The 102,176-nt window shown below is 44.7% G+C and overlaps 5 protein-coding genes across 9 annotated transcripts in view; 4 read left to right on the top strand and 1 right to left on the bottom strand.

The window, feature by feature from the left end:
* Positions 1-16,575, top strand: part of zc3h7bb (zinc finger CCCH-type containing 7Bb) — an 18,871-nt gene extending 2,296 nt beyond the window's left edge. The window contains exons 6-22 of one of the 2 annotated variants that reach the window (XM_021581208.3): positions 151-231; positions 337-396; positions 611-653; positions 796-1,031; positions 3,535-3,835; positions 4,133-4,191; positions 4,435-4,534; positions 4,731-4,892; positions 5,061-5,266; positions 5,355-5,455; positions 5,638-5,819; positions 5,926-6,002; positions 6,093-6,319; positions 6,606-6,711; positions 12,037-12,145; positions 12,259-12,392; positions 12,486-16,575. In XM_021581208.3, the coding sequence (XP_021436883.2) occupies positions 151-231; positions 337-396; positions 611-653; positions 796-1,031; positions 3,535-3,835; positions 4,133-4,191; positions 4,435-4,534; positions 4,731-4,892; positions 5,061-5,266; positions 5,355-5,455; positions 5,638-5,819; positions 5,926-6,002; positions 6,093-6,319; positions 6,606-6,711; positions 12,037-12,145; positions 12,259-12,392; positions 12,486-12,521 (2,220 nt within the window). In that variant the 3' untranslated portion in view covers positions 12,522-16,575. Of the gene's footprint in view, positions 1-150; positions 232-336; positions 397-610; positions 654-768; positions 1,032-3,534; positions 3,836-4,132; positions 4,192-4,434; positions 4,535-4,730; positions 4,893-5,060; positions 5,267-5,354; positions 5,456-5,637; positions 5,820-5,925; positions 6,003-6,092; positions 6,320-6,605; positions 6,712-12,036; positions 12,146-12,258; positions 12,393-12,485 lie in introns of both variants that reach the window. The other variant, XM_021581207.3, reaches the window with a different exon arrangement.
* A 13,421-nt stretch (positions 16,576-29,996) lies between these two features.
* Positions 29,997-42,938, top strand: LOC110502868 (thyrotroph embryonic factor). 3 transcript variants are annotated; one of them, XM_021581210.3, is made up of 5 exons: positions 29,997-30,298; positions 38,769-39,143; positions 39,719-39,939; positions 40,282-40,493; positions 40,732-42,938. In XM_021581210.3, the coding sequence occupies exons 1-5, from the start codon at positions 30,220-30,222 to the stop codon at positions 40,751-40,753; spliced, it is 909 nt and encodes a 302-aa protein (XP_021436885.2). In that variant the 5' UTR covers positions 29,997-30,219; the 3' UTR covers positions 40,754-42,938. The 3 variants fall into 3 exon arrangements, with proteins under 3 accessions (XP_021436885.2, XP_021436884.2, XP_090073558.1); XM_021581209.3 differs by lacking the exon at positions 29,997-30,298 and adding an exon at positions 37,624-38,020; XM_090217432.1 differs by lacking the exons at positions 29,997-30,298; positions 40,732-42,938 and adding an exon at positions 37,624-38,020 and having other exon boundaries at positions 40,282-40,595.
* A 4,483-nt stretch (positions 42,939-47,421) lies between these two features.
* Positions 47,422-59,336, bottom strand: phf5a (PHD finger protein 5A). 2 transcript variants are annotated; one of them, XM_021581211.3, is made up of 4 exons: positions 59,222-59,336; positions 48,266-48,289; positions 47,912-48,078; positions 47,422-47,618 (listed from the first exon to the last, which is right to left on the bottom strand). In XM_021581211.3, the coding sequence occupies exons 1-4, from the start codon at positions 59,271-59,273 to the stop codon at positions 47,529-47,531; spliced, it is 333 nt and encodes a 110-aa protein (XP_021436886.1). In that variant the 5' UTR covers positions 59,274-59,336; the 3' UTR covers positions 47,422-47,528. The 2 variants fall into 2 exon arrangements, with proteins under 2 accessions (XP_021436886.1, XP_021436888.1); XM_021581213.3 differs by lacking the exon at positions 59,222-59,336 and adding an exon at positions 48,567-48,704.
* Positions 59,337-59,666: 330 nt separating this feature from the next.
* Positions 59,667-82,015, top strand: LOC110502871 (aconitate hydratase, mitochondrial). The gene is made up of 17 exons (XM_021581214.3): positions 59,667-59,797; positions 61,081-61,223; positions 61,462-61,720; positions 62,079-62,171; positions 62,411-62,569; positions 62,683-62,833; positions 63,045-63,149; positions 63,387-63,478; positions 63,567-63,672; positions 63,903-64,060; positions 64,562-64,635; positions 64,866-64,977; positions 69,613-69,894; positions 70,032-70,223; positions 72,114-72,246; positions 79,891-80,012; positions 80,200-82,015. The coding sequence occupies exons 1-17, from the start codon at positions 59,762-59,764 to the stop codon at positions 80,329-80,331; spliced, it is 2,349 nt and encodes a 782-aa protein (XP_021436889.1). The 5' UTR covers positions 59,667-59,761; the 3' UTR covers positions 80,332-82,015.
* Positions 82,016-83,628: 1,613 nt separating this feature from the next.
* LOC118943890 (cold shock domain-containing protein C2) lies at positions 83,629-89,978 on the top strand. The gene is made up of 4 exons (XM_036960605.2): positions 83,629-83,943; positions 85,609-86,014; positions 88,505-88,627; positions 88,939-89,978. Exons 2-4 carry the CDS (start codon positions 85,824-85,826, stop codon positions 89,099-89,101), a joined length of 477 nt encoding a protein of 158 aa, XP_036816500.1. The 5' UTR covers positions 83,629-83,943; positions 85,609-85,823; the 3' UTR covers positions 89,102-89,978.
* Positions 89,979-102,176: the final 12,198 nt, after the last annotated feature.

Genomic DNA, 102,176 nt, shown 5'->3' on the forward strand with positions numbered 1-102,176 from the left:
ACTGTAGTTAAAATAAAATGATGAATCCTTGTAGGGTTCATATGGGATCACCAATTTATTTCACTACATCATTTTAGTTACTCACATTTCTTTAATGTGTCATGTCAGTTAGTCTTATTGTTTATGGAATGTACTTTCTGTGTCATACAGGACAGGCAGGTGGGTGAACTGGCCCAGGACCTGGCTAATAAACTGGGCCTGAAGGTTCGTAAGGCCTACATCAGCTCTCAGGTGAGTTCAGACACGTCTGACTCTTATCAATAATAGGAATGCGCCCCTCAAAGATCAAAACGATATCTGCCACGGTCAATATAAATGTTACTGTTGTCTTCACAGGTGGAGTCCTCAACGTCAGGGAGGGAGAGCAATAGAGAGAATTCTTCACCCACAGGAGAGGTGAGTGTCTGGTTGTCTTGGATTTTTTTCTTCTTCTCATTGCCATTTTATTATTAAGGGCTAATGGGATGAATGGTTGTTTTAATTGTCCCAGGGTCATTAGGGTTTGGCCGGGGTAGGCCGTCATTGTAAATAAGAATTTGTTCTTAACTGACTTGCCTAGTTAAATAAAGGTTAAAAACATGTTTACCAAGCCTTGTCTCTTTTTATTTAGACATCCGCCAACGGGCTAGAATCTTTGACTGACATTGCATCAGGTATGGCAGCATAACATGAAAACGTAACATCACGTTTAACTTGAATGATTTATTTGTCATTATTGTTCTTCTCTAAAATTCCCTTCTCTCTATGGTCCTATTTCTTAATTTCTAGTTTTTATTCGTCCCTCCTCCGTTCCAGCTGATCTGTCCAGTGCCCAGTGTATCCCTGCCCCGCTGGCCACGCCCATCCCTGTCAGCGATGAGCCCTCGAGCCCAGTGGCCATGCCCTGTGCTGACCTATCAGAGAGCCCCAGTACGGTCCTACCGCCCATGCCCTATTCCGTTCCCGTGTCGGAGCACATGGAGGAGTGCAGCGTGATCGCTGACGATCTGGACAGCCTGCTGGGGGACTGCATCTCCAAGAAAGTTAGCGAGGTGGGTTGCTACTAGGATCACTCCAAGGCAGGATGCTGGTTGTGCTGTGCCCTCCCTCTGTTGACGGGAGAGGATGTACCGACAACACTGTATGAATATTTAAGAAAGTATCTCTGTGACTTGGCTGACCAAGGGTGCACATTTTAGTGGTTTAAAGGAGAAGTCTGCTTTTTTACAACCTAATCTCTAGTTTTGATGTAAATGGCATGTTATAGAAGGGTCCAGATATTTTTACAAATTTTATTTCACTTTTTTGAGAAACTTACCCCAAACCAGAGATTCACTTCCTCGTTGTGTAGTATGTGGGCTCTGAAAAAACATGAACAAAAGCTCTAAAAACACCCAAATATGTGGTTTGTAAAACAGGAAAGCTCTCCATATAGTGATGCAGGTCTTTAGATGTTGTACACATGAAATTGTTCCATTCTGTACGTTATATTCAATTTTGTGCGACCCAAGCTGTTTCCCCTATGCAGCTGTTCCATTCTCTGTGTAGCCTGCTGCTAGAGTGGCTGGAGAGGAGTTGCTACAAAATGTAATATAATGTTTGGAATGATACAATTTCATGTGTACGACATCTAAAGACCTGCATCACTATACTGAGAGCTTTCCTGTTTCTAAAACAACATATTTGGGTGTTTTTTGAGCTTTTGTTCATGTTTTTTCAGATCCCCCATACTGCACCCCGAGAATGAGGAAGTCAATCGCTGGTTTGGGGTAAGTTTTTAAAAAACAAGTGAAATCGCAAAAAAAGTGTCTGGGACTATTCAATAACATCCCATTTACAACCAAAATAGATTTGGTTGTAAAAAAGCAGTCTTCTTCGCTAACTTCCACCACTGCACACAAGTACATTACACGGAGCACAGAGTTACAGTGGGTCAAAAAAGTATTTAGTCAGCCACCAATTGTGCAAGCCTCTCATCTTTTTAAGTGGGAGAACCTGTAATTTTCATCATAGGTAGACTTCAACTATGATAGACAAAATGAGAGAAAAAAAAAATCCAGAAAATCACATTGTAGGATTTTTAATGAATTTATTTGCAAATTATGGTGGAAAATAAGTATTTGGTCAATAACAAAAGTTTCTCAATACTTTGATATATACCCTTTGTTGGCAATGACAGAGGTCAAATGTTTTCTAAGTCTTCACAACGATTTCACACAGTTGCTGGTATTTTGGCCCATTCCTCCATGCAGATCTCCTCTAGAGCAGTGATGTTTTGGGGCTGTTGCTGGGCAACACGGACATTCAACTCCCTCCAAAGATTTTCTATGGGGTTGAGATCTGGAGACTGGCTAGGCCACTCCAGGACCTTGAAATGCTTCTTACGAAGCCACTCCTTCGTTGCCTGGGCGGTGTGTTTGGGATCATTGTCATGCTGAAAGACCCAGCCACGTTTCATCTTCAATGCCCTTGCTGATGGAAGGAGTTTTTCACTCAATCTCACGATACATGGCCCCATTCATTCTTTCCTTTACACGGATCAGTCGTCTTGGTCCCTTTGCAGAAAAACAGCCCCAAAGCATGATGTTTCCACCCCCATGCTTCACAGTAGGTATGGTGTTCTTTGGATGCAACTCGGCATTCTTTGTCCTCCAAACACGACGAGTTGAGTTTTTATCAAAAAGTTATATTTTGGTTTCATCTGACCATATGACATTCTCCCAATCTTCTTCTGGATCATCCAAATGCTCTCTAGCAAACTTCAGACGGGCCTGGACATGTACTGGCTTAAGCAGGGGGACACGTCTGGCACTGCAGGATTTGAGTCCCTGGCGGCGTAGTGTGTTACTGATGGTAGGCTTTGTTACTTTGGTCCCAGCTCTCTGCAGGTCATTCACTAGGTCTGGGATTTTTGCTCACCGTTCTTGAGATCTTGCGTGGAGCCCCAGATCGAGGGAGATTATCATTGGTCTTGTATGTCTTCCATTTCCTAATAATTGCTCCCACAGTTGATTTCTTCAAACCAAGCTGCTTACCTATTCCAGATTCAGTCTTCCCAGCCTGGTGCAGGTCTACAATGTTGTTTCTGGTGTCCTTTGACAGCTCTTTGGTCTTGGCCATAGTGGAGTTTGGAGTGTGACTGTTTGAGGTTGTGGACAGGTGTCTTTTATACTGATAACAAGTTCAAACAGGTGCCATTAATACAGGTAACGAGTGGAGGACAGAGGAGCCTCTTAAAGAAGAAGTTACAGGTCTGTGAGAGCCAGAAATCTTGCTTGTTTGTAGGTGACCAAATACTTATTTTCCACCATAATTTGTAAATAAATTCATAAAAATTCCTACAATGTGATTTTCTGGATTTTTTTTCTTCTAATTTTGTCTGTCATAGTTGAAGTGTACCTATGATGAAAATTACAGGCCTCATCTTTTTAAGTGGGAGAACTTGCACAATTGGGGGCTGACTAAATACTTTTTTGCCCCACTGTGTGTATTTCTGGTCTAGAAGGAGATTTAGAATAAGATGGATAATGTCATGTCTCTGTCTCTCTCCCTCAGTCACAAAGCCCAGTCCAGGGTGCTATCCCCACCAACCTCCCCAACACAGCTATGGGTCTGCACCCTCCATACTCCTCCAGCCTCCCCGCCCCCTCGCCCCAGCTCCCCCCTGCCTTCTTCAGCTCCTCGGTCAGCCAGATGCCCTCATTGGAGCCTTACCCCTCACTGGGCCAGAGGGACCAGACCTCCACACAGGCGCTGGACGCCCTGGGGGCCTTCTCCCTGGGGACAGGGGACATGGAGGGTAAAGGAGGGGTTGGAATTGGAGGCCTGGACTCACTCTCTGAGTACACTTTGCCTGGTGAGTGGATGAGACATATGAACAAGGTGTATGGGTCAGGGTGTGTGTGTGTTTGGGAATGTCAATTCCATCAAAACAGTAAAGCCATTGTAGCAGGCTTTTTGGCCATTATCCAGTCTTTTACAACCATACAGTTTAAATGTGCGTTGGCTGTTTCTTAAACCTTCACTGGGACTGCCCAGCGACCCTGAACAGTCCTCGGGGCGTTAGTTGTTGTTGAAGCTAGTCCGTGTCAGCAGCACTGCTGTAAGGCCATATGGTGTCTGATATCTGTGTCCTTGTGTTGCTGTTCTCCAGGGGGAAGAATCTCTCACAGCTTCATCCCTGGGATCTGCAACCACAGCTCCACTCACACGGTAAGACAGCAGCACAACGCCTGAACACCACGATGGATACTCAACTTCTTTCTCCTCTTTTATCATGACGTGGATGTCTCTCTCTTCTTACTCTGCTTGTGTTCTGCAGGCCCCAGATTACAATTATTCCGTTGTTATTTCTCGCTGTTGAGATACATGCAAGTTAACGGAACTAGGAGTAAGTTGCGTTTTTTGATAAGACACTTAAATCTGTTGATGGATTGGCTTGTCTTCCCCCCTCAGAATGTCCCAGCAGGTACTAACCTCTCCCTGCTCTCCCGGAACCCACTGGCTGCCACCCACGAGTTCAGACAGGCCTGCCATGCCTGTTACAGCCGCATAGGTACACACTGATACATTCACCTTTCTGTTCCCACTCCAGAATATGTTACGTTAATGATTTCTTTCTTTTATACTGAGCAGTATTAAGTCAATATTGTCTGTTACATCAATGCTTACATAATTGACCCTTGTGGGATAAATCAAGTATATTGAATTGAGTGCTGCAGTTGAATGCCCCCCTAATCTTCTCTCTGCAGGTCCACGGGTGATTGACTACCAGTACCAGCCAGAGGCGGCTCACCGCTGTAAGAGGGACGTCCTGCTGTGTCGCTTTAAAAACACAGACGACCCCACATGGAAGAGAGTCAGGCCTCGTCCCGCTAGAAACAACTTCCTCGGGGCCTTTGTCCTCTGCAAAGGTACGTGTGTGTGTGTACGTAGGTGTGTTCACTCACTCAAATAAGCACTGATGGTTGAACGTCATCTCTCACTGCAGAATTCTGGCAGTAGTGTTTTTTAATGCCTGCTGCCCATCAGTGATATTAAAGATGATCCACTCTCTACCTTCCTCCTCTGTCTCCCTGAAGAGGTCCAGGAGCGCCAGGAGTGCCAGTATGGGGAGAACTGCACGTTTGCATACTGCCAGGAGGAAATAGACGTGTGGACCCAGGAGAGGAAGGGGGCTCTGAGCAGGGAGCTGCTGTTTGACCCGCTGGGAAGCACCGAGAGACGGGCACTCAGCGTCACACGCCTGCTGCAGCTACACATGGGCATGTTCATGTTCCTCTGTGAGGTAGGGTGTAATACACACAGACCTCCACATGGAGAACTTTGAAGAATTCAGTATGTACAGAACATTCACACTCTTTCCTCTTCTGCAGGAATGTTTTGACAGTAAGCCTCGCATTATCAGCAAACGCAGCAAAGAGAACTTGGCTGTCTGCTCAAACCTCACCGCCCGACATCCCTTCGATGATAACAAGTGTGTCTTCTAGAACTTTCTGTCCTTGAGTGTATCAGATCCAGCAGTTTGCCTTAGCATAATCCAATTTCCCTCAGACAATATTACAGTCAGCTACTTCCACCCTGGCCCCTTCTATGTTCTTCTTGCCCTCTCCTTCTCTCTTTTTATCCATCTAATTTCTCTCTTCCACGTCTCCTCAGGTGCCTAGTGCATGTGGTGCGTTCGGCCAACGTGCGCTACAGTAAGGTGCGCCCGCTGCACCCCCTCTGCCAGTTTGACGTGTGTCGCCACGAGGTGCGTTACGGCTGCCAGCGCGAGGACAGCTGCTCCTTCGCCCACTCCGTCATAGAACTCAAGTGCTGGGTACTGCAGCAGGACACAGGTACACGAAGTACACATGTTTATATATAGACACACACACACACACTACAAAGGATTGCTGCAAAATAACCAAAGTTCATTCTATCATCTGTTACTTTGTCTCTCAGGTATCACCCACGAGGAGATGGTACAGGAGTCCAAGAGGCACTGGTACAGGCTAGAGCAAAATGCTCAGAGACAGAAGGTGAGCGTGAGATGGGCACCATGCCCTAATAAATACATAATTTTAGTTATTTTAAGGGCCTGATTTACAAAATGTCCCTCTCTCTTTCAGCCTATGCATGTCCCACACCAGAGCTGTGGTGGGGTGGGGGGAATAGGAGGGGGAGACAATCTCGGGGGTGGAGGGGTTGGCTCCGGAGGTGGAGGAGTTGGAGGAGGAGGGAGAGGCAGAGGGCTGAACCTGAAGATGAAGTTTGTCTGTGGCCAGTGTTGGCGGGACGGACAGGTCAATGAACCAGACAAGGCCCTCAAGTACTGCACTGCTAAAGCAAGGCACAGGTGAGAGACTAGGGCGGCCTGGGGCCATATCAAACTGACATCTGCACTTCTCTTGTCAATATAAGGCTGCAGGGGCTACCATCTGATTTATGACCAGGCCTGAACTGATATTTATTGGATCAAAGGAATGTTAATGAAATAGGCCCATTAAAGGATTAACTCTATAGAAATACAAAATACCTCGCTCTGAATGGTCGATTTCACTAATTTGATGGGGGGAAAAAATAACTCTAATATTCTTTTGCCCATATCTCCTCCCTCTCTTCCTCTTTCCCCCTCTCTCCAGCTGGACTAAGGAGCGTCGGGTATTGCTTGTGAAATCCTTTGAGAAGAAGAAGTGGGTCGTTGTGCGGCCGCTTCCCTTCTCCCGTACATACCCACAGCAGTACGACGTAAGTGTCTCCCCCTCCTTCACTCCCTCTTTTCTTCCCCCTCTCTCATACACAGCCACATAAGTATGACCTGAGTCACCCCTCCTTTTCTCCATCCCTCCCTTCTCTCTGGGTCTGTTTTTAATCTCTCCAGTCAGTCAGATCCAGGAGACCTCTCACATGCTGAGTACAGCTGACTTTCTACAGCCCACCTTATCCAATCTCCCATTTACCTCCTAGTGTTTCAGCAACCCTCTCATCCCCTATAACATTGCCTGCATATAGTGTTTACCTAATAAGCATTTTTACCTTTTTTCCACAATAGGTTAGCTATTTCTTGCTAATACTTGTGAAGGAAAAGGGTTTCGGTTTCAAATAAAAACACAATAAAATCACAGGAAAGCAGGGGTTGGAACCGGTTCAGGGAACAAAACTGAAAACCAGGTTTCTTTTTTTTTTAAGGAACAGAATCAGATCCGGGAATGAAAGTGATCTGTAGTGTTCCAGAACAGAACCGTTATTTTTCTAATCTTGAATACCACTTATGTTATTTTTTGTTTGTTCTAAAAATGGCTAGTATATACAGTGCATTCGGGAAGTATTCAGACCCCTTTTCCTCATTTTATGTTACAGCCGTATTCTAAAATACCCCACAATGACAAAACAAAAACAGTTTTTCCAAAATTTGTTCAAATGTATTAGTTTAAAAAGTCACATTTACTCAGTACTTTGTTGAAGCACCTTTGGCAGCGATTACAGCCTTGAGTCTTCTTGGGTATGACACTACAAGCTTGGCATACCTGTATTTGGGGAGTTTCTCCCATTCTTCTCTGCAGATCTGCTCAAGATCTGTCAGGTTGGATCGGGAGCGTCACTGCACAGCTATTTTCAGGTCTCTCCAGAGATGTTCAATCGGGTTCAAGTCCGTGCTCTGGCTGGGACACTCAAGGACATTGAGAGAGACTTGTCCCGAAGCATCTCTTGTGCTGTTTTGTCTGTGTGCTTAAGGTTGTTCTCCTGTTGGAAGGTGAACGTTCACCTCAGTCTGGGAACCTGCTCCAGAGCGCTCGGGACTTCATCAAGGATCTCTCTGTACTTTGCTCCGTTCATCTTTCCCTCGACCCTGACTAGTCTCCCAGTCCCTGCTGCTGTAAAACATCCCCACAGCATGATGCTGCCACCACCATGCTTCACCGTAGGGATGGTGCCAGGTTTCCTCTAGACATGACGCTTGGCATTCAGGCTAAAGAGTTCAATCTTGGTTTCATCAGACTAGACAATAATGTATCTAATGGTCTTTAGGTGCCTTTTGGCAAATTCCAAGCGGGCTTTCATGTGCCTTTTACTGAGGAGTGGCTTCCATCTGGGCACTCTACCTGACCAAGGCCCTTCTCCCCCGATTGCTCAGTTTGGCCGGGCAGCCAGCTCTAGGAAGAGTCTTGGTGGTTCCAAACCTCTTCCATTTAAGAATGATGGAGGCCACTGTGTTCTTGGGGACCTTCAGTGCTGCAGAAATGTTTTGGTACCCTTCCCCAGATCTGTGACTCGACACAATCCTGTCTCGGAGCTATACGGACAATCTGTTCAACATCATGGCTTGGTTTTTGCTCTGACATGCACTGTCAACTGTGGGACCTTCTATAGACAGGTGTGCGCCTTTCCAAATCATGTCCAATCAATTGAATTTACCACCAGTGGACTCCAATCAAGTTGTAGAAACATCTCCAAGGATGATCAATGGAAGCAGAACTCAATTTCTGAATACTTATGTAAATAAGCTATTTCTGTTTTTCATTTTTAATACATTTGCAGTAGTAGTAAAGCATTGTGTGTAGTTAAAATAAAATGTGGAAAAGTCAAGAGGTCTGAATACTTTCCAAATGCACTGTAATTCTGTAATTTAGTTATGATGCTAGTAATAGCCTAAACACATTCAAATCCACGTCATGATATTCAGTGCCCTCTTGTTCTCTCCCCGCCTGTGAAATTTGTTGCATCTCGCGCCTGCACTTATCTGACCAATCAAACAGCGCAGGTAGAACAGCTTGCTAATTGGTGGAGTAAATTAATGAGCTAAATGTAAAAACTGTTGATTTCACATGTTAAAACATTTTACGAAAAGGAACTATATGAACCGTTATTTAAGGCAGCGGCAGCAGTAGTGCAGTAGTAGTGCGGCGGCAGCAGTAGTGCAGTAGTAGTGCGGCGGCAGTAGTAGTGCAGTAGTAGTGCGGCGGCAGTAGTAGTGCAGTAGTAGTGCAGCGGCAGTAGTAGTGCAGTAGTAGTGCAGCGGCAGTAGTAGTGCAGTAGTAGTGCAGCGGCAGTAGTAGTGCAGTAGTAGTGCAGCGGCAGTAGTAGTGCAGCGGCAGTAGTAGTGCAGTAGTGCAGCGGCAGTAGTAGTGCAGTAGTAGTGCAGCTGCAGTAGTAGTGCAGCGGCAGTAGTAGTGCAGTAGTAGTGCAGTAGTAGTGCAGCGGCAGTAGTAGTGCAGCGGCAGTAGTAGTGCGGTGGTAGTAGTTTTATTTAATTTTTTTATTTCACCTTTATTTAACCAGGTAGGCAAGTTGAGAACAAGTTCTCATTTACAATTGCGACCTGGCCAAGATAAAGCAAAGCAGTTCGACAGATACAACGACACAGAGTTACACATGGAGTAAAACAAGTGTGGCGGCAGTAGTGCGGCGGCAGTAGTGCAGTGGTAGTAGTGCGGCGGCGGCAGTAGTGCAGTAGTAGTGCGGCAGTAGTGCAGTAGTAGTGCGGCGGCGGCAGTAGTGCAGTAGTAGTGCGGCGGCGGCAGTAGTGCAGTGGCAGTGCGGCAGTAGTAGTGCGGCAGTAGTGCAGTAGTAGTGCAGTAGTAGTGCGGCGGCGGCAGTAGTGCAGTAGTAGTGCGGCGGCGGCAGTAGTGCGGCGGCGGCAGTAGTGCAGTAGTAGTGCGGCAGTAGTGCAGTAGTAGTGCGGCGGCGGCAGTAGTGCAGTAGTAGTGCGGCGGCGGCAGTAGTAGTGCGGCGGCGGCAGTAGTGCAGTAGTAGTGCGGCAGTAGTGCAGTAGTAGTGCGGCGGCGGCGGCAGTAGTAGTGCGGCGGCGGCGGCAGTAGTAGTGCGGCGGCGGCAGTAGTAGTGCGGCGGCGGCAGTAGTGCAGTAGTAGTGCGGCGGCGGCAGTAGTGCAGTAGTAGTGCGGCGGCGGCAGTAGTGCAGTAGTAGTGCGGCGGCGGCAGTAGTAGTGCGGCGGCGGCAGTAGTGCAGTAGTAGTGCGGCAGTAGTGCAGTAGTAGTGCGGCGGCGGCGGCAGTAGTAGTGCGGCGGCGGCGGCAGTAGTAGTGCGGCGGCGGCAGTAGTAGTGCGGCGGCGGCAGTAGTGCAGTAGTAGTGCGGCGGCGGCAGTAGTGCAGTAGTAGTGCGGCGGCGGCAGTAGTGCAGTAGTAGTGCGGCGGCGGCAGTAGTAGTGCGGCGGCGGCAGTAGTGCAGTAGTAGTGCGGCAGTAGTGCAGTAGTAGTGCGGCAGTAGTGCAGTAGTAGTGCGGCAGTAGTGCGGCAGTAGTGCGGCAGTAGTGCAGTAGTAGTGCGGCAGTAGTGCAGTAGTAGTGCGGCAGTAGTGCAGTAGTAGTGCGGCGGCGGCAGTAGTGCAGTAGTAGTGCGGCAGTAGTAGTGCAGTAGTAGTGCGGCGGCGGCAGTAGTGCAGTAGTAGTGCGGCGGCGGCAGTAGTAGTGCGGCGGCGGCAGTAGTAGTGCGGCGGCGGCGGCAGTAGTAGTGCGGCGGCAGTAGTAGTGCGGCGGCGGCGGCAGTAGTAGTGCGGCGGCGGCGGCAGTAGTAGTGCGGCGGCGGCGGCAGTAGTAGTGCGGCGGCGGCAGTAGTGCAGTAGTAGTGCAGTAGTAGTGCAGTAGTAGTGCGGCGGCGGCAGTAGTAGTGCGGCAGTAGTGCGGCGGCGGCAGTAGTAGTGCGGCGGCGGCAGTAGTGCAGTAGTAGTGCGGCAGTAGTGCAGTAGTAGTGCGGCGGCGGCAGTAGTGCAGTAGTAGTGCGGCGGCGGCAGTAGTAGTGCGGCGGCGGCAGTAGTGCAGTAGTAGTGCGGCGGCGGCGGCAGTAGTAGTGCGGCGGCGGCAGTAGTGCAGTAGTAGTGCGGCGGCGGCGGCAGTAGTAGTGCGGCGGCGGCGGCAGTGCAGTAGTAGTGCGGCGGCGGCGGCAGTAGTAGTGCGGCGGCGGCGGCAGTAGTAGTGCGGCGGCGGCAGTAGTAGTGCGGCGGCGGCAGTAGTAGTGCGGCGGCGGTAGTAGTGCGGCGGCGGTAATAGTGCGGCGGCGGTAGTAGTGCGGCGGCGGTAGTGGTGCGGCGGCGGCAGCGGTAGTAGTGCGGCGGCGGCGGTAGTAGTGCGGCGGCGGCGGTAGTAGTGCGGCGGCGGCGGTAGTAGTGCGGCGGCGGCGGCGGCGGTAGTAGTGCGGCGGCGGCGGCGGCGGTAGTAGTGCGGCGGCGGCGGCGGCGGTAGTAGTGCGGCGGCGGCGGCGGCGGTAGTAGTGCGGCGGCGGTAGTGCGGCGGCGGCAGTAGTGCAGTAGTAGTGCGTCGGCGGCAGTAGTGCAGTAGTAGTGCGGCGGCGGCAGTAGTGCGGCGGCAGTAGTGCAGTGCGGCGGTAGTGCAGTAGTAGTGCGGCGGCGGCAGTAGTGCAGTAGTAGTGCGGCGGCAGTAGTAGTGCGGCGGCAGTAGTGCAGTGCGGCGGCAGTGCGGCTGTAGTGCGGCTGTAGTGCAGCGGCAGGAGTAGTGCAACGGCAGGAGTAGTGCAACGGCAGGAGTAGTGCAACGGCAGGAGTAGTGCAACGGCAGGAGTAGTGCAACGGCAGGAGTAGTGCGGCGGCAGGAGTAGTGCAACGGCAGGAGTAGTGCGGCGGCAGGAGTAGTGCGGCGGCAGGAGTAGTGCAGTAGTAGTGCGGCGGCAGTAGTGCAGTAGTAGTGCGGCGGCAGTAGTAGTGCGGCGGCAGTAGTGCAGTGCGGCGGCAGTGCGGCTGTAGTGCGGCTGTAGTGCAACGGCAGGAGTAGTGCAGCGGCAGGAGTAGTGCAACGGCAGGAGTAGTGCAACGGCAGGAGTAGTGCAACGGCAGGAGTAGTGCGGCGGCAGGAGTAGTGCAACGGCAGGAGTAGTGCGGCGGCAGGAGTAGTGCGGCGGCAGGAGTAGTGCGGCGGCAGGAGTAGTGCAGTAGTAGTGCGGCAGTGCGGCTGTAGTGCAGCGGCAGTAGTATTGCAGTAGTAGTGCGGCGGCAGGAGTAGTGCAGTAGTAGTGCGGCAGTGCGGCTGTAGTGCAGCGGCAGTAGTAGTGCAGCAGTAGTGCAGCGGCAGTAGTATGGTAGTAATAAAGCAGTGTCTCCCTAGATGTGTGTCCATGTGATGAAGCAGAAGAAGTGCCACTACATCGGAAATTGTTCCTTCGCCCACAGTCTGGAGGAGAGGGACGTCTGGACGTACATGAAGGACAACAGCTGTAAGATTTTCTGTTGCTTTTCCTCTCATTATGTTCCTCTCTTTTTGTGTGCCAAGCAAATAATGTATTTACAGTGTATCTGTTGGAAATGCTAACCCCCGTCCTGTCCACAGTGAGGGACATGCAGCAGATGTATGACATGTGGCTCACGATGACCAATCAGAACAGACGCACTGACAGAAGCCTCATGACCCCTCCTCCGGAGGAGAAACAGGTTTCGATGACAACCGACTACACCGAGTCATTGGTGAGGGGCTTTCAAGTCATGAGTTTCATTAAAGACGAGCGGCTTTTTGTGTTGTTTGAAATGGAAAGACCATTTGATTTGTCTCTGTGTCAGTCAGGGCAGCGGTTGTCAGAAGGAGGAGATATGTGAGTGTTGTCGTGCTGAGGAGGAGCTGGCCCTGGAGACGTGGATAGGAGACCCCGCTCCCACTACACCAGAGACCAGCTACAGTACCTACCGCCTGTGACATCAGTCTGAATGCAAACACACATACACATCTTACAGTACAACAAATTGCTGTTGCAACAGGCACCAACTCGTGTGACGCACACACACAGAAAGTTGTGTATAAGAACATTCACGCCCATAATCTGAAGGGTTTGGCAGTTAACTTCAATCTGAACCTCAGTGTATCTCTAACACGCTGCAGATGTCAATGTACTTTATATGTGTCCATTATATTACCATTGAAGGCAAATATCGAATTGTCAGCAAAAAGAAAAGGCCCCAAAGTCGCCCCTTCTAACGAATACGGAGTGGCTGTGTGGCCGATACTTCTTCCTGGTGACTAAACAACCGAACAAATTAGCCTGCATAATATATATTTAAAAAAACGTATTTTGAAGTTTGTTCAAATCGCCCTAGTTTTTTTACATTTCAGCTGTTCAGAAATATGAGGCAAATGCGCAGAACGTGATTCGGTTGTTTAGCTCTGGGAATGAGGCGGCCAGGGGGGCAGTACATGGGCATAATGGGGTGGTTGGATTCGGTCGTGCAGCATCAACCTTAAAAATAAGCCCCTTATCTATGTAGCTAGGGGCAAATGTCTACAACCAAATCCTACCCTCCTTCCCTTGTGGGAATGTAGAAAGAGGGAGAGAGAAATCGGACAGAAATGGTTTGTACGCCATTTTGTTTGTCCATGGGAGTTGGTGCTTCACTCTATTCGTCTGCCATATTGGTAGAGTATGAATGTAAAGCCAGTCGTTATGAGGAAGTCATAAAAATAATTATGGTTGTGGAATGTATTCGGAATACCCAAGACAAATCTTATATAACATTTAAAATGACCCCCTATTCCCCCTTTTATTAATAGAAATGGCACAGTAGTCTTGGTTATATACTGTAAGCAAGCTAGGCAGCCCTACCTGTGGCCAGCAACGACACGTATACACATTCACATACACACTGAGTTGGGTCAGAATGGAGCAGTTTCATAATATTGCATTGCAGGGCTATAGGGAGTGACTGCAGACTCTTCACTCAGACCCAGTCAAACAACATACTGTACCGTATGCTTAAAACCTGGAGTTTTCACGGACTACATGACTATAACAAGGCTCCAGATGTTATCCGGGTCAGGTGACGTGACTTCATCTGGCATGTCTACCACCAGTTTAACCAGGATCAAGTGAGGTTACCTTTGCCCTGTTAGCCCTCCAATGTAAACCTATGCTGATTTAGCCAGGGAGAAAAGATAAGCTCCAAATCCCAAAGACTGAGTACAGGGACAATACATGGGGTTAAGATGCATATGACAGAACATTAGGGATTCCAATAAGGGATTCCACAAGAAAGGGGAGGGATTGTAGGGTAGTACAGCAGGATGGAGCTTGAATGGATCCTGGAGTATGGTGGCTTGGTCACATGGGTGGTCAGGTTAGGGGATGGGCACTGGACAGGTAGCTGGATCCTGGGGTGGGTGGGCACTGGACAGGTAGCTTGATCCTAGGGTGGGTTGGTGGCTGACAGGCTCGGGTATTGTGAGAGAGGGAGGGCATTATGGAAGCAATGATGAATACATAAAAAGTCAATTAAAAGGAAAATGACTACCCATAATGTAGGCTAAAGAAGACTGACTATCTATAATGTAGGCTGACTACCCATAATGCAGGGACAGGTTTTTCCCATATGGCCAGCATCTCGTTCCCTTATACCCGCACCAGACATTATGTAATGGAGGTATGTCTCTATTCATATACATTATATATACATATTTACAGATATTGGTATACTACTAAAGATAATTGATAACTTAGCAGTTAAGCTTAATTAAATATAACCTAAAACTTGTATTGATTACATAGAACCTCTTGTTATTGAGCTATGCTATATGACATGTATCGCTGAACTAGATGACTAGTGATTTTATTGCTTCTGTGAGGGTCATTCCAGAGATGTCTGTAGGAGCAAGGTTGACTGATTCTCATAACAGGATATGAATTGAATGGTTTTAGCTAAGCCAAAAGAAAGGGGATTGGTTGGGTTAAATGACAACATGAGGGACATGATCATCTCAGAACCCAGACAACGTATGGTGTGTACTTGCCATCTGATGAGAGATTTGATCTATGTGGAAGTAATGGGTCTGGTAGGGAAAGTGTTACCTAATTGGAAACAGTTTTTGATCTAATCAGTTTTTCCCGTTGATCAATAAACAATAGAATGCCAAGGTACTCCCTTCTATAAACATCAGTGATTTAACAGATTCACCTAGATAGTAGAGTAGGTCAATAAACTGTCCAATCAGTTTTAGAGGAGTAACAAGAGGTGGGAGAGGCTTCTTCTGGAATGACCCAGGTATTTGCTTAACTGAGGGAACGTATTACTACTGCTACTACTACTATTATGATGATGATGAATTATGATGACGATAATGATTGCCATTATGACTATTTCTATTCTCCTATATGCTATTGATATACGTATATATGTTAATTGCTATGTATAACTCTCTTTATAAATGTATCCATGTATGATTATAATACTTTACTGTAAACAGACGTATGTGTATGTTAAACAGGACTGTCCAGCAGGCAGGCCAGACAGGGAAGAGTTCATAGTTTACCTTGTTCAAACTGGTACGAAGAACAACTCGGTTTAGTTTTAACATACTTGCTGACTGTGACCTCACTCCCCGCAAGTTGGTTACGTAACATAGCATCAGTGTTCACAGGGCACCCTAGATAACAGCAGACAGGTTACTGGACCAGGTTGTTGCTGAAGATCTGATTTGATATAGTCTTGGTTGCTTGAGGTTAGTGGATTATAGGGGAGTTGAGATTGTATGGAAGATAAGGTTGGTCAGTCAGTCCAATGGAATGTGCTAGTGACACTTCGAATTTCCAAAAGCCATGTAAATCGCTAATGATTGCTACCTGACTGCTACCGAGTGAGATTATATAATCAATAATACTCTAGTATCATTTATTTAGTCATTAACCCTGCTGGAACAACTCCAAGCATACATTGACGTCTGTATACATCAGTATAGCACCTTATTCAATATATACCTATATAAAAGTATACATACCCCTATCATATAATCCTACTTTCTATGATACATATAACTATAATTATACTTAGACACCTGTATAATTAATTTAGATAAGCGGTTCTGGTTTTCTCTGGTTGTTTGAAAAGGTCATAGTCTGATTTCATTGGTTATGTGCACCGTGCACACCGTACTACATAAATCCTTGTATCTGCTCTGTTACTAGGTTTTTAGGGGCCTCCTTTGTCATCATCACAGTGTGCTGTTACCAAACAAAGGGGTCAGAGACAGGCTGGCATTTTAGAAGTGTTCAATCAACAGCCTTTGTTTTAACTGACTCATGGTTGTAAACAAACAGTTATATCAGAAGGGTCAATAATAATCTCAGGCTTTGTGCTTAGAGGGGACTGGAGGAACCGAAAAGTGGTCAGACCAGACTGTATCCAAACCCACCAGAGAGAACTGCATTCGATCATGAGACTGACTGATTCGTCTTGGTTTAAGAAGAGGCTTTGACCCCAAAAAGCTTACAGTCAGAGGTTTATTTCTCCTGTTGTCTTTCCAAGTAGAAGGCTGAAGACACTCTTGTAAACCTTGGTTCACTCCATGTTCATTATTGCGCCACACAGGCATTCCCTGTATTAAAAAAAAGAGATACACTTATGTGAATTGACACTCACCCAGCCACACCCACCCATAGCCACAATGAGCTGATATTAATTTACATTAGCATTCGGAGTTATTGGATTATTTTCAACTATCTGGAATAGGAACCAGAGTTTTAAGTGAAAAAAACAAGGCCTCTATTTGTGTTAACTCTGTTTTGTCTTTATTTTCTCTATTTTTCCCTCCCTGGTTGGAAGTGAATTACAATGATAAATGGACCAAATCTCTTGAAGGTGTTTAACAATAAACAGGGTGTTTTAGAGAGATGGTGTGACTTTGTTTTTATTATTCTCCCCAAATGTTCAGTTTAGTGAAAGTATGAATGGATTATTGATAAATGTTTATCTGAAATCTGTCATCTGTTGTATTTGTTTCTATACTCGCAAAGTTTGAGAGGGACCGGAGACATTTATTGGACTCAATAGGCTGCCAGTAGTTCTGAGATTCTAGTTACTGGTGAGTTAATGTCTCCAAAAAAACAAAAACAAAACCTGATCTACTGAATCCACAATGATCCTAGGATTCTGATCCAGACTCAGATCCCAGCCTAGAAGAATGAACTTGCAAGGTCTTCCATTGTTATAGGACAGTACTACTATAACCTGGCTGAGGTTGACTGAAGTGATCAGTGTTTTGCACGTGCCCGAGATAGGTCAGGTTGTCAGGACGCTTCACGTGTGTATGAACCAGGATGAGGGCGACAGGTAACCTAGTGGTTAGAGTGTTGGGCCAGTAACTGAAAGGGCGCCGGTTCGAATAAATTTGTCTGTGCCCTTGAGCAAGGCATTTAATCCTAATTTTTTCCAGGGGTGCTGTACTACTATGGCAGGCTGACCCTCTACATTTTTATTTATTTCACCTTTATTTAACCAGGTAGGGTAGTTGAGAACAAGTTCTCATTTGCAACTGCGACCTGGCCAAGATAAAGCAAAGTGGTTCGACACATACAACAACACAGAGTTACACATGGAATAAACAAACATACAATCAATAATACAGTAGGACAATCTATATACAGCATGTGCAAATGAGGTAGGATAAGAGAGGTAAGGCAATAAATAGGCCATGGTGGCGAAGTAATTACAATATAGCAATTAAACACTGGAATGGTAGGATGTGCAGATGATGAATGTGCAAGTTGAGATACTGGGGTGCAAAGGAGCAAGATAAATAACTACGTATGGGGATGAGGTAGATTTATGGGCTATTAACACATTAACACATTTCACTACACCTATCCGGTATATGTAACAATATAAATAGAATGTTGATCATATAAAATTAACTGTCTGGGTGTGGACCAGAGAGAAGACCTTCAATCCCACATATTTCTTGATTTGAAGAAATCCCTTTATTTGTCAAACTAGACAAGAAACACAGGTTTCTTACACAGTACCAGTCAAAAGTTTGGACACCTACTCATTCAAGGGTTTTTCTTGATTTGGATTATTTTCTAGTATTTTACCTTTATTTAACTAGGCAAGTCAGTTAAGAACAAATTCTTATTTTCAATGACGGCCTAGGAACAGTGGGTTAACTGCCTGTTCAGGGGCAGAACGATAGATTTGTACCTTGTCAGCTCGGGTTTGAACTTGCAACGTTCCGGTTACTAGTCCAACGCTCTAACCACTAGGCTATCCTAACTATGAAATAACACACATATGTAGTAACCTAAAAAGTGTTAAACAAATCAAAATATATTTTATATTTGAGATTCTTCAAAGTAGACACCCTTTTGCTTGATGACAGCTTTGCACATTATTGGCATTCTCTCAACCAGCTTCACCTGGAATTATTTTCTAACAGTCTTGGAGTTCCCGCATATGCTGAGCACTTGTTGGCTGCTTTTTCTTCACTCTGCGTTCCAACTCATCCCAAATCATCTCAATTGGATTGAGGTCGGGTGATTGGAGGTCAGGTCATCTAATGCAGCACTCCACCACTCTCCTTGGTCAAATAGCCCTTACACAGCCTGGAGGTGTGTTGGGTCATTGTCCTGTTGAAAAAAAAATGACAGTCCCACGAAGCGCAAACCAGATGGGGTGGCGTATTGCTGCAGAATGCTGTGGTAGGCATGCTGTGCCTTGAATTATAAATAAATCACTGACAGTTTCACCAGCAAAGCACCTCCACACCATTACACCTCCTCCTCCATGCTTCACGGCGGGAACCACACATGCAGAGATCATCCGTTCACCTACTCTGCGTCTCACAAAGACACAGCAGTTGGACCCAAAAATATCACATTTGGACTCATCAGACCAAAGGACAGATTTCCACCAGTCTAATGTCCATTGCTCGTGTTTCTTGGCCCAAGCAAGTCTCTTCTTTTTATTGGTGTCCTTTAGTAGTGGTTTCTTTGCAGGAATTTGACCATGAAGGCCTGATTAACACAGTCTCCACTGAACAGTTGATGTTGAGATGTGTCTGTTTCTTGAACTCTATGAAGTATTTATTTGGGCTGCAATTTCTGAGGCTGGTAACTCTAATGAACGTATCCTCTGCAGCAGAGGTAACTGGGTCTTCCTTTCCTGCGGCGGTTCTCATGAGAGTCAGTTTCATCATAGCCCTTGATGGTTTTTGTGACTGCACTTGAAACTTTAAAAGTTCTTGAAATGTTCCACATTGACTGACCTTCATGTCTTAAAGTAACGATGGACTGTCGTTTCTCTTTGCTTATTTGAGCTGTTCTTGCTATAATATGGACTTGGTCTTTTACCAAATAGGTTTATCTTCTGTATACCACCCCTACCTTGTCACAACACAACTGATTGGCTCAAACGCATTAAGAAGGAAAGAAATTCCACAAATTAACTTTTAACAAAGCACACCTGTTATTTGAAATGCATTCCAGGTGAGTTCCTCATTAAGCTGGTTGAGAGAATGCCTAGAGTGTGCAAAGCTGTCATCAAGGCAAAGGGTGGCTACTTTGAAGATTATAAAATATATTTTGATTTGTTGAACACTTTTTTGGTTACTACATGATTCCATATGTGTTATTTCATAGTTGATGTCTTCACTATTATTGTACAATGTAGAAAATAGTAAAAATAAAGAAAAACCCTTGAATGAGTAGGTGTGTCCAAACTTTTGACTGGTACTGTATATTGCCCTACTTTACCTCAAAGGAATAAATGGAATACTACTTCTATCTAATATGCATAATCCTATTTTCTGTGCAGAGAACAGTTTTCCCATTTTATGTCAGTATACACATAGATGAGTGACCTACTGTATTTAGAAAATATACTGAACAAAAATATAAACGCAACATGCAACAATTTCGACAATTTTACTGAGTTACAGTCCATATAAGGAAATCAGTCAATTGAAATCAATTCATTAGGCCCTAGCCTATGGATTTCACGACTGGGCAGGGGTGCAGACATGGGTGGGCCTGGGAGGACATAGGCCCACCCACTGGGGAGCCATGCCCAGCCAATCAGAATGAGTCAACCCTCACAAAAGGGCTTTATTAAAGGTAGAAAAACTCCTCAGTTTCATCAGCTGTTCGGATGGCTGTTCGGGTGGCTGTTCTCAGACGATCCTGTAGGTGAAGAAGCCGGATGTGGAGGCCGGTTGGATGTACTATCAAATTCTCTAAACCGATGTTGGAAGTGGTTTATGGTAGAGATATTAACATTCAATTCTCTGGCAACAGCTCTAGAGGACATTCCTGCAGTCAGCATGCCAATTGCATGCTCTTTCAAAAGTTGGGACCTCTGTGGCATTGTGTTGTGTGACAAAACGGCACATTTTAGAGTGGCCGTTAGTTAAAATCAAATTGCATTAGTCACATGCACCGAATACAACAGGTGTAGACCTAACAGTGAAATGCTTACTTACGAGCCCCTAACCAACAATGCATTTTTTAAAAATACACACAAGAATAAGAAATAAAAGTAACAAGTAATTTAAGAGCAGCAGTAAAATAACAATAGCGAGACTATATACAGGTGGGTACCGGTACAGAGACAATGTGCGGGGTCACCGGTTAGTGAGGTAATATGTACATGTAGGTAGAGTTGTTAAAGTGCCTATGCATAGATGAAAACAGCAGAGAGTAGCAGCGGTGTAAAAGAGGGCGGGGGCAATGGAAATAGTCTGGTTAGCCGTTTGATTAGATGTTCAGGAGTATTATGGCTTGGGGCTAGAAGCTGTTTAGAAGCCTCTTGGACCTAGACTTGGGGCTCCGGTACCGCTTGCCGTGCGCTAGCTGAGAGAACAGTCTATGACTATGGTGGCTGGAGTCTGACAAATTTTCGGCCTTCCTATGACACTGCCTGGTATAGAGGTCCTGGATGGCAGAAAGCTTGGCCCCAGTGAGGTACTGGGCCGTATGCACTACCCTCTGTAGTGCCTTGCGGTCAGAGGCTGAGCATTTGCCATACCAGGTGCCGCTGAAGAACCTTTTGAGGATCTGAGGACCCATGCCAAATCTTTTCAGTCTCCTGAGGGGGAATGGGTTTTGTTGTGCCCTCTTCACGACTGTCTTGATGTGTTTGAACCATGTTAGTTTGTTGATGATGTGGACACCAAGGAACTTGAAGCTCTCAACCTGCTCCACTGCAGCCCGTTGATGAGAATGGTGGTGTGGTCGGTCCTCTTTTTCCTGTAGTCCACAATCATCTCCTTTGTCTTTATCACATTGAGGGAGAGGCTGTCGGTGATCAGGCCTACCACTGTTGTGTCATCGGCAAACTTAATGATGGTGTTGGAGTTGTGCCTGGCCGTGCAGTCATGAGTGAACAGGGAGTACAGGAGAGGACTGAGCACACACTCCTGAGGGGCCCCTATGTTGAGGATCAGCGTGGCGGATGTGTTGTTACCTACCCTCACCACCTGGGGTCGGCCCATCAGGAAGTCCAGGATCCAGTTGCAGAAGGAGGTGTTAAGTCCCAGGGTCCTTAGCTTAGTGATGAGCTTCGAGGGCACTGTGGTGTTGAACGCTGAGCTGTAGTCAATGAATAGCATTCTCACATAGGTGTTCATTTTGTCCAGGTGGGAAAGGGCTGTGTGGAGTGCAATAGCGATTGCATTATCTGTGGATCTGTTGGGGCGGTATGCAAATTGGAGTGGGTCTAGGGTATGGTGTTGATGTGAGCCATGACCAGCCTTTCAAAGCATTTCATGGCTTTCCTACGTGAGTGCTACAGGGCGGTAATCATTTAGGCAGGTTAAGGCAGGTTAACTTTGCTTCCTTAGGCACAGGGACTATGGTGGTCATTTAGACAGGTTAACTTTGCTTCCTTAGGCACAGGGACTATGGTGGTCTGCTTGAAACATGTAGGTTTTACAGACTCAGTCAAGGAGAGGTTGAAAATGTCAGTGAAGACACTTGCCAGTTGGTCCGCGCATGCTCGCATTGCACGTCCAGGTAATCCATCTGGCCCCGCGGCCTTGTGAATGTTCACCTGTTTAAAGGTCTTACTCACATTGGATGCGGAGAGCGTGATCACACAGTCTTCCGGAACAGCTGGTTCCAGCTCTCATGCATGTTTCAGTGTTATTTGCCTCGAAGTGAGCATATAAGTTATTCAGCTCGTCTGGTAGGCTTGTGTCACTGGGCAGCTCTCGACTGTGCTTCCCTTTGTAGTCTGTAATAGTTTGCAAGCCTTGCCACATCCGACGAGCGTCAGAGCCGGTGTAGTATGATTTGATCTTTGTCCTGTATTGACGCTTTGCCTGTTTGATGGTTCGTCGGAGGGTTTAGAGCGGTATTTCTTATAAGCTTCTGGGTTAAAGTCCCGCTCCTTGAAAACGGCAGCTCTAGCCTTTAGCTCAATGAGGATGTTGCCTGTAATCCATGGCTTCTGGTTGGGGTATGTACGTCGGACACTGTGGGGACGACGTCATCGATGCACTGATTGATGAAGCCAGTGAATGATGTGGTGTACTCTTCAATGCCGTCGTAGGAATCCTGGAACATATTCCAGTCTGTGATAGCAAAACAGTCCTGTAGCTTAGCATCTGCTTCATCTGACCACTTTTTTATTCATCTAGTCACTGGTGCTTCCTGCTTAAATTTTTTGCTTGTAAGCAGGAATCAGGAGGATAGAATTATGGTCATATTTGCCAAATGGAGGGCGAGGGAGAGCTTTGTATGCGTCTCTGTGTGTGGAGTAAAGGTGGTCCAGAGTTTTTTTCCCTCTGGTTGCACATGTGACATGCTGATAGAAATGTTGTCAAACGGATTTACGTTTCCCTGCATTAAAGTCCCTGGCTACTAGGAGCGCCGCCTCTGGGTGAACGTTTTCTTGTTTGCTTTTGGCGGAATACAGCTCATTCAATGCTGTCTTAGTGCCAACCTCAGTCTGTGGTGGTATGTAAAACAGCTACGAAAAATATAGATGAAAACTATCTAGGTAGATAGTGTGGTCTACAGCGTATCATGAGATACTCTACCTCAGGCGAGCAATAGCTCGAGACTTCCTTAGATATCATGCACCAGCTGTTATTTACAAAAAATACATAGTCCGCCGCCCCTTGTCTTACCAGACGCCGCTGTTCTATCCTGCTGGTACAGTGTATAACCAGCCAACTGAATGTTGATAGTGTCGTCGTTCAGCCACGATTCCGTGAAGTATAAGATATTAGTTTTCAATGTCCCGTTAGTAGTTTAATCTTTTGTGTAGGTCATCTATTTAATTCTCCAAAGATTGCACGTTTGCTAGCAGAATCGAAAGAGGTGGAGGTTTATTCGATCGCCTACTAATTCTCAGAAGGCAGCCTGCCCTCTGGCCCCTTTTTCACCACAGACTGTCCGTGGTGAGTAATCACAGTCCTGATGTCCAGAAGTTATTTGGGGTCATAAGAGACGGTAGCGGCAACATTATGTACAAAATAAGTTACATACAACGCAAATAAACAAACAAAATAACACAATCGGTTGTGGACATCATCCTTCTTCTCTGGCACCTTTGTTACTTTTCATTGTCCTCAAGCACAAGGTGCACCGGTTTAAAGATCATGCTGTGTAATCAGGGTCTTGATATGCCTGTACAGCACTTTGTGACATCAGCTGATGTAAAAAGGGCTTTATAAATAAATGTGATTGATTGATTGATTGGTTGATTGATTGATGCCACACCTGTCATGTGGATGGATTACCTTGTCAAAGGAGAAATGCTCACTAACAGGAATGTAAACAAATTTGTGCACAAAATTTGAGACTAAGCTTTTTGTGCATATGTAACAATTCTGGGATCTTTAATTTCAGCTCATGAAACATGGGACTAACACTACATGTTGCTTTTACATTTTTGTTCAGTATACTAACTGCAGCAGTAGGCAACTTCAGAGGTTTTTTGTAGAGCACATACAAGTTTTGATAACTATCCCAAGATAGAACAGAGCCTGTCATTTCCAATAGAAACAAATTAGTCACAGTGGGCATAACAAGCAAGGACAGGGGCAGGGCCAAGCACATTCTAGCGAGAGCCTATTGGCACGTTCTACCACATATTTGCATATTTCCATTAGGCAACACCTACTCTGAAGTGCAATACATCAATTCACCCTTTCCCTCCTTCTAAACAACCCATTTGTTTTTTACTTTTGCAAAGGGTAAAATCTACAAAACTTAATTAACTCTGTTCATAACAGAATTTCGTTTTGGGAACAGGAAACTGTTTTGAGATCAAACGTTTAATTGATGAGACAATTAGTATAATATCTGCAAAAATCCATCTCGCCACATCGTCTCCAACTGCCGGCCACTGGATGACCATATTTGGTAGTGAGTGGAAACGCCAACCGGATGCTTGTCAATAGACCTTTTGCGCAACGTAGCAACGCCCACTTCCGCTCAACTTCCTACCCGATACAGCCTGATTGTACCCATACTAGCTTAGAAGTCGCTCGTTTTAACATTACCTCAGTACATCAATATATTATAATATTATACACTGCTCAAAAAAATAAAGGGAACACTAAAATAACACATCCTAGATCTGAATGAATGAAATATTCTTATTAAATACTTTTTTCTTTACATAGTTGAATGTGCTGACAACAAAATCACACAAAAATGATCAATGGAAATCACATTTATCAACCCATGGAGGTCTGGATTTGGAGTCACACTCAAAATTAAAGTGGAAAACCACACTACAGGCTGATCCAACTTTGATGTAATGTCCTTAAAACAAGTCAAAATGAGGCTCAGTAGTGTGTGTGGCCTCCACGTGCCTGTATGACCTCCCTACAACGCCTGGGCATGCTCCTGATGAGGTGGCGGATGGTCTCCTGAGGGGTCTCCTCCCAGACCTGGACTAAAGCATCCGCCAACTCCTGGACAGTCTGTGGTGCAACGTGGCGTTGGTGGATGGAGCGAGACATGATGTCCCAGATGTGCTCAATTGGATTCAGGTCTGGGGAACGGGCGGGCCAGTCCATAGCATCAATGCCTTCCTCTTGCAGGAACTGCTGACACACTCCAGCCACATGAGGTCTGGGTTCCTCCTAATGCATTGTCTTGCATTAGGAGGAACCCAGGGCCAACCGCACCAGCATATGTTCTCAAAAGGGGTCTGAGGATCTCATCTCGGTACCTAATGGCAGTCAGGCTACCTCTGGCGAGCACATGGAGGGCTGTGCGGCCCCCCAAAGAAATGCCACCCCACACCATGACTGACCCACCGCAAAACCGGTCATGCTGGAGGATGTTGCAGGCAGCAGAACGTTCTCCACGGCGTCTCCAGACTCTGTCACGTGCTCAGTGTGAACCTGCTTTCATCTGTGAAGAGCACAGGGCGCCAGTGACGAATTTTCCAATCTTGGTGTTCTCTGGCAAATGCCAAACGTCCTGCACGGTGTTGGGCTGTAAGCACAACCCCCACCTGTGGACGTCGGGCCCTCATACCACCCTCATGGAGTCTGTTTCTGACCGTTTGAGCAGACACATGCAGATTTGTGGCCTGCTGGAGGTCATTTTGCAGGGCTCTGGCAGTCCTCCTCCTGCTCCTCCTTGCACAAAGGCGGAGGTAGCTGTCCTGCTGCTGGGTTGTTACCCTCCTACGGCCTCCTCCACATCTCCTGATGTACTGGCCTGTCTCCTGGTAGCGCCTCCATGCTCTGGACACTACGCTGATAGACACAGCAAACCTTCTTGCCACAGCTCGCATTGATGTGCCATCTTGGATGAGCTGCACTACCTGAGCCACTTGTGTGGGTTGTAGACTCCGTCTCATGCTACCACTAGAGTGAAAGCACCGCCAGCATTCAAAAGTGACCAAAACATCAGCCAGGAAGCATAGGAACTGAGAAGTGGTCTGTGGTCACCACCTGCAGAACCACTCCTTTATTGGGGAGTCTTGCTAAATGCCTATAATTTCCACCTGTTGTCTATTCCATTTGCACAACAGCATGTGAAATTTATTGTCAATCAGTGTTGCTTCCTAAGTGGACAGTTTGATTTCACAGAAGTGTGATTGACTTGGAGTTACATTGTGTTGTTAAAGTGTTCCCTTTATTTTTTTGAGCAGTGTAATTCTTGTTGAAAATGTTGTTTATCCGTTCAGTTAGTGATTTTTGTAATTCTATCGTGTTCTGTGTGTTTTTTGTCTCTATCTAGAAAACGTTAGCTATCAGTATCTAGCTAACGCTAATGCAAACAACGTTAACGTTATTAATTGGTACGGCATCTTTATTGAAAGTTAAGAAATGAATAAGATTTCATTGAACCTTCTAGTGGGCTTCGACATCTGAAGAACAATGGAGCAGTACCGTTGCTATTCCAGTGGAATATTACCATGTCACTGATGGGAAGTATCAACTGCATCTGGGCTGTGGCTCGCCTCACAAAACTACCAGTGTGGGCCTCTTGTGAAGGTGTGGGCCAAGGAGCAATGAGCTACTACTGCAATGCATCTTTCCTTTTTTTTGCTGTGACCATCCACATTGTCTAACACCCTGTAGTCAATTTATTGTTAATAAACACCTCTGCTTCTACTCCAAACAAAATATTATAAAGAGTTTATTTACAGTGACAAGAGAACAGAAAAATGTAACTGAATTATTTTAAATTATTAATTGCACAGACAGATTTGTTTCTCTTTCATTGAAAGATAAAGGACGCTGACCCTTGTTATTTAGTATTTTCTGCCAAAGAACTTTTGCATGTACACATAAGTAGTACCAGTCACCCGTCTCTCTAATTAGTGAGAACACCACTGGGTCTCTATGTATTCTCTCACCTGAAGAGACAATGTGAAGCTGGTCTTCTTCAATGACTACAAATGTGCAGCCTTGAAAGTTGCTATACAGCCTGTAGCCACCCAGGGGCAGTGAAGGGAATGGTGGTGTCTCCATATGGTGAACTATGTGTTACATTGTGATTGGAGGCTGCTGGTAAGACAGGAGGCTCCCCACCTGTACCTTTACAAAGTGGGAGTCGACTAAAAGCTTTTCAGCAGACATCCCCATGCTGCAGATCAATGGCTTGGATTGAGGGTCAAAGTTCTTGGATGTCTCTTCAGGAGCATTCCAAAATGGCTCTGTAGAGTTTAGAGTGCTGCACAGCAGCCACTGTGGTTAGCCAATCTAAACCATGTACTTGAAACCACCTGAAATTAAATAATTTTATATTGTCAAAGTGTAATAGGATATGACCAGCTACTACCTACTATACTGGCTATTAGGGAATACTCACCTAATCCCTCCTTCTGCCATGTGATTTTTGATGGGCTTGGTGATGGTCATTTTGCCTATGGGCCCAGGTTGTAGACCTTGTAAAAAGACAGTACAAGGGCACTATTCTAAATTGAATCATGAGACGATTTAAGTTTTCATTAAATAATTTATTAGCAGCCGCTGTGATTATTATGATGTGATGATAAACATATGATGTTAATATGTGGTATAGCTTTTAAAACATACCATAGTCCTTGGCTTATGCCACTGCTGCTCGGCCTTTGTGCAGCTGTGCACAGGTGGGACGACTGATGTTCCCATCTAGGAATAGTAATGCAACTGTGTGGTTGCATAGTGCAGTGCCAGAAACACATGAACAGTGATGTTGTCATTGTTACTGGCTCAGAGTGCTTCAGTACAACCTACGTGGGGATATAAAAATAAAATGATTTGACAATAAAATCACTCAACATGTGTCATGTTGACCAGCAAACAGACATTGACTGACACAACATGCAACAGCCACTAAATTTTGAAAATGACACAAATATTAATTTCCACCAAGTTTGCTGCTTCAGTGTCTTTAAATATTTTTGTCAGATGTTACTATGGAATATTGAAGTATAATTACAAGCATTTCATAAGTGTCAAAGGCTTTTATTGACAATTACATGAAGTTGATGCAGAGTCAATATTTGCAGTGTTGACCCTTCTTTTTCAAGACCTCTGCAATCCGCCCTGGCATGCTGTCAATTAACTTCTGGGCCACATCCTGACTGATGGCAGCCCATTCTTGCATAATCAATGCTTGGAGTTTGTTAGAATTTGTGGGTTTTTGTTTGTCCACCCGCCTCTTGAGGATTGACCACAAGTTCTCAATGGGATTAAGGTCTGGGGAGTTCTGGCCATGGACCCAAAATATCAATGTTTTATTCCCCGAGCCACTTAGTTATCACTTTTGCCTTATGGCAAGGTGCTCCATCATGCTGGAAAAGGCATTGTTCATCTCCAAACTGTTCCGGGATGGTTGGGAGAAGTTGCTCTCGGAGGATGTGTTGGTACCATTCTTTATTCATGGCTGTGTTCTTAGGCAAAATTGTGAGTGAGCCCACTCCCTTGGCTGAGAAGCAACCCCACACATGAATGGTCTCAGGATGCTTTACTGTTGACATGACAGGACTGATGGCAGCACTCACCTTGTCTTCTTCCGGACAAGCTTTTTTCCAGATGCCACAAACAAGGGGGGATTCATCAGAGAAGATGACTTTACCCCAGTCCTCAGCAGTCCAATTCATGTACCCTTTGCAGAATATCAGTCTGTCTCTGATGTTTTTCCTGGAGAGAAGTGGCTTCTTTGCTGCTCTTCTTGACACCAGGCCATCCTCCAAAAGTCTTTGCCTCACTGTGCGTGCAGATGCACTCACACCTGCCTGCTGCCATTCCTGAGCAAGCTCTGTACTGGTGGTGCCCCGATCCCGCAGCTGAATCAACTTTAGGAGACGGTCCTGGCCCTTGCTGGACTTTCTTGGGCGCCCTGAAGCCTTCTTCACAACAATTGAACCGCTCTCCTTGAAGTTCTTGATGATCCAATAAATGGTTGATTTAGGTGCAATCTTACTGGCAGCAATATCCTTGCCTGTGAAGCCCTTTTTGTGCAAAGCAATGATGACGGCACGTGTTTCCTTGCAGGTAACCATGGTTGACAGAGGAAGAACAATGATTCCAAGCACCACCCTCTTTTTGAAGCTTCCTGTCTGTTATTCGAACTCATATCAGCATGACAGTGATCTCCAGTCTTGTCCTCGTCAACACTCACACCTGTGTTAACGAGAGAATCTCTGACATGATGTCAGCTGGTCCTTTTGTGGCAGGGCTGAAATGCAGTGGAAATGTTTTTGGGGGATTCAGTTCATTTGCATGGCAAAGAGGGACTTTGCAATTAATCTGATCACTCTTCATAACATTCTGGAGTATATGCAAATTGCCATCATACAAACTGAGGCAGTATACTTTGTGAAAATGTATATGTTTTGTCATTCTCAAAACTTTTGGCCACACCTGTAGTGTGACAAACAGCTGACTTTTCACCCTACACTCAAACTGTGTGGTTTCTCATTTTTCCTCGTGGACCTGTAGCGGAAAACCCTTATGCTGACCTCTCCTGTCACTTTGTCCCTGTTCGAAACTGTTTGGAATAAAAATAATGAGCAATCATGTTAGCTAGCTACTGTAAAAGGCATGTCTTAAGCTACATTACAGCTTTCAGTATATATCTTTGTCTGGTCTGATAGGCAACTTGGCTATACATAGTTGAAAAGGTAACTGGAGACAACGTTTGAATCCTTTTTTCCACATGGAGGTCGGTGCTTTGCTATTTGTCTTGGACAGACGATGTACAACCTTCACTGTAGTCTTTGGCAGCTCTTGCAAGCGCCTTGAGTAAAACAGTGCCATGGTTGGTAATTGCCAGCCACCTTACTAGTTAGCGCGTTAATAGCTAGCTAGCTAGCTAGCTAAGAGACAAAAAAAAGACACAGAACACAATAATTGAATTACAAAAATCACTAACTGAATGGATAAACAGAATTTTCAACAAGAATTATACAAAAACGCTATAGAAATATGATTATATTAATTTACAGAGATAATGATAAAAGGAGCGACTTCGATGGTAGTATGGCTACAATCAAGCTGACAGGAAGCTATGTATCGAGCGACGCTGGGCCAATACTCGGACGACGCTGGGTACATTGTGCGCCACGCTTTGGGACTCCCAACTACGGCCAGTTGTAATACAGCCTGGATAGTAACCAAGGCGTCTGTCGTGACACCTCAAGTACTGAGATACTGTGCCTTACACCGCTGCGCCACTCGGGAGCCCCATATATCTGTGCTTATTTTCTTTGGGTAATATGGAAAACGCTTCAAATTGGCTTTCCATTTTATCAGACAAAAGCAGACACCATCACGAATCTTTCCGTCGTTGGTATTATAATTGTGTGTGAATACCTGGCAGTAATTGGCTAGATCAGCCAGGATTGGGGAAAAAAACTATGGAAAAACAAGGCGCTATAAGGGGCGGGACATACAAACCAGTCGTGAAAAAAAGTTTCAATTTTCTCAGTTCATCAACATTTCGTTCTATATGTGATTTTTTTTGTCTTCTGAGGAACTTGGAAGCGTTGACAAACTTTGTCACCTTCATATATCTGCTCCAGCTTTTAATTGATAGTCAGACCAGATCATCTTTACAAGCGTTTAGAAAAGTCGAGAAATATGTCTTATTTTGAGATTCCGGAGATGTTCAAAGCTCTGCTTGAGGATCCCTTCACTATTCCTACCCTTGATTACAACGGTAAGAAGAAGCGAAATAATCGTATTTTTTTGTGTGCAAATTGTCAATAAATTGCATTGTGACTGAATGATCAGGAATAATGTTTTCCCAGCGCTGTAGTAAATGAATCCACGTGCGACAATGTTGCAACTCAAAACATATTTGATACAGTACGTTTGTTTTCAATAAATGTATCTTAACAGTCTCTTCGACTATAAATACAATATTTTGGAGTGATTTCTCACTGCGAATCCTATATATTGCGTAACATCAATAAAATCCTGGTGCCATTTTGACAGTGGTTACTAGAACGACTAGATTAGCCTAGTGTGTAGGGGCGTTGGGCCAGTAACCGAACGGTGGCTATAGGTTCAGAGCATTGGTCCAGTAAAAGACAGATTGCTGGTTCAAATCCCTTAGCCGGCAAAGTGGAACAATCTACCCTGTTCTTGACCAAGGCAGTTAACCAAACCACTGCTCCCCTTGTGTGGATGTCGATTAAGGCAGCACCTGCACCTCTTTGATTCAGAGGAAGTTGTGCAATTGACTTATAGCCTTGTTCACACAGCAGGCCTTAACGCTCAAATCAGTTTTGGACTACTGACTGTTCAAACACCAAATCGGATGTGTGTGTTTTCAAACAGCAGTCGTTTGATGACATGGCTACATTAGTTAGTGTGTGTAGGCTAATTGGTGGTGCTCGTGCTTTCTATCACTGAGAAGTTATATAGAAAGCTAAGGTGACAACAATACCTACCATGGACGTTTCCCAGTTGCTTTGAATGTTCAAAAGCATAATTTATTAATTTAAAGCCTCAAAGATTATCTAACTTTCAAAATGATTCATTTTTGGCTAGCCACAGTTGTCAGCTAAATAGCTAACTGTGCGCAGCGCCTCCAAAAATGAATCTATCAGCACTTAATTCATTGCACACAGCTCAACTGCCAGGCAGTGCGAGGTGGGATATGTATTTTCCAAAACATGCATCCTGTTTGCAACAAGGCACTAAAGTAATACTGCAAAAAAAAATGTGGCAAGGCAATTTACTTTTTGTCAATACAACACATTACTGAGTACCACTCCATATTTTCAAGCATAGTGGTGGCTGCTTCAATTTATGTCTATGCTTGTAGTCGTTAAGGACTGGGGAGTTTTTTAGGATAAAAAATACATGGAACGGAGCTAAATACAGGCAAAATCCTGGAGGGAAAACCTGGTTCAATCTGTTTTTCACCAGACACTTTGAGATTAATTCCCCTTTCAGCTGGACAATGATCGAAAACAGGAGGCCAAATCTACATTGGAGTTGTTTACCAAGAAGACAGGTTATGTTCCTGAGTGGCCGATTTACAGTTTTGAATTAATCTGTTTGAAAATCTATGGCAAGACCTGAAAATGGTTGTCTTGCGATAAATATTTTTACCTGGTGTGGCCACCATCTGCATTAAGTACTGCAGTACATCTCCTCGTGGACTGCCCCAGATTTGCCAGTTCTTGCTGTGAGATGTTACCCACTCTTCCACCAAGGCACCTGCAAGTTCAAACATTTCTGGGGGGAATGGCCCTAGCCCTCACCCCCCAATCCAACAGGTCCCAGATGTGCTCAATGGGATTGAGATCTGGGCTCTTCGCTGGCCATAGCAGAACACTGACATTCCTGTCTTGCAGGAAGTCACGCACAGAACGAGCAGTATGGCTGATGGCATTGTCATGCTGGAAGGTCATGTCAGGATGAGCCTGCAGGAAGGGTACCACATGAGGGAGGAGGACGTCTTCCCTGGAACACACAGCGTTAAGGTTACCAGCAATGACAACGAGCTCAGTCCGATGATGCTGTGACACACCGCCCCAGACCATGACGGACCCTCCACCTCCAAATTGATCCCGCTCCAGAGTACAGGCCTCGGTGTAACACTCATCCTTTGACGATAAACGCGAATCCGACCATCACCACTGGTGAGACAAAACTGCGACTTGTCAGTGAAGAGCACTTTTTGCCAGTCCTGTCTGGTCCAGCGGCGGTGGGTTTGTGCCGGTGATGTCTGGTGAGGACCTGCCTTACAACAGGCTTACAAGCCCTCAGTCCAGCCTCTCTCAGCCTATTGCGGATAGTCTGAGCACTGATGGAGGGATTGTGCGTTCCTGGTGTAACTCGGGCAGTTGTTGTTGCCATCCTGTACCTGTCTCGCAGGTGTGATGTTCGGATGCTCCGATCCTGTGCAGGTGCTGTTACACATGGTCTGCCACTGCGAGGACGATCATCTGTCCGTCCTGTCTCCTTGTAGCGCTGTCTTAGGCGTCTCACAGTACGGACTTGGCAATTTATTGGCCCCATCTGCAGTCCTCATGTCTCCTTGCAGCAGGTTCACACAGATGAGCAGGGATCCTGGGCATCTTTCTTTTGGTGTTTTTCAGAGTCAGTAGAAAGGCCTCTTTAGTGTCCTAAGTTTTCATAACTGTGACTTTAATTGCCTACGGTCTGTAAGCTGTTAGTGTCTTAACGACCATTCCACATGTGCATGTTCATTAATTGTTTATGGTTCATTGAACAAGCATGAGAAACAGTGTTTTAAACCCTTTACAATGAAGATCTGTGAAGTTTTTAGGATTTTTACAAATTATCTTTGAAAGACAGGGTCTTGAAAAAGGGCCGTTTCTTTTTTTGCTGAGTTTACAAATGTAAATAATCCGGGTGGCCATTTGATTAGTTTAGTTGTTCAGCAGTCTTATGGCTTGGGGGTAGAAGCTGTTAAGGACCCTTTTTGTCCTAGACTTGGCGCTCCGGTAGCCTTTTGGTCCTAGGCTTGCCGTGTGGTAGCAGAGAAAACAGTCTATGGCTTGGGTGACTGGAGTCTCTGACAAATTTATGGGCTTTCCTCTGACACCGCCTATTATTTAGGTCCTGGATGCACCACCCTCTGTAGCAACTTAGTCAGATGCCGAGCAGTTGCAATACCAGGTGGTGATGCAACCGGTCAGGATGCTCTCAATGGTGCATCTGTAGAACTTTTTGAGGATCTGAGGACCATTGCCAAATCTTTTCAGTCTCCTGAGAGGGAAAAGGTTTTGTTGTGCCTTCTTGTCTTGGTGTGTTTGGACCATGATAGTTTGTTGATGATATGGACACCAAGGAACTTGAAACTCTCGACCCACTCCACTACAGTCCTGTTGACATTAATGGGGGCCTGTTTGGCCCCCCTTTTCCTGTAGTCCACAATTAGCTCCTCTGTCTTGCTCACATTGAGGGAGAGGTTGTTGTGCTGGCACCACACTGCCAGTTCTCTGACCTCCTCACTATAGGCTGTCTCATCATTGTCAGTGATCAGGCCTACCACTGTTGTGTCGTCAGCAAACTTAATGATGGTGTTGGAGTCGTGTTTGGCCACGCAGTTGTGGGTGAACGGGGAGTACAGGAGGGGACTAAGTACACACCCCTGAGGGGCCCCAGTGATAAGGATCAGTGTGGCAGACGCATTGTTGCCTACCCTTACCACCTGGGGGCGGCCCATCAGGAAGTCCAGGATCCAGTTGCAGAGGGAGGTGTTTAGTCCAAGGGTCCTTAGCTTAGTGATGAGCTTCATGGGTACTATGGTGTTGAACGCAGAGCTGTAGTCAATGAACAGCATTCTCACGTAGGTTTTCCTTTTGTCCAGGTGGGAAAGGGCTGTGTGGAGTGCAATAAAGATTGCATCATCTGTGGAGCTGTTGGGGCGGAATGCGAATTGGAGTGGGTCTAGGGTTTCTGGGAGGATGCTGTTGATGTGATCCATGATCAGCCTTTCAAAGCATTTCATGGCTTTCCTACGTGAGTGCTCCGAGGGGTGGTAATCATTTAGGCAGGTTAAGTTCGTTTCCTTAGGCACAGGGACTATGGTGGTCTGCTTGAAACATGTAGGTTTTACAGACTCAGTCAGGGAGAGGTTGAAAATATCAGTGAAGACACTTGCCAGTTGGTCCGCGTATGCTTTGAGTACATGTCCAGGTAATACATCTGGCCCCGCAGCTTTGTGAATGTTGACCTGTGTTTAAAGGTCTTGCTGACATCGGCTACCGAGAGCGTTATCACACAGTCATCCAGAATAGCTGGTGCTCTCGTGCATGCTTCAGGGTTGCTTGCCTTGAAATGAGCGTAAAAGGAATTTAGCTTGTCTGGTAGGCTGGCGTCACTGGGCAGCTCGCGTCTGGGTTGCCCTTGAATAGTTTTCAAGCCCTGCCACATCCGACTAGCGTCAGAGCCGGTGTAGATCTTAGTCCTGTATTGACTCTTGCCTGTTTGATGGTTCGTCGGAGGGCATAGCGGGATTTCTTATAAGCTTCCAGGTTAGAGTCCCGCTCCTTGAAAGCGGCAGCTCTAGCCTTTAGCTCGATGTGGATGTTGCTTGTAATCCATGGCTTCTGGTTTGGATATGTACGTACGGTCACTGTGGGGGTGACGTCGTCGATACGCTTATTGATGAAGCCGATGACTGAGGTGGTATACTCCTCAGTGCCTTTGGATGAATCAATGCTGTCGTAGGAATCCTGGAACATATTCCAGTCTGTGCTAGCAAAACATTGAGCACTGATTCAACATTCCTATAGCCTAACATCTGCATCATCTGACCACTTCCGTATTGATCTAGTCACTGGTACTTCCTGCTTTAGGTTTTTGCTTGTAAGCAGGAATCAGGATAGAATTATGGTAAGATTTGCCAAATGGAAGGCGGGGGAGAGCTTTGTATGCATCTCTGTGTGTGTGGAGTAAAGGTGGTCTAGAGGTTTTTTTTCCCTCTGGTTGCACATGTGACATGCTGGTAAAAATGTGGTAAAACTGATTTAAGTTTCCCTGCATTAAAGTCCCCGGCTACTAGGAGCGCTGCTTCTGGATGAGCAATTTCTGGTTTGCTTATGGCCTTATAGAGTTAGTAAGTGTGGTCTTAGTGGAGGTAAATAGACGGCTACGAAAAATATAGATGAGAACTCTCTAGGTAGATAGTGTGGTCTACAGCTTATCATAAGGTACTCTACCTCAGGCGAGCAATACCTTGAGACTTCTTTAATATTAGACATTGCGCACCAGCTGTTATTTACAAAAAGACACACACCCCCACCCCTCGTCTTACCAGACGTAGCTTCTCTGTTCTGCCGGTGCAAGGAAAATCCCGCCAGCTCTATATTAGCCGTGTCGTCATTCAGCCATGACTCGGTGAAACATAAGATATTACAGTTCTTAATGCTCCGTTGGTAGGATAATCATTAATCGTAGGTCATACATTTTATTTTCCATGTTAGCATGTTAGCAAATAGGGAGGATGGCAGTGGGAGTTTACTCGCTTGCCTATGGATTCTCAGAAGGCAGCCTGATCTGCGTCCTCTTTTCCTCCGTCTTTTCATCATGCAAATGACGTGGATTTGAGCCTGTTCCCGGGAGAGCAGTATATCCTTCCAGTTCGTGGTGAGTAATCACTGATGTCCAGAAGTTATTTTCGGTCATAAGAGATGGTAGCAGCAACATTATGTACAAAATAAGTTACGAACAACGCAAAAAAACTAACAAAATAGCACAATTGGTTAGGAGCATGTAAAACGTCAGCCGTCCTCTCCGGCGTAATTTTATACTGTATATTAGGACTATTAACAGCTTTTCAATAATTTGTGGAGCATCTATGAAGGCCTTGTAAAGGATTTATGAAGGTGTCATAAAGACATAGCAGTGGACAGCATCTCTGTTTTCTCTTCTTGTGCAGTGGTGTGGATGCTGGACTAGTTCTGTGTCAGAGGAGGCTGGTGGGAAGAGCTATGCTATACTGACAGTACAGCTAACTCTACTCTTAAAAACAACTACAATACATGAATGCTGTCCTTGCCTTTGCTTGATCAGTTTGAAAATAAATGTTTGACAACTCGCAATTTAGAATAATGTTTTTAGTAAGGGCTTGTGCATTTGGTTTTCATGGTGTATATCAGTGGAGACTGCTGAGGGGAGGAAGGCTCATAAATGAAAATGTTACATGTTTTACTTAACCTGTATTTAGCGAGGCAAGTCAGTTGCAGAACAATTAAAAAATAAAGAAAATTAAAATATAGGATAAAACACACATCAGGACAAGACACCAACGCTACATAAAGAGAGACCTAAGACAACAACATAGCAACACATAGCAACACATGGCAACACAGCAATGTAGCAACACAACATGATATCAACAAAACATGGCAACAACATGGCAAGAGAACAAAACATGGAAAAAATATTATTGGGCATAATAATGGCTGGAATTGAGTATAATGGAATAAATGGAATGGTTTCAAACACATTAAAACCATGTGTTTGATGCCATTCCATTTGCTCCATTCTGGCCATTATTATGAGTCATCCTCCCCACAGCAGCCTCCACTGGTGTATATGCATATTATTATTTTTATTTAACCTTTATTTAACTAGGCAAGTCAGTTAAGAACAAATTCTTATTTACTATGATGGGCCTACATCGGCCAAACCCGGACGACGCTGGGCCAATTGTGCGCAGCCGTCTGGACTAGCCCATGTCTGAATATATGTTGGCTGTTTAGTGTCTAAATAAGTGTAGTGTGTGTATAGTAAAGTGTCATGCTTAATGTGAGTGACTGGCACAATATCGTACGGAGATATGTCCATAAATACAGTGACTGAAAAAAATGTGTCAAGGTAAAATGCCAGTAAAATAGCGACACCTGTCTCAAATCGCATAGCTCCGCACCTCCCCCTGGCAATGCAGCAGAGCAGACCGGTCCATCACTTGTACTCAATTTGAATAGTAGGCGATCACTGCGCAGTCTTCATTGGTTCTCCGTGCTTTTTTTTTTTTTTTTAGCTACGATGATGGCACGTGTTGCCATGTGAGAACGAAGCGAATGAACCAGGGCTCGGTTTCCTTTTATTTTAGGCTTTAAATGATTTTGGGAAACCGGGCAATTTGTGACTCACAATTGCTATGTTATATGGCATAGGCTAGACAATAAAACAAATGTTATTTTCTCACAAAGGAGCCTATAGATTATTGTTTGATGCCCATAATAGCTGGTCAAATAAATAGACCTAAAAACACATTTGTTCCTAAAGAAATTGGGGCAATTGTCAAAGTACATTTTGACAATGCATGCCTAAGGTACTGTCACTACACACCAACTGTACCAACATTTGCTTTCCTAAGTCTAAAGTATGGATATATATATCATTGAGGTTGTTCCACCCTCCCAACACGTTTTCCTCTAATTTATGCAGAGTTACAACAGATATATAATTCGGTCAGCCAATGGTATATCACACCTTGCCTACGTTGCTCCGAGAATGTTAATATTCATAAGGTTAGAGAAGAAAAACACCAATCAGAACAGGGCTATTATATATTTTCTACTCAAGAGGTGTGGTTTCTGTTGACCAACAAAACGTTTTTTGTTGCGTTATTTGTAGAGTCAGTTCATACTCTGAAGAGGTAGTCTAATGTCGTGTTGTTCGCTGTTACATTGTAACATTTAGCCAAATTGCAGTTTCACTAACGGATACTTTTGTTTTACGGAGAGGATATTCTGTTACATTCGCCTATGCTTCATTGTTGAAGGAGCCTATCTTAAAATTTGTTTTTGCGTAATTCCGTAAAAAATGTCAGAAGAGCCGATCACCACCACACTGGAAACCTTCATGGGGTCACCGGGTGCTTTTCCCGTGGTATTGAAGAAAATAATGGAAATGCCCCCACCGAATTTACTCGAGGGCGACGATGGTAAGTCTACTCTAGATGCTTCTCTGTGTGGGGTTTGAATGCATCGTTTGTTCTAGGAAAATAACTGAGAAGAGGCCGAATTGTGCCGGAGAAAGCCGAATGCGAATACAACGTATGCAATGCAGGAAATTGGTACACAGAATCACACCCTTTCTGTCTGTTGTTTTTATAGTGTTATTATCTATAAGAATTCAGCTATCCCTTCATCTGAATTTAAACTACAATTGGGTAGCTACACTTAAATTCTGGGGTTCGCAGACAGCACACCATTTTTAATGTCAAGTACAGTGAAATGCCTTTCTTGCAAGCGCCAACAACAATGGAGTAAGCAATATCAATGTAGCACTAAAAATAGCATAAGGCTAGTTGACAGTAAACTCCTCTCTAAACCTCATCACAACTCCGTAACTTTACTGGAACCACTATTAGTAGGTCACATTTTTCTGTCTCCTAGTGTCAAGGTCCACTTTTCTACCAAATTCTGATGTAGTATTTCATCATATTTCCTCCATTGTTTGAAACATGAAGCCTGCATGATCAAACTTGTGGGCTAGATTGTCACATGGACCACTTTATTTATTTATGCATGTGTGTGTGTCCTGAGTGTTTTATCCACAGCCATTTACAATCTACTGAATGACCATGTCAAATAAACCCTTTTCCAATGATTGTCTTCTCCTCCATTTGTTTTATCCACCCTGCCATAACTCATAAAATTAACCATTGCTTTTCTGTTTTACTGCCACAGACAATGACAAGGAGAAGCTGCTTATGGGGGACAATGTGGACCTTGAAGGAGGGAGTGGGATGGGTCCGTCGGCCGCCCTGACCCCTGCCATCTGGGATAAGACTATCCCGTACAATGGGGAGACCTTCCACCTGGAGTACATGGACCTGGAGGAGTTCCTCATGGAGAACGGCATCTCCACCTCACCCTCATCCCTGGACGATGCTCTCAACATGGAGAATGCAGGGAAGACAGAGATGCCCACCACCATGGCAGCCAAGCCCAAGAGAGCCCCAGCCGCCCCCATTTCCCTGCTGCCCATCCTGGAGCTGGATCAGTGTGAGGAAGAAGGGGTCACCATCACCCTCAACAGTATTGATATCGCAGATGAGACAGGTAGGCCGACATCTGTGAGACCTTTAGGGCCTTATACATTTAAATATTAGTATGTTAGTGTTGTTACACTGGTAGTTACATGGTATAATGTGTAAGTAATACAACAAGTGAGAAAAAAATGCATTAAAGATCAAAGTAAATCAAGTAAGTTGTTCTCGGTTCTGCTATAGACAGTCAGATAATCTGAGCACCAAGGACACACGACACATGTACAGGGAAACACTGTCGCTGCCGTAGATGGTAGAGAAAATAGATCGTAGCTATGCTGACCAACAGATGTGGGCTGGGCTCCGTGGAGGCCATCCTTATCAAATGTAGAAGTCTTTAACTTGATGTCTGCCAATTTGAGTCACTGGATTTATTCTAATCTACTCCAGTTCAGGATATAAACAGGATATAGCCAAATATATGGTTCTGGAACAGGACTTACATTACTTGCAGTCTCACATAAAATAATGCCTCATTTACACCAGGAGCATTTATTTACCAACCCGTAAAACTGATAGTAGCATTTTCACATTAACCCAAACAGTATACTTGAACCCTAATGCTTGGTCACCTGTGTCTCCCCACAGAGGTTGTGACAGACAAGGACAGGCTGACCCCTGAACCCACCGACCCAGAGGAGATTGAGGTGGACGTGAACTTTGACCCAGATCCTACCGACCTGGTCCTGTCCAGTGTTCCTGGAGGAGCGCTGTTCAACCCACGCAAACACAAGTTCTCAGAGGAGGAACTCAAACCTCAACCGATGATCAAGAAGGCCAAGAAGGTGTATGTACCTGAGGATTCTAAGGTAAATCAGAGACATGGAGGCTGGAAATGTGGGTTTGGTATGTAGGTAGGTGTACACAGCTTTTTCTAATTCCAAGAAGAGGAATTGTTTATAAACATTTTGTATTACAGTACCATCAGTTAGTTCATAGAGCATTCAGCCATTTTGAAGGTCGCTTTAAATTACTTATCATCAGTGAGGGAAAACAAGAGTTTGCTTTTCAAGGACGCTTTCAATAACTTAGCAGCGACATTGAATTGAAAGCATGCTCTCAGCATCAAGATCGCTTTCAATAAAAACCTTGTTCTCTTTCTCCTGGTACTCTCTGCTCTTTCTCCCTCTACACCTCTATCTCCTCACCAGGATGAAAAGTACTGGCAGAGGAGGAAGAAGAACAATGTGGCGGCGAAGCGTTCGCGGGACGCGCGGCGACTCAAGGAGAACCAGATCACAGTGCGGGCGGCATTCCTGGAGCGCGAGAACACGGCGCTACGACAGGAAGTGGGCGAGCTACGGAAGGACTTTGCCCGCAGCAAGAATGTCGTGGCCCAATACGCGGCCAAATTCGGAGAGCTGTAAGGGACCAAACACAGACAACTGCTGGCCGGTGCACACAGATTGCATCAGCCAGTCACTTCATTTTGGTCAGGTCACTAAGTAGTAACATCCTTAGTTTATTGTGGTCAGGAATCAGTTGTGAATACCCACTGTTGCGCTTCATGTGATAATGAAAGTTAACCCTCCCCTCTTCACCTCATGTTAACTCCTCTTCCTCTCCTGGTAAATCATTTACTTTTTCTCTTTTCTTTCAAGTGTACCGCTGGAAGACAAGTAGGCTACTAGTGATTTTATTTGTGGTGAAACAGTGAATAAATGAGTCGAATGGATTGATGGATCAGATGATGAAGAAGAACAGGAGGAGGAGGAATGTGGAAGACCCCTGCTTATTGTTTTTAAAACTTGTGTGAGTAGATTTTCATATTTAAGTGCTTATTTCAATGCACGACAATGAGTGTATTTTTGGTCATGTTTTGTACACCATTGGCCAGTAAAAAGATAATTGTGTTCAAATTTTGAGGGATTGAAATTGGTGGGGTGAGGGTGGGTGATATTTTACTTAGTAAACTGAAAAGGATTTTTATATTTTAGGGTTTTAGTCTAAACTAGCATGGCTTATACTTTTACTGTGAACTTTGGTCTCAATGGGACTTCCCCTGCAAAAGAAAAACAGCTAAATAAAATGCATAAATAACCTTCAAATACAATAACTCAAGTTAATCAGGGGACTATTACTGCTTGGTAGTAGTTTTAAAACCATGTTAGGAAGACCTTCAATATAAATCTCTTCCTGTACAATTACATGTTAAAACTTGCTCCAAACTGTATATAATGATTTGTAATATTTCAAAGTCTCTCTGTCTTCAGTCTATTGTCCACTGCTCTTGGATCCTTGTAATTTCAAGGAAATTGATTCACTCTTCAGGTTCTGTGTTTTGTGGTTTTTATTAAGAAATGCTTTGAAAAGTGGTGTACAGTATAGAACCCACGAAAAAATGTAAATAGTAGCAGAGCTATATTTTCCAGACCTTTTCCTTAGTTCGAAGTATAACTCGATACAAAAACATTATAAACCAGTTGACTTACAGTATCTATGACATAACTGTGCAATTTATGAGTTTTCTGCAGTTAGAGTATGTGTTCAACCAAAAGTAAAACTCCAACCTTGCTCCTGTTTACTACTTTGGAATGCTTGGAAAGCAGTTTATCCAACTTCTCTGGGACCTTGATCTTCTACAGACCTACAGATATGGACAGTTACCACACTCAATGTAAAAAGGTGAAATGTTATTGTGCTTGTGCTCCATCTGCAATGGGTAGAATACATTTTAGTTACCTCAAATGAAACCGGTAAACAGTCTACACCTGAAATTTGGTTAAGTTTGTGTATGTTGACGGTTTTTAAAATAGCTTTTGATAAATGTTACTGTTTTTGAAATTCCTTTTGGTAAAGCCAGGTTTCTCAACTCATCGATGTAGTTTGAACTGGGCCTCAGTTTCAACAAGGACCTCCAATTGTCTTCAGCCGACTCATTGCGATGCCCATTGTCTGTTTACATGACCATATCAGACCCCAAAACTCAAGTCTCTTTTCAGGGTTTCTGTCTCCTGGGTTTTGCCCTTTGGCCTGTGTTTTTCCGTGTTACCAAGCCCGCTTGTCACGTTCCTAATACCTGCTGATGTAATAAGAGGAAAATAGGTGAATACAGTGCTTCCAGCTCATGTTTGGGAAATTCTTTTGAAGATTTACCTTTTGGAAAGTAGTCTGGATTTTATTTTTGTAAAGATATTTGATAGTTTGTTTTGTGTGTGTTAACAGATGAGAACCTCATTCAAATTGAAAGATTCATTTATTGGTTGTTTGCTAAATCTGGACAAGATAAGACAACCCTTTGTGTGTTAGAGGTCTTCCAGTCTTTAGACTTCTCTAGGGTCAGTTTCCAACTAAAGTCATTATTACCCTGGCTTAAATAACCAGTATTTTCTGCTCTTCTATATGAATTCCGTTGGCTGTTATAATCCACTATAGCTCTAGATCAGTGCTCAAAGCTAATATCTGCACAAAATGATGTGTAGCATCATTAGGGCTTTCATTAATAATGTAGGAAAGCGTTCAAGATTTTGATTTGGAAAAGTTGGTAGACGATGTAAGTTTTATAAAACATAAGATAATATCTTGATTTCCATAAACCAGTAAACAATGTCAGTAAAACACTGACTTGATTGGGTTACCGCTAAACATTAGCACACTTCCTGACATGTTCAATATTTTTTGGGGAAAAAAGTGTGCTACAACATTTTAAGAAAATGTGCACATATGTTATACAACTGGTGCAGGGAAAATGTTTAGAACTGTTGGAGAATGATCTAATCTTTTTTTTTACGTTGTATACACATTTTGTGGCATTTTATGTGTGGATAACGTATGCCCTGTATATGAATAAAGCATTGTTGAAAACTGAGCGCACAGTGAAGGTGTTGTTTTGTGGCTAAATGACATGTCTGTGTTTTAAGTGTAATATGACACCCTGTCTCGCTGCAGTACTATCTACTTTCATGAGGCACTGGGTAAAAGCTGACAGACATGAGTCTTTAGAAGAAACCAGCCAGACAAAGGAACACACCATGAATAGCCTTTCAGGACAGAGTTTATCCATTGGCTCTTTTTTGGCATTTTACTTGGCCTTAAAAGAAACTTCTGTCCGTGCCAGGTGTTGTGTAACGCATTCAGTCACTGTTGTATAAGCCTCTGAAACGATGCCATCTGTTGGGGGAGATAGGTAGGAAGAAATTATGAGGAACTGGCCAAGACCAGCAAGTTATAGGGCTTGATTGAAATTGCAGCCGACTATCGACTGACAGATCTACAACGAACCTTGCATCATAAATAACTACTCATTACTTATTGTAGGTCAAGTCAGTCAGTCATAATTGACCCATGAAACATGATGTTTTACCTGGTTGAATCCATGTTATTTCCATACCAAAAAAATCATTGTGACGTTGAATCAACATGGCAAACTGATTGAACTTGCAAAAAGTCAACATTAGGGCATTTATGGCATTTTACTGGGCTTAAAAGAAACCTCTGGCCATGCCAGGTGTTGTAACACATTCAGTCACTGTTGTATAAGTCTCTCTGAGACTGGGAGAAACCACGAAACGCTGAATTTAACTCAACCAAAGGTTTAAATCTAAACTAGACGTTGAACTGACATCTGCCCAGTGGGTAGTCCATGAGGTTATGCGATGGGACCAACCATAGAGTTAGTTAGACGACTCATCTTTATATTTGTCTCATTATGGTGTCTGACAGCATAGGCAGGACTATAGAGGAGTCATAAATAACTGCATATGTGGAGTGTTTCTGAAAGTGGTGTTGCAAAATAATTGGGAGGAACAACATACGTGGGTGTATGGAAACATAATAGCTAATTGGACAGATTGGTTGATACTCGAGTCTGTTTTGTTACTTCCTCATAGCATTTTAGCTAAGCCTAACTCTTCTCCTAACCTCCCACGTTAATAATCCTAACCAGTTTAGCTAAAATGCTACAAGAAAACAGCAAGCAGACCCAAAGTCCCTCACAAACTTCTACAGATGCACCATTGAGAGCATACTGTCGGGCTGTATTGCACCGTCCACAACTAAACACCAGTGAGTGGTGTGGTCAGCCCAAAACACTATCGGGGGCACACTGCCTGCCCTCCAGGACATCAACAGCACCCGGTGTCAGAAGAAGGCCAAGAAGATCATCAAGAACCTCAGCCACCTGAGCCACGGCCTGTTCACACCACTACCATCTAGAAGGCGGAGACAGTACAGGTGCATCAAAGCTGGGAACGAGAGACTGATACCCAGCTTCTATCCCTAGGCCATCAAACTGTTCAACACCCACTGCTAGACGGCCTCCACCCAGTACTCTGCCCCTCATTCACCAGCCGGCTACCACTGGGTACTCTACCCTGCAGGTAGCATATACATTTGCATACAGTCCTTCTCTTGTTAATAGCCTTATTGCTCTACTTGTACTCTCAGTTATAGTATTGTGTACATTGGACTGGATTATGACTCTGTTTCTCCTGTTACAGAACCACTACCATTCCACTACTATTCCACTATCTCTCACACTTTGCATCCCATGTTCATCTTCTACTGTGATTGAATAAAGTTCCGGGGTGTATTAACTCTTGGACTGCTTTATGCCCCTCTAACCGGGGGCGGTGTCAGTTAGTCACAAACCAGTAAAATACTTAAAGCCGGGTCGCTCTCTTTCACATTTTGGATTATTGTGTGCTTGTGGACATTTACTGCATTGATTGATAGGAACTGGGAACATGAGCATTTCGCTGCACCCGCTAAACTGTGTACGCAACAAATACAATTTTATTTGTCTTGCGTTGCAACCAATCTGCCCAATTTGCTGTTGTTTCCATATGTTGACCCTCCCACTTATTTCGCAATGCCCACTTTTAGACACATAGTGCTTTTATTTTTTTTACCCCCTTTTTATGATATCCAAATTGGTAGTTACAGTTTTGTCCCATCGCTGCAACTCCTGTACGGAGTCAGGAGAGGCGAAGGTTGAGAGCCATGCGACCTCCAAAACACGACCCCGCCAAGCCGCACTGCTTCTTGACACACTGCTTGCTTAACCCAGAAGCCAGCCACACCAACGTGTCAGAGGAAACACCCTACAGTTGACGTCCTCGTCAGCGTGCATGTGCCCGGCCGCCACAAGGAGGTGCTAGAGCGCGATGGGACAAGGACATCTCAGCCGGCCAAACCCTCCCTAACCCAGACGACGCTGGGCCAATTGTATGCCACCTAATGGGTCTCCAGGTCGCGGCCGGCTGTGACACAGACTGGGATCGAACCCCGATCTGTAGTGACGCCTCTAGACCGCTGCGCCACTCAGGAGGCCACATGGTGCTTTTAAGTTAACTGTGAACTTGTAGAAAAAAGTTCAAATCATGACGTCAGTCATCTTCAGGTCAGAATGTTAGAGCTCTAGAAATAGGCCCAAGTTCCTGACTTGGAATTTCGAGTTGAATGACCGTTCAAAACCTCTTATTTTTTCCCCCAGTCAGAGCTCATTTTTTTTTCTTGAGTTGTTTTGAACGCAGCAATATTCCACGAATGCAGTTACCCATACTTGCCATTGAGGCCATCTCCGTTTTGAAGAAGTCAATATTCTTATTTTGTGTTGAAAAAAAGCATAAAGGTTAAAATGGTGATTTACCGTGACCCGCAGTGCTGGAGTCCTGAATCACATCTTGTGTCACTCATTTGTGGCCACTAGATGGCGGTGATATAGCTTAAAGCCATTTTACATACAACTACATTTGAAGACATCCTAACTTCAGTGGTGTAAAGTACTACTTAAGTAGTTTTTGGGGGTATCTGTTCTTTACTTTACTACTTATATTTTTTGTCTACTTTTACTTCACTACATTCCTAAAGAAAATAATGTACTTTTTACCCCATTCATTTTCCCTAACACCCACAAGTACTCGTTACATTTTGAATGCTTAGCAGGACAGGAACACTGTGAAATTCATGCACTTTTCAAGAGAACACCCCTACTACCTCTGATCTGACGGACTCACTAAATACAAATTATTTGTTTGTAAATGTGTTGTGTTGGATCGTGCCGCTGGGTCTCCGTAACAAAACAAAAAAAAACAGAAAATGGTGCTGTTTTGCTAAATAAGGAATTTGAAATGATTTATACTTTTGATACTTAAGTATATTTTAGCAATTACATTTACTTTTGATACTTAAGTATATTTTAAACCAAATACTTTTAGACTTTTACTCTAGTATTTACTGGGTGACTTTCACTTGAGTAATTTTCTATTAAGGTATCTTTACTTTTACTGAAGTATAACAACTGGGTACTTTTTCCCACTACTGCCTAACTTCCCCTCACAGTCCCTTCAGTTTCGCTAAAGACCCGTTAGTTTGGCTACTCAGCCTACCTTAGTTATCCCTCAACCATCATAGACCTGCCATTCCCAACCAATCAGAGCGATTGGAAATGCACAACTGAACACTGCACCCGCCCACTCAGGTCAGCGTTATCCGAAGGGAGAAGACATGTTCCTTAGGACTGTTTATTGTCGACAGTAACACGAATGTCTGAATGTTGTGTGTGCATCAAAATAGCCATAACAATAAGATTCCAAGTCATTCGGATTACCAAAACCATATAAACATCTTCAAAGGAAACAGCTGGGTCTGTGTGTGGTGGTGACTATCATGAGTACAGTGATGGGCCTCAACATCATGTTCTAACTGGACAGCACTATTGAGGACAGAACCAACCCATACGTTAAGTATATAGCGGGTGAGGGCATTTACTGCTCAAACAGGTGAAGGCATACCAGCCAATCGTTTTTACGTGGTCCTTCTAACCGTATTTAGTGATCAACAGTTTTGTTTTTACATGGTCCGTCATTTTCCCGGATTTAGCGACCAATAGTTTTTACAATATTTTCCATAAAATATGTTCAAATTTACGAAGTAGTTTCCATTGTGAAGGCAGATAAAGCATTTTTACAAAAAGCAATCACTTTGGCATGTAAAAACTAAACGGGTCGTCTAACTCCACCATTAAACCGATAACACAGTAGAATACAGCATTGTGGAAGCACATGCTTTTAACAAATTAACATGCAGAGGTGTATTAGATTTGCAAGTGATGGAACCATCCCTGAAAATCTTCCTTAAACAACGAGAGGCACTCCAGTTCATTGTTTGGGGGAATAGAGATTTGTGGGAAACTATTGCCAATCTTTCCTGATGGTAATTCTTCCCAGTTCTAGTTTCATTATATGAAATTAGATTTCATTCATGTGTAAAACTCAGTTCATCTCATAAAATTATGAACACTAGATAATTAACCCAAAACTACAGGGAAAATGCAATCATGTGCATTGCAATAATGTAAAATAAAGCTTTATTGTATTGTCAAAACATGTTCACACACAAAGGTAAAAACGTTCATACAAAAAAACAGAAGCAAAGCACTCGTTGAACAGGCCTGTCTTCACCTCTTCTTGAAGCCATACTTCTTCCGTTCATAGAAAAGGTCAGTCTTTGAACTGCCCAAGTTCACAATCTTGGGGCATCCATCTCGCTGTCACAGAGGAGAGGAGTAGAAAAAATATCTTGTTGGTGTATTCTCACATTACATTGAGATTGTTCAAAATGACTATTACAACCACACATTACTTGTACAACCACATATCATTACTCAGCATCTCAGACACCTTTCCATTTTTCACACGACATTGATCAAGAACGGAATATGTTGAAGAAGCACAATATTGAATGATTCTGTATAGTTTATTGGAAACATTGCATACAGGAGCATTGAATGGTGTGAAGGTTTTTCTACACCTTTTACGAGAGAGAGAGCAGGTAACTAACGTCTTTCTCCTGGATGGTGCACTCTTTGCAGTAGTAAGCATCAGACACCCCGGGACCTCCACATATGACACAGCGCCCCTGGTACGACCCGTAGTTGCACTCGTCACAGATGCGCACCAGTGTGCAAGGCCTCACATACGAGTCACAGATCACACACTTTCCATCACCTAGGAGAGGAGGGAAGAGGGGGATAAGACTTTAATGCCGTGGCATTTTGAACTGGGGTAATTCAATATAAAAGTAAACCATGTGTTGACGATCTACTCTAGGAGTTATGAGGGTAAATTAAAGGTCAGCAAATACACCCTGTATGGGAGAAAGGGACATTATGTAAAACATGTTTTTGAAACTTACATTTCTCGCACAATCTTCCAATAGCTGAAACGTAAACAATAGAACAAACAGTGAGTGAACATTAATAATGTAGCCAGCCAACAAAGCATTGCTCCATAAAGCTAAGGGTTATGCACTCAATAAGACATCTTACAAGCTCTCAAAAACTCAAGGGGCTTACCGCCTTCTCCCTAGTTATTAGCCATTAGCTTCGCCCACAACTGCCTCATGTGAACTACAATCCCGACGCGGTTTTTAACATTTAGAAACATCAATAATCACCGCTTGCTATACGACTTTCGAAACATATAACGCTTATTACCTTCCATCAGTGAGAAAGAAACGCACTATTTTTTAAAATAAAAACTGCTACGTGTTTCACAGATACATCCAACAAAACTACACTTCCCGATTCACACTTACACACACACAGGTGTTCGGAGGAGCATGCTAGATAGTTAATTAGCACAGGTGGTGGCCTCGCCTAACATAGACATGCGTCTAACATGGAGATACGGCAGTGTGAGAACACTAACCCTATCAAGGTGTGTAGACTTTTTTTCTTCTTCAGCGTTTCTCGCTGATAAGTTCCTTATGCTTCCAAAACCATTCCACAAGCGATGCATGTTAACTTAAATGTTCAGACCGAGCGTCGGGGATCTTAACAAAACTCCCCACTACAGAAGATGCCTTTGTCCAATGACTCATGTTTAATGGAACTGAGAGACATGATCAAGAGCTATTATCTTACTAGCTAGTCTACTTAACCAGCATCACATAGCTATAACGTTCAAATCAAATGTTTTGTCACATGCGCCGAACACAACAGGTGTTACCTTACCGTGAAACTCTTACTACAAGCCATTAACAATGCACTTCAAGAAATAGAGTTAATAAAAATTACTAAATAAACAAAAGTTTTAAATAATCCAATCAATAAAAAAGTAACAATACATAACAGCAACGAGGTCATACTGGTACTGAGTCAATGTGCGGGTGTACAGGTATGCATAGGTAAATGCATAGATAAATTCACTAGGGTAGCTGTTTCGGCCCCTTGCTTTTTTCAGTTTTTACTAACGACATGCCACTGACTGAGTAAAGCCAGAGTTTCATGTATGGGCATGACTCAACACTATACTCGTCAGCTACAACGACTGAAATGACTGCAACACTCAAATATATGCAGTTAGTTTGAGTGGGTGGCAAGGAATAAGCCCCAAATATTTCTAAAACTAAAAGGATTGTATTTGGGACAAATCATTCACTAAACCCTAGACCTCAACTAAATCTTGTAATAAATAATTGTGGAAATTGAGCAAGTTGAGATGACTAAACTGCTTGGAGTAACACTAGATTGTAAACTGTCATGGTCAAAACATATTGATGCAGTCGTAGCTAAGATGGGGAAAAGTCTGTCTATAATAAAGTGATGCTCTGCCTTCTTAACACTATCAACAATGCAGTTCCAACTAGTTTTGTCACACCTTGACTACTGTTCAGTCATGTGGTCAGGTGCCAGAAAAAAAGACTTGCAATTGCAATTGGCTCAGAACAGGGCAGCACAGCTGGCCTTTGGGTGTTCACAGAGAGCTAATATTAAAAATATGCATGTCAATCTCTCCTGGCTCAAAGTGGAGGAGAGATTGACTTCATGACTACTTTTATTTATGAGAGGTATTGACATGTTGAATGCACCGGGCTGTCTGTCTAAACTACTGGCACACAGCTCGGACACCCATGCATACCCCACAAGGCATGCCACAAGAGGTCTCTTCACAGTCCAAGTCCAGAACAGACTATGGGAGGCACACAGTACTACATAGAGCCATGACTACATGGAACTCTATTCCACATCAAGTAACTGACGCAAGCAGTAAAATTAGATAAAAAAAACACCTTATGGAACAGCGGGGACTGTGAAGCAACACAAACATAGGCACAGACACGATAACATACGCACTATACACACACGTACACATGGATTTAGTACTGCAGATGTGTGGTAGTGGTGGGGTAGGGGCCTGAGGGCACACAGTGTGTTGTGAAATCTGTGAATGTATTGTAATGTTTTACAATTGTATAAACTGCCTTAATTTTTGCTGGACCCCAGGAAGAGTAGCTGCTGCTAATGGGGATCCATAATAAATACACTTCTCAAAAAAATAAAAGGGAACACTAAAATAACACATCCTAGATCTGAATGAATGAAATATTCTTATTAAATACTTTTTTCTTTACATAGTTGAATGTGCTGACAACAAAATCACAAAAATGATCAATGGAAATCACATTTATCAACCCATGGAGGTCTGGATTTGGAGTCACACTCAACATTAAAGTGGAAAACCACACTACAGGCTGATCCAACTTTGATGTAATGTCCTTAAAACAAGTCAAAATGAGGCTCAGTAGTGTGTGTGGCCTCCACGTGCCTGTATGACCTCCCTACAACGCCTGGGCATGCTCCTGATGAGGTGGCGGATGGTCTCCTGAGGGATGTCCTCCCAGACCTGGACTAAAGCATCCGCCAACTCCTGGACAGTGTGGTGCAACGTGGCGTTGGTGGATGGAGCGAGACATGATGTCCCAGATGTGCTCAATTGGATTCAGGTCTGGGGAACGGGCAGGCCAGTCCATAGCATCAATGCCTTCCTCTTGCAGGAACTGCTGACACACTCCAGCCACATGAGGTCTAGCATTGTCTTGCATTAGGAGGAACCCAGGGCCAACCGCACCAGCATATGGTCTCACAAGGGGTCTGAGGATCTCATCTCGGTACCTAATGGCAGTCAGGCTACCTCTGGCGAGCACATGGAGGGCTGTGCGGCCCCCCAAAGAAATGCCACCCCACACCATGACTGACCCAAACTTACCATGTGTAAATATTTGTATGAACATAACAAGATTCAACAACTGAGACAAACTGAACAAGTTCCACAGACATGTGACTAACAGAAATGGAATAATGTGTCACTGAACAAAAAGTAACAGTCAGTATTTTGTGTGGCCACCAGCTGCATTAAGTATTGCAATGCATCTCCTCCTCTGCACCAGATTTGCCCGTTCTTGGTGTGAGATGTTACCCCACTCTTCCACCAAGGCACCTGCAAGTTCCCAGACATTTCTGGGGTGAATGACCCTAGCCCTTACCCTCCAATCCAACAGGCCCCAGACATGCTCAATGGGCTTCAGATCCGGGGTCTTCGCTGGCCATGGCAGAACACGGACATTCCTGTCTTGCAGGAAGTCACGCACAGAACGAGCAGTATGGCTGGTGGTATTGTCATGCTAGAGGGTCATGTAAGGAAGGGTACCACATGAGGGAGGATGTTGTCTTCCCTGTAACACACAGCGTTGAGATTGCCTGCAATGACAACAAGCCCAGTCCAATGATGCTGTGACACACCGCCCCAGACCATGACGGACCATCCACCTCCAAATCCATCCCGCTCCAGAGTACAGGCCTCAGTGTAACACTCATTCCGTTCAAAGATAACCGCGAACCCGACCATCACCCCTGGTGAGACAAAACTGCGACTCGTCAGTGAAGAGCACTTTTTGCCAGTCCTGTCTGGTCCAGCGGCGGTGGGTTTGTACCCATAGGCGACGTTGTTGCCGGTGATGTCTGGTGAGGACCTGCCTTACAACAGGCTTACAAGCCCTCAGGCCCTAAGCCTTACAACAGGCTTACAACAGGCTTTTACAAGCCTCTCTCAGCCTATTGCGGACAGTCTGAGCACTGATGGAGGGATTGTGCATTCCTGGTGTAACTCGGGCAGTTGTTGTTTCCATCCTGTACCTGTTCCGCAGGTGTGATGTTTGGATGTACCGATCCTGTGCAGGTGTTGTTATATGTGGTCTTCCACGGCAAGGACGATCAGCTGTCCGTCCTGTCTCCCTGTAGCGCTGTCTTAGGCGTCTCACTGTACGGACATTGCAATTTATTGCCCTAGCCACATCTGCAGTCCTCATGCCTCCTTGCAGCATGCCTAAGGCACGTTCATGCAGATGAGCAGGGACTCTGGGCATCTTACTTGGTGTTTTTCAGAGTCAGTAGAAAGACCTCTTTAGTGTCCTAAGTTTTCATAACTGTGACTTTAAATCACCTACCGTCTGTAAGCTGTTAGTGTCTTAAAGACCATTCCACAGGTGCATGTCCATGAATTGTTTATGGTTCATTGAACCAGCATGGGAAACAGTGTTAAAACCCTTTACAATGAAGATTTGTGAAATTATTTGGATTTATACGAATTATCTTTGAAAGACAGGGTCCTGAAAAAGGGATGTTTATTTTTTTGCTGCGTTTACAAATGTAAATAGTCCGGGTGGCCATTTCATTAGTTCAGGATATTCAGTAGTCTTCTTTATTTGGTCCTAGACTTGGTGCTCCGGTACCCCTTGCCGTGCGGTAGCAGAGAAAACAGTTTATGACTTGGGTGACTGGAGTCTGACACTTTTTTGGGATGCAACCAGTCAGAATGCTCTCAATGGTGCAGCTGTATAACTTCGACACCAAGGAACTTGAAACTCTCGACCCGCTCCACTTCAGTCCCGTCGATTTAATGGAGGCCTGTTCGGCCCTCCTTTTCCTGTAGTCCACGATCAGCTTGTTTGCCTTGGTCACATTGAAAGAGAGTTGTGCTGGCACCAGGTCTCTGACCTTCTCCCTATAAGCTGCCTCATCAGTGATTAAGAAAACTTAATGATGGTGTTGGAGTCATGCTTGGCCACGCAGTCATGGGTGAACAGGGAGTACAGGAGCGGACTAAGCACGCACCCCTGAGGGGCCCCAGTATTGAGGATTAGCGTGGCAGATGTGTTGTTGTTGCTACCCTTACCACCTGGGGCCAGCCTGTCCAGGATCCAGTTGCAGAAGGTGGTGTTTATTCCCAGTAGGGCTGGGCGGTATACAGCATTTTATGATATACCGGTATTTATGCAGGGACCGGTTAGGGTTTTTACTTTACCTTCTATACCGGTATTTGAATGTTTGATTTGTTAAATGTGATACGCCATGTGTAATGTCAATATAGTTTACTTCGCTACTTGAGTCACCTCTCTCAGTTCTCTCTCTGTGCCACTTTCCACACAGACTTCTTAAGTCACTTAAGGAGCGCATTTGATGTTCCTCAACTACGAGACACTTGTGTTCAGTCTGCATGGTCAATGCAGCACATGCAACAATGTTGATGACAACAATGCTGTTTTCACTTTGCTTCTTAATATAAATCCACTAGCGTTCTAGAATGTTACTATTAGTTTGTGTTTCTTACATCAGCAAGTTTGTATTTTTTTAGCAAGTTGCCCTAAATCTTGTGAGACCCTAATTGTTAGCCGCTAATGCTAATAGCTAGCTAATAAATGTACTGAGTAAGAGCAAAAGTAGCTAGCTAATACAAGTGATGGTGTAGACCAAATTGTATTTTTACTTCACTACATTCCTAAAGAAAATACTGTACTTTTTACTCCATACATTTTACCTGACACCTAAAAGTACTCATTACATTTTGAATGCTTAGCAGGACAGGAAAATGGTCCAATTCACACACTTGTCAAGAGAACATCTCTGGTCATCTACTGCCTCTGATCTGGAGGACTCACTAAACAAATGCTTTGTTTGTAAATTATGTCTGAGTATTGGAGTGTGCCCCTGGCTATCCGTAAATTAAAAAAGAAAATGGTGCAATTTGGTTTGCTCAATATAAATTCACACTTTTTGATACTTAAATGTATAAAATTTACTTACTTTTGATACTTAAGTACATTTAAAAACAAATACTTCTAGACTTTTACTCAAGTAGTATTTTACTGGGTGGCTTTCACTTTCACTTGAGTAATTTTCTATTAAAAAGGTATCTTTACTTTTACTCAAGTATGACAATTGGGTACTTTTTCTACCAGTGCAATTGAGTGCAGTAAATGCAGAAATGATAAAAGTGCTGAAATTTGTTTTGGTTGAAGTTGAATTGAACAGTATAACACAATCAGAATGGAGAAAGACTCATTGAAATCACTTAGAATATATGTGTTGCCACCCTAGGGTCACACACTACTCATAAAGCAAATATATTACGTTTATTATTCAGAAACTAAAAATAGTCTCTTTTTTAAAATTTAAATACTGTGATATAATATTTTGGCCATGTCGCCTAGCCCTAAGTCCCAGGGTCCTTAGCTTAGTGATGAGCTTTGTGGGCACTATGGTGTTGAACGCTGAGCTGCAGTCAATGAACAGCATTCTCACATAGGTGTTCCTTTTGTCCAGGTGGAAAAGGGTAGTGTGGAGTGCGATTGAGACTGCGTCATCTGTGGATCTGTTGGGGTGGTATGCAAATTGGAGTGGGTCTAGGGTTTCTGGCATGTTGTTGTTGATGTGAGCCATGACCAGCCGTTCAAAGCACTTTATGGCTACAGACGTGAGTTCTACGATGCGGTAATCATTTAGGCAAATTACCTTCGCTTCCTTGGGCACAGGGACTATGGTGGTCTGTTTGAAAAATGTAGGTATTACAGACTCAATCAGGGAGAGATTGAAAATGTCAGTGAAGACACTTGCCAGTTGGTTTGCGCATGCTTTGAGTACACGTCCTGGTAATCTGTCTGAACCCGTGGCTTTGTGAATGTTGACCTGTCCAAAGGTTTTGCTCACATCGACTATGGAGAGCGTGATCACACAGTCATACAGAACAGCTGGGGCTTACATGGATGCTTCAGTTTTGCTTGCCTCAAAGCAAGCATAAAAGGCATTTAGCTCATCTGGTAGGCTCGCGTCACTGGGCAGCTCGCGGCTGTGTTTACCTTTCTAGTGCGTCATAGTTTTCAAGCCCTGCCACATTCTGACGACCGTTTGAATCATACTACATCGGCGCTATCTTAGTCCTGAATTGACACTTTGCCTGTTTTATGGTTTGTCTGAGGGCCTTGTGGGATTTCTTATTAGTGTCCGGATTAGTGTCTTCGAAAGCCAGATGAACAAACAGAACACCAACCATTTCGAACCCCACGTACCTTCTCCTCTATGCAATCTGGTTTCCAAGCTGGTCACTGGTGCACCTCAGCCACACCCAAGGTCCTAAATGATATCATAACCGCCATCGATAAAAGACAGTCCTGTGCAGCCGTCTTCATCGACCTGGCCAAGGCTTTCAACTCTGTCAATAATTGTATTCTAAATCAGCAGACTCAACAGCCTTGGTTTCTCTAATGACTGCCTCCTCTGGTTCACTAACTACTTCTCAGATAGAGTTCAGTGTGTTATTCAGAGGGCCTGTTGTCCTGACCTCTGCCAGTCTATGGGGGTGCCAAAGGGATCAATTCTCGGGCCGACTCTTTTCTCTGTATATACCAATGATGTCGCTCTTGCTGCTAGTGATTCTTTGATCCACCTCTAAGCAGACGACACCATTCTGTATACATCTGGCCCTTCTTTGGACACTGTGTTAACAAACCTCCAAACGAGCTTCAATGCCATACAAACCCTCCTTCTGTGGCCTCCAACTGCTCTTAAATGCTAGTAAAACAAAATGCATGCTCTTCAACCGATCGCTGCCCGCACCCTCCTAGCATCACTACTCTGGACGGTTCTGACTTAGAATATGTGGACTAGAGGTCGACCGATTAATCGGAATGGCCGATTAATTAGGGCTGATTTCAAGTTTTCATAACAAATCGGAAATCTGTATTTTTGGGCGCCGATTTTTTTATATAGCTTTATTTAACTAGGCAAGTAAGTTAAGAACACATTCTTATATTCAATGACGGCCTAGGAACAGTGGGTTAACTGCCTCGTTCAGGGGCAGAACGACAGATTTTCACCTTGTCAGCTCGGGGGGGATCTAATCTTGCAACCTTACAGTTAACTAATCCAACGCAATAACAACCTGCATCTCTCTCGTTGCACTCCACAAGGAGACTGCCTGTTACGCAAATGCAGTAAGCCAAGGTAAGTTGCTAGCTAGCATTAAACTTACCTTATAAAAAACAATCAATCATAATCACTAGTTAACTACACATGGTTGATGATATTACTAGATATTATCTAGCGTGTCCTGCGTTGCATATAATCTGACTGAGCATACAAGCATCTAAGTATCTGACTGAGCGGTGGTAGGCAAGCATTGCACTGTTTATGACTTCAAGCCTATCAACTCCCGAGATGAGGCTGGTTTAACCGATGTGAAATGGCTAGCTAGTTAGCGCGCGCTAATGGCGTTTCAAACGTCACTCGCTCTGAGCCTGTGGTTGTTTCCCTTGCTCTGCATGGGTAACGCTGCTTCGAGTGTGGCTGTTGTCGATGTGTTCCTGGTTCGAGCCCAGGTAGGAGCGAGGAGAGGGACGGAAGCTATACTGTTACACTGGCAATACTAAAGTGCCTATAAGAACATCCAATCGTCAAAGGTTAATGAAATACAAATGGTAAGAGGGAAATAGTCCTATAATTCCTATAATAACTACAACCTAAAACTCCTTACCTGGGAATACTGAAGACTCATGTTAAAAGGAACCACCAGCTTTCATATGTTCTCATGTTCTGAGCAAGGAACTGAAACGTTAGCTTTCTTACATAGCACATATTGCACTTTTACTTGCTTCTCCAACACTTTGTTTTTGCATTATTTAAACCAAATTGAAGCATGTTTCATTATTTACTTGAGGCTAAATTGATTTTATTGATGTATTATATTAAGTTAAAATAAGTTTTCATTCAGTATTGTTGTAATTGTCATTATTACAAAAAATAAAAATAATTTTATTTTTATTTATTATTTTATTTTTAAATTGGTAGATTAAAATCGGTATCGACTTTTTTGGTCCTCCAATCGGTATCGGCGTTAAAATCATTTATAACTATAAATACCTAGGTGTATGGCTAGACTGTAAACTCTCCTTCCAGACTCACATTAAGCATCTCCAATCCAAAGTTAAATCTAGAATCGGCTTCCTATTTCTCAACAAAGCCTCCTTCACTCACGCTGCCAAACATACCCTCGTAAAACTGACTACCCTACCAATCCATGACTTCGGCGATGTCATTTACAAAATAGCCTCCAACACTCCACTCAGCCAATTGAATGCAGTCTATCACAGTGCCACCAAAGCCCCATATACTACCCACCACTGCGACCCGTATGCTCTCGTTGGCTGGTCCGCACTACATGGTCGTCGCCAAACCCACTGGCTCCAGGTCATCTATAAGTCTTTGCTAGGTAAAGCGCCGCCTTATCGCAGCTCACTGGTCACCATAGCAACACCCACCCGTAGCACACGCTCCAGCAGGTATATTTCACTGGTCATCCCCAAAGCCAACACCTCCTTTGGCCGCCTTTCCTTACAGTTCTCTGCTCACAATGACTGGAACAAATTGCAAAAATCACTGAAGTTGGAGACATATCTCCCTCACGAACTTTAAGCGTCAGCTGTCAGAGCAGCTTACCGATTGCTGCAGCTGTACACAGCCCATCTGTAAATAGCCCATCCAACCAACTACATCCCTCACCCCATGTGTTTTGTTTTTCTGCTCTTTTGCACACTAGTATTTCTACTTGCACATCCTCATCTGCACATAAATCACTACAGTGTAAATTGCTAAATTGTAATTATTTTGCCACTATTGGCCTATTTATTGCCTTACCTCCTTAATTTGCACACACTGTATACAGATTTTTTTATTGTGTTATTGACTATTTTTGTTTATTCCATGTGTAACTCTGTGCTTTGCTTTATCTTGGCGAGGTCACAGTTGTAAATGAGAACTTGTTCTCAACTGGCCTACTTGGTTAAATAAAAGGTGGGGGAAAAAGTGTCCCGCTCCTTGAAAGCGGCAGCTCTAGCCTTTAGCTCGGTGCGGATGTTGCCTGTAAACCATGGCTTCTGGTCGATGCACTTATTGACGAAGCCGGTAACTGAGGTGGTATACTCCTCAATATCATTGGATGAATCCTGGGAACATATTCCAGTCTGTGTTTGCAAAACAGTCCTGTAGCGTAGCATCCGCGTCATCTGACCACTTCCGTTTTGAGCGAGTCACTGGTACATCCTGCTTTAGTTTTTTTTATTGTAAGGATAGAAATATGGTCAGATTTGCCAAATGGAGGGCGGAGGAGAGCTTTGTATGGATCTTTGTGTGTGGAGTAAAGGTGGTCTAGAGTTTTTTTCCCCCTCTGGTTGCACATGTGACCAGTGATGCCAATTTAGCAATTCTGTTGAGCAACTTTTCAGATTACCCTGGCAACTTTTTTTTCAAACAATACGTGGCAACAAATTTAACCACTTTAAAAAAATGGATTTGCAACTTTTAAAAAGTGACTTAAACGCTAAAATGTTCCCTCTAAATGACACAATAACGACTTTCTCTGTCACACACTCAGTCACAACACACGTGCCTGGCTGCAAAAGAGCATTGTGAGTGACGTCAGCAGCAGGCGCTCAGCTCGTGCACGGCAGCAGAAGGCCTGCAGCAATTTCAGCAAATTGCAAATCATTGTTGGCTGACTGCAACAGCAGTAGGGGTTCGACAAGCCAAACCCAATGAATATAGTTGGTCAAGAATGTGGCCACTTATTTTTTAGATGGCCAGTCAATTTGTGTAACGTAATGGCGCAGTTTTACGTTATCACGCAATGACATCACAACGTCATTTAGCAACAAGTCAACCTGCCTCTAGCAACTTACCCTGAAAATTAGTTGGCAACACTGCATATGACATGCTGATAGCATGGGCGGATGCAATAACGTTAATGGGTGGGTGAAGAAGCAGGTTATGGTCATGAACACAAGCATTTCGCTACACCCGCAATGAAATATTCTAAATATGTGTATGCGACCAATACAATTAGCAAATGAATGTGCTAACTGTTTCTAGCAAGCTATCTTATCTAGCCAGACACTTTCAACAAAGGGCAAGAGCTCGGCACTTATCATTGCTTATTAGAAGTAAGTACTAATGCAATGATATGCATCAAATAAACACCTTACCAACACCAGCTTGTTTTCTACAAAATATCAAATCTGGATGATGTTTAGCCATTCTCGCGAACGGAGGGAATACGATAGTTATTTTGAACTTTTAACTTTGACCCACAGAAACACGTGACATTTGAACTTTGTATTTAATTTAAGTTTAGTTTGTTTTTCGGACCATATCATTTTTGTTTATTTCACGTTAGTTAAAATGACTATTGCTATGGACATGTCAGTGAATTAATCCAGCTAAATTCAAAGAGTGAATATTACATATGAAACGCACAGAATTCATCCCGTGGTCATTTTAGCTACATTAACAAAATATTAGATTAGACATTTCAGGGTTTCACTTGTGGCAGTCATATGGCATATTAGTTAAGAACAGTATATTCTATATACATCTCTGAATTAAAAATTCGAGTAGGATCTATAACATCTCTATTTCTAAAACAACTTTACACGTCCGTTCTATTTTCCTGCAAAGACACGCGACTTTGACAGCTGCGAAATCTGACGTCACCTCTGCTCGACACATCTTTGTCAGTGAACAAAATGGCGACCTACTGTCTTACCGTTGCTCGGCTCCAGGTAAGCGACAGTTTTTCACTAGTTTAATTGAATTTAAACGCCATCGATGTGAGAATTTACTCTTAAATACAAGTGAAAGCACATTGTTTGTGAATCTTATGTATAGATATGATGTTTGTTTGAGAGAGTACGATCAAATTCTTGTCGGCCACTGACCCAGGTCATCGTGTCCTGGGTTACCACGAAGCTCGCTCGCTAGCTAGCTTAGTCAAGGAGCTCAAGTTTGTCATTGACACACAACTATGGCTATTTAAAGACACTTGTATTGTGTACAGTTTGATGAATATGCTCAACTTTAAGATGTTATCGCTCTCTATGTTATTTCAACCGAGGACACGTTTATTGATTGCAAGGTTAACGCAAGGTTAGGATACATAGCAACCACACAGGGCGCTGGCATGCACGACGCAGTCTGGCCAGTGACCAAAACAACACCACTAGAATAGTGTCCCCCATAGAGGTGTCATTGAAACAGTTTGTCATACGAGTCTTAACTGGGTTTTTTTTTTTGCTCTCAAAGCCCAAAGGGAGTGATTGGCCTTATGCTAAACTTCGTCGGCTCTTTTTACGTCTATTTTGATATGTTATGGATATTTAATAGGTGTTTGCTGTTCCTAATATGGTTTCCTCCCCATACCTTTGAGTGACATCACCTCCTTGTCGACACGGAAAGGCAAAATACAATTTCAATGATGTATGTCTCTGCTGTTGTAGTCAGGGTTTTTCATTGAAGGACCCATTTAGGGCTGATTATTGACTAAACATCTGAATTTGCCAGATAATTTTCTGCCTGATATTTTATATTTATCTGTTTCACCTCGAGTTAAAATCATTCTTTATGTGCTCAACAAGAAAATCTTTCTGTTTTTACTGACATTCGTACTATACTTTTTTTCTGTTAATAACTCTGACTTTGCTGATAGCTGCTTTATTGAGGAAAAATGTACTTACTGTGATTTTTGGTAGCCCCACCTAGCTATCATAAGATGAATGCACTAACTGGAAGTCGCTCTGAATAAGCGTGTCTGCCGCCTGCTAAAAGACTAAAATATATTGGACAGTCCCATTCACATACTGCACTCTGTACACACGCTTGTGCATAACTTCCTGTAATAAACCCACTCTTCATGCTTCATTTATTGTCTTGTTGCTGGTGCAGGTGCTCTTTGCCATCCAGGGTGGGCTACAGTACTGCAACCAAAGACTTATCTAAATCTAGGCCCAAATTATTTTGATGTACATGTTGTTGTTTTTTGTTCATGTTGAATTAACTCTGTTGTCAGCTTGCCCTGGGCCAGGGTGTGCGGCGTCTGCATGTGTCTGCAGCCTTCAATGCCAAGGCCAAAGTTTCAATGAGCCGCTTTGAGCCCAGCAACTACGTCAGCTATGAGAAGCTCAATGAGAACGTCAACATTGTGCGCAAAAGGTCAGTTTACCCCTCCACCGTTTACATTAGCATGTGTCCCTGTTTCATTCCATGCTTATAGTGAGATGGCCAACAGGCCAGGGTGCCAGTCTGTTTCTGACTTCATTGTCTTGCCAAGGCAATGATGGGACTGTAACCCAAGTTTTTTTCTGTTCAGTGTCAGCTTTACAATTAAAGCTATTTGTAGCACTTGGCCTTTATATTAACTTAGCACCTTCTCTGCCTTCCTCCCTTCCAGACTCAACCGTCCCCTCACTCTCTCTGAGAAGATAGTCTACGGCCATCTGGATGACCCTGTGGGTCAGGACATCGCCAGGGGGCATACGTACCTACGTCTGCGGCCGGACCGCGTGGCCATGCAGGATGCCACGGCCCAGATGGCCATGCTGCAGTTCATTAGCAGTGGCCTGCCTCGTGTGGCTGTGCCCTCCACTATCCACTGTGATCATCTAATCGAGGCCCAGATCGGCGGAGCCAAGGACCTAGCGAGAGCAAAGGTGAAAGGTCAGGGAAGGCCTGAGCAGGGGATGGATTAAAAAAAATATATATTATTTAACTAGGCAAGTCAGTTAAGAACAAACTCTTATTTACAATGACGGCCTACACCGGCCAAACCCGGATGACGCTGGGCCAATTGTGCTCCGCCCTATGGGACTCCCAATTACGTCCGGTTGTGATACAGCCTGGATTTGAACCAGGGTGTCTGTGGTGACGCCTCTAGCACTGAGATGCAGTGCCTTAGACCGCTGCGTGACTCGGGAGCCCCAGGACAAGGTCGTCAGTCCTGGTGGCTGGATACAGGAATAGGGAATAATGTACCCATAATAATATTTGGCCTTTTCTCTTGGTCCTTAGGACATTAATGCAGAGGTGTATAACTTCCTGGCCAGTGCTGGAGCCAAATATGGAGTGGGATTCTGGAAACCAGGCTCTGGCATCATCCATCAGGTACTGTAACAAGGCTACTCTGAAATGACACTGAAGCCTCATTTCCCTGGTGTTAATTGCTGGCAGTGCACTCACTTGATAATAGATAAGCTGTCTTTATAGAATTAAGTTCCTAAAAATGTTGATATGAATTTCATTACTTATTCACATAAGATATTGCACCTTTTTATAATGAAGAGCAGAGCTATCTGTTTATAGTGGTAAGTGCCATAACTGACTCTTATATCTCACCCATTCAGATAATCCTGGAGAACTATGCCTACCCAGGGGTGTTGCTGATTGGCACAGACTCTCACACACCCAATGGTGGTGGACTGGGCTCCATCTGCATTGGAGTGGGAGGGGCTGATGCTGTTGATGTCATGGCTGGCATCCCCTGGGAGCTCAAATGTCCAAAGGTAAGTGGGATTCCCAGTTTATATTGAACACATTTATTTTTCCCCAGTCCCAGTAATGTAGTACAGTATGATACTACATAAACCTCACTAAACGATGTTCTCCTCCCACTCAGGTGATTGGGGTGAAACTGACAGGCAAGCTGTCAGGGTGGACGTCCCCCAAGGACGTGATCCTGAAGGTGGCTGGGATTCTGACCGTGAAGGGGGGTACTGGAGCCATTGTGGAGTACCACGGACCTGGGGTGGATTCCATCTCCTGCACAGGTCTACTGCACACTGTATTACTGTCATTATCTAACTAGGATGGTGACCAGCTGACCACCGCTGCTCTTTGGTCTAATGTACTTCTGTTTTTCTATTTATGGTGTGAGGAGCACAATCATCAATCGACAGTGTTCACTATCAAGCGACATTGTAGGACATTTTGTGTTTGTAGGAATGCCCATAGAAACCCCCAGCATATTGTGTGTTTTAGGAATGGCCACAATCTGCAACATGGGGGCTGAGATTGGAGCCACCACCTCTGTGTTCCCTTACAACCACCGCATGAAGACCTACCTGGAGAAGACTGGCCGCGGAGGTCAGTCCATGTCATCAAACAAGCCTGTCTGTGTGCGTGATGTGCAAGGATCTGTCAGGTGATGTGCTGAATATGTTTTTGTGAAGTTCTGGGACAGCATCCCAGAAGGCACCCTACATAGTGCACTATAAAGGGAATAGGGTGCCATTTGGGACGCCCCCCCGGAAGGTTTGACATTTCTTTATAAGAGATGCTTGATCCATTTATCCGACCCCGTTGCACTCCCACCCCTCTCAGACATTGCTGCCCTGGCTGACGATTATGCTGACCTGCTGGTTCCAGACCCGGGCTGTGAATATGACTCGATTGTCGAGATCAACCTGGATGAGGTGAATCCCCTCCCCTGCTCTTTCTCTCTCACATACACACACACATACATCCAACCTGACCCGTGCTATCTTTCTCTGTCCTTCCTAGCTGAAGCCCCACATCAACGGGCCCTTCACCCCCGACCTGGCTCACCCCATGGCAGACATTGGGGCCACGGCAGCGAAGAATGGCTGGCCCCTGGAGGTCAAAGTAGGTCAGTGCAGTCTTCAGATCTTTTTGACCTCTCAGCTGGCCACTGCCACTCACTGGCCACTCACCACCATGTGTCTCTGTTCAGACCTTAATATTAATTGGCTATAACTGTGATATTACTATATATACTTTATCTGTCTTTAGCCTTATACACAGATGTATAGCTGTTCTATTCAATATGAGAAAGTAGACATGCAGTGGGTGGCTGCTTAATCTGTCCCCTCCCCTCAGGTCTGATTGGCAGCTGCACCAACTCCAGTTATGAGGACATGGGCCGCTCTGCCTCCGTGGCCAAACAGGCCTTGGACAAAGGGCTGAAGTGCAAGGCCGCATTTACCATCACCCCCGGGTCTGAACAGATCCGCGCCACCATCGAGAGAGACGGATATGTGAGTCCCTGGTACCAGTAGATGGGAAGGGGATATGACCAGGGTTCGAACTGCAGGGGTGTCTGGGGTGCTGATCTCTCCACCCAATAAATCAGGGCAACAGGATAACAGTTGTAAAATATTGTTGACATCCTCCTAAGTATCAAGGATGTTAACATTGGCCCAGCTCTGCTCTCTATTTTAAGGGCATCGCAAGTAGGGGGTTTGTAATTGGAGCTCTGGATGTTGAGTTCCTCAGCAGGAGGATACTGCTGTGTCCTGGGCTCCTCCTGACTGGCCTACTGCTAGCTCCTCCTGACTGGCCTACTGCTAGCTCCTCCTGACTGGCCTACTGCTAGCTCCTCCTGGCTGGCCTACTGCTAGCTCCTCCTGGCTGGCCTACTGCTAGCTCCTCCTGGCTGGCCTACTGCTAGCTCCTCCTGGCTGGCCTACTGCTAGCTCCTCCTGGCTGGCCTACTGCTAGCTCCTCCTGACTGAAGATGTATGTATGTTGTTCTGTAGTCCAAGATCCTCGGTGATGTTGGTGGAATGGTCCTGGCCAACGCCTGTGGACCCTGCATTGGACAGTGGGACAGGTAATAGTCAGTTGACTTACTCATTCATGTTCATTCTGTTGACATTCATTTTGAAGTTGAAAGTCTTCTATTAAAAGTGTCTTAAGATATTGCCTGTGTATCAAATGGCACCCTATTCCATATCTAGAGCAGTGCTTTTGACCATGGCCCAAGGGCTCTGGTCAAAAGTAGTGCACTCTATATGGAGTAGGGTGCTATTTGGACCGTGGTAAGTTGTTGTTTCTGTTCAGGCGTGACGTGAAGAAAGGAGAGAAAAACACCATCGTCACGTCTTACAACAGGAACTTCACCGCTAGGAATGATGCCAACCCAGCCACACACGCCTTCGTCGCCTCCCCTGAGGTACTGTTAAGACTGAATACACAAACACCAGGGTTTCCGTTAAGGAAATGTGGCACTGGACATTTGACTGGCAGCATTTTAATTTAACGGACATTTGAGAAATTTACATTGGGAGCGTAACCTGATTAGGGCATCAATTTATGGTGCTCAGAATGACAGAAATCACATTAAGATTAGGGTTATTCCTCTTAACAGAACATCGAACTCGAGGACGGAAGGGTGTGTGTCCTTCTTACCAAATTCCAATGCGCACTTTTCCTCATGAGTAAAAAATGAGTAAAAAAAGACGACTAATTTTAAAAAAATTTATTTTACCTTTATTTAACCAGGCAAGTCAGTTAAGAACAAATTCTTATTTTCAATGACGGCCTGGGAACAGTGGGTTAACTGCCTGTTCAGGGGCAGAACGACAGATTTGTACCTTGTCAGCTCGGGGGTTTGAACACGCAACCTTCCGGTTACTAGTCCAACGCTCTAACCACTAGGCTACCCTGCCGCCCCAAATGAATTTGAACTGCAAAATCACTAGACTATGTGAATCCCCCATAGTAGAAAAGTTTACCTATTCTATTGGTTAGTTATCATTCTGTGTGAGAAAGAAATAGCTTATTCCAAACACTCTGGGACATTTGTGGGATGATACAGTGCATTCGGAAAGTATTCAGACCCCTTGAATTTTATGTTACAAGAATATAACGAAAGCAAGTTCTCTCTTTGACAGAACGATTCCATATATTTTTTTTTAAATACGCACATATTTGAAAGTCTTCTATTGGGGGATTGCAATTCCTAAAATTGATTAAATTGTTTTTTTCCCTAAAAAATAAATCACATTTACATAAGTATTCAACCCTTTACTCGGTACTTTGTTGAAGCAACTTTGGCAGCTATTACAGCCTCGAGTCTTCTTGGGTATGACGCTACAAGCTTGGCACACCTGTATTTGGGGAGTTTCTCCCAATCTTCTCTGCAGATCCTCTCAAGCTTTCTCAGGTTGGACAGGGAGCGTCGCTGCACAGCTATTTTCAGGTCTCTACAGAGATGTATGATCCGGTTCAAGTCCCGGCTCTGCCTGGGCCACTCAAGGATATTCAGAGATCTGTCCCGAAGCCACTCCTGTGTTATCTTGGCTGTGTACTTCAAATCAAATGTATTTGTCACATACACATGGTTAGCAGATGTTAATGCGAGTGTAGCGAAATGCTTGTGCTTCTAGTTCCGACAATGCAGTAATAACCAACGAGTAATCTAACTAACAATTCCAAAACTACTACCTTATACACACACAAGTGTAAAGGGATGAAGAATATGTACATACAGATATATGAATGAGTGATGGTACAGAGCGGCATAGGCAAGATGCAGTAGATGGTATCGAGTACAGTATATACATATGAGATGAGTATGTAAACAAAGTGGCATAGTTAAAGTGGCTAGTGATACATGTATTACATAAAGATGCAGTAGATGATAGAGTACAGTATATACATATACATATGAGATGAATAATGTAGGGTATGTAAACATTATATTAAGTAGCATTGTTTAAAGTGGCTAGTGATATATTTTACATCAATTCCCATTATTAAAGTGGCTGGAGTTGAGTCAGTGTGTTGGCAGCAGCCACTCAATGTTAGTGGTGGCTGTTTAACAGTCTGATGGCCTTGAGATAGAAGCTGTTTTTCAGTCTCTTGGTCCCAGCTTTGATGCACCTGTACTGACCTCGCCTTCTGGATGATAGCGGGGTGAACAGGCAGTGGCTCAGGTGGTTGTTGTCCTTGATGATCTTTATGGCCTTCCTGTGACATCGGGTGGTGTAGGTGTCCTGGAGGGCAGGTAGTTTGCCCCCGGTGATGCGTTGTGCAGACCTCACTACCCTCTGGAGAGCTTTACGGTTGTGGGCGGAGCAGTTGCCGTACCAGGCGGTGATGCAGCCCGACAGGGTGCTCTCGATTGTGCATCTGTAGAAGTTTGTGAGTGCTTTTGGTGACAAGACAAATTTCTTCAGCCTCCTGAGGTTGAAGAGGCGCTGCTGCGCCTTCTTCACAATGCTGTCTGTGTGGGTGGACCAATTCAGTTTGTCTGTGATGTGTACGCCGAGGAACTTAAAACTTACTACCCTCTCCACTACTGTCCCATCAATGTGGATAGGGGGGTGTTCCCTCTGCTGTTTCCTGAAGTCCACAATCATCTCCTTAGTTTTGTTGACGTTGAGTGTGAGGTTATTTTCCTGACACCACACTCCGAGGGCCCTCAGCTCCTCCCTGTAGGCCGTCTCGTCCCCTACTTAGGGACGTTGTCCTGTTGGAAGGTGAACCTTCGCCCCAGTATGAGGTCCTGAGTGCTTTGGAGCAGGTTTTCATCAAGGATCTCTCTGTACTTTGCTTCGTTCATCTTTCACTTGATCCTGACTAGTCTCCCATTCCCTGCCGCTGAAAAACATCCCCACAGCATGATGCTGCCACCACTGTGCTTCACTGCAGGGATGGTGCCAGGTTTCCTCCAGAAGGTTCTCCCATCTCCACAGAGGAATTCAGGAGCTCTGTCAGAATGACCATAAAGTTCTTGGTCACCTCCCTGACCAAGGCCATTCTCCCCTGTTTGCTCAGTTTGGCCGGGCGGCCAGCTCGTGGTTCCAAACTTCTTCCATTTAATAATGATGGAGGCCATTGTGCTCTTGGACCTTCAATGCTGCAAAAATGTTTTGGTGCCCATCCCCAGATCTGTGTCTTGACACAATCCTGTCTCGGAGCTCTCCGGACAATTCCTGTAGAGCCTTATATAGACAGGTGTGTGCCTTTTTCCAAATCATGTCCAATCAATTGAATTTACCACAAGTGGACTCCAATCAAGGATGATCAATGTAAACAGGATGCACCTGTGCTCAAAAAAGTAACCTATTTTTGCTTTGTCATTATGGGGTATTGTGTGTAGAGTGAGGACTTTTATTTAATCCAACATTTGGAAAAGGGAAGGGGTCTGAAATACTTCCCGAATGCACTGTGTTTTCAAAATGCCTACGGTCTCCAGCTCATTGCAAAGTGGTGTGAAGCTGAAGCCTGCCTACCTATATGCACTTGAATGGCGACTGGGAAGCATGCTTCAATTACCAGTTGATAAATAAAAAACAGGTGATTTGCAATTAGAATTGTTATGCAATGATTGGACTTCAACTGTATTTTAACACACTCACTCACTCACACTGAACCTCTGTATCAGCAAAACATTTACATAATGTACTGACAATTCATATTAAAAAAATAATCACTCTAAAATGGTTAAATATCACCCCCCCCCCCCCAAACACAACAGCAGAAGGAAATGAGCTGTTTGAGAAGCTGTAGCTGTCTGACAGATTTTCCACTCATAGGCTCTATCTTCCTCGACTTCGGCGATGTCATCTACAAAATAGCTTCCAACATTCTACTCAGACTGCATCCAGTTTGCTATCACAGTGCCATCCGTTTTGTTACCAAATCACCTTATACCACCCACCACTGTGACCTGTATGCTCTAGTCAGCTGGCCCTCGCTACATATTTGTCGCCAGACCCACTGGCTCCAGGTCATCTATACGTCTATGTTAGGTAAAGCTCCGCCTTATCTCAGTTCACTGGTCACGATAACAACACCCACCCATAGCACATGTTCCAGCAGGTATATCTCATTGATCATCCTCAAAGCCAACACCTCATTTGGTCTCCTTTCCTTCCAGTTCTCTGCTGCCAGTGACTGGAACAAATTGCAAAAATTGCTGAAGTTGGAGACTTTCATTTCCCTCACCAACTTTAAACATCAACTATCTGAGCAGCTAACCAACCGCTGCAGCTGTACATAGTCCATCTGTAAATAGCCCACCCAATCTACCTACCTCATCCCCATACTGTTTTTTTAAATTGTATTTACTTCTCTGCTCTTTTGCACACCAGTATCTCTACTTACACATCATCATCTGCTAATTTATCGCTCCAGTGTTAATCTGCTAAATTGTAATTATTCGCTCCAATGGCCTATTTATTGCCTACCACCTCATGCCTTTTGCACACACTGTATATAGACTTTCTTTTTTCTGCTGTGTCATTTGACTTGTTTATTGTGTCATTGACTGTACGCTTGTTTATTCCATGTATAAATCTGTGTTGTTGTCTGTCACACTGTTTTGCTTTATCTTGGCCAGGTCGCAGTTGTAAATGAGAACTTGTTCTCAACTAGCCTACCTGGTTAAATAAAGGTGAAATAAAAAATCTATCTTTATGCTGTGCGCGTGTGATAAACACAACCACTAACAAAAATAGACACGAGCCAATTTAATTCCACAAAATCATGCAACCTATAGATCGATAAGCATTACATGTTATATGTATTTCCATCAATGAATAGGCTAAAAAGCATTATTTTGTAATGTGTTTCTTTTTTTTCTGGCCGGCGCCAGTTAGGGCCGTTGTCCTGTTGTATTTATCTGTTTTTTTTATTACCAGCTAATAGATACCTTGACACACACACACACACACACACACTGCTTCTTTGCTGATTCGCCTTCATACTGTTCTCACTCACTCCCATGATAGATATTGTACACTTGCTCTCACCGGTAAACACTACACACCACCAACTACTTTGTCCTCTCCTCCTCCAGATCGTCACAGCCCTGGCAATAGCAGGAACCCTGGATTTCAACCCCGAGGTTGACTACCTCACTGCCGCCAACGGAGAGAAGTTCAAGCTGGAGCCTCCCAGCGCAGACGAGCTGCCCAAGTTGGACTTTGACCCTGGTCAGGACACCTACCAGCACCCCCCTGCAGAGGGTGGATCCAAGCTGAGGGTGGACGTCAGCCCCACTAGCACCCGGCTGCAGCTGCTGGAGCCCTTTGACAAGTGGGCAGGCGGAGATCTGGAGGACCTACAAGTCCTCATCAAGGTCAGGGGTCAAAGGGGGAAAACTAGGGTCTGTTCAGGAGGGTGCAAAGTTGCATATCTTTCTGATTTAAAAATATATTTCTGGTCAAACTTACTCTTTCTTGCATCCCCCCATGCTCGCTCTCTCTGTCCATCCAGGTGAAGGGGAAGTGCACCACAGACCACATCAGTGCTGCCGGCCCCTGGCTAAAGTTCCGTGGTCACCTTGACAACATCTCTAACAACATGCTGATCGGAGCAGTCAACATAGAGAACGACGGCATCAACAAGATCAAGAACCAGCTGACGGGAGAGTATGGCGGTGTTCCCGACGTCGCCCGCCATTACAAGGTTAGCTCTCCGGATGATGAACCTTGACCCCTGGCTCAAACAACATCCTCACTTGAGATTAAAAGTGTACCCTCGGGGGCCTTCCAGGTGGCACAGTGATTAAGGGCGCTGTACTGCAGCGCCAGCTGTGTAACTGTCCGCAACCGGGAGGTCTGTGGGGCGACGCACAATTGACCTAGCGTCGTCCGGGTTAAGGAGGGCTTGTCTCATCGCGCACCAGCAAATCCTGTGGCGGGCCGGGCACAATGCGTGCTAACCAAGGTTGCCAGGTGCACGGTGTTTCCTCCGACACATTGGTGCGGCTGGCTTCCGGGTTGGATGCACGCTGTGTTAAGAAGCAGTGTGGCTTGGTTGGGTTGTGTATCGGAGGACGCATGACTTTCAACCTTCAACCCCGTATGGGAGTTGTAATGATGAGACAAGATAGTAGCTACTAAAACAATACCACGAAAAAGGGGTAAAATTGAAAATAAAATTAAAAAGTGTACCCTCCTGAGTGACGCAGTGGTGTAAGGCACATCGCAGTGTGCCATTAGAGATCCTGGTTCGAGTCCAAGCTCTGTCGCGACCGGGAGACCCATGGCCTAGCATCGTCCGGGTTAAGGGAGGGTTTGGCTTGTCCCATCGCGCTCTAGCGACTCCTGTGGCGGGCGCATGCACGCTGACACGGTCAACAGGTGTATTGTGTTTCCTCCAGGTTAAGCGGGCATTGTGTCAAAAAGTAGTGCGGATGCATGGAGGATGCATGGCTCTCGACCTTTGCAACTCCCGTACGGACTCGGAAGAGGCAGCGATGGGACAAGACTGTAACTACCAATTTAGCCCTTTCGAGGTATCCAAATGTTTTGATTTAAATTTCCCTTTTGAAAGTATGCGGTGCGCTTTTTATAGATACAGAATACCCATAAACATTTGGCCATCAGTGTAGGAAATAGCAATGAGTGACTTTCATCCTCCTGTTGTTTGTTTCATGTTAATTCATTCTGTGTTTCCGCTCCTTAGCTGATTATAAATCCATAATAATACATATATTATCACCTAATGTTGTGTTAGATCTTTTTATCAACTTAAGTTCTTGTGAACATTACAAGTTTTGAACTTCTATTTATGGCCTGTAGGCCTAATTAACCTGAGCTCATACAACTTGTTTTTGAGTAAAAAAAAAAGTGTAATTTATGGATTATTTTGACTATAACAAATACTCAGATTAAATATATTGTGCTATTTATCACAGACTGTTTTGTGTCAAAGTTTAACAAGGATTCTCTCCTCACCAGTGTCATGATCAAAGATATGCTCAAGAGCCTCGCATACAGTATATCGTTTGGTCATTGTGCTGCCACAGAATGAATTGTGAGCAAGGCCTTAAAATCTTTATATACCTGAGCTGCGACAAAAGTTCTATATAAAACTATGTTGCAATTATTTGTGAGAATGCCAACGTGTGGTTCCCGTGGGGGAAAGATTCAATTGGGGAAAGGTTCCCGTGGGGGTTGCCATGGAAACCAATATATTTAATCTGAGTGTGTGTGTGTGCTCAAACACACATGCATGTGGGGGTCTGGGAGAGGAAGTGTGTCCATCTGATGAATGGGCATGTGCCTGAACTCAATTTTATTCACTAAATGTAGTCTCACCCATTGATTTCTTATGACTGGTCATTTTTGACCAGGAACACCACAGGTGTACAAAAGTTGAATCATTTTAAAAACTTTTTTAAAATGAAAATCCTAAATTTAGTGTGTTCAGATGCCCTGCGTGAACAAAGTCATGGAACCTTATGGCAATCAGATGAATTGAACTACATTTTTCAGAGAGAACTTCGGTCCAATTTGACCGGAACACAACAGGAGGGTTAATAGTTTCCCTGATGTGTTTGATCTCTCCCAGGCCAACGGTCTGTCGTGGGTGGTTGTGGGAGATGACAACTACGGTGAGGGATCCAGCCGAGAGCATGCCGCCCTGGAGCCCAGACACCTGGGAGGAAGATGCATTATCGTCAAAAGTTTCGCCAGGATCCACGGTAACATTAAGCACAGGCCAAAAGGGACCGTGGGTGTTGTGTATGTGTGCACGTCTTTAGAACATTGCAACTACACTGCTCAAAAAAATAAAGGGAACACTAAAATAACACATCCTAGATCTGAATGAATGAAATATTCTTATTAAATACTTTTTTCTTTACTTAGTTGAATGTGCTGACAACAAAATCACACACAAATGATCAATGGAAATCACATTTATCAACCCATGGAGGTCTGGATTTGGAGTCACACTCAACATTAAAGTGGAAAACCACACTACAGGCTGATCCAACTTTGATGTAATGTCCTTAAAACAAGTCAAAATGAGGCTCAGTAGTGTGTGTGGCCTCCACGTGCCTGTATGACCTCCCTACAACGCCTGGGCATGCTCCTGATGAGGTGGCGGATGGTCTCCTGAGGGATCTCCTCCCAGACCTGGACTAAAGCATCCGCCAACTCCTGGACAGTGTGGTGCAACGTGGCGTTGGTGGATGGAGCGAGACATGATGTCCCAGATGTGCTCAATTGGATTCAGGTCTGGGGAACGGGCAGGCCAGTCCATAGCATCAATGCCTTCCTCTTGCAGGAACTGCTGACACACTCCAGCCACATGAGGTCTAGCATTGTCTTGCATTAGGAGGAACCCAGGGCCAACCGCACCAGCATATGGTCTCACAAGGGGTCTGAGGATCTCATCTCGGTACCTAATGGCAGTCAGGCTACCTCTGGCGAGCACATGGAGGGCTGTCAAAAAAATAAAGGGAACACTAAAATAACACATCCTAGATCTGAATGAATGAAATATTCTTATTAAATACTTTTTTCTTTACTTAGTTGAATGTGCTGACAACAAAATCACACACAAATGATCAATGGAAATCACATTTATTAACCCATGGAGGTCTGGATTTGGAGTCACACTCCAAATCAAAGTGGAAAACCACACTACAGGCTGATCCAAATTTGATGTAATGTCCTTAAAACAAGTCAAAATGAGGCTCAGTAGTGTGTGTGGCCTCCACGTGCCTGTATCAAATCAAAATAAAATCAAATGTATTTATATAGCCCTTCGTACATCAGCTGATATCTCAAAGTGCTGTACAGAACCCAGCCTAAAACCCCAAACAGCAAGCAATGCAGGTGTAGAAGCACGGTGGCTAGGAAAAACTCCCTAGAAAGGCCAAAACCTAGGAAGAAACCTAGAGAGGAACCAGGCTATGTGGGGTGGCCAGTCCTCTTCTGGCTGTGCCGGGTGGAGATTATAACAGAACATGGCCAAGATGTTCAAATGTTCATAAATGACCAGCATGGTCCAATAATAATAATAAGGCAGAACAGTTGAAACTGGAGCAGCAGCAGACTGGGGACAGCAAGGAGTCATCATGTCAGGTAGTCCTGAGGCATGGTCCTAGGGCTCAGGTCATCCGAGAGAGAGAGAGAGAAAGAAAGAGAATTAGAGAGAGCACACTTAAATTCACACAGGACACCGAATAGGACAGGAGAAGTACTCCAGATATAACAAAGTGACCCTAGCCCCCTGACACATAAACTACTGCAGCATAAATACTGGAGGCTGAGACAGGAGGGGTCAGGAGACACTGTGGCCCCATCCGAGGACACCCCCGGACAGGGCCAAACAGGAAGGATATAACCTCCCCACTTTGCCAAAGCACAGCCCCCACACCACTAGAGGGATATCTTCATCCACCAACTTACCATCCTGAGACAAGGCTGAGTATAGCCCACAAATATTTCCGCCACGGCACAACCCAAGGAGGGGGCGCCAACCCAGACAAGACGATCACATCAGTGACTCAACCCACTCAGGTGACGCACCCCTCCCAGGGACGGTATGAGAGAGCCCCAGTAAGCCAGTGACTCAGCCCCTGTAATAGGGTTAGAGGCAGAGAATCCCAGTGGAAAGAGGGGAACCGGCCAGGCAGAGACAGCAAGGGCGGTTCGTTGCTCCAGAGCCTTTCCGTTCACCTTCCCACTCCTGGGCCAGACTACACTCAATCATATGACCCACTGAAGAGATGAGTCTTCAGTAAAGACTTAAAGGTTGAGACCGAGTTTGATTCTCTGACATGGGTAGGCAGACCGTTCCATAAAAATGGAGCTCTATAGGAGAAAGCCCTGCCTCCAGCTGTTTGCTTAGATATTCTAGGGAATTAGGAGGCCTGCGTCTTGTGACCGTAGCGTACGTGTAGGTTTGTACGGCAGGACCAAATCAGAGAGATAGGTAGGAGCAAGCCCATGTAATGCTTTGTAGGTTAGAAGTAAAACCTTGAAATCAGCCCTTGCTTTGACAGGAAGCCAGTGTAGGGAGGCTAGTACTGGAGTAATATGATCACATTTTTTGGTTCTAGTCAGGATTCTAGCAGCCGTATTTAGCACTAACTGAAGTTTATTTAGTGCTTTATCCGGGTAGCCGGAAAGTAGAGCATTGCAGTAGTCTCTGTTTCTTGGGACCTAGAACAAGCATCTCTGTTTTGTCCGAGTTTAAAAGTAGAAAGTTTGCAGCCATCCACTTCCTTATGTCTGAAACACATGCTTCTAGCGAGGGCAATTTTGGGGCTTCACCATGTTTCATTGAAATGTACAGCTGTGTGTCATCCACATAGCAGTGAAAGTTAACACTATGTTTTCGAATGACATCCCCATGAGGTAAAATATATAGTGAAAACAATAGTGGTCCTAAAACGGAACCTTGAGGAACATAGGAATTTACAGTTGATTTGTCAGAGGACAAACCATTCAGAGACAAACTGATATCTTTCCGACAGATAAGATCTAAACCAGGCCAGAACTTGTCCGTGTAGACCAATTTGGGATTCCAATCTCTCCAAAAGAATGTGGTGATCGATGGTATCAAAAGCAGCACTAAGGTCTAGGAGCACGAGGACAGATGCAGAGCCTCGGTCTGATGCCATTAAAAGGTAATTTACCACCTTCACAAGTGCCGTCTCAGTGCTATGATGGGGTCTAAAACCAGACTGAAGCATTTCGTATACATTGTTTGTCTTCAGGAAGGCAGTGAGTTGCTGCGCAACAGCCTTTTCTAAAATTTGAGAGGAATGGAAGATTCGATATAGGCCGATTAGTTTTTTATATTTTCTGGGTCAAGGTTTGGCTTTTTCAAGAGAGGCTTTATTACTGCCACTTTTAGTGAGTTTGGTACACATCCGGTGGATATTGAGCCGTTTATTATGTTCAACATAGAAGGGCCAAGCACAGGAAGCAGCTCTTTCAGTAGTTTAGTTGGAATAGGGTCCAGTATGCAGCTTGAAGGTTTAAAGGCCCTGATTATTTTCATCATTGTGTCAAGAGATATAGTACTAAAACACTTGAGCGTCTCTCTTGATCCTAGGTCCTGGCAGAGTTGTGCAGACTCAGGACAACTGAGCTTTGAAGGAATACGCAGATTTAAAGAGGAGTCCGTAATTTGCTTTCTAATAATCATGATCTTTTCCTCAAAGAAGTTCATGAATTGATCACTGCTAAAGTGAAAGCCATCCTCTCTTGGGGAATGCTGCTTTTTAGTTAGCTTTGCGACAGTACCAAAAAGGAATTTCGGATTGTTCTTATTTTCCTCAATTAAGTTAGAAAAATAGGATGATCGAGCCACTCCACTGTATGACCTCCCTACAATGCATGGGCATGCTCCTCATGAGGTGGCGGATGGTCTCCTGAGGGATCTCCTCCCAGACCTGGACTAAAGCATCCGCCGTTGGTGGATGGAGCGAGACATGAAGTCCCAGATGTGCTCAATTGGATTCAGGTCTGGGGAACGGGCGGGCCAGTCCATAGCTACAATGACTTCCTCTTGCAGGAACTGCTGACACACTCCAGCCACATGAGGTCTGGCATTGTCTTGCATTAGGAGGAACCCAGGGCCAACCGCACCAGCAAATGGTCTCACAAGGGGTCTGAGGATCTCATCTCGGATCTCATGGCAGTCAGGCTACCTCTGGCGAGCACACGGAGGGCTGTGCGGCCCCCCAAAGAAATGCCACCCCACACCATGACAGACCCACCACAAAACCGGTCATGCTGGAGGATGTTGCAGGCAGCAGAACGTTCTCCACGGCGTCTCCAGACTCTGTCACGTCTGTCACGTGCTCAGTGTGAACCTGCTTTCATCGGTGAAGAGCACAGGGCGCCAGTGGCGAATTTGCCAATCTTGGTGTTCTCTGGCAAATGCCAAACGTCCTGCACGGTGTTGGGCTGTAAGCACAACCCCCACCTGTGGATGTCGGGCCCTCATACCACCCTCATGGAGTCTGTTTCTGACCATTTGAGCAGACGCATGCACATTTGTGGCCTGCTGGAGGTCATTTTGCAGGGCTCTGGCAGTGCTCCTCCTTGCACAAAGGCGGAGTTAGCGGTCCTGCTGCTGGGTTGTTGCCCTCCTACGGCCTCCTCCACATCTCCTGATGTACTGGCCTGTCTCCTGGTAGCGCCTCCATGCTCTGGACACTACGCTGACAGACACAGCAAACCTTCTTGCCACAGCTCGTATTGATGTGCCATCCTGGATGAGCTGCACTACCTGAGCCACTTGTGTGGGTTGTAGACTCCGTCTCATGCTACCACTAAAGTGAAAGCACCGCCAGCATTCAAAAGTGACCAAAACATCAGCCAGGAAGCATAGGAACTGAGAAGTGGTCTGTGGTCACCACCTGCAGAACCACTCCTTTATTGGGGGTGTCTTGCTAATTGCCTATAATTTGCACAACAGCATGTGAAATTTGTCAATCAGTGTTGCTTCCTAAGTGGACAGTTTGATTTCACAGAAGTGTGATTGACTTGGAGTTACATTGTGTTGTTTAAGTGTTCCCTTTTTTTGAGCAGTGTACATTGCTTCCTTCCCAACATCCACCCAAATACAGGGATGCAAAGTCATTGCTTTTTGGCGATATTCACCGGTTTGATCTCAAAATAGACCATCCAAGTGAATCGTGTAGATCTGAAGGGGAGGGGGCGTGTCTCATATCGAAATCATTGACTGAGCCTCTGGGCTCGGCACAGAAAGTTAGATGTATGGAACATTAATTGTACCGTTTATCATAACATGCTACTTTCTGAAGTAATGCCTGTTTATTTGCACCTACAGTACCAGTCAAAAGTTTGGACACACCTACTCATTCAAGGATTTTTCTTTATTTTTACTATTTTTTACATTGTATAATAGGAGTGAAGACAGCAAAACTGAAATAACACGTGGAAGCATGTAGTAACCAAAAAAGTATTAAACCAATCAAAATATGAGTTTCTTCAAAGTAGCACCCTTTGCCTTGATGACAGCTTTGCACACTCTTGGCATTTTCTCAACCAGCTTCATGAGGAATGCTTTTCCAACTCTCTTGAAGGAGTTCCCACATATGCTGAGCACTTTTTGCCTGCTTTTCCTTCACTCTGCGGTCCAAATCATCCCAAACCATCTCAATTGGGTTGAGGTCAGGTGATTGGAGTCCAGGTCATCTGATGCAGTGCCATCACACTCCTTGGTCAAATAGCCCGTACACAGGTGTTTTGGGACATTGTCCTGTTGAAAAACAAATGATAGTCGCTACAGAATGCTGGTTAAATGTGCCTTGAATTCTAAATTAGAGACAGTAAAGCCCCATCACACCTCCTCCTCCATGCTTCACAGTGGGAACAGTTCACCACTGTTCACCTACTCACAAAGACACGGCGGTTGGAACCAAAAATCTCTAATTTGGACTCACCAGACCAAAGGACAGCTTTCCACTTGGCCCAAGCAAGTTTCGTGGTATCTAATTGTTGTAGTAGCTACTATCTTGTCTCATCGCTACAACTCCCGTACGGGCTCGGGAGAGACGAAGGTTGAAAGTCATGCGTCCTCCGATACACAACCCACTGCTTCTTAACACAGCTCTGATGCATTTATTTGGGTTGCAATTTCTGAGACTAGTAACTCTGATGAACTTATCCTCTGCTACAGAGATAACTCCGGGTCTTCCTTTCCTGTGGTGGTACTCATGATAGCCAGTTTCCTCATAGAACTTGATGGTTTTTGTGACTGCACTTGAAGAAACTTTCAAAGTTCTTGACATTTTCCAGATTGACTGACCTTCGCTTATTTGAGCTGTTTGCTTATTTGAGCTGTTCTTGCCATAATATGGACTTGGTCTTTTACCAAATAGGGCTATCTTCTGTATACCACCCTTTACCTTGTCACAACACAACTGATTGTCTCAAACCATCAAGAAGGAAAGAAATTCCACAAATTCACTTTTAACAAGGCACACCTGTAAATTGAAATGCATTCTGGTTGAGCGACTGCCTAGAGTGTGCAAAGCTGTCATCAAGTCAAAGGGTGGCTAATCTGAAGAATATTAAATATATTTTGATTTGCTTAACACTTTTGGTTACTATGTGATTCCATATGTGATATTTCATAGTTGTGATGTCTTCACTATTATTCTAAAATGTATACAATAGTAAAAATAAAGAAACCCTTGAATGAGTCGGTGTGTCCAAACTTTTGACTGGTACCGTATGATGTGTAAGCAGTTGGTATGCCTAAAAAGTCATTTCTAACGGCTTTTCCAGAACCTTCTCAATTAAACGTTGACTACAAAGTAGGCCTACCTGGCAGAATGATATCATTATGAATCTGGTGGGCTTTTGTTTTGTAGACTCTCCCATCCCCAGATCTCAAAATGTCTCCCTTTGTGGTTTAAACATTGTTGTGGACTTAGAACATCCAATTTAGTTTTTCTACCTTTTTTTTGTTTTGTTTTGAAAACCTGAAGGAGAAAAAACTAATTTGGCAACAAAGATTTTATAGTTCCCTATGTCATCCTGTTGGTGGAGACATAATTTCATGTCATGATAAACCTTTAAGCGCCTAGGCCTCCTGAGTGGCACAGTGGTCGAAGGCACTATCGCAGTGCTAGCTGTGCCACTAGAGATCCTGGATCGAGTCTAGGCTCTGTTGCAAACAGCCGCGACCAGGAGATCCATGGCGCGACTCTCAATTGGCCCAGCATTGTCCAGGTTAGGGGAGGGTTTGGCATGCAGGGATGTCCTTGTCCCATCGTGCACTAGCGACTCCTGTGGCGTGCCGGGCGCAGTGCACACTGACATGGTCACCAGGTGTACGGTGTTTCCTCCGTCACATTGGTGTGGCTGGCTTCTGGATTAAGCGGGCATTGTGTTAAAAAGCTGTGCGGCTGGTGTCCGGGTTAAGCGGGCATTGTGTCAAAACGCAGTGCGGGCTGGCTGGGTTGTGTTTTGGAGGACACACGGCTCTCGACCTTCGCCTCTCCCGAGTCCGTACGGGAGTTGCAGCGATGGGACAGGACTGTAACTACCAATTGGGGAGCAAAAGGGGGTAATGTACAAATATATAAAAAAATATTTAAACTTAAGCGCTGATTTCCCCCCCCCCCCCCCCCCCCCATGACACAATTTTTCTGTCTTGTGAGTTGGAAAGTTAGGAGTATTCAGATTAACAAATGCATAATACACACGTAATTATTCTCTGAAATGGATTTTCTTGCACTTCACAATGAATTTGTGTTTCTGTACTGGGGAAAAAGTTTAATTTTGGGGGGGATCCTCACCAGTTTGCTTTCCTGAAGCTAACCTTTTTTTCTTTCTTCTATCTGCAGAGACTAATCTGAAGAAACAGGGTATGCTGCCCCTGACCTTCCAGATCCCTGCTGACTACGACAAGATCCGACCAGACGACAAGATCTCCATCAAAGGACTCGCAAACTTCACCCCAGGAAAAGTGAGTGGTGTAAATGCCAATCTGTAGGCTTTAGTTTCATGATCACATCTGATTTAACTAATCATGGTCTAAATTAGACAAGATCCGAACCAGCCAGCTCCAGTGTCCAGTGTTTAGGCTTGAAGTTTGTTTCCAGATAAGGTTCACCATGTATGTCTGTCTAACTTTGTGTTGCTGCCCCCTCCAGCCCCTGTCTGCAGTAGTGAAGCACAGTGACGGCAGCAAAGATGACTTCCAGCTGAACCACACCTTCAACGAGACACAGATCGAGTGGTTCCAGGCTGGCTCCGCCCTCAACAGGATGAAGGAACTCCAGTAACTGGAGAGGGAGATCTACAGATACAGGGGGAGGCGTGGAGAAGATGGGGGACACTGGTTAGGCAGAGATGGGGGCAGGTTTTCAGTGTTTAAACACATGGGATGTGTTTCAATCTTGAACGGCTTCCTTTCCTCCTCTCCTTATGTTCGTTACCCTGATCTGAAGGTACATTTTAATGACTATCTGCTCCATTTAACCAATCAGTGATAAGTAGGGAAAGGAGGAGAGGAAACTATTTAAAGAGTATTGAGACTTGGCCATGGTAAAGAATAAAAGCCACACCCCCTCAGATTATATGAAGCTTCCGGTCCAGTCCAATCATCAACCACTGCATGTGTCATCCACTGCCCACACCGTAGAGTCCAACAACTTCTCATATGTAAGAGACATGTTTAACCTCGCAGTACAGACGACAGGAGTGCGTAGACACAGACCAGTACTACTGTACAGTTTAAGGTAGTGTGAATTGCTGTAGTAGACTCAGATACTGTATGCAAAGGAAGGCTTACTGCTTTTGAGACACACCAACACGTTCTTCTTTGAGTGGAACGGTAACCTAACACACTGCCAACTGCAGCTCCTCCAGTTATCACAGCTGTTCAAACAGTCCATCCAAACTGTAGTCGCTCACCTGGTCTCTGAGTCTAACGCTGTATCTGTCACAGGCTGCATGAGATATCTGCTTTAGTGATTGTGTGATGGAGTGTTTGCTTTGTCCTTTCAGCTCCATCCACACCCTGTAAGCTGCTGTTCATTTTCTTGTAGTCTCACAGACTAGAATACACAGAGACTGGTTAACACACAGCAAACGGACATCTGTGTATGTATGTGTTGTCTATATATTAATTAGTGTGTATGCGTTAACTCTTCGTAACAACAGCCAATCTCCATAACACCCCTGTGCTTTTGGATCTTACTGAATATTACCACACTGGTCAAAGCTTCCAATATTTTAGAGTGATTACTTATGTATTTTTCCTCTAAAAGCTTGGATGTGCATTAAAGTGGTGTTTTGCTCGTTTTGTATTTCGGTCTCCTCTGGAGAAACGTTATTTGGACTACCAGACTCTTTCCTGCTGTCCTGTGTATTTGAGTGCCTTTTCTTTTTTTCTTTTTTTTTGGGGGGGTGCAGAGTTTGTCCTGGTCAGGGAATAACTCCTGGCCCTTATGTGTTTTTCATTGTGTCTTTATCACAGAAGTGAACCCCTGTGTCAAAGCTAGATACTGCTGGACCAGTAGTTCCCAACCAGGGGTACTCCAGGCAGAGAGAGATTCAGTTGGTGGTACAGTAACCGAAAAAGGTTAGAAACCACTGCACAACTCCCATTGCTTGGCAGTGAATGGGAACTCTCTCAAACACACTAGCTAACTCTGCCTAGAAACATTTCAACAATGAATTATGAATTTCTGTCAAGTTATTAACCACATTGAAACATTGACTCCAACAGCATTAAAATTGTGACCAAGGGCAGCAACTTTCTGAGTCTGTTGTGGTGTGTTCTGCTTTGTAATAATCTCCATTGTATACCATCACCACTCCCCTCCTGTCTACAGTATTGAACGTGTCTGGATCATGTATATTTAAATATTTTTGGTTTTCCTGTTTTTTTTCTCTGATGTTGAATAAATGAGTGTTATTCAGTCACGGTGGGTTGTAAAATAAACTGACATTTCAATGAATATAGACCACTGCTTCTGTGGGTTAAGTTGTGTTGTCTGGAGTTTTCCTTTGTTCATTTGTGTGTGTGTAACGGATGTGAAACGGCTAGCTTAGTTAGCGTGGGCGCTAAATAGCGTTTCAATCAGTGACGTCACTTGCTCTGAGACCTTGAAGTAGTAGTTCCCCTTGCAGTGCAAGGGCCGCGGCTTTTGTGGAGCGATGGGTAACGATGCTTCGAGGGTGACTGTTGATATGTGCAGAAGGTCCCTGGTTCGCACCCGGGTATGGGCGAGGGGACGGTCTAAAATTATACTGTTACATGTGGGGTTGAGCGAGAACCCAGCAAACCAACATTTGTTCTGCAAAAATTCCCTGAACATTCGTTAGGTTGCGGCAAATGTTTTCATAACACCAAAACTGCCCAGTCGTGCTGATGATTATAGAATGTTTGTATAAAACTTTTGCCTGATGTTGCAAGAACGTTCCTAGAACACACTGGGTATACAATTACGTGATAATGCCTCAGAAGCCGGTGCTTGGAGGATATTGGCACAGGTAATTAGGCCTGAGACGAAGTCGAGGCATCGTTCTTATCCCTTGCTTGCTAGCTAGGCAACTACGGCTAACTTAGTCATGTCAAAAAGTTCAGCCAGAATAACAGCAAAGTAACTGCGTTTGCAATTGTTTAAGCTCTTTTCTAGTGACATTTATTTGGATACATCCATAACAATGAGCTAATAAGGTGCGATTTCGCCTGGCATAGAGAATGTGCTCTCTCATCAGAACGCTGTTGTTCAGAGGAGCTAGCCAACAACACAGCTACAGTAGCACAATCACTTCAAATTGAAGCTGGAAAGACTGCAAATAAGCTGTGTTTCATTTGACCTTTTTTCAATTGACCTTTTTTGTTGTATATGTCCATATGTTTGTATGATTAAATGCTGGTCAAATGTCCTATGAATAAAATTAAAATGTAGTGTCTATATCACCCTGTAGTGGGCCTAGAATACTAGTCTGGGTAACACCTGCCTCTCTATGTCCTTGACCCAATGTTCCCACAACCTAATGAAACATTCTGGGAACCTTTAAAGAACAGACGAGATGTGTTCTGGGAACATTCTTGCAACATCAAGTGAATGGTTTATACAAACATTGTATAATCATCAGCAGACTGGACAGTGTTTATGTTATGAGAACATTTGCCACAACCCAATGAAACATTTAAAGAACATAAAATATGTGTTCTGGGAACACAAAAACAAAATCGAAACTGTAGAAATGATAATGGACCGACATTCACAGTTCTCCAGCTCGCTAATAATCACCATAATAAAAGCTAGACAGTCAGGGAGAATCGAACATTTAAAAACCGATGGATAGAGGGCAATTTGTTTTGCAGATTTTGATGTCGAGGAAATAGAACACATTGTCAGAGCGGCCCTCCATCCGGGCCTCGTTGAAGCCCGAATGCAAAATTAATTTGACTCTCTGCTCTAGAAGTCCTTATGGTCTATTAGACCTATCATGTTATATTTTTTTCACTCACAGTGACTATATCAGAATCTTATCTGACTGCTCTCATACAGTTTTATGTTATTTTTCAACAATATTTATTTGATCAGAGCTCACCGATGTTCACAATTGTTAGCCCACTTCTATGATTAGGACTACTAGGAATTTATAGTCGCCTGGCCTATTACAATATACAAAACATAAACGCACCTGCAGTCTTCATTTTGTCGGCACAGGAACCCCTGTACCCTTCTCTTTCTGCTCCCTAATCATCCAGACAGACCAGCTTGTGCCGCGCCGCCAGCCAGCCACAAGCAATAGGTATTCTCTCCACATGTCTGTGCAGGTTTATTTTTTATTTAATTATATAATTATCGTTATATAACAGTTAAGAGTCAAGACATCTGCACGTTTGACCGAAAACAGCTTGACATTTTACGGTAAGAGCTCGATAAATCAATAGCCTTTAGTTTGAAAGTGCGCTTTAGGCTATATATTTTCTTATCGGTCCTATTTATATACAATTTACCACCCGGGTTAAATATTTATATTCTATGTAAACTGTTATCTTGATGAATCTTTTATGATGAGTAGACTAGCCTTTACATTTTTTTTTTTTTTTTGTGCCGCTTGTACCTTATTTTGAGTGATCAATGTATTCTCCTGTTGTCTCAGCTGGTATGCTACACATGAGAATGTTCTGGAATCAAGATGCCAGTGGGATTAATTTTGGGAGCCAGTGAGAATCTAGACAACATTATATTTGGAACCGCTATTTGACAAATTAAAAAGGATTAGACAAATTAAAGGCGTCCAGAAAGGAAAAGAGCAGCGTCGTGAGTGTCACTGTCTGTGTGTGTAGTGTACTGAATATTTACGTGTCTCCCATGCTGATGATGCTAATGACAAGCAGCCACAGTGCCCTTCTGATTTTGGGAGGCGCAAGGCTAGTTGGGACAGCCTTTCTGTCTAGTTGAAGCCACTCTGGTCCGCCTTGGGGTTTCCAGTGCTCCAAAACGACCCAAATATCAGCGTACTGCCTATAATCCCATTATCTCTTTGATAGGTTTACAGTCACTCTCACCTATAATCCCATTATCTCTTTGATAGGTTTACAGTCACTCTCACCTATAATCCCATTATCTCTTTGATAGGTTTACAGTCACTCTCACCTATAATCCCATTATCTCTTTGATAGGTTTACAGTCACTCTCACTACTTTTACAAGCGGGAATATATAAAATGTTCCTCATGAGACACATACGATTAGATAAACTGTATTGTTATATTAAGGTAGTTGTTATCAATATATCATGATGTGTCATTTAGTAGCTAATAATTCAAGTCAATAATAGTTTTCAAACGGTGTCTTTTTTCTGTGCCAAATTGTGACAGATATGTGTACACCTTCAAGTCAACATTGCACCAGCCTATGTGATGTTGTCATCAGAATAAAACCTGCCATCTTTCTTTGACACATGGATGAGGGACATTTGATTAATCCCTTTCCCTTAAATGAGTTTTGGGATAAAACAGAACACCTCTTACTTACTTAATAAACAATAAAGGATGCCCATTCCTCGTTATTGGATCATTATTGATCTCTACCACACTAAACCCTCCTCCCTAAACCCTGGTATCCACCCTGTCTCCACCCTGACCCTCCAGTCAATAATGGGGCAGACTCTACTCCACCATGCAGGCAGCCATATTTAGATGGTGCCACTTGTCACATAGAAACATGGAGAAGCCCTAGGGATGTGGTCTGCTACACATTTGATTTGACGTCTGAATACAAAATACAGTATAAGAGCAGTAACGTAATGCTACCCAGCTCTATGTGAATAGGGGGTTTGGTATTATAATAATGTATTCAATATTGGAGCTAAGGCTCTACTCGGCGAGGCTGGGTTGTATAGACAGATATTTTGAAAACATTGAGGTCAGTGTTGGTGCTTCAAACCAAATCACTGTGTTATTGTTATTTCACTGAGCGTGTTGTTGTGTTGTCGTCCCTCCTTGTTTTGCAGTCTTTGAGGATTTATTCATATATTTATCTCTCTATTTCTTACACTTTTTTTCTTTCTCTCTTCATCTCTTTCCAGGAAACCTCCAAGCTCCTCCATTGTCCCGCTTTCCAGACGCATCCTAACAGTAATACCACCACCTCCACTACCACCATCACCACCTCCACCACTGACACGCCAACATCACCCTTATCATGCTGGCAGTCTAGGCCTGTCTCCCAAGCTGTGTCCCACTCGAGACTGAGGCAGCTTCTCCCACGGAGCTCCACACCCCCAGGGGAACCACCACAGAGATGGCTGATTCCGACCCCTCGTCCCCCTCCGACCCACCACAGCCTCTGAGCTCCCCCCGTACTCCCCTCTCCCTGTCCTTCCCCTTCCTCAGGCAGGGAAGTCGGGTGTGGGAAAGGGAGAGGAAACCCCCCTTGATGCCAGGCGAGCTACCCAGCCCTCTGCCCACCAAACGCACCCGCACATACTCAGCGTGAGTAGTAATAATCTGTGGTGGTATACAGTGCCTTGCGAAAGTATTCGGCCCCCTTGAACTTTGCGACCTTTTGCCACATTTCAGGCTTCAAACATAAAGATATAAAACTGTATTTTTTTGTGAAGAATCAACAACAAGTGGGACACAATCATGAAGTGGAACGACATTTATTGGATATTTCAAACTTTTTTAACAAATCAAAAACTGAAAAATTGGGCGTGCAAAATTATTCAGCCCCTTTACTTTCAGTGCAGCAAACTCTCTCCAGAAGTTCAGTGAGGATCTCTGAATGATCCAATGTTGACCTAAATGACTAATGATGATAAATACAATCCACCTGTGTGTAATCAAGTCTCCGTATAAATGCACCTGCACTGTGATAGTCTCAGAGGTCCGTTAAAAGCGCAGAGAGCATCATGAAGAACAAGGAACACACCAGGCAGGTCCGAGATACTGTTGTGAAGAAGTTTAAAGCCGGATTTGGATACAAAAAGATTTCCCAAGCTTTAAACATCCCAAGGAGCACTGTGCAAGCGATAATATTGAAATGGAAGGAGTATCAGACCACTGCAAATCTACCAAGACCTGGCCGTCCCTCTAAACTTTCAGCTCATTCAAGGAGAAGACTGATCAGAGATGCAGCCAAGAGGCCCATGATCACTCTGGATGAACTGCAGAGATCTACAGCTGAGGTGGGAGACTGTCCATAGGACAACAATCAGTCGTATATTGCACAAATCTGGCCTTTATGGAAGAGTGGCAAGAAGAAAGCCATTTCTTAAAGATATCCATACAAAGTGTTGTTTAAAGTTTGCCACAAGCCACCTGGGAGACACACCAAACATGTGGAAGAAGGTGCTCTGGTCAGATGAAACCAAAATTGAACTTTTTGGCAACAATGCAAAACGTTATGTTTGGCGTAAAAGCAACACAGCTCATCACCCTGAACACACCATCCCCACTGTCAAACATGGTGGTGGCAGCATCATGGTTTGGGCCTGCTTTTCTTCAGCAGGGACAGGGAAGATGGTTAAAATTGATGGGAAGATGGATGGAGCCAAATACAGGACCATTCTGGAAGAAAACCTGATGGAGTCTGCAAAAGACCTGAGACTGGGATGGAGATTTGTCTTCCAACAAGACAATGATCCAAAACATAAAGCAAAATCTACAATGGAATGGTTCAAAAATAAACATATCCAGGTGTTAGAATGGCCAAGTCAAAGTCCAGACCTGAATCCAATCGAGAATCTGTGGAAAGAACTGAAAACTGCTGTTCACAAATGCTCTCCATCCAACCTCACTGAGCTCGAGCTGTTTTGCAAGGAGGAATGGGAAAAAAATGTCAGTCTCTCGATGTGCAAAACTGATAGAGACATACCCCAAGCTACTTACAGCTGTAATCGCAGCAAAAGGTGGCGCTACAAAGTATTAACTTAAGGGGGCTGAATAATTTTGCACGCCCAATTTTTCAGTTTTTGATTTGTTAAAAAAGTTTGAAATATCCAATAAATGTCGTTCCACTTCATGATTGTGTCCCACTTGTTGTTGATTCTTCACAAAAAAATACAGTTTTATATCTTTATGTTTGAAGCCTGAAATGTGGCAAAAGGTTGCAAAGTTCAAGGGGGCCGAATACTTTCGCACGGCACTGTAAGTAGTAGTGTATGTGATTGTGTGTGTGTGTGCATGACCTTGAGAGTGACCTGGTCACTATTGGGGATTAAGGAGCCATTTTGGATGCAAGCCCTGAGAATATTCTGCAGGGGTTAATGTTAGGGAGGCCTGAGAATAGTCAGCAGGGGATAATGTTAGGGAGGCCTGAGAATAGCCTACAGGGGATAATGTTAGGGAGGCCTGAGAATAGCCTGCAGGGGATAATGTTAGGGAGGCCTGAGAATAGCCTGCAGTGGTTAATGTTAGGGAGGTCTGAGAATAGCCTGCGGGGGTTAATGTTAGGGAGGCCTGAGAATAGCCTGCAGGGGATAATGTTAGGGAGGCCTGAGAATAGCCTGTAGGGGATAATGTTAGGGAGGCCTGAGAATAGCCTGCAGGGGATAATGTTAGGGAGGCCTGAGAATAGCCTGCGGGGGTTAATGTTAGGGAGGTCTGAGAATAGCCTGCGGGGGTTAATGTTAGGGAGGCCTGAGAATAGTCTGCAGGGGATAATGTTAGGGAGGTCTGAGAATAGCCTGCAGGGGATAATGTTAGGGAGGCCTGAGAACAGTCTGCAGGGGATAATGTTAGGGAGGCCTGGGAACAGTCTGCAAGGGATAATGTTAGGGAGGCCTGAGAACAGTCTGCAGGGGATAATGTTAGGGAGGCCTGGGAACAGTCTGCAAGGGATAATGTTAGGGAGGCCTGGGAACAGTCTGCAGGGGATAATGTTAGGGAGGCCTGAGAACAGTCTGCAGGGGATAATGTTAGGGAGGTCTGAGAATATTCTGCAAGGGTTAATGTATGTTGTTTTTCTGCTGTGTGTCTCAGGACGGTGCGGGCCAGATCAGGCCCAGTGTATAAGGGCGTGTGCAGGACCTTCTACAGGTGCCAGGGTCATGGCTTTATAAAGCCCTCCAACGGTGGAGAGGATATCTTTGTACACATCTCTGAGTGAGTGGTTCTGAAGCATTAAGTTTATAATTGTATGATAAAGCAATAAGGTATATTGTGATTATAATATCTGATATTATGTACAGCGCATAGCGGTATAACACTTGTCAGTCCTAAAGTGTTTTAGTGTAGATTATAATTGTCAGTTCTAAAGGGTTTTGGTGTAGATTATAATTTTCAGTCCTAAAGTGTTTTGGTGTAGATTATAATTGTCAGTCCTAAAGTGTTTTGCTGTAGATTATAATTGAACCTAGAATGTCCGAGACCTAGAGAGGTCTGCAGTCTCTCATAAAAATTATCTCCCTCGTTAGTATCGATGGGGAATATGTTCCGATGGAAGGCGACGAGGTCACGTACAAAGTCTGTTCCATCCCCCCCAAGAACCAGAAGATGCAGGCGGTGGAAGTGATCATCACCCACCTGGCCCCAGGAACCAAGCATGAGACCTGGTCTGGACAGATCATCAGCTCCTAGACCTCCACCTGCACCTTCAGAGAGGCGGTGTGGGGAAGAGTGGAGGGTGGGGTTGGGGAGGGAAGGTGGGAAGGAGCCTGGATAGGTAAAGGGGAGGGAAGAGGGAGAAGTGGAGTCCAGGGTAGGGAGAGAAGGCAGGGAAGGAAGGAGCCTGGATAGGTAAAGGGGAGGGAAGAGGGAGAAGTGGAGTCCAGGGTAGGGAGAGAAGGCAGGGAAGGAAGGAGCCTGGATAGGTAAAGGGGAGGGAAGAGGGAGAAGTGGAGTCCAGGGTAGGGAGAGAAGGCAGGGAAGGAAGGAGCCTAGAGAGGTAAACGGGCAAGGGGAGCAGAGGAAGGAGTGAATAAGTAAAGGGGTTGGAATGTGGTATAAGGCTTAAGATGGTTTTACGTAGGTTTCAGTTGGAATGTGAATGAGGAAAAGTAAATGATTTAATTTTAAGAAAAAATATCAAGGTTAACTTTGATTTAAGATTAAAGGTTGATGGTTTATTTAAGACAATTTAAAATAGCGGGAGTCGAGTAAGTTTAATAAATCACTGTTGTAGGGAAAACGTGAAACAGAGCATCAAACCTTCCTAAATTGTATTGTTTTTATTCATACTTTTGATTGATTGACTTATTTATTTTCCATTTGTTATGACAGGTGAGGTAGATGTTGTTGATCAGATTATTTATAAATGTGTGTTTTTGTGCCAATGTATACCTGGTCTAACCCATTACACAATTCACTCTGATGATACTGCCCTGGTAACACCTACTCATTCAGTCTAATGTTGACCAATGACCATTTATTCATATTTGTAACAGAGTTACTGATGATTGCTATATGTGGTTCAAACCCCACTTTTTATCATTAAAACCAATGCTATCCAGATTAACAGACACGTCTTTTTATCATTAAAACCAATGCTATCCAGATTAACAGACACGTCTTTTTATCATTAAAACCAATGCTATCCAGATTAACAGACATGTCTTTTTATCATTAAAACCAATGCTATCCAGATTAACAGACGTCTTTTTATCATTAAAACCAATGCTATCCAGATTAACAGACACGTCTTTTTATCATTAAAACCAATGCTATCCAGATTAACAGACATGTCTTTTTATCATTAAAACCAATGCTATTGTCACGACTGCTGCCGAAGTCGTTGCCTCTCCTTGTTCGGGCGGTGCTCGGCGTTCGACGTCACCGGTCTTCTAGCCATCATTGATCCTTTTTTCATTTTCCATTGGTTTTGTCTTGTCTTCCCATACACCTGTTTTCAATCCCATTCATTACCTGTTGTGTATTTAACCCTCTGTTTCCCCTCATGTCTTTGTCAGAGATTGTTTTATTGTCAGTGTAGTGTGATTGTTGTATAGGTGTGCGTCGGGTCCTTGTACCCATGTTTATGTACATTTAGTGTTATGGAGCATACTCCGTGGACTTTATTAAAAGACTCCATTTTACACTCCATTTGACTCTCCTGCGCCTGACTTCTGTTATGGGTGTAAGATGGCACAGTGATGCCATCTGTTGGTAAATGTTCATTACTGCAACTCTTGTGTTTTACCGGGGTGCTTGAGATACCCGGATGGGTTGTGATGTACTGAACAAGACTGGTTACTCGCATCAATGCCTCTGTCTCGTCATTTAGCATTCAAACATGGTGTCAGAAGTGGGATAACTAACCATGCTTTCCGCAAATTAGAGTCACCTGCTCTGGTTTACAAACAAATGCTTATTTGTGTAAAATTTCGCCAGGAATTGGCCTTAAGCTAGAGTGAGTTTGCTAGTTAGCTTCAGTGTTGTTAGCACCGGTTAGACATGGCAGCGAACATTCCCCCTCCCGCCGTTATGAAGCTCAGCGGGGATTGGATTGGAACTGGGATACGTTTAGAGGTGAATGGGAGGACTATGCGCTAGCAACGGGACTTCTGGAAAAGGAAGATGAGGTAGTGGCTGCCACTTTGAGGACTATAATGGGAACTGAATGCCGACACGTATACAAACACAACCTGAACCTAACAGCAGCACAGCAAGGTAACGCTATAGCTATTCTTGATGCTCTTGAACATTACTTTACGCCAGCAAAGAACGTCATCTACGAGCGTTATGTTTTCGGTCGTTGCAAACAGGAGGACGGGGAGTCCATTGACAGCTTTGTCACTAGGTTAAGGGAAAAGGCAGCTACATGTGACTATGGTGCTTTAAGAGATGAACTGATCAGAGATACGATTGTGCTTGGCATAACGGATGAGGGCACCCGCAGACGTTTGCTGAGAGAACGTGACCTGACGCTGGCCTTGGCAGTGGAGACATGCCGTGCAGCAGAGCTTACTGATATACGGATGAGGTCCATGGAGCTAGAAAGGCAACATACGGACAATGTAAATGCTACATTCAGGCAGCCAGTAAAGAAATTCCCCTTTGCCACAGCTAATGCTAATACTACAGCCAACTCTGCAGTAGACAACCCCAATACATGCCGATATTGTGGCATTTCTCATGGACGAGGAAAAGAACACTGCCCAGCCTATGGAAAAATATGCAAATCCTGTGGTACAGCTAATCACTTCGCAAGGGTCTGCATGAAAAGCAAGAGAAAGGAGGGTAAAGTGCACTCCATGGAAACAAACACAGATGAAGGGAACGACAGCACAGAGGATGTATATGCTAGCGAGTGCATAGGGGCAGTGAGGGCAAAAGGACAAAAGTGGTTTGTCACTCTGCTACTTAATAATAAACCACAGCAATGCCAGCTAGATTCAGGGGCCACATGCAACGTTATGAGCCTTAAAGACAAAAGGAGGCTTGCGCCCAGAGACAAACTCACACAGAGTAGCACCAAGCTGAAACTGTATTCAGGCCAGTTCATGACCTCTTTAGGCCTGTTTGTGACAGAGTGTGTTTTACGTGGCCAGAAATACACCCTTGAGTTTGAAATAGTTGAGGCTAGTCAACAGCCATTACTGTCAGGTTCTACATGCGAGCGCCTTGGACTTATTAACTTCACCATCCCAGCTGATCTTAACATTATAGACAAAGTCCAGGCTGGGCCCCTGAGCAAGGAGACACTCCTAAGCAAGTACCATGATGTCTTCAACGCACCGGTCGAGTCAGTTCCTGGGGAAGTCCACTTTGAGTTGGACGCAGAAATCCAGCCTGTCCAGTGTGCACCCCGCAATGTACCAGTGGCCATGAAAGCAGCTACGAAGGCTCAGCTTGACAAATACGAAGCAGATGGCCACATCATATCCGTCACCGAGCCTACGGACTGGATAAGTAATATGGTTATCGTCAAGAAACCAGACAAGCTACGGATATGCATTGATCCTAAACACCTCAACCGGGCTCTGCGACGTTCACATTACATTATGCCCACGTTGGAGGATGTTCTTTACAAGCTCCCAAAGGCCAGAGTCTTCACGCTCGTGGATGCCAGAGATGCCTTTCTGCAGTGCAAGCTCGACGAGCCCAGCAGCTACATGACCACCTTTTGGACACCCTGGGGCAGGAAGAGGTGGTTGAAGCTTCCGTTTGGTGTCTCCGTGGCTCCAGAGGTGTATCAGCGGAAACAGCATGAGCTGTTGATGGGACTTAGTGGCGTGGAACCCATAGCAGATGACATTCTCGTAGTGGGCTGTGGGGACAGTGATGAGGAGGCAGAATGTGACCATGACGCCAAGCTGCTGGCCCTGATGGTCAGATGCAGACAGGTCAAGCTAAGGCTAAGCATAAAAAAGCTTCAGTTTAAAGTGCCAGAGGTCCGCTTTCATGGGCACATCTTGTCCTCCACCGGATTGAAGGCGGATCCTGAAAAAGTGAAGGCTGTCTTGGAAATGCCCCACCCATCTGACGTGAAGGGAGTGCAGCGCTTCGTCGGATTCGTCACCTACCTGGCCAAATTCCTACCGCGGCTCTCTGAAGTGTGTGAGCCACTGAGGAGGCTCATGGACAAGGACACCATCTGGCATTGGCTCCCAAAACATGACGCAGCGGTGAGGGAAATAAAACAACTGGTCACCCAGACACCTGTACTGCGATACTACAATGTGTCAAAACCTGTCACGATTCAGAGTGACTCAAGCCAGTATGGACTTGGCTGTTGCCTCATGCAGGAGGGCCAGCCTGTGGCATTCGCCTCTAGGGCACTCACCCCAACAGAGCAGAACTATGCCCAGATAGAGAAGGAGTGCCTCAGCATTGTGTTTGCATGCCAACGCTTCCACCACTACCTGTACGGGCGCGACAATATTACCGCAGAGACCGATCACAAGCCCCTTATTGCTATATTCAGCAAGCCTCTCCTGAATGCCCCAAAACGACTGCAGAGCATGCTACTGGCCCTACAAAACTACAACCTCAAGGTGGTGTATAAGCCAGGGCCAGAGATGTATGTGAGTGACACGCTCAGCAGGGCTACTGCATCAGGCACTCACACACGCTCCATGCATGAACAACACGCAGTGTGCAGCTTGCAAACAGAGCAAGTGGATGTTGAACACATCAACCAGGCTGACTACCTTAATGTTACGGACCAGCGCTTTATACAAATCAGACAGCACACAGACAGGGACGGGCAACTCCAGGCATTGAGGTCTGTGATTCTGATGGGCTGGCCCGACTGCAGGGAAGAAACTGCTTTAGCCGTCAGAGAATATTGGCCAATCAAAGAGGAGCTCAGTGTTCAAAACGGAGTGATATTCAAGAGTCAGAGAGTCGTTATTCCCCGGTCTCTGCGCCCTGAGATGTTGGCACGCGTGCACTCAAGTCACATAGGAGGTGAGGCCTGTTACAGACAAGCACGTGACACACTGTATTGGCCAGGAATGCAGAGTGAAATTAAAGACTATGTCAGTAAATGCACAATCTGCAATGAATATGCCATTGAGCAACAGAGAGAGACGATGATGTCCCACGAGCTACCGATGCGCCCCTGGCAGATAGTAAGTCTAGATCTCTTCCAGCACAGTGGCAAAGACTTTCTGCTGGTAGTCGATCATTACTCAGACTTTTGGGAGATCGACCTCCTCCCCGACCTCTCAGCAGAGACAACGATCAAACGCTGCAAGGCTCAGTTTGCCCGCTATGGACAGCCAGATAGGGTAATTTCAGACAATGGACCCCAATTCTCAGGAGTTGAGTTCCGAAAATTTGCTGCAGGATGGGAATTCGAGCACGTCACTTCATCACCACGACACCCAAAAGCTAATGGGAAGGCAGAGTCCGCAGTAAAAATCGCAAAGAACCTCTGCAAAAAGGCTCTGCAAGAGGGCAAAGATGCCTGGAAAGCAATCCTGCAGTGGCGCAATACCCCGACAGAAGGCATGGACAGCAGCCCGGCACAGCGCCTCATGGCACGGCGCTTAAAAGCAGCTCTGCCAGTAGCCAGCACTCTCCTGGAGCCATGTGTGGTGACAGACGTGCTGGTGAAGCTACGTCACAGAAGACAGGTCTCCAAGTTAATCTACGACAAATCAGCAAAAGACTTACCTGAGCTCAGGGTGGGTGAAACGGTGCGAATGAAGCCACTACCAGGGGACCGGGCAGGCCTCTGGAGACTCGGATCCTGTGTACAGAAAGTGGCACCACGCTCCTACTTGGTCGAAGTGAATGGATCACTGTACCGTCGTAACAGGGTTGACCTTCGGATTGCTGAGCCAGCACCTACTCAGAACCCTGATGGTCAAAGGGGTCGCATGACAAAAGACAGAACCCCAGCAAGTCACATGGGGCCTGAGGCACTGGGCGAAGAGCCAGGGGATCACAGGTCGGCCGCTCCCTCACCCATCAATTCTCCCCTTAGACATTCAGGTGACACGCCTGTGCGGGAACCCGCAGTCCTCGCAGACAAGCCCCCTGTCTTTTCACGATGCGGGCGTCTGTCCCAGCCACCAAAAAGACTTAATCTGTAGGTTTCCCATCAGGGATTGTTGACAGAGATAAAAGTGAAGAGAATATCAAAATGTGTTGTTGTTCTGAAAAAAAAAAAAAAAAAAAAAAAAAATACTAAACTGTTCATGTTGGAAATTGTTACTAGGTTTGTTTTGTTAGTGAATTGACACCTCCTGTCCTATTTTATTAAAGGGAAGATGTTATGGGTGTAAGATGGCACAGTGATGCCATCTGTTGGTAAATGTTCATTACTGCAACTCTTGTGTTTTACCGGGGTGCTTGAGATACCCGGATGGGTTGTGATGTACTGAACAAGACTGGTTACTCGCATCAATGCCTCTGTCTCGTCATTTAGCATTCAAACAAACTTCCCTGCCACCTATTACATCTACGCATGACAGAATCTCTGACCAAATATATGAAGTCAGCAGGAGAGGACACTATGCCCATGGAGCTGGAGGAACGCGTTCAGGAACAAGCTAGGGAGATTGACGTTATCAGCTCCGTCATGGATCACATTGCCATGAAAATGGATCGCTGGGAGAGACAGGGAGTTTCTCCAGCGCCACCACCACCACAACCGGAATCTCCCGTGAACGATTTTTCCTCTCCGGAATCGAGGATCCATTTATCCCTACCTACGGGATACAACGGAGATACTGCCGGCTGCCAGGGTTTCCTCCTTAAACTGAACTTGTATCTAGCCACGGCCTCCCCAGTACCATCTGACCGTGAGAAGAGTTACGCCCTCGTCTCATGCCTCACCGGGAAAGCCCTGGAATGGGCCAGCGCTGTGTGTAGTAGGGAGGTTGCGGCGCTGGACCATTTTGAGGAGTTCACCCGCCAATTCCGGATAGTATTCGATCACCCACCTGAAGGCAAAGCAGCGGGTGAGCTTCTCTATCATCTGAGGCAGGAGACGAGGAGTGCACAGGATTTTGCCTTGGAGTTTAGGACCTTGGCTGCCGGCGCTGGATGGAGCGACAGGGCCCTGATCGACCATTACCGTTGTAGTCTACGCGAGGACGTCCGTCGGGAGCTGGCCTGTAGAGACACCACCCTCACCTTCGACCAGCTGGTGGACATGTCCATCAGGCTGGACAACATGCTGGCTACTCGTGGACGTCTAGATCGGGGTCTGGTTGTTCCATCCTCCCGCACCCTCTCTCCCGAACCTATGGAATTGGGAGGGATGGTGCGCAGGGAGACCGGAGGGGGTTCCCGCTCGAGCACCATTCAAGGTCGCAGAGAGCACACTGCTGGTCGGTGCCGGGTTGGTTCCTCTGGGAATAGAGAGGGCATGCAGGGCATTCTGGCGTCACCCCAGGTGAGTAGGCACCATTCTCATCCAGAGCCCTCTGCTGCACTAATGTTTGTCTCTGTCTCTTTTCCTGACTTTTCACTGCATTCCCAGTATAAGGCGCTAGTAGATTCGGGTGCGGCTGGAAATTTCATTAATAAAAGTCTAGCTCATAGTTTAGGGATCCCTATTGTTCCTGTGGATATGCCTTTCCCTATTCATGCCTTAGATAGTCGACCATTAGGGTCAGGGTTTATCAGGGAGGTAACCGCACCTTTGTGTATGATAACGCAGGAGGGTCACAAGGAGAAGATTAGTCTTTTCCTTATTGATTCTCCTGCGTATTCTGTGGTGCTAGGCCTACCCTGGTTAGTTTGTCATAACCCCACTGTTTCTTGGCCACAGAGGGCTCTCACAGGGTGGTCGCGAGAATGCTCAGGTAGGTGTTTAGGGGTTTCCGTTGGTGCTACTACGGTGGAAAGTCCAGACCAGGTCTCCACCGTGCGCATTCCCCCCGAATATGCCGATTTGGCTCTCGCCTTCTGTAAAAAGAAGGCGACTCAATTACCACCCCATCGACTGGGGGATTGTGCGATAGATCTCCTGGTAGACGCTGCATATCCCAAGAGTCACGTGTATCCCCTGTCGCAAGCGGAGACGGAGGCTATGGAGACATATATCTCTGAATCCCTGCATCAGGGGTTCATTCAGCCATCCATTTCACCCGTCTCTTCGAGTTTCTTTTTTGTGAAAAAAAAGGATGGCGGTTTACGCCCGTGCGTTGATTATCGAGGTCTTAATAAAATCACAGTGAAATATAGTTACCCGCTACCTCTGATCAATACGATTATTGAGTTAATGCACGGGGCACGTTTTTTCACAAAATTGGATCTCAGGAGTGCGTACAATCTGGTGCGTATTAAGAAGGGTGATGAGTGGAAGACGGCATTTAGCACCACCTCAGGTCATTATGAGTACCTGGTCATGCCATATGGGTTGATGAATGCTCCATCAGTTTTCCAATCATTTGTAGATGAGATCTTCAGGGACCTGCACGGGCAGGGTGTAGTGGTGTATATTGATGATATTCTGATATACTCTGCTACACGCGCCGAGCATGTGTCCCTGGTGCGCAGGGTGCTTGGTCGCCTGTTGGAGCATGATCTATATGTCAAGTCTGAGAAATGCTTGTTTTTCCAACAATCCATCTCCTTCCTAGGGCATCGGATTTCCACTTCAGGAGTGGAGATGGAGAGCGACCGCATTACAGCCGTGCGTAATTGGCCGACTCCAACCACGGTAAAGGAGTTGCAGCGTTTTTTGGGGTTTTCCAATTACTACCGGAGGTTTATCCGGGGTTTTGGTCAGGTGGCAGCTCCCATTACCTCACTGCTAAAGGGGGGCCCGGTGCGCTTGCAGTGGTCGGCTGAGGCGAACAGGGCTTTTGAGCACCTGAAGACTCTGTTTACTTCTGCGCCTGTGCTGGCTCATCCGGATCCCTCTTTGCCATTCATAGTGGAGGTGGACGCATCCGAAGCTGGGATAGGAGCAGTGCTCTCTCAGCGTTCGGGTACGCCACTGAAGCTTCGCCCCTGTGCTTTCTTTTCTAAGAAGCTCAGCCCGGCGGAGCGAATCTATGATGTGGGGAACCGGGAGCTGTTAGCTGTCGTAGAAGCTTTGAAGGTGTGGAGGCATTGGCTTGAGGGGGCTAAACACCCTTTTCTCATCTGGACTGACCACCGCAATCTGGAGTATATCCGGCAGGCAAAGAGATTGAATCCTCGCCAGGCAAGGTGGGCCATGTTTTTCACTCGTTTTGTGTTTACTCTTTCTTACAGACCAGGCTCCCAGAACGTTAAGGCAGACGCATTGTCTCGGCTGTATGACACAGAGGAGCGGTCCATGGATCCCACTCCCATACTCCCAGCTTCGTGTTTGGTGGCGCCAGTAGTGTGGGAGCTGGACGCGGACATTGAGCGGGCGTCACGTGCAGAGCCTTCTCCCCCTGAGTGTCCAGCTGGTCGTCTGTACGTTCCGTCTGCTGTACGCGACCGATTGATATATTGGGCTCACACGTCACCCTCCTCTGGTCATCCTGGGATAGGTCGGACGATGCGCTGTCTTGACGGGAGATACTGGTGGCCCACTTTAGCTAAGGACGTGAGGATTTATGTTTCTTCCTGCTCGGTGTGCGCCCAGTGCAAGGCTCCTAGACACCTGCCCAGAGGTAAGCTACAACCTCTACCCGTTCCTCAACGGCCGTGGTCACACCTGTCGGTGGATTTTTTGACCGATCTTCCACCTTCACAGGGTTACACCACGATCCTGGTCGTTGTGGATCGGTTTTCTAAGTCCTGTCGTCTCCTCCCTTTGCCCGGTCTCCCTACGGCCTTACAAACTGCAGAGGCCCTGTTTACACACGTTTTCCGGCACTATGGGGTGCCTGAGGATATAGTGTCTGATCGGGGTCCCCAGTTCACATCAAGGGTCTGGAAGGCGTTCATGGAGCGTCTGGGGATCTCGGTTAGTCTTACCTCAGGTTTTCACCCCGAGAGTAATGGGCAGGTGGAGAGAGTTAACCAGGATGTGGGTAGGTTTCTGCGGTCTTATTGCCAGGATCGGCCGGGGGAGTGGGCGAAGTTCGTGCCCTGGGCAGAGATGGCTCAGAACTCGCTACGTCACTCCTCCACTAACCTTACTCCCTTTCAATGTGTATTAGGGTATCAGCCGGTTCTGGCTCCTTGGCATCAGAGCCAGACCGAGGCCCCTGCGGTGGACAATTGGTTTCGGCACGCTGAGGAGACCTGGGAGGCAGCCCACGTCCACCTTCAGCGTGCCATAAGGCGCCAGAAAATTGGCGCAGACCGTCGCCGCAGTGAGGCCCCAGTGTTCGCACCAGGGGACAGGGTCTGGCTCTCGACCCGAAACCTGCCCCTTCGCCTTCTCTGCCGGAAGCTGGGTCCGCGGTTTGTGGGGCCGTTTAAAGTCCTGAGGAGAGTGAACGAGGTATGTTATAGGTTACAACTACCCACTCATTACCATATTAACCCCTCGTTCCATGTGTCTCTCCTCAGGCCGATGGTGGCTGGCCCGCTCCAGGAGGCTGAAGTGCGTAATGTTCCTCCGCCTCCTCTAGACATCGAGGGGGTTCCGGCGTACTCTGTTCGATCCATTTTGGATTCGAGACGTCGGGCGAGGGGCCTTCAGTACCTCGTGGACTGGGAGGGGTACGGGCCGGAGGAGAGATGCTGGGTTCCGGTGGAGGACGTGTTAGATCCTTCCATGTTATCAGAATTCCACCGTCTCCATCCGGATCGCCCTGCACCTCGCCTTCCGGGTCGTCCCCGAGGCCGGTGTCGACGCGCAGCTGGAGCCGCGCGTCAGGGGGGGGGTACTGTCACGACTGCTGCCAAAGTCGTTGCCTCTCCTTGTTCGGGCGGTGCTCGGCGTTCGACGTCACCGGTCTTCTAGCCATCATTGATCCTTTTTTCATTTTCCATTGGTTTTGTCTTGTCTTCCCATACACCTGTTTTCAATCCCATTCATTACCTGTTGTGTATTTAACCCTCTGTTTCCCCTCATGTCTTTGTCAGAGATTGTTTTATTGTCAGTGTAGTGTGATTGTTGTATAGGTGTGCGTCGGGTCCTTGTACCCATGTTTATGTACATTTAGTGTTATGGAGCATACTCCGTGGACTTTATTAAAAGACTCCATTTTACACTCCATTTGACTCTCCTGCGCCTGACTTCCCTGCCACCTATTACATCTACGCATGACAGCTATCCAGATTAACAGACATGTCTTTTTATCATTAAAACCAATGCTATCCAGATTAACAGACACGTCTTTTTATCATTAAAACCAATGCTATCCAGATTAACAGACACGTCTTTTTATCATTAAAACCAATGCTATCCAGATTAACAGACACGTCTTTTTATCATTAAAACCAATGCTATCCAGATTAACAGACACGTCTTTTTATCATTAAAACCAATGCTATCCAGATTAACAGACACGTCTTTTTATCATTAAAACCAATGCTATCCAGATTAACAGACATGTCTTTTTATCATTAAAACCAATGCTATCCAGATTAACAGACACGTCTTTTTATCATTAAAACCAATGCTATCCAGATTAACAGACACGTCTTTTTATCATTAAAACCAATGCTATCCAGATTAACAGACACATCTTTTTATCATTAAAACCAATGCTATCCAGATTAACAGACATGTTTTTTTATCATTAAAACCAATGCTATCCAGATTAACAGACGTCTTTTTATCATTAAAACCAATGCTATCCAGATTAACAGACACGTCTTTTTATCATTAAAACCAATGCTATCCAGATTAACAGACACGTCTTTTTATCATTAAAACCAATGCTATCCAGATTAACAGACACGTCTTTTTATCATTAAAACCAATGCTATCCAGATTAACAGACACGTCTTTTTATCATTAAAACCAATGCTATCCAGATTAACAGACACGTCTTTTTATCATTAAAACCAATGCTATCCAGATTAACAGACACGTCTTTTTATCATTAAAACCAATGCTATCCAGATTAACAGACACGTCTTTTTATCATTAAAACCAATGCTATCCAGATTAACAGACACGTCTTTTTATCATTAAAACCAATGCTATCCAGATTAACAGACACGTCTTTTTATCATTAAAACCAATGCTATCCAGATTAACAGACACGTCTTTTTATCATTAAAACCAATGCTATCCAGATTAACAGACACGTCTTTTTATCATTAAAACCAATGCTATCCAGATTAACAGACGTGTCTTTTTATCATTAAAACCAATGCTATCCAGATTAACAGACGTGTCTTTTTATCATTAAAACCAATGCTATCCAGATTAACAGACATGTCTTTTTATCATTAAAACCAATGCTATCCAGATTAACAGACACGTCTTTTTATCATTAAAACCAATGCTATCCAGATTAACAGACACGTCTTTTTATCATTAAAACCAATGCTATCCAGATTAACAGACACGTCTTTTTATCATTAAAACCAATGCTATCCAGATTAACAGACACGTCTTTTTATCATTAAAACCAATGCTATCCAGATTAACACACACGTCTTTTTATCATTAAAACCAATGCTATCCAGATTAACAGACACGTCTTTTTATCATTAAAACCAATGCTATCCAGATTAACAGACACGTCTTTTTATCATTAAAACCAATGCTATCCAGATTAACAGACACGTCTTTTTATCATTAAAACCAATGCTATCCAGATTAACAGACACGTCTTTTTATCATTAAAACCAATGCTATCCAGATTAACAGACACGTCTTTTTATCATTAAAATCAATGCTATCCAGATTAACAGACACGTCTTTTTATCATTAAAACCAATGCTATCCAGATTAACAGACACGTCTTTTTATCATTAAAACCAATGCTATCCAGATTAACACACACGTCTTTTTATCATTAAAACCAATGCTATCCAGATTAACAGACACGTCTTTTTTTTTCTTTAAATGGACATACGCTGTTGTCAATAGTCTCATACTTTCATCATGCAGTGTCCTTGTTTTAGCCTTTTGTAAACATAATTAGGGTTCTATGCATGTTTAATTACATGTTTGAGTGTGACAAAAAATATATAGTAGCTAGTGTACTACATAACGCTCTTCTTCTGTTGGGAAACTGAAGTTTCACTGTGTTCAAGAGCACTTTTTCTGTTGAATCACTGGGACTAGCGGCTTGTCATTCCTACTGTATTATTCACATACCTGTGTGAACATTTGTTGATTATTTGCATTAATAAGTTAACTTGTGGTCAAAAAAGTTTATTAGTAATTAAAATATTGCTTATTACAATGGTATGTAATATTGAT

Source organism: Oncorhynchus mykiss, chromosome 23 (genome assembly GCF_057628025.1).
Source record: "Oncorhynchus mykiss isolate SJ-2025 chromosome 23, ASM5762802v1, whole genome shotgun sequence".
Classification (NCBI taxonomy): domain Eukaryota; kingdom Metazoa; phylum Chordata; class Actinopteri; order Salmoniformes; family Salmonidae; genus Oncorhynchus; species Oncorhynchus mykiss.

What these genes read in the sequence shown, in the direction of transcription:
- LOC110502868 (XM_021581209.3), top strand. Translation starts at nt 37,900, where the DNA reads ATGTCAGAAGAGCCGATCACCACCACACTGGAAACCTTCATGGGGTCA. An exon ending in TGATATCGCAGATGAGACAG is followed by an intron (nt 39,144 to 39,718) that starts GTAGGCCGACAT and finishes GTCTCCCCACAG; the next exon opens with AGGTTGTGACAGACAAGGAC. An exon ending in GCGGCCAAATTCGGAGAGCT is followed by an intron (nt 40,494 to 40,731) that starts GTAAGGGACCAA and finishes TTTTCTTTCAAG; the next exon opens with TGTACCGCTGGAAGACAAGT.
- phf5a (XM_021581211.3), bottom strand. Translation starts at nt 59,273, where the DNA reads ATGGCTAAACATCATCCAGATTTGATATTTTGTAGAAAACAAGCTGGT. An exon ending in TGGAAGATTGTGCGAGAAAT is followed by an intron (nt 48,079 to 48,265) that starts GTAAGTTTCAAA and finishes CTCCTCTCCTAG; the next exon opens with GTGATGGAAAGTGTGTGATC. An exon ending in GCACCATCCAGGAGAAAGAC is followed by an intron (nt 47,619 to 47,911) that starts GTTAGTTACCTG and finishes CCTCTGTGACAG; the next exon opens with CGAGATGGATGCCCCAAGAT.
- LOC110502871 (XM_021581214.3), top strand. Translation starts at nt 59,762, where the DNA reads ATGGCGACCTACTGTCTTACCGTTGCTCGGCTCCAG. An exon ending in TCGAGATCAACCTGGATGAG is followed by an intron (nt 63,479 to 63,566) that starts GTGAATCCCCTC and finishes TGTCCTTCCTAG; the next exon opens with CTGAAGCCCCACATCAACGG. An exon ending in CCTTCGTCGCCTCCCCTGAG is followed by an intron (nt 64,978 to 69,612) that starts GTACTGTTAAGA and finishes CTCCTCCTCCAG; the next exon opens with ATCGTCACAGCCCTGGCAAT.
- LOC118943890 (XM_036960605.2), top strand. Translation starts at nt 85,824, where the DNA reads ATGGCTGATTCCGACCCCTCGTCCCCCTCCGACCCACCACAGCCTCTG. An exon ending in CGCACCCGCACATACTCAGC is followed by an intron (nt 86,015 to 88,504) that starts GTGAGTAGTAAT and finishes TGTGTGTCTCAG; the next exon opens with GACGGTGCGGGCCAGATCAG. An exon ending in ATCTTTGTACACATCTCTGA is followed by an intron (nt 88,628 to 88,938) that starts GTGAGTGGTTCT and finishes CTCCCTCGTTAG; the next exon opens with TATCGATGGGGAATATGTTC.